The sequence below is a fragment of the Ochotona curzoniae genome, unplaced genomic scaffold, assembly GCF_017591425.1.
Source record: "Ochotona curzoniae isolate NIBS_2020 unplaced genomic scaffold, NIBS_Ocur_1.0 patch81, whole genome shotgun sequence".
In the NCBI taxonomy this organism is placed as follows: domain Eukaryota; kingdom Metazoa; phylum Chordata; class Mammalia; order Lagomorpha; family Ochotonidae; genus Ochotona; species Ochotona curzoniae.
Window position 1 is genome coordinate 41,778 of NW_024467063.1, and position 121,896 is coordinate 163,673.

The 121,896-nt window shown below is 45.9% G+C and overlaps 1 protein-coding gene and 1 pseudogene across 3 annotated transcripts; both read left to right on the forward strand.

Annotated features, from left to right (window-relative positions):
• Positions 1 to 19,660: 19,660 nt before the first annotated feature.
• Positions 19,661 to 121,474, forward strand: LOC121168261 (monoacylglycerol lipase ABHD2). Of its 3 annotated transcripts, none has more exons than XM_040998182.1 (11): positions 19,661 to 19,765; positions 41,907 to 41,990; positions 44,008 to 44,207; positions 76,424 to 76,599; positions 80,941 to 81,108; positions 100,602 to 100,785; positions 107,302 to 107,394; positions 110,294 to 110,404; positions 112,220 to 112,289; positions 113,822 to 113,906; positions 115,729 to 121,474. In XM_040998182.1, exons 3-11 carry the CDS (start codon positions 44,014 to 44,016, stop codon positions 115,923 to 115,925), a joined length of 1,278 nt encoding a protein of 425 aa, XP_040854116.1. In that variant the 5' UTR covers positions 19,661 to 19,765; positions 41,907 to 41,990; positions 44,008 to 44,013; the 3' UTR covers positions 115,926 to 121,474. The 3 variants fall into 3 exon arrangements, with proteins under 3 accessions (XP_040854116.1, XP_040854118.1, XP_040854117.1); XM_040998184.1 differs by lacking the exon at positions 19,661 to 19,765 and adding an exon at positions 26,151 to 27,059; XM_040998183.1 differs by lacking the exon at positions 19,661 to 19,765 and adding an exon at positions 40,263 to 40,282.
• LOC121168262 lies at positions 53,009 to 54,872 on the forward strand (annotated as a pseudogene).
• Positions 121,475 to 121,896: the final 422 nt, after the last annotated feature.

Genomic DNA, 121,896 nt, shown 5'->3' on the forward strand with positions numbered 1-121,896 from the left:
GGACAGATTGGACCAATCTGCTGTACATACTGGCAAGCATAGGAACCAGGGCTGGGGGTGGGCCTAGTGGGAGTTATCAGGGGTTGCTCTGACTAGGCTGCAGCTCCTGTTGGTGTATATGAGGGCTAAGTGTGTGGTGGGCAGGGTTGGGCTGGGCCACAGCATCCATTGGTTTATGTAAGAGACAGGGCTAGAGACAGAACTGACCCAGCAACTACCAGTGTGTGCTTAGGCTGATGTGGGTGATGGACTGAGCCAGACCCTGTACTGGCAAGCACACACAAGAGTTAGGTCCGGCATCACCTCAGATGAGGTTTTCTTGTTGATCCCTCCCACCAACTGAACCACTGGAATCAGAACTCCAACCATGGGGAGAATCGCAGGCTCTGTGGTCTCAGATGGAGCAGCGGATGACATGCCCAGATGCACTTGGAGGACATGGCCGTCCGCTGCGGCCTGCAGAGGACATCTGTTACTACAGCTTAGGATGAAGGGCAGAACAAATTGATCAACTACCCCAGCCAAGTGTTGGCAGCAAATATCTGGGCGAATGGAGACTCCAGGGTAGACTAAGTCAGCCCATGGACCTTGGAAGAATTTCCTCGCCCTTGGAGTGGCGATCTCACCCTTGGAGTGGCGAGATCGTCAGCATTTCAGAACTATCAAAACGACTTGACCATCCCCTTGGACATGTTCCACGTCAGGGACCTGGGATGACATCGGATGGCCATTCCCCAACACTGGATACTGAGGCAGTTGGGAGACTGGGTGCTGCTTCTCCCCTAATCTTGCCCCTTCTCCCACTACAACAAGAAGAAAAAGAGCATTTAGAAACAATGATCTCACCCACTTTCCCCTAATTCTCGACCCTTCCCACACTAATCAACTAAGTAAACAACATCAAAAATAAAATAATTTTTTTTCCTCTCCCCAGCACTCATCTCGGGTGAATTGACTACTCAAGCCTCAAGCAGCATAGGCCTGATTATTTGTACAGCAACAAACTCTTTAATCTTTCACAGCAAATTAACAAAATTATTAGGCAAACCAGACAACCACCACCACGTACGTTACAAGAGTAAACACGGTTCTGGGCCCGGCGCGATAGAGTAGCGGCTAAAGTCCTCGCTTTGCATGCACCAGGATCCCATATGGGTGCCAGTTCTAATTCCAGCAGCCCTGCTTCCCATCCAGATCCCTGCTTGTGGCCTGGGAAAGCAGTCGAGAACGGCCCAAAGCCTTGGGACCCTGCACCCACGTGTGGGAGACCTGGAAGAGGCTCCAGGCTCCTGGTTTACATTGGCTCAGTTCCAGCCATTGCGGCCGCTTGGGGAGTGAATCATTGGACAGAAGATCTTCCTCTCTATTTTTCCTCCTCTCTGTATATCTGATTTTCCTATAAATATAAGTAAATCTTTTTTTTTTAAGTAAATACAGCTCTGACACAACAACAAGGAGTAGCTTTCTGTAGGAATCAATTCTATCAAACAGCATGGGAGTAAGTGTAATTGAAAACATCTAAGACATATTAAATATGTAACTTTTAATTCTAAATTAACCTATAATATGTGTTTATTGTATAATATCAAACTGTCCCCATGTGTCTATGTGAAACTGATACCCAAGACATTCAAATCCTTTCCTCTGATACCCAAGATATTCAAATCTTTCTTTCCTATTTATCTGCCTTTCCAATAAAAATAAATAAAATCTTTAAAAAAAAAAGTTGAAATCCTTTTTTATATATAAACAGAAAAAAGTAGTGGGATATTTAGCCACATGGGCTATCGTACTCCTGATTTTAACTCCTAGAAGTTTAAACTTAAGGGCCTGGCTAGAAGGTTCAGTGGCTAAACCCTTGGCTTGCACACACTGGGATCCCATGTGAGCACTGGTTAATGTCCCAGCTGCCCCACTTCCCATCCAGCTCCCACTTGTGGCCTGGGAAAGCAGCAGAGCATGTGCCAAAGCCTTGGGACCCTGCACCCATATGGGAGACTCAGAAGAAGCTCCTGGCTCCTAGCTTCAGATCAGCTCAGCTCTGGCCATTGCAGCCACTTGGGGAGTGAACCAGCAGATGGAAGATCTTTCTCTATCTCCTTCTCTCTGTAAATCTGCCTTTCCAATAAAAAATAAATAAATCTTTTTTTTTTAATTAAGCTTAGAAATTAGATCAGATGGGCTTTTCCATTTCTTAAAAATGTTTCCAGAGTCACTAAAAAATTGCATTTACAAAATAGCTGAGAAGCTGTTCGTCTGGTTTGTGAAGGAAGAGGCGCTAGGAGCACTGATGGACATGGATATGGTATTAATCAGACTTAGCTTCTTCTTTTTTTAGCTTCAGAGACTTGAGTCTCCTCATTTTTAGTATCTATTTTTTTTCTCCTGGCAAGTCTATTTTTTCCACCTGGATCTGTTTTCCCCTTGCTCGTCTCTTCCGTTTTGTTTGCTTTTTTTTTTTTTCCAATGACATCCTTCCCAGCTTTGTTTCCGCTACTGCAAAAGTGGGTGCAGCAGACAACCTGGCCAGTACCCTCTTGGGTTCTTCCTTCACAACATGCCTAGGACATCTTGGCTGTGAGGAGGGCACGTGCCAGGTGTCCTCAGGTTACAAAGTTCCCACAACCTTCATGAAACCGGGCTTCCTGAGCACTGCCCTACAGCATTAATGCTAAACAAACTATGCTCCACCCTTTGCATGCACACCTTCAGAATTACCTGAACATCCTGGGGAAGGTTTAGGATTTTGAGACTCATTGAACATCCACTTATGGCCTTTGGCTCACCCCAATCTTCTCAGATTGTACCGATTCTCACATGGGTGCAGGAGAACACTCCAGCTCATATATCCAGGTCTTATCCACGGCCACACTCCCCAGGATCCTGAAAACGGCCTCCCCTTGGGTACTCTGGGATGCACTGTGTGAACACTGATAGTGAAGGCCACCCTTGGGAAGAGAGATCCAGAGAAGAGGCCTCGCAGGCCCTGGGAGAGGGCTTGTTGTCTTTGGGCAGGAATTCTGGGATCCAGATTGGACTAGATCATGAACAAGTCTCAATCCATGGACTCCTTCACCTGCGGGAAGGGAAATGGCCTCAGCAGGTACAAACAAGGGGATCTCTTGCTCTGGATCCTGGAGACTGGGTCAGAGAGAGATGATGTTCTGATACCCCCGCACCACTTAGAATTGTTCCTGGACAGCTCGACTTCTGAAAAATCTGGGTTTTGAGAAGCCAAATCGCCTCTCAACTCCTTTTTATTTCTGTTTTGCCCCCCCCCTCAAGTCCAATGACGGCACCAAAGTGCTTACTTCTCACACAGCACTGCAACAGCTGTCCCAGAAACTTTGTCTTCTCAGATCTCAACAAAAGCATTATCAAAACAGCAGTGCAGGAACCCAGTGTTCAGCGGAGGCTGACATTAACAAGCAGTAGAGGAGAAGTGTTCTTGCAAGGGTACAGAGTGCCATTTCTCTTGCAAGGGACAGATAATTCCAGCCTTACTGCAACCCTTCCTGTGCTGACGGGAAAGCAGCCTCCTGAAGCGGTTCCAGTGAGGGATGAGGGCTCTTTGCTTGGAGTGAATAATTCATGAAAGCTCAGGATAGGCATTCGGATAACTGCCCAGTTACTGTGCTCTGGGGACACGGTAAGAAATTCGAACAGGCTAATGGAAACTTTCTCTCTTCTTCTGTCTCCCACAATATTTTTGTTTCCTGTTCAGGGCTTCCTTCTCTGCTCTGCCTAATCAAACCTCCTCACCAATGCTCATATGCCAGGATATTCAGGAGGGAGCATCTCGCCCACCCAAACCAGCTACAAGGCAATTGCCCAGCATTCTCAAAAAAAAAAAAAGCGCATTCTTGCTGGCCAAGCTGGCATGGTCCCACACACCTGCCTCCCTAGACCTGGAAGAAATTCAAATTGCCTCTTGTTTGTCCTTGGAAAGGCACCTACAGATTATGTCTTATTTCAATTTCCTGACCAAGAAGCATGATCATAATTCCTATAGTGGGAGTGATGGCGCTAAGTCAAAACTGCGGGACAGGCCCTGAGTTTCTTGTCATCATGCTGGGCAGATAAGGAAGGAAGGAAGGAAGGAAGGAAGGAAGGAAGGAAGGAAGGAAGGAAGGAAGGAAGGAAGGAAGAAGGAAAAGTAAGAAAAGAAAGGAAGGAAGGAAGAGAGAAAGAAAGAAGAAGGAAGGGAAGGAAGGGAAGCAGGATAACTCCTCAAGATAATTCTTGCATCAGATCTGGATGTGATTTCTTCTTGACTTAGAGACAAGTTATTAGCTGTCCACATACCCAAAGGACAAAGGAAGATCAGAGCCAGGATAATCTCAGTAAATACTCCATTTGGAAAGGATCAATTGGAGGCATAGTATTATTACTGATGTGTTGAAACCTTGGAATTGCACCGGGCTAATGTAAGAGTAATACTGAGAGTAACCTGATCGTTGATTAGGTTGGTTCAAGCCGCTGTCTCCCAAGGCAATCTGGGAGACCCAGCCTTTCCTTCCTACGAAGGGTATAAGGCTTCCTGGGGAGTTAAGGTGCTTTTTCACTTGCTTCATGAATATTAGAAATATTTAATGACCCTTAGAAGGAGAGTATTTCATTAGTGGAAAACTGTAAGTGCTCACCCACTGAAGACAAGCTTGGGCGTGTGGACTGTTCTGGCCGGTGGAATGTGAGCACAGATGATGTGTGCCTACTGCAAGCTCAAGCTTTATGTCGGGTGACCAGTTGACTCAGGACTATTCTGATTTTCAAGATTGAAGCTTTGCTCCAAGGAAGTTCTCTGTCCTGGTAAGTGGGAGTAGTTGGTCATCCTTGCAGAGTTATCATGTGCCCAACCACTTTCATTTTTCTTTTTCCACGAGAGCAAGACAGGCCTAGGCAGAGTTCCTGAGCCATGGTCACAGAATGAAGAGACATAATGACTTCTGCGTACTTGTAACACAAATAAGAAATAAACCATGGGCCTAGTGTGGTAGCCTAGTGGCTAAAATCTTTGCCTTGCATGCACTGGGATCCCATATGGGCACTGGTTTGTGTCTTGGCTGCTCCTCTTTCCATCCAGGTCTCTGCTTGTGGCCTGGGAAAGCAGCTGAGGACGGCCCAAAGCCTTGGAACCCTGCACCCATAGGGTGCAGAAGAAGCTCCTGGCTCCTGGCTTTGGACTGGCTCAGCTCCGGCCATTACTGCCACTTGGGGAGTGAACCAGCAGATGGAAGATCTCTCTCTGTCTCTCCTTCTCTCTGTAAATCTTACTTTCCAATAAAAATAAAATAAATCTTAGGAAAAAAGAAAGAGATCATTGGGGGTGAAGCCAAGCCCCTTCACGAATGTTCTTGATGAAGACTTTGACACGCCGCAGTATCTCTGCCTTAGCTTGCAGCTCATCTGTAAGGAGTACCTCCTTACACAGGTTGAAACTAGAGCCACAATCCTAAGTCACAAACACAAATCGCTCCTATAGTTCACATCGGCATGCCAGCCTCCACTCAATTTTGCAGCACCTCGTAAGTCCTGATCAAATGGAGTACTATCCAGTCCACCCTCAGTCACAGACACAGAGCCCACTTTGCCATTTCAGAGGAAACACACTGGCCCCAGGTCACTGACCAATCAAAGAAGACCAAGAGCACTGTGGACCAATCAGAGGCCCACACGCGAGCTGATCATGCGTTGCTCAGCTCCCATTTAAAAAGATGCGTTGTGTCCAATCCCTTAGGAGTCTGTGTGGATTGAGCCATAGCTGCCTGATTCCTTTCTTTGTACATTGCAAATGAACTCCTGCTTTTTTTCCCCACTGGGGTCAGTGATGGGCTTGCTGTATGTGGTCAGTGGTCAGTTCAGGGAGCGTTCTGTAACAGTTATAAAATCACTCTCTGAGATACCTGGGTTGAAGAAGTATACTGAGAAAACTGCATCCTTGATGAGCAGCAGTGTGGAATGGAATGTTATCGGATTTGCGTGAAACTTTTAAAAAGGAACCTCGGTGTGACAGTTAATTAGAAACTTGGGTAGGACACTTAAGTAAACTGCGGTTTAAAACAAAAGTTGCTTCATTAATTTATTTGTCAGCTGGGTTTGGAAACGACTGCCCGAAGGCAGTGCTTCTCAACTCTAAGGCACCTGTGAAACACTTCCAGGTCTTGCCAAGCAAACCTCAGCTCAGCAGGCTTAGGTGGCACCTGTGGTCTTTCATTTCTAACAGCGTGCTGTTGATGCTGCCAACGTGTGGGTTACACTGAAAAAGCAAGACTTTGGGGGTACTCCTTAAACCTGAATGATTTTGAGAGCTTTTTAAATCTAACTCCTGTGCCCCACCCCAGAAATGGTGACTTAGTAGGTAGATACAGCATGCTTTTGTTGTTATTGCTAGAAAAAGTTCCTAGGTATTTCTGAAAACTGCCTCATCAATAACAACAGTCAGAGATCTGCTGTGCTAGGAATAAGGGCTTTGGAACCAGCAGACCTGAGTTAAATTCCATCCCAGTAAATTCTTTTTTTAAAAGAAATTTATTTTATTATTATTATTTTTATTAAAAGTCAGATATACAAAGAGGAGGAGAGACAGAGAGGAAGATCTTCCACCCAATGATTCATTCCCCAAGTGAGCGCAATGGCCAGTGCTGTGCTGATCTGGAGCCAGGAGCCAGGAACTTCCTCCAGGTCTCCCACGTGGGTGCAGGGTCCCAAGGTTTCGGGCCATCCTCAACTGCTTTCCCAGGCCACAAGCAGGGAGCTGGATGGGAAGTGGAGCCGCTGGAATTAGAACTGGTGCCTATATGGGATCCTGGGACATTCAAAACAAGGACTTCAGCCACTAGGCCACCGCGCCGGGCCACCAATAAATTCTTTACATTGGTTCTTCTCTCTGGCTGTACATTTGAATCTCTGAAGAACTTAATCTAGATGTCAGTGCTCTTTCCAGATCAAATTAAGTTGGAAAAACTCAGAGTAAGATGAGGCCCAGGTCTGCTGCTTTAGCAAGTTCCCTCAATGATTCTACTGTGTAGCCAGGTGAAAAACCGCCCAAGTACTTTGAGTCAATCTGTATTGAAAATGAAGACTTTCTGAGGATTAGGTAAAATGAAAATGGATAAAATCTGCCATGAGGTAGGCACCCAAAGCGATTGTGTGGCTCCTGCACTTTGTATCCTGCTTTCCATGTTGGAGGCAGAGGTGTCCCGTGGCCGGTGCAAAGCACACCCAACCAAAGAAAACAGAAGAGCAGCCCCTTGCAGCCTTTGTCCCTTGCTTCTGAGTCACTGCCTCTGCTGACCAGCTCCTGAAGTCCAAGTCCACTGGCTCCCCTCTCCCCTTTTAAAATATCCTGAGTGCCCATCACTCAACCTTAAAGCCGTCCTGTTGTCCTGTTGCTTGCCTTCTCTTGCTGATACTATTTCTCAAACGATCTATACTTGCACAAATTCCTAGGCTCTCCTTTAGCCCCAGGAGAAAAAAAAAAAAAAAGATTCGTTTCCTCCACCCACCCCTAAGCTTCATAGCACAGATACCTGAAGGCTGTGAAAAGTGTTTGGACAAATCCAACTATCAATTTTTGGTAATCATTCTCCCTCAACTCAATTGAACAAACGTGCTTTAGTGCCCTCTATCTCTGGGGTACCAAAAAAAAAAAAAAAAAAAACAAAACAACAAATCAGTCACCAGCCGTGTCCTCGAGCGTAGGGCTTTAACAAGCAGCTATTACATAAACAAATCAATACTATCAAGATAGGAATGATGACGTGAGTGGCTCTGGTTCTCAACACTCAACCTTAGCACAGAGCCTTCTGTATAAATATTTTTTTAATGAATAAGTGAATGAATGAGCCCAACAGCAGGATGAGGGAAGGCTTTCTAGGTGGAGTTACCTGCTAGCAGAGTGAGTAGGGTTTTCCAGGTGGAGACGTGCGTGGGTGGGTACTTCAAGTCAAAGGTATAGGAGGGAGAAACAGCACAATGTCTCCCAGACATGTTGATAATGTCCAGCTGCTGTGGAAGGCGTGACGCGGGGGCGGGGAAGGAAGAGAGGAAGTGGCTCCACTAAGAGTTTGCACCAATGTGTATCTCTGAACTATAAGGACTTTTCATAAGGCATAACCATAATGTAGTCAATAGACTCCAAATCCATTAGCCTTAATAACCAACCAAAACGCAGCCAGTGTTTAATAAAGGTGCTAATAAATAAATATGACTTTGCAATGAAAAATAAAATAAATCTTAAAATTAAAAAAAAAAAACTTAAGAGACAGCATATGAGGAGGAGAAACAGAGGAAGATCTTTCGTCCAATGATTTACTCCCCAAGTGACTGCAATGGTTGGAGCTGAGCTGATCCAAAGACAGGAGCCTGGAGCTTCCTCCAGGTCTCCCATGCGGGTGCAGGCTGCTAAGTAAGGCTTTGGGCTGTCCTCAACTGCTTTCCCAGGCCACAAGCAGGGAGCTGGATGGGAAGTGGGGTAGCTGGGATTAGAACTGGCGCCCATATGGGATCCCAGTGCGTTCAAGGTGAAGACTTTAGGCAGTGGGCCACTGCGCGGGGTCCTGTCTCTTAACTTTTTAAGTTTATAGGCTGTCTTCCACATTTTTTGTGTTGAGGAGGAGACAAGGTACCTGAAATGTTGACAGCTCAGGGTTTAAAATGGTGAGCTCTCAAGTCAGAGAGTCTAGCCCTGTTTTGTGTTTTTGTGATTTAATGCAACTTCTATTGAAGTATTACCAATACACAGGAAAGCTCATGAATCTGAGTGTACAGTGCGTTGAGGTTTCCTAAGTGAACACACTGGTGTTGCCTTTCCCAGCTAAAGGATAGAACATTTCTTTCAGCGTAGGCTCATTTTGCCTCTTTCTGAACTTTGTACAAGGAGACTTCCAAAAAATGTGCAGAAAGTCCACTTTATTTTTCAGTTCTATTTTTCCATGGATTTTTTTTTAAGATTTATTTATTTATTTTTATTGGAAAGGCGGATATACAGAGAGGAGAGACAGAGAGGAAGATCTTCTGTCCGATGATTCACTCCCCAAGTGAACGCAACGGCCGATACTATGCCGATCCAAAGCCAGGAGCCTCTTCTGGGTCTCCCACATGGGTGCAGGGTCCCAAAGCCTTGGGTCATCCTCGACTGCCTTCCCAGGCCACAGGCAGGGAGCTGGATGGGAAGTGGGGCAGCTGGGATTAGAACCGGCGCCCATATGGGATCCAGGCATGCAAGGCGAGGAGCTTAACCACTGCGCCACTGCGCCGGGCCCTCCATGGACTTTTTGAAGTCTCTTCGTATCGCTAGAATCATATGAACATAGCCTCTCTCATGAACAGCCTTTTCTGCTCAGCATTATGAATGTGTCCATCAAATACCTGTGGTGATGAATTGCTCATTCTCAATGCTGTGTTGTTACTCCAATTTGTTTATCCATGCCAGTACCTATGAGTGTCTGGACTGCTCACAGACGTAGCCTAGTACAAATAGCACTACATAGACAACTGTGTTCATGTTTCTTTGGGTATGGGGATCAGTGCTGCGCATCCTCATGGCTGCCTAGGTTTTCATTTTGGCTTTTCTATATACCATGTATGTCCTTGGGCACATTATGTCACTCCCATAGCCTTAGTTTCTTCGTGTATAAAATGGGTACACCCATACTTACCACCCCCTCAGCATTGTTGTAAAAACTAGCTATAAGAAATCCTACCAAGAGCTTAGGATAGTACTTTGTTCTTTGTTCTTAGTAACAGTTTGATAAATATTAGGGACCATTATTCCTACCTTTGCAGGGATAACTTCTCAGTCTTCTTCACTGTCCTCTACTGCTTCCGGAAAGCAAAAGTTCAAAATAAGTGGATATGCTTTTCTCTCTCTCCTTCTCTACTCCCATGGCTTCTGTCTTCTATGTGGGAACCTGTGAAGAGTGGCCCCGTGGCATCTAATGCAGTCCCCTAAGAGAAAGGGGTATCACTTCCCCAATGGGACCCAGAGACACAAAGGACCTACCTAGGAACATCTCTTTGACCATGGAAAAATCACCCTAACTGAGGAAACAATGCAGTCACAAGAATGATTCTGGATTGTGGTGTGTATTGTTACGGCCAGCCTGGGGCTGTCGCACCTGTTGCTCCTTTGCAAGTGTATGTAAGTAGCTAGCCTGACTAGAAAGGCACCACTGCAGGCATCCTGCTCAGGTTTTAGGCCATGCTGCAGCAGTAGTCAGCCCCTACCCAGCCTGCTTGCCCACTGCTTCCTTGCAGTGTGCTCAGTAAGTCCAGCTCTGCTTTCCATACACTGAATTCTTTCACTGCCCATGTTTCTGCTCTCCATTGGTCACTCCTATGACGCAACCTTATAAAAATACATAAAGAAAATGACTCTGTCTCTCCTTATCTGCAAACTCAGCCCCTCTCCTCCTCATTAACCCTGCCTTTCCTGTCCGCTTTTTCCTTTGAATATGTGTGTTTCCACAATCTCAACAGAGCTCAACCAGACATGCCTTCCTCCTCCTTGGAATCACCTTAGAAACAGCTCTGGTTCTTCTCTTTCCTTTGCACCCAATATTTCTTTTTTATTTTTTTCTTCCTTAAATTTTTGCTTTGAAACTTTTGAATTATATGGTATACTTCGTAGAGACTGGGATTTCCCTTTGCCAAATCCCACCACCAACAGATTTTCCCATGTAGAGTCCTTCATAAGGAGTCATGATTCCATCAGTCTGCTATTTAAGTTGCACCTAATATTTAATCTGTGGGAAAGTTTGGTGAATGTTTCTTTCTTTTTATTTATTTATTTATTTATTGGAAAGGCAGATATACAGAGAGGAGAGACAGAGAGGAAGATCTTCCATCCGATGAGTCACTCCCCAAGTGATCTCAATAGCTGATGCTGCACTGATCCGAAGCCAGGAGCCTCTTCCGGGTCTCCCACGCGGGTGCAGGGTCCCAAAGCTTTGGGCCGTCCTTGACTGCTTTCCCAGGCCACAAGCGGGGAGCTGGATGGGAAGCGGGGCCGCTGGGATTAGAACTGGTGCCCATATGGGATCCCAGGCGTGCAAGGCGAGGACCTTAACCACTGCGCCACCGTGCCGGGCCCTGGTGAATGTTTCTTAACTCATTTTCTTTTCATTTTTTTCTCTCACTGTCAAGTTCCAGCCCTTACTATTTTACACCTAAAGTAATGGATAGGCTACCATCTCTTATCTATCTACAACCTTTCCTTCTAATTTATCCTGAGCATTGTCTGTGGACTAAACTAAAATATTGCTTATAAATAAATAAAATTAATAAAAAATTTAAAATACTGCTTCATGATAAATTATAATAATAGAGCATATGACTTCTGGAATGGCACGAGGAACTCTGGGAATTCTCTCCCCAGTGAAAGAAGCACAATTGGCGAAAGCTATTTAGAAATCAAACCGCAATAATTTAGAGCCTCTGGAAATTCTCTTAAGGCCATATAGCAAACTAATATAGTTGTATTCCGGAAAATCTACTAAGTCCTCTTAAGAACCACGAAACACCCCCTTTCTCCCCACCTCGTTCAGCATGATAGAAACGCCATTCCAGGCAAAGCCAAGAATGCTGGCTATCTCTCCCTCTGGCTGTAAGCTGAGCCCCACTGCCCTCCAGCTCTGTGTTGCCAAAGCTTTCTCCACACTAGAAGGGCTAGGAGGTGTGAGGCTCACTTCCTACACACAGTCCCCACTCTGTCTCGGTGTGACAGGTAAAGAATACTGAGTCTTAGTCACTCCAGCAGCAGCTTGCTCATAGGGCAGCGATTCAGTGCTGGGAGTGGTGAGCTAACAAGACCAGAGGCTACAGCCCTGCCCAACACTCTGCTCCTAACAGGATTGTTACTCTGAGATAAAAAGAGCCACTGTTTATATCCAAGTTCCGGAGCTCTGGAGCAGTGGAGCAGGTGTCAGTCCCAGAGGAAGAAGCTGACCATAGAACAAAGAGCAACAAAATTCTCCCTAGGGAAAAATCGTAGGTGGGATACAATGGGAAACAGGAGATTATTATGTTCAAATGTAAGGATATTCTAAAAAACAATGGAAATTGCGTGAGTGAGCAATTAAAAGGAGCTTGAGAGCTACATTAGAGCAATAAGCTGAACTGTAAACCAGTTAGAAGTATACCAGATGGACCCAAAGAGTCGGCTAACAAGAGCCTTCTAAGAGTCGGAATGCTCATTGGAAAGTATCAGAGGCTGACTGTCGGACCTTCCCTGGAAAGGCATCCAATTTTAACTGAATGCTACTGGAACAATTTATATTTCATAACAGTCAGACTCAATAGAATAATCAACTAGCAATTAATGGCAGACCAGAGCAGGATGTCTGACAGTCAGATCAGGTGAAGAGACAGTGTCCTGATAAGATGGCTGCCATTGGGTCTGCTGCGATAGAGTAACGGCTAAAGTCCTCGTCTTGAACGTGCCAGGATTCCATATGGGCACCGGTTCTAATCCCAGCAGCCCTGCTTCCCATCCAGCTCCCTGCTTGTGACCTGGGAAAGCAGTCAAGGACGGCCCAAGACCTTGGGACCCTGCACCCACGTGGGCAACCTGGAGGAAGTTCCTGGCTTAGGATTGGTACAGCACCGGCCATTACGGTCACTTGGGGTGTGAATCATTGGATGGAAGATCTCCCTCCCTGTCTCTCCTCCTCTCTGTATATCTGTCTTTCCAATAAAAATAAATAAATCTTAAAAAAAAAAAAGATGGCTGCCATTCCAGGGTGACTGTGTCCTCAAGGCTGCAATAGTTGGCAGGACATCAGAGTTCACACAGTGGAGTAAAACAAACTTACCAGAACAGTTTGGCCAAGGCACTAATGCAAACATAACAGCAACAAATCCCAAAAGGGAAGACATTAATGTTCAAAGTTGCCATAATATACTACCTAAAATACTGTGTGTTTTTTTTAAATTTACTTGCTAACATTGGGAAAGGCAGATTTATAGAGTCTCTCAATGGAAACAGGGTCCCAAGGCTTTGGGCCATCCTCCACTGCTTCCCCAGGCCACAAGCAGGGAGCTGGTTGGGAAACAGAACAATCAGGACACGAACCAGCACCCATATGAGATCCTTGCACTTGTAAGGCAGAGGATTAGCCAACTGAGCCATTGTGCTGCGCCTGCTTTTCTTTCTTTTTAAGGCTAATATTGCATCATACATGTACTCCCCCTTCCAGTGAAGACTTCCCACATGGGTGCAGATTCGTGACCCTAGATGCTCTACTTCCCATCCAGCTCTCTGCTTGTGGCCTTGGAAAGCAGCAAAGCCTGGCAAAGCTCTGGGTTCCTGCACTCCCCTGGAAGACCAGGAAGAAACTACTGGCGCCTAACTTCAGATTGGCTTAGCTCCAGCTAAGCAGAAAACCAGCAGATGGAAGATCTTTCTCTCTGTCTCTCCTTCTTACTATAAAATCTGCCTTTCCAATGAAAAAAAAAAAATTTTTAAAGTCTTATTTTCTTCCACTAAGGACTTCTGTTTCTGTGGTCCTCCCCACCTAGAATGCTGCCATCCCACACGTACACACGCAGTCCTCCTCAACCCCATGGCACCGTGGGCTCAGGTCACATCTCCGAGACTCTGACCGAGAACACTTCATTCCCTTCTTGTGATAATGATTTATGGCATTGATTGTGCTCTGTTGCTCATTGTTCAGTCTTTGGAATGATCTCTTCAAGTATTCTCTTTGCCCTATATTCCAACCTATGTACTTTGTTCTGTGGTTCTCTCTCTCAAGCACCAGTCTTCTTACCCAGTTCAAAAAAAAGTGTCGGGCCCGGCGTGGTGGCGCAGTGGTTAAGGTCCTCGCCTTGCACGCCTGGGATCCCATATGGGCACCGGTTCTATCCCAGCAGCCCCACTTCCCATCCAGCTCCCTGCTTGTGGCCCGGGAAAGCAGTTGAGGACGGCCCAAGGCTTTGGGACCCTGCACCCGTGTGGGAGACCTGGAAGAGGCTCCTGGCTTCGGATCGGCATAGCATCAGCCGTTGCGCTCACTTGGGGAGTGAATCATCGGACGGAAGATCTTCCTCTCTGTCTCTCCTCTCTGTATATCTGCCTTTCCAATAAAAAAATAATAAAATAAATCTTTAAAAAAAATGTCTTCTGTTTTGTCAATTAATTTAAGCCTATGGTAAAACAATATGTGGTCTCTGGGAGTATGATAGCTTTAAGTAGCTCAGTACCATTAAGTTGTATAGGACAAGGTTGGGATATATTTTCTTTCTTTCTTTTTTTTTTTTTTTTCGGGATTGTGACATAGAGGCGTTCAGCCATAATTCCACAGATGGTAGCTTTGCCCCCATTGGCTCCTCAAAGTTGGGATATATTTTCTTCTTTTTCCTTTTTTTTTTTTTTAAGATTTATTTATTTAGTTAGTTATTTATTTATTTTGATGATTTTTTTCAGATTTATTTTATTTTCATTACAAAGTCAGATATACAGAGAGGAGGAGAGACAGAGAGGAAGATTTTCCATCTGATGATTCACTCCCCAAGTGAGCGCAACGGCCGGTGCTGCATTGATCTGAGGCTGGGAACCAGGAACCTCTTTCAGATTTCCCACACGGTGCAGGGTCCCAAAGCTTTGGGCCGTCCTTGACTGCTCTCCCAGGCCACAAGCAGGGAGCTGGATGGGAAGTGGAGCAGCTGGGATTGGAACCGGCACCTATATGGGATCCCGGTGGATTCAAGGCGAGGACTTTAGCTGCTAGGCCACGCCACCGGACCCATATTTTGATGATTTTTACAGGATGTATTTTCAACACCGAAGTTTTGACTCCTCTGTATAGTATGAAGAATTCAATTATTATTGCTATAGTTAAGAATGAGGTCAAGAGGGGAAATGTGGGCCTGGCACAGCAGCCCAGCAGCTAAAGTCCTTGCCCTTCACGCGCTAGGATCCCATCTGGGTGTCAGTTGGTATCCCAGCAGCCCCGCTTTTTTAAAAAATAAATAAATGAAAGGAAGAGAAATGAATGGTGACTAAGAGGTCATCTTTAGCTAGCCAAGATTCTGTATGAGTCTGATGATAGCATGGAACACCTTTGCACCGCTGTGTGTATGTGTGGGGGTAAGGGAGAGAGGGAGGGAGAGCAAAAGAGAGATACATACAGACAGAAAGAATCATTTGCAGTGCTGGATTTTATATGATTATTTTAAGTTTAAGGATTATCATAAAATTTATTATCCAATTTGCCACCATTTGAAAGTCACTAGAAAGTGGGGCACCATTAAAATTTTTTCAGGATAACAGGAACAAGCCAAGATTGTCCATCCCATGATTTTACAATAGACAACCTCACATGTAGACTTAAGAAAGCATTCCCAAGTGCCCAGCATAGTAGCCTAGCAGCCAAGGTACTCACTTTGCATGCACTGGGGTCTCACATACTAATCCCAGGAGTCTCACTTCCCAACCAGCTCCCTGCCTGTGACCTGGGAAAGCAGTCAAAGACAGCCCAAAGTCTTGGGACCCTGCACCCGCATAGGAGATCCAGAAGAGGCTCCAGGCTCCTAGCTTCAGGTCCGGTTCAGCTCTGGCTATTGGAAAGTCAGATATACAGAGAGAAAACTCTTCCATCCACTGGTTCACTCCCCAAGTGGCCACAACAGCTGGAGCTGAGCTGATCCGAGGACAAGAGTCAGGAGTTTCGGGTTTCCCATGTGGGTGCAAAGTCCTGAAGCTCTGGACTCAACAGTTTTCCCAGGCCCCAAGCAGAGAGCTGGATGGGAAGCAGAAATCCAAGACTCAAACTAGTGCCCATGTGGGACCCCGGCATGTGCAAGGCAAGGACTTTAGCCACGAGGCGACTGCATGGGCCCAGAGCCAAATTCTTGAATTTCATCATAGTTTGTGTTCATGGAACTATCAAATTCTGGGGCATAAGTGTTCCAAGCACATTCTATCAATAAGAAGCTGGCCAGGTGGCCTGGGGACAGGACATTCTGAACCTGTTACCTAGGCTGCACTCAGAAGCATTGGGTATGGCATACTACGTTCCTCAGTCTAGACCACAGCCAGGCCTTGAGGGGATTTTCACACACAGGTTGTAGCTTTGCATGCTATTCTCTAAGGCTTATCAGTGCCTCACAGTGATTGGGTTCACTATGGTGATGAATTCAGCCCTCGGAACCCTCTTCTGGTGAGAATGGTTCCAAGGAAGAGTGTCTTTCACCAGGGAGTACGTTTTGCTAGGAATAAAAAAATCCTATGTGTATTGGAGCAAGGTGTATATGGGAACTGTGCTCTTTCTGCTTAATTTAGTGTCAACCTAAAGCAGCTCTAAAAAAATAAAGTCATATATATAATCACTAATTCTTTTTTTTTAAGATTTATTTTTATTATTTTTTTTATTGGAAAGGCGGATACACAGAGAGGAGAGACAGAGAGGAAGATCTTCCGTCCGATGATTCACTCCCCAAGTGAGTGCAACGGCCGGTGCTATGCCGATCCAAAGCCAGGAGCCCCTTCCGGGTCACCCACGTGGGTGCAGGGTCCCAAAGCTTTGGGCCGTCCTCGACTGCTCTCCTGGGCCACAGGCAGGGAGCTGGAAGGGAAGCGGGGCAGCTGGGATTAGAACCGGCGCCCACATGGGATCTCGGGCATGCAAGGCAAGGACCTTAACCACTTGCGCCACCGTGCCGGGCCCATAATCACTAATTCTGACGGACAGAACTCACAAAATCAACACTTTAGGAAGGTTCTTAATTGTACTCCTTCACCAACTAAGACAAATGTTTACTAAAAGCCAGGTATGGGACCAGTCCTATTGGATGTATTTTATGCCTATCAACTCATTTGCTGCTCACAGTGCCCCATGAGGGAACCACCTTACTGTCATCTGCATTTTACAGAAGAAAGCACTGCTCAAAAGAGTTGCCAAACGTTTTCAAGATCACAGGAGTGTTAAGGGCAGAACTAGGGTCCAAGCCCCCACAGCAGAGCAACTAGAGCCACCTGTGCAAAGGATGCTTTTTCCCAAAGAGCATAAACAGAGCACACCATCTGTTCTGTCGCCCAGAGGACCTTGTGGGCAGCCTCTGCGAGGTCCCAGCTGAGCTGAATCCAGTCCCGCCTTAGTAGAAGTGCTGGAGCTCCAGCCAGTCTAGACTGTGAGTAGGCACCTGCCTTCCCCCTGTTCTCTCGGAAACAAAGCAGTCTCACCCTTTTGGTAATTTCCTTTAGAGTCATATCCCAACACCTAGTTAGCCCAGGCCAACGCTCACAAAATACTGCACCCCAACAAGCTTCTACAACTGAAGGCAAAAATAAGACCATTCTATCTCCTAAACGATTTCCCACAGAAATGCTCTGTTAAATGAAAAAAATAATGCGATTAAATAGGACATCTAATCACTTTATTAAGTATCTGGCAAAAGCCAGAGCAGAGGGGAGGAAGCAGAAATCAGATACAAATAAACATTCTCTGTGTTGGAAATTGGCAATGGAGCCTTCTTCCCAGCAGACAGAACTACAAAGATGTGTGTGCTATCTTCCCCCTGGTGCCTGGGCTCAGCCCGTACCTCTTTGCAAATCTCTGTGAACACAACTGTGTTTTAGGAATCATGAACTAGAGAGATATCCTTTTCCAGAATGCTTGGTGAGTCCTATGTTCCTGAGGCGGGAGGAGGGGAAAATCTATCTGCATGATGAGCCCATCTGTAATTTATTCCCAACAGCTGCTTTCGGTGGCTGTGACTCAAGCTGGAGAGATCAGCCCGTATCTCAGAAGCCATTTCACGCTTTTCAGAGGCCAGCAAGGTATTTCAACATCCCTCAGCCACCACCCTCCGGAGCAAACGTTCATTGGGCTGGTTCTGTTTGCCTCACATGCACACAGGCACGTGTGTGGGCACCAAGCTGTTTTATCTAAAGACAAGGAACAGGGAAATTGTGCATCAGAACCGAATGTATTCACATAGGTGGCTGTGTACATAGGTATACACAGACACATCCCTAATGGCATCCAACCTATTTTTAAATTTCTAATTATTTAGTTTAATGTATAAATGAAATTATATGTAACTATGGTATATACGAGTTCAGATACATGTATACACTGTGGTGTGATGAAATCAAGCTAGTCAGCGTGCATCACCTCACATGGCAACAATTCAAAGCTCTCATCTGAAAGTCCAAGGTGTTTAACAGAAAAACTCAGGACTGTATTGAAATCTATTACCAAAGTCTGGGATTTTCTATGCCAAGATGACGCAGAGGGCACACAGGAGCCAAGATAAAACCAAGCATAGCACAGTAGTGGCAAAGATTTCTTCCTCCTTCCTGATACTGATGCGGGTTCTTCCGTGGGTTTGGTGCTACACTCAGCGCCAATCAGCCGTTTCTGAGCTCACTGTATGATGCCCATTCTGGGCAACGGGGCTCAGGAGCTGCTGATGGATTTCACAGGGCAGCTTCCCATCCGGGGCTGATCAGCCCTCGGAGCATGCTCTTTGATTATACTCATGAAACTCAGACAACCTATTGTTCCTTGACACAACCCTGAACTCTGTTAGAAAAAAAAAGAACCGAACATGGTCACAACGCTATCTCCCATCTTTGGCTCTGTCTGCTGACTCCCCGCCATCCAGCCCTGCCGTGTCCTGGCAGTGTGGCCCTGTCTGCCCTACAGGGTTGCATTTCGTGTCCCTCAAGTGTTCTATTCTTGGAAACGCACATGCCATTGTAAATGCAGTTGCAGGCTCAGAATTTTAAAACTGGGCTTAGTTCCATGGAAAGATGAGGTGAGTGAAGAATCAGTCTTGATTGAATGCGTAGTGAACTGAACGCCCAGGCACCATTAATGTTTAACAGCACTATTCAATCTTCTCACCAACTACTAGTATTATTCCCAGTTGCAAAGTGAGGAAATCAAGAGGCATACAGAAAGGTTAAGTGACTTTCCCAAGGACCCAGCGCCACACAACCAGTACCAGTCTCAGTTCTAGGCCTGACTCCAAAACTACATACTCCCAGGGGTGAAGGTTAGTTAATGAGTGAAAGAACAGTGGGACAACATCGGAGGTCCACGCTGCCCCATCCTGTCCCCAACCCCCTTCACCAGCTGGACTAGGCCTGTCCCTACCTCCACATCCTTTCATCTCAGCACCTTCCCCCCCATCCCAGGACAAGATCCCAACCGTGGCTGCCTGTGCCCTGGGCTGTACAGGTGAGTCGGTTGGTTGGCCTGGACCCACCAGAACCCCGCAGCTGGGCCACCGGCCCACATGCCTCCTGCCAACCCCAGACCTGACCCAAGCCCTAAACCAGTCTGCGGTCACAATTGCCCCCTCTCCGTACCCCGCCCCCATCAACATCAAACAACCATCTTCTGGCCCTCCCTTTTCCCCGCCCCCTCTGGGCGGGCGTTATCCAATAGCGTCTTGGCTTTTGGGCTAAGGACATCAAAAGCAGCCAATTGTTGAGGAGCTCTCCTCTTGAGGGTCCAGTCTCTATTCTGAGGAGCACTTCTCCTGACCAATGAACTGCCCGCCGGGTGCACTAAATGCAGAAAGCGAATAGAGTAGCGGCTGGGCTGCCCAATGAATAGGCAGGTTTCCGCGTTTGGGGGCGTGGTGGAGGCGGTCGTCAGGGGCGTGGCGGCAGTTGCTTGGGCGGGGCCGGTAGCGGCGGGAGCTGCTCTGGCCAGGGGTTCCGGCTGCACATCCATGAGCGCAGCCGGCAGCCGCGGAGCTACAGGAAGCTGGCTGAGGAGAGAGCTGGGCCGCCGCGGTCAACCACGCACAGGTAAACCCGCGGCCGAGCGGGCTGCGCCGAGCCGGGATCGCGCCCTAGCTCCGCCGGGCCGAGCCCTGGAGCCCCGCGGTCTTCGGCGTGGCTCGGCCCTACGCGCCGCAGCCTGGGTGTCCTGGCTCCTCGGGCATCCTCGGGGGACCTGTCGCCGACTCGCCCGCCGCCGGGGCAGCCCGCATCTCAGTGGGGTTGCGCCCCCTTGACAGCTCTTTGTCCCTTTCCTGCCCTGGCTGCGGCCTCCTGGTTGCCATCCCCCCCGACGGATGCGCAGTGGTGGGGCCTCTGGGGTCTGCGGAGGGGTCTGTCGGTCCGAGTTTAGTGAAGGAGGTCCGGGATCGCCAGCAGAAAGGGGAGGGTCGAGGGACTAGGTTTCAGTCCAGCCCCGGGTACCTCAGAGGCCTCTGTTTCCGGGGTCCAGAAGCGCACGCAGGACCGATGGGTTCAAGTTGTAAAGGAGGCAGGGTTTGGCCCACTTGGAGGCACGCTGACCGAGTTTGGCTCCTTGTGGGGCACTGTTCTAGGATAGGAGCTTCGTGGGCTTTCCCCCCAGCGAGAAGTATCCAACAGTGGAAGGGACTGCCTGCCAGGCCGGGAAACTGGGACCTCGACCTTGGGAGTGTCCAATCAGACGCTGGATGACAGCCACCTGTCAAGGATGCTTAGAGAGGATTCCCAAAGGAGGACTGCATGGCCCATCTGGAGGGCCCTTCCCCAGCCGCAGATGCACTTTCAGTGAGGTCTAGCTTGAGCAAGATACCTGGGAGGTCCTCCAGGTCCCACGTGGGGATGTTCCGTTTCCAATCATGATTGAGAAGTTTCAGCCCTCCGGAGTGTTAGCAAAGCGAATGGGTCATAGCAAAGGGCAGAGGTTTGTTTAACGGCTGTGAAAACTCCTTCCTTTGAACTGTGTAGTCTTAGTTGCTCTGTTTTGGTTGCAGCAGCTTCACCCGCATTTCAGTTAGCACATCCTAGAACTAGCTCAGCAAAGGGGGGGTCTAGAGAAACTACAGGTGTGGTAGAATCCGTGGGATGTGTACTTCAGCTTCCTGAGGGCCATTTCATTACAGCCAAAGGCAGCGCCCACTTGGCCCCTCCACGCCCCCCTCTGCCACTGGCCCAGAGGAAGAGGTCATGATTTCCTGAGGTCAGGGTGAGAATAGCGTGCATTGCCGGCCATTAGCTTGGACTTGTGCGTATCAGAACTGAAGTCACCATTGAGAGCACGTATATTTCAGTTCCTCAGTGCTCAGGCGACCAGCTAGGACTGCTGTGCCCCCTGGCTGGCGGATCGTCGCAGAGCCTCAACTATGGCTTGTTCTGCTGACCCTGGATCCAGGCCACGTGTGGCTTGTGTTCCATTCCCAGCTTGAGTCTCTCACCCTAGGGAACCCGAGGAGGTGAAGGGCACAGATGTGGGTGCCTGAACGTCTGGGTTTGAATCCTTGCCCTGCCCTTTGCTGTGTAAACATTGGCACATTACTAAACCTCTGCGTGTTCCTTACTTCCTCACCTTTGAAACAGTAGTAACGCTGTTCCCTTTAAAAGGGCTGGGTTTGCTTTAGTTTTTTTAGGGGAGTGTACAAATTACTGTCTGAAGAATTTGAAACAGTGCCTAGCAGATAGGAACTATTAAGTATTTACTAAATCTGATTTTTTTTTACAACTTTTTCTTCATATCTACCACTCAATTTTTTTTTTTTTAAGATTTTTTTTTTTTTTTTAATTTGAAAGTCAGGATAAGGGGAGAGGTGAAGACAGAGAGTGTCTTTCCACTGGTTTACTCCTCCAAATGGCCACATCAGGAAGGGCTGGTCTAGGCTGAAGCCAGGAGTTCTATTTAGCTCTCCCCCATGGATGGCAGGGGCCTGCTTGGACCACCTTCTGCTGCCTTCTCAGGTACCTGGGCCGGGAACTGAATTGGAAGCAGAACAGTCAGGACTCAAGCCTGCACTCCAGTGGGGGATGCCAGCAGAGCCAACCGCAGTTAACCTCCTGCACGACACACAACGCTGGCCCACACCACCAACACATTCTATTAGGAATTCATCGTTCCCTTGCCTGTTTCTCAGTTCGTTAAACACATTCCAGATTTCATTTTGGCAGAGGCATCTGCAGGGGTTTCCAAGTCACTTTGCGTGTTCTTATATATTTGTCTATCTTTTATTGAATCAGGTAATTCACCTTCTCTATTGGAAACACATTCTTTTGAGATACCTTTTTTTATTTTTGTATTTAAAGGGGAAGGGGACTTCTCAAATTGCTAAACAAAGTCCCTGATGGTACTGGTCGCCATGATGTCCTGCCAAATATGAATGCCTGTTCAGCCTGGCTCCCTAGTTGTCAGTGTGGTAGAGCTTGATTATAAATGTATGAATGCTTTTAGATTAAGATTTCATGAGCCACTGTATTAAGTGCTTTTCGGAAGTCCAGGGATCATGTGTCAAATGCATTTAAGCAAGTTCCTTAGTTATTTGAGCGGGAAGAGCACCAGTAGGTCTGACTGGCCTGCCAAAAGCAGGAGTGTGTGACTGCCTCTTCCTGGTTATCTGTCTTGTTCACTGGCTTTTGGTGTTTTTCCTGTTCCGTTGGAGAGCTTGAAATAAACCACAGGGCAAGTGCAATGGAATGGTCTTTTCCCGTTCGTTTTATCCAGAGAAGTCCTATGTGTGTCTTTTTACTTTGATTTTCTTTGTCACTCTTTTCAGTTGGCCCCTCAGTTCGCGAGCCACCTTGCTTTGATGGAACGTTGATGCCTGTCACCTGTATTCTTTTGCGGAAATCCAGTCACCTGTGCTTTTCCCTTCTTTCCTTTCATAAACCTGTTTTCTAGATAAACAAAGATGATCGCTGTTCACTAGTTGGCTCCTTTGATTTATTTTTCTTGAGAGTTGATCTTGAGTTTTGATTTGCTGTTGTTTTGGTTATCCTAGCTCTCGCACTGCTCAGAATAGTTTTGGTGTCTGCTTCAATGACAGTATGGTCCCCTTTCCTTCTTGCTGTCTTTAGCGTGGTGGGAGGGCTTCTCATTTGCCGTTACTCCTGGTTGTCTCCACACACGTCTTTCTTCTGGTAGCGCTGGCCGGACCCACAAACTGCATAGTGATTCCCACGACCCTCTTACAGAACTTCTGCCCTAAGCGCAAAAGAACTTATTTATCTGATTTCTTGCCTGAAATCTGGCTCTTTGGAAGTCTTGAGCCAAAAGGCACTTGCAGGTAGATTGAAAGTGCCATGACATTATTGCCTCCGATCCTAAGATATTCTGATTTTTATTGCATGTGTGCATTTTGAGTACTACCTGCCCAATTTAAGGTAAGTGACATGCAGCATGAGGGTTTTAAGCTTTCCTGTTGCATTTTGGGCTAAGCTCTCCCCAGGAATAGAGTGTACCGGAAGCATAGGGTTGCTTCTTGATGTGGTCTGGCACCAGGAGTCACATCCCAGTCCACCTTTTAGACTAAGATGTGATTAAGGATATTTTTAACCTCTGTGCTGCACTTTCTGTATTGATGCTATACAGGTGCTGACATTATCTCCTTTGAAATGTGTGCAGCTTTTTCTGTTGCCTTGACTCAAAAGTACTGTGTTTGGGGATTAAATATTTTCTGTTTACAAAATGGCTAGCATGACAGATGGTAAAGCATGCTTACTGAACCCATTTGGGCGGAGGGCTTCCTACATGGGGACCCATTTTCTGATCCTTTGCAGTAGTTAAATAGCCATCATGTAAAAAGCTGATTAGAGAATCACAACGTTGATACCCTGGAGTTTGCCTGGTTTCTGATTTTCTTTTGTGACCTTTAAATTTAGATTCATTAAGGTCAATAAATCAAGCATCTGGTGTGTGCTAGAACACGGTGGACCAGATTAACAAGTGTTTGGAGTGTTGAAAAGATAATTTTGTTTTTAAATAGTTTCTGTTAATTTTCTGTTAAGGTTTTTATTTTTGTAATTTTTATGTTTTTAATTAATTTTTTAAAAATATAGCTAATGCATTCACATGATGAAAGAAACCATTTGAAAGGCACAAAAAGTTCAGGAGTTACATACATCTCTCTCCACCCTGACCTCTGTTGTCTCATTTTGTTTCTCAGATGCAAGCTGAAGTTTCCTGATTTTCATCCTTCAGAAGTGGCTCATGCCCTTCAAAGATATTTTATGCATCCATAAGTAAATTCCTGTGAATATTGTGCACACACATACACACCCCTGTGTGCACAAGTGCTTGCACCTATATGTGTGGTGTGTGGAGCTTTGCTTTATTTCACCTACGATTTCTTGGCAGTATGGAGTTTCCACATCATTTCTTATGAAGGCCATCTCATCTACATACCTGCTTGCTGTTTCTAAGACTGCGGCAATATCACATGCAGAAACTAAAGCTGTTGTGGATATTTGGGAGCAAATGTTTGTCTTCTCCAAGTCCTGCAGCTGTTAGCTTGAGAGGAGGCTGTGTGAGGTAGGGCTTCTCCTGAACGCCATACCACAAAGAGATGGCTAAGGAGTTCAGAGAAAGGAGGAGTGCGTGTCAGACTGGGCCCTTGACTTTGACCTGCAGGTAAAAACTGTGCAACTTCACAAGGGAAATTTGCTGTCTTTCTTTTTCCTTTTTTTTTTTTTTTTTTTTGGTGTTTTCTCTCTGCTCTCTGTTACAGGCCTCCTTGCTTCCCTAATACACATCTCTGTGGTATCCAAACCGTTTCTTATCCCGACAGCATCCACTCTGCCCTTGCTTTTGGGCATTAAAGGGCACTCCTAGCCTTCATCACCGGCCTTTCTGTTTGAGTAACTTTATTGAAGTCTCCCACCCTTTATCTGCTGTCACTCACTTCTCTGTAAAGAATCCTAACCAAACCTATGGTTAACCTTTGTCACTCTTCTTGGAGGTGTTTCCCAAGATCTGCAAATCACTCTGCCACTTCCAAGGTCCAATTGTTAGCTAGCTTTGCCTTGCTTGTACTCTTTCACTGGTGCTGGCTTTAAAAGAAAAGATTTCAGGGTTTTCATGTTGGAGTTTTCTGTGGCTGTGCTTGTATTGTAGATAACAAGATAAACACTGATTTAAGAGTGATCATTTTTTGATTGCTCTCGGATCTTGCCTATTGCATGCGTTTTTTTCTCTCGTCTTTGATTATGCCTTAACTTTGAGCTGGCTTTTATTTACCTCTGTGTCTGATTGAAAGTCACCTTCCAGTGTAATCTAGAGTCATTGCGTTCTGGTCTTTGCTGATTGCTGGGTATCCAGCACGGATAGCGTATTTGTAACGTGATGGTAGGGATATTGTGTTATCAATTACACTCCTGCAAGTCTCTCTTGCATAGGAGAAATTTTGGAAAACTGTCCGTGTTCATACAATAACCGCAGGCATGTGTTTGTGTACTCTTGCCTTAGTCATGTCACTCAGGGCAAGAAAAAAACAAAAATTGGGAAGTCCAACATAGGATTGTTTATCTTCCATCATCATCAATTTCATTTAAGGAGAATAATTCTAGCACCAGGATTGTTGGAAGGTCAATATCTCAGAATCAAGAGAACCTTTTAAAGACAATTTTTAGTTTGATAAAATGGCTAATGACCTTGGAATCTTAGCATTTAGAAGGGCCAAAAGTAGAGGATATTATTCAAGGTATGGTTCTACTTTTAAAAAGTTTTCCTAAATGGCACTAAGCTCATTTCTTGCTGGAAATCCAGGCTAACCTAGCAGTAGCATCATTTGGTGTCTTTGGGTGGTGTGGACCACACAATGTTGAAAATGCAGTTGGCAGCATTGGACGTTGTCCTTTGACACCAGAGTTCTGCGTTTCTTCACATCTAATGTGTCACATTGTGATTCTGTAGGAGTAGGAGGTGACTGATACAATCTGTGGCGATTGAGTAAGACCCCATGGCAGCGTTTGCATTTTCATTCTTTTGAAACTTGTATTTAAAATGATTAAATTCATGATCTAACATGTCAGCTGGTGACAGAGATTGTTTCTGAGATAGCATTTGACTTCTCATCCAGGTCTCCATCATATTTTTTGCTCTCCTTTTGTTGCAAATTTCCCAATCCAGCACCAAGAACATGTTCTTGAGGTTTCTTGAGTTCTTGTTGGATTAAGAACATTCAGACTTTATGCTTTCATGTTAACAATAATTGGAAATTTTAAGATTTGCTTACTTTGAGCATCAGAGTTACAGAGAGAAAGGGAGAGACAAAGAATCTTCACTCACTGTTTTACTCCTCAGATGGTTGCAGTGGCCCAGGATTGGGCCAGGAGATTCATCCAGGATTCCCACATGTGTAGCAGAGCCCCCAAACACTCGAGCCATCCTCAACTGCTTTCTCAAGCCATTAACAGGGAGCTAGATCAGAAATGGAGCAGCTGGGACACTGGCCAGCACTCACATGGGATGTTGGTGTTGCCAACAGGCTCTATCCTACCCCAATACCAGCCTCTGGAAATGTTTGAGCACTGGATGTCTGATTATATCAGGGCCACCCACATGGCCTCATATCCTCCATTCAAGTGTGAGTTGCTCATGAGCTGGGACCAGGAAAGCCGCTGTAATAGACTGAAGTACAGAGGTGGGCTTAGCACAGGAAAGGCCGAGAGCAGGGATGTGGGAAGGGGGTTGTTGCACTGCCCCACTGGCACAGGCCCTCGGGATGCTGACATTGTCAGTAGGCATCTACGCTCTGAAAACTGGTATCAGTCTCATTACCTTCATATAAGTTCATCAGAATTTTACTTGTGTTTATTTACACATTGTTTTGGTCTCCACAGATATAAAAGTGCTAGAAGGAGTTATGCTTGTTCATTTTAAGAAATGATATAATAAATAAGGACTGAATACAAGTAATTTCATTTAATTAAGAACTGAACACAAAGAGTTAATGCAAAGTAAACCAGGGAGGTTTCGTAGGACTAGTAGGCTCACTTTAGAGGCCACTTGAACCCTGAGTTCAAAGGACCTTGATGCAAGACTTTTAGCTCTCCGAGGCAGAGATTTCCTGGCATATTTGTATCCTGCACAGTTCCCTTCTGTGTTTTTGAGAAATATTAGTCAAGTTGAAGAATTAGCAGACCTTGTTATCCTAGGTGTACATGCAGCCAATGCTTTTGGCTCACGGTAATGAAAAGGAGCCCTCTGAAAGTAACTTCTCTGCTTCTTCTCTGATTGTCTCCTTTAGGAGTGAGCCATGACGTTTTCTTATTGATGTTTGCATGACCTGAACGCTTGCCAGGTTGACAATAGCTGGCAGTAGCTAAAGGCTGTTTGCCACATGTGACTCATCAGCCCAAGGTCGGTGGGGACTGTGGCTGGATGCCAAGTGAGCTGGGTCTCAACCAAGACGATGTCCTGTTGCTTGTGATCATCACCCATCCCTTTATTATCCTTTATTTGTGGGGATTTAAAGATGATATACAATAGGCAGTATTGTATGGCAAACCCCCATACTCCTTCACCCACAGCCCACCTACATGACTGGAGCTGTAATTAATCCATGGCCACTCGTGTATCCTCTATTATTCTAGCTACGTTTCCTCTAAGTTGCATTAATTTAGACTTAAATACAAAACATCATATAACTGCACCTATAAATACCTCTCTGATGTCTTGCATAGAAATGGACTCTGTAACTAATCCCTATCATATGTAAAATCAATAATAATTCTCTAATATTAGATATCCAGGCATTGTTCTCATTTCCAGTTTAAAAATGTCATAATTGTTTTTCTTAATTCTTTTTGAATCAAGATTCAAATAAGGATCACGTATCTTGATTGGGTTCTCTCCCTGTTATGTTTCTTTTGAGCCACAAATTTCCTCCTTCTCTTTTTTCCCTGCAATATATTGGAGAAACTTTGTTCTGTAGGGCATTCATGTATGATGGCATGCAAAGGGTGCAGTAAGGTAGAGTGTGGAAAGCCTTCCTTCCCGGAGGGCCAGATTATTAATATCTTGTATATTTTTCTTTTTTATGTAACTAGTAGCTTATTATGCAGGTTGTCCTACTTGTTTTGTTTACTTGAAATAATGCAGTTTGTTTAGATTTATTTATTTATTGTGCTTTTTTTCAAATGTAGAGAGACATCTTCCATCCACTGGTCTATTCTCCAGATGTCCATTATAAACAGGGTTTAGCTAGGCTGAAGCCAGTGCCTGGAACTCAATCTGGGTCTTCCATGTGGGGGCAAGGATCTGAGCATGGACGTGCCACATGTGTTTCTTCTCAGCATACACATTAACAGGAAGCCAGAATGAGAGCCAAGCCTGGATCCAGGCACTGTGATGTGGGAAGTGATTGTCAACACCTCCCTAGCACGGCACATTTTAGCACATTTTCATGTGCAGAGTGGTGTCCTGCTAACTTTCTCATGTGTCCAATTATGATTCTCTGTCTCTTAAAGATGAAGGGAAACACGCCACACCTAGGGTTTTACAATTGCACTGGAGTCCTGAGGGCTGAGAAACATTCTTTTTATTTTATTTTATTTTTTTTGGATTTTCATTCAGCATTTGTCAGGCCCTTTTGTTGCTGACACTGTACAGGTTTTTGTCCTCAGATGTTCCCTGGGACCTGGCCCCCCCTGTGCACCTCCATGGGCCGTACTCGGTCCTGGGGGGGCGGGGATACTTTCATGAATGTTTTGCTAAGCTTCCAACCTCTCACACTCCCTGCCATGTGGCCCATATTCACACTGTAGGCTTTAGGCTCTCAGGTTCCAAATACCCTGGCTGCAGTCCCCTCTGAAGTTCTGATCATAAAAATAGAGTGCTCACTCATTCTTGTCCATGACAGTGAAAAACGCATTCATCTAACTAGTGAAATGATAGAAGATGCCAAGTAGATTATAGCCAAGAATATTTTCCCCATTTAGAAAAGAATCTTTCTTTCCCTCACTCTGTCAGTAATATCGTCCATCAGTGATTATTGTTGACACAACTACACAGAAAGCTGGATGTTGCATTGAAATCTTCATTTTGCTGCTGCTGCAGAGCTTATACAAGTCATTAATATCACCCATTAGTGATTATTTTTGATACTACTACACAGAAAGCTGGAGGTTGCACTGAGATCTTCATTTTGCTACCGAAGAGCTTATACAAGGCATGTAAACAAAGAGACATGACAGAGCTTCTTGGGTTGGAGTTGAAGTGGTTGGGTCAGTCCAGGTCTTCAAATGGTCACCACAATGGAGCCGTGTCTTGCTCCTCTGCATTGCTAGAGCCTTCCCCTGGCCCAGGGAGGGCCTCTGTGCCCTAATGTCCTTGCTTGCATTAGTAACTCACATAGCTGATGTGAGTAGCAAATGAGGTAATGTCTGAGGATGCACACTGTACATAGTAAATTATGGACTTGGTCTCCAATGTCAACATCAGCTTATTTTGTGACATGCTTAAGGGGTCAGTGAGGTAATGTTTTCAGATTGCACACACCTAATGAGCTGCACTAATAGGAAATTTTAATATCAGATAGTTCTCTCCCTTCATTTGCAGAACTGGTGGTTTGAAGATAATGGTGTCAGAGTCCAAGCATAGAGCAGGGTTCCAGGATGAGAGCCTTCGATCCCTAATGCCGGTTCACAGGTTTGATATTTGGGTAACAGCCTAGTGGACAACCTAATGGTCCAGAATAGAAGAACTTCTATTCTGGAAACAACTGTGTGATCCAGTTGTTTCTGGTAGAAGTTGACTGCATTGGGGTTGGCAGAAATGGCTCACATGCAAGTCTCTGACCAGACCCAACATTGTTAAGGAACCAGACATTCAGCTCTGGACTGGGACCCATTCTAGCATTGGTGAAGTATGCCCCTCCCTTGCCTTCTCTGGCAGTTTTCCAATTTTAATTATAATAGAGGATACTCTAATGGATGGCACTTAACCTACGCTGTCTCATGCCTCAGAATGACTCTACAAGAAAGGCCTTATCATCCCCATTTAGTGGGCAAGGAGACTGGTATGCCAAGGGGTTATAAAACTTGCCTGAAGTCATACAATTCTATATTTAAGGTTTTTTCACCTACTTGAAAGGCAAAGCAACAGAGTGGGGGCAGGGTGAAGAGAGATCTTCCACCCCTTGGTTTATTCCCTAAATTGCTACAACAGCCAGGGTTGGACCAGGCTGAAACCAAGAGTCCAGAACTCCACGTAGATGTCCCATGCTGGGCAGTAGCCCAAGCACTTCAGCCATTATCTCCTGCCTCCTGGGATGCATTAGCAGAAAAGTGGATGGGAAGCAAAGTAGCTGGATTCAAACCAGCAATTGAATTGGGGATGCTGGCATCGCAAATGGCTGCATCACAAAGCCTGCCCCAAAGGGGCTGCTGTGCCTCAGTTCCCCTGCACCAGCAACTCCTGAGTAACCCAGCTGAAGCTCAGAAGCCACATCTGTCTGTTGCCTCTTTACCTTGCACACCCAGAGAAAGTGACTCAGTGAATCAGAAACATTTCAATACCAGTTCTTCTGGTCTGTTTCCACAGACATTTTCAGAATTCCACAGATGCTTGGAGAAAGGGTTTTTCTGTTTCCTTTGGATGTTATGAAGGAACCTTATTTTGTAATCCTACCAATCTCTTGATCTAGGTTGACCTAGGATTAATTGTGTTTCTGTTTATGGTTTGTGCACCAAATAAGCCCATTCTGTTGGAAAATGTTGGACGATTTTGTCACATCTTAGAGTAGCAGAAATCACCAGTCTTCTTATGGTCTTTGTCTTCCTCCGAGTGTCAATGATCATTTCCATCTGCCCCATCTCGAGAGCCTTTCCCATCTGCTACCTAGGACAGCTTGCCCTCACTTTGAATTCTCTTTATGAGGCATCAGTTTCTGATGTAGGCTTATAACTAAGTCCAGTAAGGTGGCCTTTACACAGAGAAGAAAGAAATGAAAGAAATACAGCACTGGATGGTGGCTCCTCTGAGAGAAAGCTGAACATTTTTTCATTTGGGGAAGGATAATTATTTGCCTGAACTTTGAAGTGTTGTTTCAGATATTCAAAAGCCACTGAGCTTTCTCTTTGGGTGCCGTGGTGTGGCAGTTACTAAAGGTCCATAGCTCTCAGCCTCACGTGATATTTCTTTATAAGAAAATTCTGTTCAAGAGATCACAGTGGTGATGCTTTTGGCTAACACCTCTCCAGCAAACTCAGTCAGTAAATAAGTATTTAGGAACTTGCCACTGTATGCTAAACCCCTAAATTTAAGTTTATATGTAAATTAATGTAAACATGAGCATTGAGTAAGAAAAATCCTGCCACATTAAAGCACTATGAATCATCACTTTTAGGTAAAGGTTAAGACTAGCAGATTTTCTAGTGATGAAAGGATATTTACAAAATATGAAAGTGAAACACTATATTTTAGGGCTGGGTGGATGGACCCTCAGGGCAGCTTCCTGTATTGTTCAGCAGGTTGTACAGAGCTAGTTCCCAGTGATGCTTGAATAGGGGATGAAAATACTTGCCCAGCATAGCTGTGGGCTGGGTTGTACTTAGCCAAGTAAATGCTTCTCGTGCCTCCAGCCTCACATCCGTCCCTCAGCTGCATAACATAGCACGCACAGCTTCGTGCACAGAGCCACAGTGGCATGTGTGTGGCGCTATCTTCCAGGCTGACGTCTGCATCCCCTGGTAAGCAAAGCACTGAAGCTTCTTTTCAGGGTGACTCATTGTCATTGCTCTCCAACCCATCCAGCTTCTGACTGCCTCACATTCTCAGGCCTTAGCTCAGCTAGCAGCCTAGCCTGATGCCTGTTCTTCCTCTGTCTCACCTGCTCTTCTGTTCCATCTGTTCCTGTGGCTTCTCAGCCATAAGTCTGCTTCCTCTTTTGTGCATGCTTGGTTCAAATTTATCCAGTATGTACAGCTAGTATTCAGAGTTTAGTAGTTAGTTATATACAGATTGGCACCATTTTCCAATTATTCCATGGATGCCATGCATTATACTTCTGCTGTGGTCCCTGCCAGAAATTAGAATGGAGTTGATTGATGCCTGTGGTATTCCATGGGGAATGGGGTGGTACCCTGTGATGTTGACACTGTTTTCTGTGGCTTTTGTCCTCTTCATTTACAAACCACCACTTTATCCAGGAGGATGCGCTTCACCTCTGCAGGTGGATGAATTTGGGGTACATGAGATCCTTTTCTTTCCCAGGCACAGAGAAGTATCTCCCCTACTTCTGATAAAAATCACCTTTTCTGCTGGCCAGCTCCTCACCTCCCAGGGAACTGACAAGCAGCAGCACTAGTGCATCAGGAAATGCAGGCAGTGAGCACAGCGGCTGAGTGTGTGTGCTGTGGAGTATTTTGTAGAGGTAGAGTGCTGTGGACTCGGAACAGATGTCTGCCTCTCACAGCCAAAATCTGGACACAAACCAAAAGAGGAAGGCTGCTGGCAAGCTAGGATTGGCAGTTGGGATTTGTCCTCTAGCTGTCAAAATGCCTGGGAAATTTGTTTCCTGAGCAGGAGGCGGGAGGGAGTGGGGCCCTGAACAATAGTAGTAGGGTTTGTGTTGGACACGGGGGAAAAAGGAAGATTTGAAGTTGTAAGCTTATTTGTGCGTCTTTACTTGCAAAAGCAACCCACTTGGCTCATCCCCCAAGTGTGCCAGCCCAAAGGGCTTCCTTTTGGAACTATGTTTTTCTAGATTGTTCAGTGTCCTTAATCTTTGAAGATTTGATAAAACCGAGCCCATACTGCCTGGAGACCAATCTCCTAGCTATTGCTTCAAAGATAACATCATTCTAATCTTGAGATTTTTTTTCTAATGTCTCACTTTATTTTTAATAATGTTTGCATCGTTGAGGGATGCATGCCCATGTAAGCCTCCATTTAGGGTGGAGAGGATCAAGGAGTGGAGGAAGGTGGTTGGGATAACTGGTTCAGTTCCTTTTTTTTTTTTTTCTCCTTTGTCTGCAGGGGAACAGAAGGGGGGCCATTCCTGGCTGCCAAACTACATCAGCACCTGGGGTTGGGGGACAGCCACTCGATGTCATGTTAGAGACTCCAATGTGAGGAAGAGTGTTCCAAGGAGGTTGCTTGAATGTGTTTTATAGTTCTGAGATGTCATCAGCTTCATTGCAAGGGGTTGAGAAAATCTTTCCGTGGTCTATTGACTGACCAGGTCCATCTTAGTGCATCACCGGGCCCAGACACTTGCTGCAAAGCTTGACTAGGAGAGTTGTCCAACCTATTCTGCTCTTGCATCCTCTGATGAGGTGTTGGATGTCCCTTGCTAGCCTAGATAAACTGGCCATCATTCCCCATAAGCATCTGGATGTGCTGTCCACAGACATCAGCAACTGAGGAGGCCCAGTCCCAATTCTGCACTCCGAGAGTGAATCACATATCTTGTGGTTCTCCCTGTGGCCAGAGTTTGAGTACAGTGATCTAGTTGGGAAGTCCCCCAGGAAACCTCACTGGGGTGATGTTAGACTTGACTTATGGTGCATCAGCCAGTGTAGGGTCAGGTTTGGTTTGTCACAAGCACCAGCCAGGGGCTGCAGCTGCCTGGTCAATTCTAGAAATATATTTTTAAAAGGCAGTTTTCTCTAAAGAGTTCAAAAGTATTTTTACAAACCTTATATTTGAGTATATCCATGGATTTTTTTAAATCATAAATCCTTTTTAGCCTCAAATTTCATCAACTTCTTTCCCTCGGTAACCTGGACTATTACCTTTCCTCTCCCATTTTAATAGGAGAAAAAGCAAGCTTTCATAAAGTTTTAAGATAATTCACCTGAAGTCATTAGGCAGAAGCTGGGTTCAGACTGAGATTTTCTGATTCTAAAGCCTGTGTTGTTCACCTGTTCCACATGGGGTCAAAATCCCAGCAAGGGTAAGTAACCTGCTTAGCGCTACACAGCACAGCACAATCAGGAGCAAGAATAACCCTAGATGCTGTTGGCAACAAGTAATGTGGAGACACAAATCAAATCCCCTCCCTCCTCTGGCATTCTGGATCCTGCACGTGGAGGTGACAGTCTTGATTCTGAGAATCTGCAGGACTGATAGCAGAGGCTCGATGATTCTGGCTGTTTTCAAGACCAGATAGGTGACTAGCCCACTCACCTCTGCTTTCATTGTTAACCCGATGGAGGACTGAGCACACATCAGTCCTCCATATCCATCTGCCCTAGCTGGTAACATTTGTCTTTGACTTGGTCACAGTGGAGAGCATGTAACCTCCAAGCTTGCTACTGCAAACTGGCAGAAGATCTAGTTTCTACTCACAGCATTTGAGGTATTTATAAAACAGAAATAAGTAAAGCATGCCTTGCAAAGCTGTCCACACCATGTGCTCTTGCCCAGAAAATTTTCTTTCAATCTCAGAAGGGCAAGGAGCCCAGCTCCTTTCCTGCTTTCCAGTCTTGTGTAAAGGGGTGTGGTGGCCGAGCTATGAGCAGAGCTATTACTGTTCCCTCAGCTGGCAGAATTCCCCTTCAGAAAGTCCCAGAGCTTGGTGGGGCAGAGAGTAAGGTGCTGAGCAGAGTAAGTCTGTCCTTTAAAACAAAAAAAGAGTCTTGGCTTGCTGGTCGAGTCTTCTCATAGGTACACGTCTTGATACCTGCCCATGTGAAGTACAAGAGCATGGGAGTGTCAATGGTCTGCACAAGTGAGACATATGCTCTCGTTACGGCCTAGAAAAAAGTGTGTATGTGCATCAGCCAAGTACTGTGCACTGACCTGGCACCAGGCGCTTTGGAAACCAGAACACTCAGGATTGGGTACTCCCAGTTCTTTTTATTCTCCTTTTCTGTCGCAGCACTGGCTGAAACTTGCTTCTCTGTGTGCCCTAGTGAGCTCCTGGGAATCAGTGGTTCTTCAGTCAAGGGCTATACTAAGCACTGGCTTCTTGCCCTCGCCTCCAGCCAGAATCCGATTTCCTCCCCTAGGAAGCTGGTGCACAGGCATGGAAAAATGGATGGGGTCTGTGTAGTGAATCTGGGGGACGCTCACCTCTTCCTTCAGTTGTGCCCTGCTCTAAAACACTGATCAATTGGGCACTGAGCTTGTTGGATTCTGGTCAGCTGAGATTTTGTTTTAGATTTAACAGAATTTAACTACAGTAGAGTTTTTTAAATTACCTTTTTTTTTTTTCATTTATATTGAAAAATCAGATTTACAGGGAGAAGGAGAGACAGAAAGATCTTTCATCTGCTAATTCACTCCCCAAATGGCCACAACAGTCAGAGCTGAGCTGATCTGAAGCCAGGAGCTTCTTCCAGATCTCTCATGTGAGTGCAGGGTCCCAAGGCTTTCAGCTGTTCTTTGCTGCTTTCCCAGGCCACAGGCAGGGAGCTGGATGGGAAGGAAGTGAGGCAGCCGGGATACAAACTGATGGTTGTAAGGTGAAGACTTTAGTCACTAGGCTATGATGCTGGGGCCTTAATTACCATTTTTAGAGTTATTAAACCTCTTTGTTAAAATGCCTGTCCACTTGGAAAATTATAAAAACCCGGAGAAGAATCACCTGGCTGATGATATTTTAGAATTTTTATCTATGTATTTACTTGTTTGAAAGATACAGAAAGAAAAAGAGAGAGAACTCCCTAGATGCCAGCAATGCCCTGGGGGTGGGGGGAGAGAGAGCTCCCCAGATGCCAGCAACAGCTGAAGGGGCAAAACTAAGACCGGGGAGCACAATTCAGTTCTTCCACATGGGTGGCAGGAACCCAGCCACTTTGTGCCACTGCTGCCTCCCAGGGTTTGCTTTAGCAGGAAGCTAGCATCAGGAGCAGAGCCCGAGACAGACCCAGGCTCTGTGATGTGGGATACAGGTGTCCTAATGGGCATGTTAACCACTGGACCCCTGATTATGATTGTTGTTTATTCTCAGATGTAGTCTTACTGGTTTTACAATGGCAAACCGACTAGCTTAGCTTTTAACTAAGCGCTCTGCCCAGTTTTTCTCTAGTAGAAAGAACCAGTCTTTTCGACAGGATTGTTTGCCAGTGGCAGGGGCCAGCTTCCCTTCCCTTCACATGTAAAGTGCGCCATTAAATGTACGCATTTATACCACTGACTCAGTCTTCAGATATTTTTAGTTCAGTGAGTTTCTTTTGTGAAAAGCTCGTGGGTTACTAGCCATGCCTGACATTTAAATGCAAGGTTCACGTTTTCTCGTCGTGGGTGATTTTTCCTTTCACTAGGAACTTGTAGGCCATTTTCTGACATTTTAGCTTGATGCGTATATGACTTAGGACTTGGCAGAAGAAAATGGTTAAAACTTGTTACGTGAGTAAATTTACACAGAAAGGCCAGTTTATGGTCTTCATTTTGCACACAACTGAGAGCAGTATTAATGTAAATGCATTTAATTATCTGCCAACCCCTGTGCTTCTCTTTGACCCACTTGGGTGTGAAGGAGCTGACTGGTAGGCTCTGTGCGTGAGAAGGTAACCCAGGGCCCTTCTGCTGCCTGTCATGTGCCAGCACCTAAGCCTGCTCTGGACCTCCCAGGCAGCCCTGGCTGGAGTTATTTCAGGAAAACATTCAGTGCTTGTTCTTTGAAATAAATGTCTCTTGGCAAATCCTGAGAACAGTATTGGCCCGACAGTTGCCAGGGCTTTTCCATCATTTGTGGTCATAGGGGGAGGAGGTGGTCGTTTCTGTTGATCCTTAAACACTCCAGCCTGCAGTACACACAGGCCTGGACCAACACAAGCAACAAGAGCTGGAACTGGGAGCTGCTGGCCAAGGTCTCTCTCCCGTTAACTCTTACTGGGAGGCGAAGGTCGACCTAAGCCATCAGAGGGTGTGCATTTCTCTGTGGATGCTCTCCACAGCCTCCTGGCGGTACCTGTGTGCCAGATCCACCTTGTGGTGAGGAAGAAACATTGATAGGGTGCAGAGATGGATACTGAAGTGTCACGGGACTGACGTTGACACCACAGACTAAGCTGCTGACTATAATTGCAGCATCCCATATAAATGCTGTTTCAAATCTCAGCTGCCCTACTTCTGATCCAACTCCCTGCTAATGCATCTGGAAGGTAGCAGGTGATGGTCCCTCACCACCCACGTGAGACCAAAGCAGAAGTCTTGGCTCATGCCCAGTCCTGGCTGTCACAGCCTTTTGAGGAGCGATTCAGCAGTTGAAAGATCTCTATGTCTCATCTCATCTCTCTTTCTCTCTCTGTAACTTTTTTTTAAAGATTTATTTATTTTCATTGGAAAGTCAGGTTTACGGAGAGAAGGAGAGACAGAGAAAAGATCTTCCATCTGCTGATTTAATCCCTTAAATGGCCACAACAGCTGGAACAAAGCCTGTCTGAAGCCAGGAGCCAAGAGTTTCTTCCAGGTCTCTCACATGGATGCAGGGTCCCACGGTTTGGGTCATCTTCCACTGCTTTCTCACGGCACAAGCAGGAAGCTGGATGGAAAGTGGAGCAGCCAGAACATGAACCAGTGCCCATGTGGGATCCCAGTGCTTGAAGGTGGAGGATTAGCCAGTTGACCTGTCACACCAGCCCCAACTCTTCCCAATAAAATTTAAAAATCTTAAAAAAAAAAATAGAAAGAGACAATGCTGTTTTCCTAGCCATCTTTGTCTTCTGGTTTGTTCTGTTATTTCCTTTAGTTCATTCTTTCTTTCTTTCTTTTTTTTTTTTCCTGTGAGGCTCGGACTTCTTTATGCAAATGGAAAATGCAGGGGAAAGAATCTGGCAGTTTTCCTTCCGGCTTTCTCCCTAAAGACATCATAGCAGCTATCTTTAAGGTTACCCACTTTTTATCTTAGTTGCCACTAGAAAAGCTAAAAGGTTGGAGTGAGCTGGGGTTTTGTGGCCTCTACTGTCTGCCTGCTGGGTGTTGAGCATTGAGGCCCGCCAAAGGCTTCCCATGCTGGGCCAAGGTTATCTTTCCTGGTATTAACATTTGCTATGGCAGCCAAGCCAGCCAGGAGAGTGGAATCACACATGAGAAGGAAGCGCAGGTGAGCGGCAGCATTTCCATGGGCTGAGGAGAAGAGCCCCAGGAAGGAGGGGTTCCAGAAAGGGACCCCAGATTGGTACAGCTCAGGACCTTCAGCATAGAAACAGGAACAGTTCATGTTGGAATTATTGGGGAGCCTTACTGGCTGCCCTAACTATCCACTCACTTGCTGAGTCTAATGTGGTCCAACTTATGAGACTCAGAAGTGAGTCCAGGAGTTAAGTAAACTTATTGAACAGAGCCAGCAGTCAATGAACCAGTGATTGTGCCTCTCTGGGGTTAGAAAAGGGTGTCTTTTACATCTTTCAGGATGTTCTGTTTGTCAGATTAGTTTATTGAGGCATAATGGAGGAAAGTTTAGTGTTAGCAATAATGACTAATATTTTGGAGCACTTACTGAATACCATGGGCTTATTGGTATAAAGGGCATAGCTGAAAATAATATAACTAGTTAGGGAAAGAACATGGACTGTGGATAATTATAATCTATGAATTTAGGGGTAAAGTGCTCTGTGAAGCAGGTTGGAAAAAGGGACCTTTTTTTGTTACAAAGACGATTCTATTCCTGTCTTCTCCAACCAAGGACTGCAATTCTAGCCCCTAAAATCTCCGTCTTTTTGAGCCGAAGTAGACCTCTGGCATCATCTACTTCTGGTCTGACCTCTCATTTTACAAATGAGATCCTCAGGGCCCAAAAGGTTGAGTGACTTTTTAGGTCACCAGCCAGGAGTTGTAGGCACTAAGACCTTGGTCTCAGGCTTCACAAACTGGAGCTTCTTCTAGTGCCAGGGCCCTGTCTCTGGCTGCTTCTGTGCCTCCATCTTGCAGTGGTATTCTCCCAGGCACCAGAGATCAGAGCATAGGAGGCTCAGCCCAGGCCTTTGCCACTGGTAGAAATACCAGTCAGTCATGTCTTAAGAGACCAAGGCAATACTGAAAGTCCCTTTAATGACTAGATGTTGGGGGCTTGGCAATAAATAGCGTGGGTTTGTTCTTGTACAGATCCCTTTGCAGTGCCTGAGTATACTTGTCAAAAGTGAGGGTGGGGAGGTATGGGAAGGACTGTCAGGCTAAGAAAGGAGTGACCCAGGTACGCAGGAAGCCTGGCCCATGGTGGCCACGGAGATCATGTGGCAGATGGGATACACTTCTTTTCCCTCCTGCACCACCCGGGCCTCCAGTTCTCCTGTTTGGGCTGTCATTTTCACTGGGTTTCATTTGCCTAGAGCAGAGAAGGGCACAGAAGAAAATAGTGTAGTGAAAGCTGGGTTTGTTATGTTCAGAACAGGTTTTAGAATGTTTGTATGTCATAGCAGGTCAGAGTTGAAAAGAATGAGCACCATAAAACCACTACAGCAAGATAGACTTAAAAGGACTGTGAAGCGGTTTGTTCTAAAATGGACTGCAAATTCCTGGTTTTGTACAGTTGATGCACTCTATACCCACACACTACCTTACTCATATTTACATCTCTAAACCTATTGGCTACACCACGTCCTGCTTTAGATATGGCAGCTCCATCATGTTTCATTTCCACCCCCCCCCCCCGGACTAATTATCATTGTCTCCAGGTTTCTGAAGTACAAATGAGCTTCTTAACATGAACTTCTCTCCTCCCTCGTTGAAATGAGAATTTTCGGCGATTGCAGTCCTGCACAGTGCTGGGCACAGAGTAGGTCACCAGGTATATAAGCTCAGTGGACATCAAAAGGGAGCGCCTCGGCCACGTGCCAGAGAACTGACCTGTGCCTCAGGACTGCAGGCTCAAGTCGGATAAGAGCTGCATACCTGGACCACAACCATTAAGATCACTCACAGGATTACCTACCCTAAATGGAGTTAAATATTAAAACCTCAGCATTTTTTCAAGGGTTGATGAAGTTAATTCTCTATTGCATTTGCTATTTAAAAACTGTGGTAGGAGGACATTGTCACATCACTCAAGGTCCCTTATGTAAAGTCCCACAGAGCGCTTTTAGGATTCCATACCAGAAAAGACCTGTTTTCCCCAAATGACTGTCGTGCTTCCAGAGGTGAGCGTGCGATCTGTGTCAGGACACTTTCTGTTTGTGGTTTCCTTCCACATCCTCACAGAAAGTATACATTCTATACTTCATCTAACCTTTTCTGCGCAATTGTGGTGCATGTTGATGTAAGAAGTTTACTAGTCCAGGGTTTTAAAACTGAAAAGATTTTGCTAGTTGCTATTTTGTCAGGGTATTTTTTTTTTTCAAATGGCAAAAATACTTGAAGTCGTTTTGAATTTTAGTAGAGGGAAACTGCCAGCGCTCTTAGAAGGCCCGTGATTTTAGCATCCGTAGAGGCTTGGGAATACACATTTCATTCTGTATCATCAGCAACTGCAGAGTGAAAGAGTCCAGAAATACTGGTGGGGAAATGCTGTTCTGTAATTTCCTTTAGAAATTGTAAGGCAGGTGATCCAGATTTGGTGGGCTGACTCCTTTGGGTTATTAGGGATCCAGACTTTTTAAAAAAGAGTTATTTATTTGTTTTTATTGGAAAGTCACTTACAGAGAGAAAGGGAAAAAAAAAAATCTTTCATCTGCTGGTTCACTCATTGTCACCAGGTGAGAATGTTGGCTCTCTGTTGCAAAATGTTCCTTTTTTTTTGAGAGAGAGAGAGAGAGACAGAGAGAGAGAGAAATAGAGAAAGAAAGTCTTATTGGAAATCTAGTGTTTATAACTTGCCAGTTAGTAAGGTCTATTTGTTCACCAATCCCAATTCCAGTTCACTGGGTCCAGCCCATTCTGTAGACTTCACTCTGCAGCCTTAGGCTCCTGGTCAGCTGTGGCAGATTTGCCCCAGAATACTTCATAAAGCTCACCAAAAAATAAAATTGAAAGATGAGGCTATTTTAGTTGCCAGAAGGTGCTGAAGTTCATGCATAGTTTATTCATAACATGTATTTTTCATGAACATTTTGCAGACCTCTTGTATGCGTTGGTTTCAACCTTGCTTTTCAGAAAAAAGACTTATTTTAATTTTATTTTCCACTAATTCTTTGAAGTGGCTTCAGATGTACAGTGGTTGTAAAAATCTGAAGTTGAGCAAGACCACCGTGGAGGTTAATTGGTTCTCTGGCTTTCGTTGTCTTGCTTGGGCAGTTTTGATGTGGTGGAATCAGAAGCTAACGGGCTTGAATCCCAGCTCTGCTCTTTGTAGCTGTGCTCCTTGAAGCAAACCTCTGGTATTACATGTGTGTCTCTTGTACTAGTCATCTGTTTGCTGGCTGACACCTCTATTTCCTCACCTATCCTCACTTCCAAGTGGTGGCTGAGAGTAGGGTCTCTTGAGCCAAGGATGGATCCTGGCTTTTCTGCTGGCCAACCATTTGTTCTTGAGTGAGATGCTTGAATGTTCTCAATTTCCTCGTCTGAAAAGTGGGCCATCAGTAATATCTTACCTCTAGGATATGTGAAGGATTAAAGAGGCAGGTGTGCAGCATGGAGGATTGGCCTTGGCACATAGGTAGCTGTGAACATCAGCCATTTCCCTGGGTTCCTGTGCTGCTTTGGGAGCCATCGCTCTTTCAGCAGCTTCCCCCAGTGAGGCTCAGCTCTGGCTTCCTGTCTCATGCTGAATGCCTTTCATTCTGGGTGCTCTGCACCTCCTTGTCTTGGGACCCTGGTCTGAGCCCAGTCCTGGCAAGCCAGGCCACCCCCACCTGCTGTCATCTGCTCTCTTCTGCTTCTCCTACCTTGGTTTTCAGCCCATCTGAACCCTTTTACTTTTCTCAGCTCATCTTTTTTTTTTTTTTTTTAATCTCATTGCTGGATGTTTGAGGGAAAAGAAATGACTCTACTGGCTGTGCTCCATTGATCCAAAGTTGATCTCAGTTATTTCTTTGGTCACACAGAAATGGTGCCCATCCTGCTAGGCATTTCTGAAGATTATGTTATGAACTAAAGGGTAAAAAACAGGGTGAATTTGCTTTAGCCACAATTAGGAACACAGTAGACAGCTTGCTGTGGAAACCAGAGAAAGGCTGTCAGGATTACTGGATTCCCAAAGGCATCCACCAGCATGTTTGTTAAAATGGCCAAACATCCTAGAATTTGCTACGTATGTTAATTAAGGAAATTGTCTTTCTCCCTAAGAATTTGAAATGTAGAGAAAGGTTGACTACTTATGTTTCAACTAAATGGCTTCTTTCTCATTCTTTTAAAAAACTCACCATGCAATCTTTTCAGCTTTTAGGTTAATTTGACTAAGATCTGACCTGACCAACTGAACTCCCACAACTGTTCAAGGAAAAAGGACCAAGTGACATATAGGTATGTATGACCAAGGCTAATTTTGTGTCTCCTTTCTGCCTCCTCTTCTATTAATAAGCAGTGGGCAGAAGGAGGAAGGGAAGGGAGTTTTAATTTTTAAGTCCTGGAAGCCTATTGTCAACCAAGAATGAGACCAGTGAAACGACCTACTATTGTATTACTATGCATCAAGTCCATATTCATCAGAGAAACTTTCATTTCATCAGAGAAACTTTGGAGTTTCTGATGGATTTTGGTTTTGATCCTTCACTTTACTAGACTTACTCTCTTAAGTATCTGCATCTTGGATATTTGTTTAACTTCCATCTTGCTTGCAAGGTGGCCAGGCTGTGACTGGGTGAGGGATTAGAGCTGCAAGTTAAACCCGAAGATCATCTTTTTGTGCAATGCTATTGACATTTTTGGGACATAGGTCCCTTTGACCTTTACCACCTCCGTAGAAAACTATTACACATGCACAGACTTTGGCATGTGATTTCAGAGGTTTTCTGGACTCTAGAATCCTGTAGGAGGCCCATAGACCCCAAGTTAAGAATCACATTTTAGAGGTTTCTAGGCAAACTTCCTAGGACTTTTCCCGAAAGTAAGGTGAAATGTCACTAAAAGTTACATTTGAAAAAATTCATCTTCTCGTTTAATGTTTCTGAGGCCTAACCTTCACTCAAAATTGCACCAGGTGAGTTTTTAAAGATTATTTTCTCTCCCTGATGGTGAAGGACCAGTTACAGTCTTGGATTCCCTTCCCTGCCTAGGTTGAGAACCTCTGCCAAGCTTGTTTACCGTATGTTTGGGGCCTGTATTTGCCAGAGCTACTATTGAGTTTAGAAAAAGGTTTCTGAGTCCTTTCTGGATGTGCTGTTTGTGTCAGGAGAGTTCAGTTGACTGTACCTGAACACGTTTTTGGGAGATTATTTTGCCCTACTCGTTCTGTCTCTAGCATTGGCAACCAAGTTCTCATGATGACTGTTTTCTGCCAAGGCTACTTGAAACCATCCCAAGGAAAGCTGTTGCCATAGTTACGATGGCTGTGAGAATTGCCATTTTCTCCTTTTTTTGTCAGCTTGTGGTTTTCCTGATTTTTAAGGTAGCAGCTGACATTCTGTTTTTCTGCAAAACAGCAAGGGAAACACTGGATTCTTGTTGCCATTGCTTTACTATTGTTGTTCATATTTGGCTTTATGTGTTGGATGGGGGGGCATGTGTATATTCTGCATACAAGGTAAAGCTACTTCACAAGATGAAAGATTAGAAGAGTCAGAAAAAGTCATCATTATCTAAACATTTTCTGTTCCCCAATTTTAAATTTTGACCTACTTTGGCCTAATTTTGGACTTGTCACTAAGTTATATACCTTCTATGGAAATAAAAATAAATAAGTGGCAAAACTGCCTTTCATATTGCCTGCTACCCAGGAGCCAGGATACTTCAGCCTGGGCTGAATCTAAACTGGACTGGGGCAGCTGTGCTTCTGTGGAACAGGTGGAGAATGCTGTATCTCAACTTACTATGAAAAGAGAGGTGGGGCCAGCTGTACCTGGTGGCTTAGCAACCCCATCTCATATTCTCATCTGGGACTATAAACACAACGCTTAACACACACCTGGTACACCAGGTGCAGGTTAAGCCTACAGAGAGATTCAAGGTAGCTTGTTACCAGAAACGGTAGTACCACCCCAGTGCTGCTCCTATCTCTGACCAGTCTTATTATTCCTACTTTCTGAATGTCACCATCTTCATGGTTTTGCAGCTTGCTTATTTTGATCATGTTAATGAAATTTACAAAAAGAAAAGAAACCTTACAAATTGTATTAATGCTCAGGACCATATGTTTGGGAGTTGAGTTGTTGCCAGTCCGTTGATAGTGCTAAGGTGTGGACAGCGTCTGCCTGGGTAGACCCTGTGGACACACCTGGACCATGACATGCCTTTCTGCCTCTTATCACACATGCCTCTGTAATGCTGTGTGCTTGTAAATCCATTGTGTGCTTGTAAACCCACCTGTGCCTCTGCTCCCCAGAGCAAGATGAACGCCATGCTGGAGACGCCGGAGCTCCCGGCTGTGTTTGATGGGGTGAAGCTGGCTGCGGTAGCTGCTGTTCTGTACGTGATTGTCCGCTGTTTGAATCTGAAGAGCCCCACAGCTCCACCTGACCTCTACTTTCAGGACTCAGGGCTGTCACGCTTTCTGCTGAAGTCCTGTCCTCTTTTGACCAAAGAGTGAGTAAACCTCATGCCCTTATTTACCCACCTGCTGATCTGCTGCTTGGCTTTATGGGATGTTCTTGGAAGGATCTTCTTATACCATGCCTTTTAGGCATCGATGGAAAGTAGTGTCATTGGTGTTGAAACAGCCACAGTCTTGATAGCAATCTAGTATTTGAATCCAGGAGGGTAGGAGAATCAGATTTTTGTTGCCTGGAAACATCCCTTCCTCCACAGGGTGGTGTCATCATCCATGACAAGGACTTTGCAGCAAGCAGCAGTCATTTCAAGGTAGATAGAGAAAACTGGGACAATATTCTGGCCCTTTAGCAAATGCCCTGTTGCCAGTTCTAACATAGAATCATCCTTACTCAAAATAATCAATAAGCCAGAAAGCCCAGACCTGTAATTGGGTTGTCTTCATCTACTGTATTGAAAATGTACCAAGAATGAACTAGTAGAACTTTTTTTTTTTTTTTTTTTTGGTAGAAAGAACTTAAAAAGAGAACTTTCCTTCCAAGAAAACCAAGTTTCCCTGTAGAAGCCCAGGTTTGGGTTTTGGAGGTGACAGGGGCAGGCTCTGCTTCTGGTATAGGAAACCACAGTTTAAAACTAAGAGGATCTGCCCAGTCTGTTTCCAATCAATGAGGTGTTAAGTGTGTCCTTGCCAATGCCTTCTCATTCACTGTGTCTTTACGGGACTTGTGTTAAACCTTACGTCCAGAGCATTCTATACCCCATCCCCCGCCCCTCCCTTTCTGGCATTGCTGCCTCACATTGGGTTACTGTGTTCTGCATGCAGTCGCACAGGATTGCAGCTGCTTGTAGAGCAGCACACAACTAGCTGACTTCCTAGGAACCCTGCCAGAGAGAGCAGCAGAAGCACCTTGTTTTAACCTGGCAACTACCTCTCACCTGCTGGGTGTTCATGCACAGACGCTACGATAGTGGTGTTGTGACCCTGAGTAAGGAGACTGGTGGAGTGCTGTGAATAACACACAGTCGTAATAGGGGATTTGGAACTGCCCCTGCTGAGGGGGCTTCACATCCCAGAAGGCTCTACAATCAGGATGTGCTGTTCCTAATACACTAAAGTGTGCATTGTCCAGCGTTTTTAATATTTGAATTTCCGTTGTTTGCTTTGCATGGTAATTTGGACTGGCTAGTGCCGTTGGTGTCCCCTTTCAGTCTGAGTGGGACAACTAGTCCCACTTCCTGCGACATCTCATTGTAGAGAATTTCTTGAAAACCAAAGAATTTAAAACCCTGCAAGTGTTTGCGCAGATGAGTGCAAATTTGCACCCGATATTGATTCCTGACTAATTAGAGGGAGGCAACCACAGAAAAGCCGTTACTGTCCCAGCTCCAGAAAAATTCATGTAAGGTATTTTCCGTCTTAATTGTTCAAACTATTTTAAAAAGCTAATGATGGAAGTTTTTACCTCTTCTTACCTTTTCTTAAAAACAGCCCAGACACACCAATTTCTCATTTCTCCTTCCCTCCCCACCCCACCACGGCACACTTTCTCAATGAACCTAAGGTGCCAACCTGCTACCGCATGCCCTCTGTTGAAGAGGTCCACGTGCTCCTCTTGGTAGGAAAGCGCATTCCTGGTGTCATCTCATTAGATTTGGTAGAAATGTTGCGCCAACCTGAGCAGGCAGCATCAGTAGGGAGCCCTGTGGCCATCTGACAGTTGCCATGCTCTCTCCTGGCAAAGCCTGAATTAGCAAGGTGGGGGAGATGGGAGTGAAGGATCACCTAGGTTAAAAGCAAAACTGATGTTTGCTTCAGAATTAGCTCAGGTTTGAAGGTGAGGTTCTCCAGCAACTGTTTGCTTCCAAGACCTGTTTCTGTGATTTCAGGACGAGCAGCTAAAATTCCAAGCACCCTAACATTCTTGACTTCAACATAACACATCAGGGCAGAAAGGTTCATTTGTTTTACCTCCGTCTTTTCATTTGCCTCTTATTTCTGATTCAGATCCTAATTCTTTAGGAATAAGTATATTCTGCATTCATGGGGCCCATCACCAAAATATTTTCACATTATTCTCTGTTTAGTAAAATTGCTGAGTACCTCTCACGGGCATGATGCCATTTAATCCTCTTGATAACCAGGCTGTTCGATTTCACTCTTCCTCCCCACTTTAGGGATAAGGAAAGGGGGAGCATCAGGGTAGGAAAGCAAACACAAACTGTGGTGTGGTTCCAGAGGTGGCTGCCTCCTTCTCCCTGGGACCTACCTCAGGATCTCCTTCAGGATGGCTGCCTGCAGAGGAGTGAGCAGAGGCAGAAGAGCCCGGCCAGGCCAGGAGCCATCAGCCAGGTGTCCCCGCTCCCACCTGCAGGGACCTCACACTCCTGAATATGCCTGTTTCTATTTTGATCGCCCTGTTGCAAGCCACAGTCCCTTAATGTTCCTTCACTCCCTTGATGTCACATTTCTGGAATAACCTCCTGTGTTTGGAGTTGAAGGCAGGAAATGGGTCTGTTATGGCTAGGAGTGTTTCTCCTGGGACTCGGGATTTTTCCCTGGGCAGGAGAAGCGTGTGTTCTGTCTTCACCAGTGCTCTCCTGGGCAGCAAAGTCCAGTCAGCCTGTTTACAGCAAGCTGGGGGACCCTGACTGCAGGCGTCTGTTAACCTGACCTCAAGGAGGATAGGAACATGAACATACCCTCCTTGCTCTGCAGAAGCAGGAAGAAAAGGAGGGGGAAGTTGGACATGGAAGCATGTGAGGAGGATGGGATATTTCCTCCTCTCCTCCTCACTCGCGCCCCAGCAGTGTTAAAATCTGTCTGAAGGTAATTTCCCCAAGGATAAGTGAATCTTTTAATGTCTCAAGGAAAACTTTACTCCAATGGGATATGTCTCTTGTTCACTTAGCAACAGATCAATATTTACCTGGTGATTCATTTTTCTTCTTCTTTTTTTGGCTCTCGGAGTGTTTGCTTTTCATAAAACAAGCAGACCAAGCTCAGTTGCAACTTATGAGAAAGTCTTGGTGGTGATAGAAATCTCCTGGATTAAAAAAAAAAAACACAACTAATACCTTTTCACTGTTTAATAGAAAATAGAGTACACAAAACTCATTTGTTTTTTTATGAATTGTATACATTTTTGCATATTATATTAGGTGTGAAGGGTCAAGGGCTAGAGGAAAGTGGGTAAGACCATTGTTTTCACATTCTCTTCTTTCTTTCCTATGTCTGGGGGGAGGAGAGAGATAAGGGGAGAAGCTACACCCAGCCTTCCGACTGTCCTAGGGTCCCCGACATGGGGCATTCTCCGAGGGTCCTGCTCAAGTGGTTTTGACAGTTCAGTAGTTCTGCATTGCTGCCTACCTTTCTGCTCCAATCATGATGAAATCTCTCCAGACTCCACTGGCTGACGTAGTCCACCTAAGAGGCTCCTTTTCCCCGGATATTCACTGCCAACACTTGGCTAGGGTAGCTGATCAATTTCTTCTGTTCTCCGTCCTCTGTTATGGTCCCAAGTGTCCTCTGCAGGCTCCAGTTTACTGCTGTATCCTCCATGTGTTTCTGAATATACTGTCCATTGCTCCATCCAAGCCACCGAGGAGGCCCAGGTCTGACACGTGCACTCCATGGTCAGACCATGGAACCTGTGGTTCTGTTGGGGGAATTCCCAGAGAAACTTCATCTAAGGTGATCCCAGACCTGATTCTTGTGTGTATGCCAACACAGGGTCCAGCACAATCCGTCGCCCAAATCAGCCTATGCATACATTGTTAGTTGCAATTGTTAGATCAGTTGTCTCCAGCCTTGTCTTCTACACAAACAATGGGTATTGTAGTCCCACAAAACTCATTTGTAATTTACCTATTCAGAGGTAGCACTCTTACTATTTTGCTGGATTTTTCTTGTGTGTACACTTTACCTTCTCAGAGTTAGGATAATAAACAAGGGAACTTCAAAACGTTCATATAAGCATGGAATTAAAACATAAGTTTACGTGGATGTAAGAACAACTTGAAAGTCATGCATGGTTTTTCCATGAATTTTGTGAAGCTCTCTCGTGTGTTGTTTATTGACCTGCCTTGACACCAGTCCAGTGTGTCATCAACACTTAGAAATCCACATTACAACCTCTGTCTTAACATTCTTTCTAATTTCCTCCTGGCTGTCACTCAGGTGGATCACAGGGAGGTGGCTGTGGCCACTCCCGGAAAAGCCCAAGGGAGTGGTAGTTACGCAGCTGAACACATAGGCAAGAGATGCTGTGCAGCAGCAGCGATGTGATCTAAGCTTGCGTTGAGTCTGAGCTGGCGTACAAACCTAGGTCTACCTCTGAACAGCTGTGAGCCCGGACAGAGTGCTGGTCCCTCTGGTCCTTGATTTCCTTCTACTTCAGAGGCAGCAACCACATCTCCTGCGTTGTCCTTCAGTACCAAGATCCTCTGAGATTAGACCTTTGCGTCATCAGAGAGCAGCAGAGGAGGTGCCTGGGGAAGGACCCTCAGGGGAAAGGTTTTCCCTTGTGCCTTTCTGCTCCTGACTGTCTCATCCCCCACACGCTGGGACAGGCTAGCACTATCTCCCCAGGGCTTTAAAAAAATTTTAACTGCTGTTTTGAGCTGACATATTCACATAATAAAATGCACAGGAGCTTTTGCCTATGTGTTCAGCTGCGTAACTACCACTCTCATTGGGCTTTTATGGGAGTGTCCATAGCCACCTCCCTGTGATCCACCTATCTGTCATAATGCAACTCGAGTTGGCTTCCTCAAACAGGCTAGCACCCAAGGCATGTTGCCGTGTGACCCCAGCCTGCCTGTGCAGCGCTGTCACTTGCTTTGTCATTGCCCAGGAAGTGCCTCTTGCGCCAGCTACTCCAAATTCATTTCTCCCCACCAAAATACTCCTAACCCTGTAAGAGAAACTTCACAACAGTAGCATTGGCTCTGAGCTTTCCTAGACCTGCCCCACTCCTCCTCTGCTAGAATGAACCTTCTTTCCTTTTCCTAGTATGTGGTTCCTCAGCATGTAGCTGCTTCTTCATGCTCCCTCTTGTTTTCATGTGTTTTTTTAAAGGATTTATTTATTTTTGGGCCCGGCGCAGTGGCGCAAGTGGTTAAGGTCCTCACCTTGCACGCCCGGGATCCCATATGGGCGCCGGTTCTAATCCCAGCAGCCCCACTTCCCTTCCAGCTCCCTGCCTGTGGCCCGGGAAAGCAGTCGAGGACGGCCCAAAGCTTTGGGACCCTGCACTTGCGTGGGAGACCCAGAAGAGGCTCCTGGCTTGGGATCGGCATAGCAGCGGCCGTTGCGCTCACTTGGGGAGTGAATCATCGGACGGAAGATCTTCCTTTCTGTCTCTCTTCTCTGTATATCTGCCTTTCCAATGAAAAAATAATAATAAAAAAAGGATTTATTTATTTTTAATTGCAAAGTCAGATATACAGAGAGAGGAGAGACATAGAGAAACATCATCCATTCACTGGTTCACTCCTCACATGGCCACAATGGTCAGAGCTTCACCGATCCAAACCCAAGAGCCAGGAGTTTCTTCCAGGTCTCCCATGCGGGTGCAGGGTCCTCTATTGCTTTTTCAGGCCACAAGCCAGGAGCTGGATGGGAAGTGGAGCAGCCAGGACATGAATCGGCACCCATATGGGATCTGGTGTGTGCAAGGCAAGGGTTTAGTCACTAGGCTATTGTGTCGGGCTCCTACCTCTTGTTTTCTGCAAATTTATATCTTTTTTCTCTGGAGTACATGGACCCCAAACCAGCAACCACATACTTGGGGAGACAACAGGGTCCCTGGCAGTTCCCAAACCTAGGGTACAATGTTGTCCTGCCTCTTATTTTCTCACAAACACTTACTCCCATTTTGGCAAATGCCATGAGTGCTTGCGGAAAAGAAACCATATTGTTCCCAGCGTGTTCCATGATGCTCTGAAGAATCAGATGTATCTTTCACTCTTGCAGATTTGTTGGAATGGGAAGATTTCCTCCCATCTCTGGCAGAAGGTGGATTTTTTTTTTTTTTTTAATACTCAGGCAGCCCCAGATATAGGCAAGTGGCAGTTTGCAGCCACCACCCTTCCCTATGGGCCTGGCTGAAGTTTCCATCACTAGTTACAGATTAAAAGATGAAAACAAGCAGTAGCAGGTACCTATCTCTCGGAGCCTACAGTTAAAATGTATGTGTTCCCCTGTGGGAAGCCAGGCTGCTGCTTTTCCACTGCTTAGGAAGCTTCTTGGTGAGGGGCACGCTGAGGCTAAGGATGCAGCCATTGGAAGTACTATGGACCACTCAACTAATAGACAAGCCTTAAGAACAGAGCTGCCTATCTCCATTGGTAGGAGATCCTATAGGGTCCAGAGAAAGGAAGCAGCATGACCAAAGCCTTAGCCCCACCTATGATGGCGGGAAAGTCCTTCTTTCCCTAGAGATAAAAATGTAATACTGTCATCCTACTTCCACGCATGGGACCGAGAGCTGGGTGCTGCCCTTCCCTGTGGATTTGAGAGACACCTGAAACTTGGATGGAGGGGTCATAACCAGCCGGAGCTAACAATTGGCTCTGCTGTGCTCTAGAACCTTCTCTGGGTGTTCCTTCTTGGAAGCTGCTTCAGACAGTTATAGGAGAGTGGCAGACATCCCTCAGGCTCTCCGCAGAACAGGAAAGATTCCTTCTCTGTGATACTCCCAATTTCCGCGCTCTCTGTAGGGTCTAGACCCCAACAAGAATCCCATTGAACCACTGTTCAAATCTCTTATAAGTTCATTTCTTTAGTTTGCTACTAATAGTAATCCAGTGGTCTTAGTTCACCAACATTTGGCGACCTCTGAGACTCATTTGCTGGGAAGGATTTTGTTTTTGTTTATTATTATTTTTTTTAATATTTGCTTCAGTTATTTGAAAGGCAGAGACACAGAGTTCTCCATTCACTGATTCACTTCCCAGGCTGGACTAGGCCAAAGTCAGGAGCTTGGAGCTTCTTCCAGGTCTCCCATGTGGGTGCAAGGAGCCAAGCACCTGGGCCATCTCCACTGCTTTTCCAGGTACATTAGTAGGAAGCTAGGTTGGACTTGGAGAGTTGGGACTGGAATTGGTGCTCATATGGAATGCCAGCATCACAGGTGGCAGTTGAACATTGCGCCACCACGCCAGGCCCTGGGAAGTATTTTTTAAAAGATCACTATTTTAACTTTTTTACTGTGGAAGTTTTCCAGAGGCATGTATTTTTATTGATTTCTCACAGTTGCACATCCCATTTCTGATAAGACTGAACAAACCTCCTTTTATTTATTTGAGAGGCAGAGGGATAGAAAGAGAGAAAAAAAAGCTGCCCTCTGCAGGTCCACTCCCCAAAGGCACATACTTTCCCTGCACCTGCCCTGCTCCCCGTGGACTGAAGCCAGGGGCCTGGAACTCAGTCCAGATCTCCGATGTGGTGCAAGAGCCCAGCTGCCAGGGTCAGGAGCAGAGGCACTGATCAAATGCAGACACTTCGATATGGAACACGCATTCTAACTGCTGGGCCAGGCACCCACCTCCAGACCTCATTTCATTTTTTCTCTTAGACAACACCAACTCCCTCTCCATTGCCATCCTACATGTTTATATCTAACAGTAGGTGTCCATTTTTATTTTTAATATTATTTTTCTCTAAAGGTTGATTTGGCAGACAGGGTTGCAAAGACAAAGACTTCCACCTACAGGTTCATTTCCTAAATGGCTGGGCCAGGCCAAAGCCAGGAGCCTGGAATTTCATCCCTCTCTCCCATGTGGGTGCAGGGACCCAAGCACTTGGGCCATCTTCTGCTGTTTTCTCAGGTGTATTAGCAGGGAGCTGGATCAAAAGTGGAGCAGCGAGACTCAAGCCAGCACCCATTTCAATGCTGGCACTGTAGCTAGGAGCTTCACCTACTATGCCACAGTACTAGACTCCATTTTTCTTATATCTCCCCAGATAAAAGCCTGCTTCTCTGTATATGAAAGCTATGTTTGTCATGGATATGTACAGAGGTATTTATTTTGTCCTGATGTACCAAGGAAGTGTTATGTAACTAGAAGTAGCATATACTAAAGCTGATCTCTCTAGGCAGTCCAATAGAAGGAGTTCTTCTCCAGATCTAAAGAGCCCAGGACTCAGTGTAAAAACTCCTAAGCTCCTACCCTTCTATATCTGCTTGTTAGAAGGCTGTTTATTGGCAGGGGCAGTGCCAAAGTGGAGGCTGGGATTAAGACCTTGGGTAGGGACCATTGATGTGTTCTCAGTCTTAAATAAAATCCAAGGCAAATGCAGCTGCATAGCATCTCTTCTTGTAACTGTACCTACAGAATGGACAAAATCTGTTCTTTTTATAATAATAAAAAAAATTAAGGAAAAAAAGAAAATTCTCTGTCAGATTGCCATCCTTAGACCTCTCCTAGCACAGATTATTTATAGAAGTATAAAAGTTCATGGAAAATAGAATTTAAAAATAAGTATGAAGTGTGAAATCTCAGGCCCATTTTAACTGCTTTCTGGCATTTAAAATGCTAGTCGGGTGGGAGTGCCCGAGATGGAATCTTCCTCTATTTTCAATCCAGCTTCCTACCAGTGTGTCTGGGAGGCAGCAGAATTTGGGTTCCTGCCACCGGAGTAGGAGACCTGGATGGAACTCAACCCTGGCTGTTGAAGACATTTGAGGAATGAGACAGTACAAACAAGATCCTCATTCATATATATCTCTCTCTCTCACTTTCTGTATCACTCTCTTTCAAATAAGCAAATTTTAAGAATAAATGAGGTGATAAACTAATAAAATGCCAATTAAGACACCACATCTATCACTAGGTGTTTGCATTTCAATCCCAGCTCTGTCGCAGATCCCAGTTTTCCTGCTAAGACACCTCCTGGGAAATAGTAGGAGAAGGCTTCCTGCCACCTGCGGGAGAGACCCAAGCTGGGTCACCAGTTCCAAGCTTCGTCCTGGCCCAGACCCAGTGATCGTGGGTGTTTGGGAAGTAAACCAATGGAAGGCAGAGCTCTTTCCATCTCTCCTTTTCCAAAGAGTAAAAGAAAGGAAGAAAAGTTGCTGTTGGCCGGGATGTAGTCAGAGGCTGTTAGACTTGCTACACTTAGAAACCACCGACGTGCCTTTGGCTAGAAATTTACCACAGCTGTCCTTGCAGGAAGAAAAGAAGAAAAGAAGAAACGTAAGGAACAGCTAGTGGGAAGCACAGGCTGTTATTTTATGGATATAAAATGGCCAGGTTGTTACAGGATCACCATAGTGTTAAGCCCTGCCTAGACAGTGGTTCCCTGTGTAGGTTGTTGAACCACGTTGTGCCAGCCCCAGAGGGCAAGGCCCGACTCCCAGAGGGCTATTCCTATAGAAGAAAGCACGTCCCGTGACCCACACTCACAACTTCCTGGGGCTGTGTTTTCTCACAGAAAGCCTTAGCATGAGTTCAGGAATTCTAGTGACCCTACCAAGATAATGTAGTTGTGTCTAACTTATTAGGTAAACAAGAATTAGCTCTTATTTTAATATCAACATTCCAGTGGTTTTAGGCAAAAAAAAATTTTTTTAATCTATGCACAGTTTTTGTATAACCTGCATTTTCCATGATCTTTTTGAAGACCCTCCCACCTCCTAGTGAGCTAAAGCTGGAAGGAATTTCATTATTTGGGGCTTAAAGTCCTCTTATTTCCCTCTTGCTCATAGACATTCCAGAACAGATTTAGATCTTTCCTCCTTGGCTGAATACGGCAGCAGCTTTTTCGTTGTCATAGGATAAAGTCCTGATTTCCAAAGTCTTAATTCCATTGACCTGATTATCCATTTTAAGAGCCGTTCAAGTATTTCCTTAGCTGCTTATGATAAACTGAGAACAGAGAGACGAGGCCGTGCAGCACACCAAAACCCTGATTATGTAGCCAGCAGACCCTAGGAGCACATTCACTTTCATCCTAAGAAAGTTGGAAGATGAAATACTGAGAATTATCTTTAATGGAACCACAGCTTGATTTACTTCACTGAAATCAGTTTTTAGGTGACTTCATCTTAAACATGAATTGTAATTCTGATAAATTGTCCAAACTGAAACTGTCAAGATGAGAAGGGTGAATTACTGACCCCTGGACATTGTTCTCTGGCACTAGACTGATCAGACATCCCCGTTTGCCAGAGTGTGGGCCTCACCATGCTCATCCTGGGGAAGTCCCAGCAAACAGCCTCTTCCGCCATTAGATTGACTGTGCAGTTTTTACAAGTAGGCGTTCACTTGGTGGTGGGTATTAATTTGCCAGCGGCCAGGTTTAATTTAACTCTTAGATGTTGCCCGCCTGTACTGCATCTACCTTGGCCGTACCATGATGCAAGGTACCACCATCTTGAAGGCTTCTTGTACTGAATCCAGATGATGAAACTCCATGTGCTGTAAAATACACCCATGCCCTCTAACCTTGAGCCGGATTCTATCTTTTCATTACAGACTGTGTGCCTTCTTGCAGGAATTACTGCATCCTGAAAGATCTAAAAGTCACCAAAATGTTCAAGATTCCCCCAGTTTAGTTTAAATCAAAGAATGCGCATCTCTAACATGCCATGTAGTCTTTTAAAAACAATCAATGCCAGTTTCCAAACACTGGTCACCTTCTTCCTGCCTGCTCTATTCATTATACATGACTTTATTCTTCAGGGCTTTTCTGTGTATCAGAAAAGCAACAGAAGCTATAGAATATGCTACAGTTGGTTCCATCAGATGGTATCAGACCTGGCTCGTATGGTCAGCAAGTGGATCTTAGCATCTCTCACAGTGTCCCACTGCTCGGTCACTCCACTGTCTGACTCGGCTCCCAGATCTATCTTGATCTATCATCATCCTTAACTTTTTAAAAAGGATTTATTTGTTTGTATATTTATTTATTTATTTATTTATTTATTTTGAAAGGCAGAGTTTCCAAAGAGAGATGGGGGAGAGGCAGAGATCTTTCATATGCTATTTCACTCCTAAAAAGGATGTAATTGTTGGAGTTGGACTGCTCCCAGGCCAGGAGCTTCTTGAGCATAGTTACAGGGACCCAAGGACTTAGGCCATCTTCTGTTGCTTTCCCAGAGACATTATCTCACAACTGGATCAGAGTTGGAGCCACCATGACTGGAACTGCTTCTGTGTATATGAAGCACATGGGCTGCTGGTGCCATGGACAGCAGCTTTATACAGTATACCGCAATGCTGACTCATCTTTAACATTTTTTTAGTAATTTTTAGAAAAGATTTACTTAGTTACTGATTTTTATTTGAGAGAGTTATAAAGAAAGAAGGACAAGACAAATTTTCCCTCAGTTGGTTCACTCCCCAGATGGCTACAATAGCTGGGGCTGAGGCTGGGGCTGAGCCAGACTGAAGCCAGGAGCCTAAAGCTTCTTCTGGGTCTTTCACATGGGCACAGGCGCCCCAGGAATTGGGCCATCAGCTGCTGCTTTTTCAGGAGCACTGGCAGGGAGCTGGATCAGAAGCGTCACAACCAGGACTCAAACCAGTGCCCATATGGAAGCTGCTGTTCAGGCAATGGCAGTGCTCCCCAGTCCTCCCCAGCATTAAGAACACTTTCCCACAAAGGGAACCTTTTGGGGGCATTGGACTTTTGGAGCAGAAGCCATTAGAGGGTATCATAATTGCTCAAGAAAAGCACTTCCCTGGGCTTGCGAGGGAATCCACCCATCCACAGCTCATACAGAAAACTGTGATCCTTGTTTCCCCTAAATTGGCTGAGGCACCTTGTGTTGTCACCGCAATGACTGACATTGCCTGGGCCCTTCATCAGCCCGAGGTGGCTGGCTGTAGTGCAGTGTCACGGTGAGTTGGGGGAATGAGTCAGCCATGGTGACAGCTTGTGAACCCTTCCAGATCTGCACTTGGTGTCAGTTGCTAATCAGAGCGTGTGCCTCAGGGACAGTGTGCCTCCATGGCATCAAGCCAAACAGCTTACCCTCTGAGGTAGCCATTACAAGAGTCTATAATTGAAACATCTGGGAAACCTCTCCTGTAGATCAGTGGTTGGTCCAGAACCATCTGTGACCTCCCAGGCAGGGAGAATTCAGCGAGAAGCAGTAGCTTATGTGTTTTTCCATCTTTCCATTGGCCACTGGTCCCATTGTCTTGACCAATCTGCCTTTCTTGTGGCAGGGAACACCATATTCTGCTGGAAACACCCAGAACTACTGGTGTTTTAGCAAGTCCTTAAGAAGATGAAGAAACTCCATTTAAAAAGCTTTTTCTGGTTTTTTGTTGTTGTTGTTTGTTTTTGCTTTTTTAATTTAAAACCTGCCCAAGCCATGGAAAGCATGGACTTTTGCTTCCTTGATATTCAAAAAAGGAAGATTCTTTTCATTGCGGAAAAAAAAAAAAAAAGAATTAATGAGTGTTTGTATAATTAGTCAATTAAACATACTTCATAACCCGCTCTTCCGGTCTGTTTGCTTCATGCCACACCTGCTGCCTCCTAAACATACACCCAGTTCTTTGTCTCATATTTCCAGCTTCTCTGGCCATCAGAATCCTGCCCAGCTCTCTGGCCCTCTGAAATCCTAGCGCTCCAGTATCCCCCAACTTTCCCCACCTTATGTCTATTTTGCTGTCTCCTAACAACAGGATATAAACAATAATAGGGCACGAGAGTGCCTCTCTTCACCACACCTGTATTTTAAGAGGCCTAAGGACAGATGCCGTGTTAAAACTCTCATGGCTACCCATTTGACATGCAGCTGGTACACACTGATTATTTTGGTAGGGATGTAAGATTAAAGTGTCAGACTAGGTAATTCAGAGAAGTGATAAAGAAGTTCAGAGGAAGATGTTATTACAGCACTTTGGATAAGAAAGAATTGCATGATTCTGAAAGAGTACTTTAGCTCTGAGTGGGTGAGGCCAGAGAATGAAAGGGCCAGAGTCTGGCCCCAGCATAAGCTGGTGATGTCAAACATTTAAGCCAGGGCTTCTGGCTGAAAACCATCTTGCACTTCCAGACCAGCACTGATCACCCATATTCACGTGTACTTTTGTCCTATGGGCCCACCAGTAAGGAGACAGTCAGGGCCTTGCGGCCACTGCCACACGTCCTCATTGTCACTGCTCTGCCTTGACCTCACAGCCACTCTGCTGCTGTCCTCCCAGTTCCATGGATCTGCATGTGGCTGAACCTTGACCACCTTGCTTGTACTTTCCAAAGATGAACTTGGTACTATATTTGCATAGCATTTGGACCTGCCACCCCATCTGCCCTTTGATCTTATTTGCTAATGAACTTCATAATTGCTTCCTCTGCCCATTCCCTGCCATAACCTGGGATGTCAGACCCTAACTAGACCAGCACGTCCCAGTTCTGTAGGGGAGGAAGAAGAGGTCACATCATGTAGACTTCCAAATCTTAGGAGGAGTTTGGATATCATCCGTTTGGGTCCTAGTGGTGATATGAAAGAAGGATGCAAGTCTTTTAGGGTAAAATCAGTGGGATTGGTAATTAATCGGATGGCCTTGGGCATGGAAGAGAAAGGCTGAGTCACAGATAATGTCAGGGTTATCAACAAGTTGAGATAAGAATGCAATCATTGAAAGAAATAGAAAAGCCAAAGGAGGAGGCTGCTTTTTCTGGGAAAGTATAGTTTGAGTTTGGTCTGTGGGATATATACATGGGCAGGTGCAACAGAACCTAGGTGTGAGCTCAAGGCCAAACATCGGATTTGAGATCTGCTAGAGGAAGGGGAAGCTTGAAGGTGTAAGGGAGTAACAGACAATGAGGACAGGTAGACAGGGCAGATTGTGGTTTGACAGAGTGGAAAATCCCACCTTTGAACCAGAAATAGGGGCTGGGGAAGGTTGGAGAGAACAAGGGGCCCCTAGTGCTGTGAGAGTCAGCAAAAATCAGAAGACAGCGAGTACCTTCAATCTCAGTAACAAAGAATGAGGGATTTTTGAGGCTGTGTTTTCAAGTTGTAAAGTACAGTCAGTTAATAAAAATTGAGAAGTAACTTGGTTGGGGAGTGGTTAACCTAGCCATTTAACCACTGGTTAGGAGGTGGTGTCCCAGATCAGAATCCCTTGGTTCAGTGCCCACATGTGACTCCTGAATCCAGCTTCCTGCCAGTGCAGAAATGGGATGCTGCCGGTGGGAGGCAATTAATACCTCAGGTGGTTGGGTTTCTGACACCCCTGTGGGAGGCCTAGATAGGGTATTGTCTCTCTCTTCTCTGAGTGTTTGTATATCTCTGTGTCTTTTTTCTTTCTTTCTCTTCTCCCCTCAGATTTTTCTATACTTTTTTTCCCCTTCTTCTATTTTATTTGAAATGTTATGGTACAATTCCATAGGCTCCTGGGATTTTCCTTACCCTCTCCCCAAATTTCCTTCCCCCCACTGAAATTTCCCCATGGTATTACAACAGTATAATCCTTCATAAGCAGTCGTAAGTCCATCATTCTATTTAAGTGCATCCTGACATTGTAGGTACAGACAGTAGCATTCTATTGTAAAGTTATATCCAACAGTTTCATTTAAAAACAGAAGTGAAAAGCCATTAACTAGGGAAAGATTTGAGAAAAAAGTAGGAATCTGAGAAAACCAAATTGGATGATGGTGTCCCCCCAAGAGTGAGACGATTAGTGCAGAGGTTAAAATTAGCCAGGGATTTCTGTGGTCTAGCAGTTAAAGCCAGTGTCCGCAGTGCTGGCATGCCATATGGGCACCGGTTAATGTCCAGCTATTCCACTTCCAATCCAACTCCTTGCTAATGACCTGGATAAAGCAGCATAAGGTGGCCTTAGTGCTTGGGCCCCTGCCACCCATGTGGAAGACCCAGAAGAAGCTCCTGGCTCCTGGCTTCTGCCTGACCCAGTGCCGGCCATTGTAACCATCTGGGAAGTAAACTTCTCTGTCTCCTCTTTCCCTCTCCTGCACTATAACTCTGATTTTTTTTTTTTTCAAAATAAAGAAGTAATTAGAAAGTAAAAAATAAAACTTAGCCAGTGGTGGCACCGGGATCTATCTAGAGCTCCTGGGACTGACACAGCCTGGTGACTTCACCTTGGGGAACACGTATTTCCTCACTTGGGAAACAAAAAAATGATGTGTTTCATGTCCTCATAGGAGGGGGAAGAAACTGTGTGAAATGGTTTGAAGGATATATAGCATGTGTCAGTTTAGTCAGCAAAGCCTCTAAGTTACATTAGTACTGTCAGGCCAGTTGGACAAAGGACAAAGGGTATAATGTACACAAATTTCATGTGAGAATATTTGAATATTAGCAAGACCTCGGTGCACAGGTGAGTAAAGGATTTGCCTAGAAAAGCTCCGCGGGGGAAAGTATGAGTAGTAGACGCCACATTATATTCATCCCTGCTAACAGTGAAACATTTAAAAGCAGACCTTTTTAAAGATTTATTTATTTAGAAAGGCAGAGTTAGAGGGAGATGAGAGAAGAGAGAGAGATCTGCCATCCACCGATTTACTCTGCAAGGCTGTGCGAAGCTGAAGGAGGCAACCAGGAGCTTCTTCCTGGTCTCTTATATGAATGCAGGGGCCCAAACACTTGAGCCATCCTCTGCTGTTGTCCCAGTCTGCAGGAAGCTGGATGGGGAGTAGAGCAGCTGGGACACCAACTGGCACCCAGATGGGGTGCCAACATGGCAGACGATGGCTCTACACACCGTGCCACAATGCGGGCCCTAAAAGGAAGTTTTACTTGACACTCAAAGGAATATCTGACAATATAAGCACCACAATATTCAATTTAACCCTGTGTTAGTCAAGGTAGGCTACATATGCTGGGGTAACTGATTACTCCCGCATGTCCCAGCATCTCAAAACCTCAACAACAGATTTCTTGTTCTTGCTTCAGTCCACAGGAGCACTCTGCTGATTGTAGTCCCCCTAGGGCCTCTGACAAGGATGTCAGCTCCGAATGTGACTTCGTGATCACCAGCAAGGTGGAAAGGACTGGGACACCTCACAGCCTGGCTCTAAAAGGCTGCCATCCCAAAGCGGTGCCAGTCCTTTTCTGTTCCACTGGCAACATATAATAGGGCTCATGGCAATGCCTCCCTTCAGAAACGCACTGACCTGTGTGTCCAGAAGTTGGGAGAACAATGACAGCCACAGATGGCTCCCGTTGGTTGAACCTCCCTCAGTCTGTCCCTCAGTCTTCCTGTCTTCAGGACATGGTTGGTTTTGGCTGAAAATGACACAGTAGCTTCACCTCTCCCTCTGTCTTCTAATCCATCCTATAAGCCATCAAGTTAGATTTCTAAAACACAAATCTGATCACAGCATTCTCATGACGTAAAGCACAGTGGTTCCTCACTGCCTCTGGGACACAGTCCAGCCTCGGCCCCTAAGCCTTACTTCCCGCACAGCACGTTACCTGTTTGCTGCTGCCTGAGCAAGAACACACATACCCACCTTCAAGGAAGCCTCACTGGGCACAATCTTCTCCACTCAGAGCCAGTGGTTCTCTGTGCTGTCTTAAAGCAGCTAGGAATTCTGCAATAAAATTTATGTTCATTTGCATTAAAAGTATTTGTTACTCTTTTCAAAATTGTGAAGTAACTTAGTAATTCACAGCTACAAAAATAGCACATACTTTTTTTAGTACTTGCTGTCCACTGGCTATTGAGTTTAGTGATTCCGCAGCAGCATTTTCTGTTTTTTTAAGATTTTATTTAAATCTGTTGGAAAGGCAGATCTATAAAGAGAACGAGAGACAGAAAGATCTTCGATCCGCTGCTAGTTGCAAATGCCATAGCTGAGCCAATCCAAAGCCAGGGCCTATGAGCTTCTTGCGGGAAGTCTCAGGGATGTTGGAGTGACCTTTGACCCTGACCTCTCTAAGATCATGATCACTGTTCTTGTCCGTTTCCATGTGCCATCACTGCCCAGTAAAGTGTCCAACATGTTGTAGGTGTCTAATAAATGTTTGTTAAATGAAGGTAAAAAATTAAAAGTAAAGATGTAAAAATACTGATCCCACAACCGCAAGTTTAGCTCAAAGAAACAATTTTTCAAAGATAAAAGCTAAAAGTCATGATTAAAAAAATGGCAGGTTGAATATACATTTTCACTCCTTCCTGAATCTTTACTAAAATAATAACAAAGGATGAAAAGGTACAAGCTATTTTTTTAAAGTTATTTATTTTTATTGGAAAGGTAGCCTTCACAGAGAGAAGGAGAGACAGAGAGAAACATCTTCCATCTGCTGGTTCACTCCCCTTATAGCCACACTGGGCAGAGCTAAGCTGATCTGAAGCCATGAGCCAGGAACCTGAGTCTCCACCAGATCTCCCATGCGGGTGCAGGGCCTCAAGGCTGTGGGCCATCCTCCATGCTTTCCCAGGCCACAAGCAGGGAGCTGGATGGGAAGTAGAGCAGCCAGCACATAAATCAGTACCCACATGGGATCCTAGCATGTAGAAATGGAGGGTTAGCCAATTGAGCCATGGCGCCAGTCCTGCCAAAAAGGCACCAATTACTTTTTATTTAAGATTTATTTTTATTTTTATTGGAAAGGCGGATATACAGAGAGGAGAGACAGAGAAGAAGATCAAAGGCACCAATTATTAAAAAGGTCAAGAATGAGATGTAAACTAATGAGTGAAAGACAGATGGGAAAGTGGAAGCTGACAAGGCCGGAGAAAGGCAAAACTCAGTTCTGCAGTAGGGAAGTCCCGCCAAAATCAGGCTGAGAAATTAGAAGCAATGAATACCTTTCAGGATGGGGGTTGAGTACGTCTGCAAACATGAGGATCGGTGGAAGTTCCCCAGTCTCCTCCCCTCTCCTGGGTGACTGCTCTGCCTGACCTTGGCGGAGACTGCTGTTTAAGGTTGGGGATTTGAGGAGTTGGGCAATGGAGACCAAGGCCACAGGGATAACATTTGAAAGATCCCTCCCATGACCAGACTCCCCTGGGAAATGGGATAATTTCCCCTGTAAGGAAACTGACCCCCTGAGAGGAAAGTCCCATTAGGGGTCCTCTGACAGGGTGGCTAGGAGCCCCTAGATTGACAGACCCTGCTGCGTGTACAGACAAGACTGCACTGCATCCTGTTTTTAGCTTCTCTACCTGCAGATGCCCCAGAAGCTAAGGAGAACCTTGAACATGAGAGGCCAAGACAGCAGAAGAGAGGAAGTACACAAAACAGGATGAAATGAACTTAAGAAGATCTGCGATATGTGTCTTCTTGGATAAGATCTGTATCCAGGACTCTGCACTTGGGACATTCAGAGAAAAGGGAAGAGCTTTGGAGTAGGAATAGTGATTAACTGAGGGACTAGAAGATGAAATTGAGCCTCTCTTCCACAGAACATAAGACAGAGATGGTGAGTGGAATGTGGAAGAGAAAATTAGAAGTTCAGTCCACGAAATCCAACATCCAAATAATAAAGGAAGAGCCTAGAGAGAGTGGAGGGGAGGAGGTCATCAAAGCGCTGTCCTGGGCCACAAGAGTCAGCATTCCAGGTGGAAGTTAACCCAGGGGATGAAGACCCAAGGAAGACCAATAATAAAATGAGATGAGGATCAGGTGTGGAAGCCTAAATAAAGAAGCAAGCAAGGGAGAGAGCCTCCTGAGCACGAGCCGGCAGGGGCAGGTGTCAGGGAGGAAGCCCTTGCAGGCAGGGCAGACACAGGCAGTCGCTCCCCAGCGAGTGTCCAGGGAAAGCACGCCTGGTGTCAGCCTAGGGCCGCATCTACAGAGACACATAGACCCTGTAGAGTTTAGAGATAAATCGGGCATCAGCAAGTAGAACACTTAGCAAGCGAGGGCATTGCTTCCAGGTTTCAGAAGCACCAAACCCTACGGATGCTCAAGCCTCTTATGAAATGGCATAGTTGCTGCATGTCACTTCTGCAGTCCTGTAGGCTTTATTTTCAAATTTATTTTATTTGAAAGGCAGAGAGACAGAAAAGATGGTTCTCATCTGCTTGCTCCCTCCCCAGATGCTCACAGCTGGCCTGGAGCCAAAGCTGGGAATGAAATCCAGGTCTGCCATGTGGTGGCACGAACACATCTACATGGGTCATTCATCGCCTGCCGCTTCCTGGGGTCTACACGGTCAGAAAGCTGCAGTTAAGAGCAGGAGCCGGAATCAAACCCAGCTATTCCCATAGAGGATGTGGACATCTTAACCAATAAGCACAGTGCCCATTCCTCTCCTGTATACCTTAAATCATCTCCAGACTACTTAGAACACCTGACACTATACATGTCATGTGAATGGCTGTTATATTATTTAGGGCATAATTGTAACAGAAAATCTGTTCAATATAGACAGTTGAATATACAGATGAAATAGCCATGGATACAGAGGACTGACCATAATACTTGATTTTAGTTGTGACAAATCTGTTTATAAATATAATTTTATAAATATTGAATATAAATTTAAGCAAAAATCTTGCTGAAACAGTGTTGGAAAGAGTGAGAAAGGAGAAAGCACATATTTTAGGGAAGAGGTAAGAGTTAGCTGGGCCCAGCGCTACAGCCTAGTGGCTAAAATCCTCACCTTGAATACGCCGGCATCCCATATGGGTGCCGGTTCTAATCCCAGCAGCCTCGCTTCCCATCCACTGCTTGTGGCCTGGGAAAGCAGTAGGGGACAGCCCAAAGCTTTGGAACCCTGAACCTACGTGGGAGACCCAGAAGAAGCTCCTGGCTCCTGGCTTTGGATTGGCTCAGCTCCAACCATTGAGGCCACTTGGGGAGTGAATCATCGGACGGAAGATCTTCCTCTCTGTCTCTCCTCTCTGTATATCTGCCTTTCAATTAAAAAATAAAAGAAAAAAGAAAAAGAGTTAGCACTGTCTGTGGTGGGAAGTTGAATAGATGATGTTGAAGGGCCAGTGGGATGAGTGTGCCGTTTCCAGGAAGGCTGCCACAGGAATAGAGGGGACAACTAAGGGAGTTGGAAAAAGCCTGTCTCTCAGAAACAGGGATCAGAAGCAGAGAAGGATGAAGCCTTTTGTTTGACTTTTTAAGTTGAAAACAAAGTGAATTTATGCTACCAATATAGTTAATACCGTGATAAACAGTGAGAACAGAGACTCCCCATGTTGGAGCCCACAACAGTGTGATGCCGGGTAAAGAATGTGGGCCATAGGGTCAGACAAACAGGGCGTTTGAGCACAGTATCTAGTAGCCCTCTGTCTCACTTTGCTGGTCTGTAGGGGACGGGAGCTTCCCTATGGAAAGAGTTGCCCTAAAGGGTAAGTTAACTCATGTAACTTGTCCATAGAAGGCATTGGCTAAAGTTGGCTCCTTTAACTAGTTGGCTAGTAAACAGATTCGTATGCAGACACCCATAGTTTAATAATTATTTGTGAAAATAAAGGATAAGCTAAAAAAAAAAAGCAAAAAGTAAAGTCATATCTGTGTATCATTATTGTAACTGTAAATACTGTTTTAGAATAGATACAGGTTAAAAGGAGCCCCCCCAAAAAAAGTTTTGTGAAAATGGAAAAGATATATGAAGGTTTTTGAAATCTTTATCTCTTGTAGCTGCTTCAAATTTATATGTATTCCAGAGAACTCTGAATATGCTTTTCACACTTGCGAAAAACACTTGTACTTCATTCTTGATGCTAAGCGGTGACATCAGCCATTGGCCTTGATGTTTGTCTTTGTTTGTACAGAGCGACAAGCTTTGTTTTGAAGCGTTCTTTCCCGTGGGCAGTCATGAAATCTAGGGCCTCAGCTGCTCTGACTTTTGCCAAGATCGGATTATTAACCATTTGAGGAAATGCTTTTCAGTGTTCACATGCCATAGGAAAAGGCTGCCCTTGCACCCGCCATCCACCGTGGCTTCTGTCCACTGCTCGGGGCTGCCTTCCTCTCGTTGGCAGTTCCAGGGCAGCTGCATCGCTCCCTTCCACTGACATTTCCCACTGGTTCTCTCATCAGCCAGGGAAGTCTATGACTTTGTCCTTTCCTTCAGTGTGGCCTTGGCTGTCAGGAGGATCTTACATCCATCCTTTCATCTCTTCTTGTGTAACATCATGTGAGTATGGAAAGAACTTGCTCTATTTATGCCATGGTTGTTCGGTGTTCCGTAACCCCGGAGAATCTGTTTAATCAGTCTTCATTAGGCCTCATTTATTTGTAATCTTTTGCTTTCATAAGACCACAATGCATCATTTTGTACGTACATTGGGAAGCACATTGTCGGTTCTAGAAAGTGGAATTGCTAAGTCAGAGATGTGCATGGAACATTTGTTAGCTGTTGCCCTCACACCTACTTCTCTCCCACGTCTCTAGCCCTGTAGACAGGGCTGTTTGCCTACAATTTTGTCAACGTAAAAAAATTCTCCTACCTTTTGATATTTGCCAACCCATTAGGCCAAACATATCTGTTCCCTGTGATTTTAATTGTAATTTCTTTGATGGAAGAAGCTGCACTTCTTTTTATACATGTAAGAACCCATTTTATTTCCTTTTCTGTTAGCCATCTATTTAGGTAGCCTCTGGTTATTTTCTTGTGATCTGTGATCTTTTTTTCTTGGTGACTTAAAAAAGCTCTTTATGTACTCAGGAAATTAGCCCTTTGTTTTATGAATTGCAAATATTTGTTCTCAGTTTGTCTTTTCTCTTTTGAATTTTTCCCACAGTGACATTTGCAGACTTTTCTCAATGTTTACAAAGTCAGATTTTTCACTTGTGTTTTTTGTGGCTTCTGGGATTTCTGTTTTTCCTTAGAAAGGTCTTCTTTACTGCTTGTAGTTTCTTTTCTTTTCTTTTTAAAATTCTGTAATTTCTTCTAGCACTTGTACGGTTTCATCTCTAATTTGAAATATTTGATCCTTCTGGAATTTGTGCTGGTATCAGATCACCTAACATCATTTTCTGAAAGATTTAGTTGTTGGAAAAGAAGAGTGAGAGAAAAAGCGGGAGAGCTTCCATCCTGTGGCCACAGTGGTGACTGGGATGGGCCTGAACCTAGAGCCAAAAGCTGAGGTTCCACTGTCCTCACCAGCACGTCAGTAGGGAGCTGGATCCAGGGCAGAACAGCCGGTACTTAAACCAGCATTCCGATATGGGATGCCAAGGTTGCGTATGTCTAGTGTATACCACAAAAGTATTTTCTTCATTTATTGGAATACCTCATTTTTTCCCTCTGTGTTTCTGGAATGTATTTTAGACATATTTTCAGTTGTTTCTGTTTTGATGATAATCTGAACATATACCATTGGCAGATTGTAAGGTTCATGGTATGTGGTATCAACTGCTAACCTTTAGGGGCAACATTTTAATTTTTGTAATCTATTAAAATGTTCTTACAAGGGCATTTCTTATAAATAATCGAAAAGTTTCCATGTAAATATTCCAGTTTGTCCCATTAGAGAATAGTGGTAAATATGATGGGATTTTCCAACACGTAACTTCCCTCCCTTTCCCAGATCTCTGGCACAACTGTGAAGTGCTTCGAGGCTGGGAGGCAACCAACAGTCAGTTCTGAGTTGTACAGAGATCACACCATTGACAGATAGGTGCCAGTCCTCCAGACAGGAGAGAGGTACCAAGCGAGACTAAGTCAAGGTGACCTGTGTGGTCAGTGCAGGCAGTTTTATCAAATCTGTGTTTACTGGGAGCTGTGCACTTAGCACTTTGATAGCCTAGCTCCGGAGTTTCATGACATTCTATAATTAAGCAACTAACATCAGTTGGCTGCTTGCAAGACTGGTTTTCTCTCTGTCTTTAAATTTTAGTTATTTTCACTAGAAAGGCAGATCAGACCCACAGAGAGGAGGAGAGACAAAGACCTTCCATCCATCTGTTGACTCCTCAAATGGCTGCAATGGCTAGAGCTGAGCCAATCCAAAGTCAGGAGCCAGGAAGCTTCTTCCAGGTCTCGCACATGGATGTGGAATGCCAAGACCTTGAGCCATGCTCTACTGCTTTCCCAGGCCACAGGCAGGCAGCTAGATGAAGTGGAACAGCCAGGACATGAACCTGCACCCATATGGGATCCTGGCACTTTCAAGGCAAAGATTTAGTGATTGAGCCATGATGCCAGCCCCAGGATTGGTTTCTAATGGATGGCATGGTAGAGCTCTGAAATTTACTAATAATTGATAACCTTACCTAAGCATATTGTGAAAGTCTGGTCCAGTTTTGTGTGAGGAGAGACTGCATGTATATCCATGCGTGGGAGGGTGGTATGGCTGATTCTAACTGCTGTTTTTGGAACTGTATGCATCTGAATATGTGAATATAAAAACAAGAGTTTTCTTTGAGCTTAGAGCAAAAAAAGAGTGGCTTTAAAACTCATGGGCCTATTCTGCTTAACGTTTGTGTTTTATGACTTGCACATTGTGACATGGGGGGGGGGTCACAGAAGTGCCTGTTAAGCCCACTGGCCTCTGTCCCATATTTAGAAACAGTTGCAGGCACAGAAGATGACTTCCCTTGTTTCCTCGGGTCACTGTTGGTCATTTCGGGTAGAAATGAAACATCTTTGTGCTGGAATTTTCCTATGCAAAATCGTGCGATTCTGGAATAGAACACCCGGCAACTACGAGGACATAATGTGTGGCAGCTGCGCAGGAGCATTTGCCTCCAGTGGGAAAAATGCTGTGTTCAAAGCATATTTCTGATGAGCCTATTAATGATGTCTGGAGAGCTGAGTGTGCCACTGCCATTTTGAGATAAAAGGCCCAAGCTGTTTGTTCTTGAAGCTAATGATGAAATCTTTTCCCTGTCTCAGTTCACCCCTTCCCACCCCACAGCAGGACGACTGGTGTGGTGTGTGTGTGCAGAGCCCACCTCCACATGTGGACCTCGTGCAAAGAAGAGGCTTGATAGGGGAAAGGGGACACTGTCCTATAGGAAAAGGAAGAGGCCAGTGGGATGGGCTCCCAACAACTTCTGTTCATCTGCTAGCTTCAAGTCAGCCAGATTGAGTGAAGGGGAGAGGCTAGAAACAGAACAGAAGCAGGTCTGTGGTAGGAACATTGCCTAAACCTCAGGGGACCAGCCCTTCGCATCTTTCTCTTCTCACCATGCGCACACACATGCACACAAGGGCAGTTCTCCGGTTTCTGAAACTGCTATAAGACATCACTCCCAGTGTTGGCTTCATTGCTGATTTTCATCGCGATAGCTATCCTGACCCAGCAAAGAGTTAGCAATGCTTCCCCAGTCAGACACCATATCTGTTTTCCAGAAACCCCTCCATCCTCTCTTGCTCTCATCATCATCACTCTCCTGGTTATCATCTTTGGGAAGATACTGACTATGATTTTTTTTTAAGATTTTTTTTATTGGAAAGTCAGATTTACACAGAGGAAGATCTTCTGTATGATGATTCACTCCCCAAGCAGCTGCAACAGCTGGAGCTGAGTGAATCCAAAGCCAGGAGCCAAGAGCTTCTTCCGGGTCTCCCACGCAGATACAGGATACCAAGGCATTGGGCCATACTCAACTGCCCTCCCAGGCCACAAACAGGGAGCTGGGTGGGAAGTGGAGTGGTTAGGAAACAAATCAGCACACAAATGGGATCCCAGCACTTAGAGGTGGAGGATTAGGTATTTAAACCATTGTGTTGGGCCCTAGCACCACATTTGTTAAATTTTATTGAATAAGTATCGCAAGAAGACCTACTTACTGCTGGCTCAGTCCTGACAGTGTCGTTGGTTTCGTCCCCAGTGCTGACAGCATCAGCTAGGTTAGGCATTCTCTATCCATGCTGGTCTCAAAACCTTTCTCCTTCATGAACAAGTATTTTCCCTGAGATGGAGGTTTGTTTTTCTTATCTATAAGCATGCTTTGAGCAGGGTAGAGGGCCTGTTGAGATGGACATTTTCTCTAGAAACTGAAGAAAGCTATGAGAACTCTTCTGCATTTTGTCCCAGTTGCCAAAACGTGAGCTTTGTGAAAGGCCAGGGGAGTCTAAGTGGTGGAGTGTAAGGTGGCAGAGCCAAGATGCAGACTTGAGCAGCCTGTGTGGGGAACAGTCAGGGCCTATAGACTCAGGAGCTGCGCTCGCCAATGGCTCAAGCTGTGCTTGAAGAGCTGCGTTGCTGACCCTCAAGAAGATAGCCACTCATCTAAACTTTTACATAAACTTGAGAATGAGTTCCAGGTGCATATGCAGGCATCCCAGGGGGCCCCGTGTGCCTGACAGAATCCTGCAGAAGGGCCTGGAACAGTAGCCTAGGTTGCTGAAGTCCTTGCCTTACATCTACTGGGATCCCAGATGGGTGCTGGTTCATATCCTGTCTGCTCCATGTCCCATCCAGCTCTCTACTTGTGATCTGGGAAAGCAGTCAAGGAAGATCCAAAGCCTTGAGACCCTGCATCCATGTGGGAGACCTGGAGGAGGTTCCTAGCTCCTGGTTTCAGATGGGCTCAGTTTCAGCCATTGAGGCCACTTGGGGAGTGAACCAGCAGATGGAAGATTTTTCTGTCTCTCCTTCTCTGTATAAATCTGAACTTCCACTAAAAATAAATATATTTTAAAAAATCCTGCAGAGACCACTCAGGGCTGGGAGCCTGCTTTCCAGTGCCTTTGCATTTAGCCAAGGGATAAATTAAAGGTGAACTCCTTTTTTTAAACATTGGAATATTTAAGTATTACTTTCATATGCTTCCTGGTACTTAATGAGTTTGCAATGTATTTAACTTACACACATTCAGCTCCATATATCCAGATTCATTCATGCTAATCTTGCTGCTCTCTACTCAGAAAAGCACAAGGCCCAGGTGTGTGAATTGGGAACCAGGCAGCCCAAGGACCTTTGTGCTTCTACTGCAACAATGAGCATCTTATTGTGTCTTGGTACTTAGAGACATGTTGTTGTGTTTTCCACTTTTTGTTATTTCACAACATGGCCTCAAGCTACCAAAGCCATCTGTCGCTTAGCTGCTGCCCATCTCCACAGCTGCCTAGGCTGGGAGAAAGCTGTCCAGGCTCCACTCAGCAAGAGACAGCGTGTTCCTTTCTGAGAGATGTTCTTGATTACACTGAGGGCACAGCATGATTGTATTGAGGGCGTAGCTTGATTACGTTGATAGTTCCACCTTCTAGTGACCAAGACCAAGCCATGGATGAGACATGACCCAACCATGAAAGCAGAATGACCCCAAGAAGAATAGAACTGAAGTTAAAAATTAGTCCTGTCTGATTTCCCTCTGATCCATGTTTATTCATCCTGTGCTTATTGCTGGCCTCTGGCTTGAAGCCCTCATTCACCAACTTCTACAGAAGCAGACACATCAGGAACGACTACCCAGGACCCCCATGTTGCTGAAAATCACCCTGGTGTGGGTAATAGGTTTAGAAATGGCCAACGCCAAAATGCATTGTGCTGTTGTGTAGATTTTTGAAGCTAGAGCCTGGCTGTCAGCTATTTAAGATGTGTTAAGCTACATTTGCATTACTTTTAGAGAACTAACAATTTTTTTTTTAGTGACTAGTAAAATTATGGGAATCTCTGGAATGAAAGCATTTATTTGTTCTCACGTCTGTTCTGTCCATCAGATAAGCCAGGAACACAGCATTGAAGGCCTCAGTTGCAATCTTAATTCTGATGGTAATTACAAATATATGACTGTGCCCATGCCATTTAATCATGGTTTTAGGGTCCCCTCAGTAAAACAAGGGTGGCAGTTCTTGCCAATGTGCCAAACTTGTTATCAGAGACAAATGAGGTCATATACTAAAAGGACTTTGAAAACTCTGAAATGCTATAGCTAAATACTAGTTTTATTTATCATGTTCTGGGTTCGGAAAAAAAGATGAATGAATTCCTGGCACTAGAGCCACAATTAGTATCTTGAACTTCCCTGACTTCCTTAGTTAAGGAGCTCTGTTTACTGGGGAAACTCCCTTGGTGTGTTTTAAGTCACCAAGGGAAAGACTCGTGCTTTCATGCCAGATGATGTCATTTCTTTTTGAAAGATTCCAGTGGCACTTGTCTTGGCATGTATGTCATTCTCATGGCAATTGTTTCTTCCAATCCTTCTTTTCTTTATGAAACTGTGAGGCTTATTGTCTCCATGTTATGGAGGAGAAACAAGACTTCTTGGTTGCTCCCCACAGAGCTCCCCAGCCAACGGCCTGCCCAGCCTTCGCCACTATAGCTACATTTGGGATCAGCTCCCCGGCCCAGTTCCTTACTTGCTGGTTCCTATTTTCTCCCTTGCTGGTCCCAAGTCTCTTGCCTCAGGTTAGGCTGGGAAAGAGGAACATACCGGAAGGAAGCACAAATCGGTTTCCACTCATTTACACTCCTGCTGAGACCAGACTCGGGAGCGGCTAAATCCAAGGGTATTTTGAATACAAATATTTTCATTAGAGTTATGCTGACATCAAAGGTTTCCTTTAAGAAAATATTTTCTGGAACAAATTCTACTGACTATTTAATTCCATGACTTTTTTTTTTTTAAAGTAGAACACATTAATTTTTATCTTCATTAGGTTTTTTTTTAATTTAAATTTTCCTACAAACTTGAAATCGATCAGTGATCAGTTTCTTGTCTGTTACATGTATTATGACCATAACTACAGTCTTTCTCTTTCTCAAGCTCTATGAAAGTAATAAAAGGAAACACTGAGGAATATATTTATAATTGGTTGTTAGAAAAGCTCTTTTTAAAAACATGCTACAAACACAAAGTTTGAATTTTTAAAACTATCAGATTTAACCACAGATATATTATGCAAGATAAAACAAAATTAAAATATGCAGTAGACTGGAATAAAGCATTTATAACATAATAATGGCTTAATGTTAAGAGTAATGAACGTAATACTTAAAAGGAAAAACATGACATGTAATAAAAATAGACAAGAGTGTAAACAGACAATTCACAAAAAAAAAGTACTAATGACAAATAGATGTGTGAGTTGGGGAAATGCAATTCAGACCAGAAACCTTTTTTTTTTAGCTGTGGATTGGCTCATCCTTAAGAAACAAACACAATATGAATCGGGATGCCCATTTTCACCCTTAAGGTGGCCAGAATCTCAGAAGTTGATAGTACCAGTTACTGATGAGGATGAGGAAGACAGGCACACCTATGCATCATTAGGTTTAGTCATGTAAACTAATCCATTTTTTAGAAGGCCTTTTTGCAGGGCCTGTGAAGTTTAAAATGTACATAGCCCCGCTTCCAGCTCCCTGCCTGTGGCCCGGGACAGCAGTCGAGGACAGCCCAAAGCTTTGGGACCCTGCACCCGCGTGGGAGGCCCAGAAGAGGCTCCTGGCTTGGGATCGGCATAGCATCGACCGTTGCGCTCACTTGGGGAGTGAATCATCGGATGGAAGATCTTCCTCTCTGTCTCTCCTCTCTGTATATCCGCCTTTCCAATACAAAAAAAATAATAAAAATAAATCTTTAAAAAAAAAATGTACATAGCTCTCATGCCCAATGCCATTCCCCATCCTCCTGCTTCTAACCTAGTGGTCAGTGTCCAGGGAAAATCTGTCTGGTCTCTTTAAGAGCCAGGCCTGGATCTGCATAACAATTCCTCTACCGCATTCCACCAACCCAACAGGTCACAGGCTAGCCTACATGCACAGGGAGGGGTGTCTAGCTCCTGATGGACAGAGATTTTTTTTCAGACATGTCCCCACTTGGGTAATTGGAATAAATCCCATTGCCCTTTGCACCATTGTAACAGCATCTCAGTGTTTATATATAAATTTAAAATATTCTGTTGTTTGAGTTCATATTTCCTCCCTGACCTCAACCTTGTGACCAGAAACATTTTCTGTTGAATTTTCTATTTTTTTTCTTGAGGATCTGTAGATAATCATATAACCAAAATCATACAATGAAAACAGCAATCAGCACTAAAATTCAGTTTTAAACCCAGATGAATGTATGTTTATGAAGTTAAATTAGAAATAGTGTTTTATCAGTTTTCATCAATGGTATCATCCAAAAATTAAAGAATGTGATAGTTTCCCTATATGCAACTGAAATAATGTTGAGCTGAGAAAGTCCCAGGTAATTCTGAGTCAGTTACTTCCTAAAATATATACACACACACAATTACCCAAGTCTGAGTCTGGGGTTAGGAACCAAATGTCAATAGCTGGATTCACATTATTATGGTACAAATTTTTTTTTAAATCTTTTTGTGTACATTTTTTGAGAGAGGGAGAAAAAGGAGAGATCCTATCTGCTGGTTCACTCTCCAAGTGCCACGATGGCTGGAGCCAGGATCCTGGGACTCAACCCCAGCATGGGTGGCAAGAACTTAGTCACTTGAGCCATCTCTGTTGTCTCCCAGGATCTGCATCAGCAGGAAGCTGGAGTCAGGATTCGAAGGTGGACATTGAGTTCAGACACTCTGATGGGAGATAAGGCATCCCAGCCACTGTACAAACACCCACACCCATATTTTTTAAGATTTTTTTTTAAAGATTTATTTTTATTTTTTTTTATTGGAAAGGTGGATATACAGAGAGGAGAGACAGAGAGGAAGATCTTCCATCCGATGATTCACTCCCCAAGTGAGCACAACGGGCCGATGCTATGCCGATCCGAAGCCAGGAGACTCTTCCGGGTCTCCCACACGGGTGTAGGGTCCCAAAGCTTTGGGCCGTCCTCAACTGCTTTCCCAGGCCACAGGCAGGGAGCTGGAAGGGAAGCGGGGCTGCCGGGATTAGAACCGGCGCCCATATGGGATCCCGGGTGTGCAAGGCGAGGACTTTTAACCACTTGCGCCACCGCGCCGGGCCCAAGATTTTTTTTTAAAGTCAGATTTATACAGAGAGAGGAAGAAACATAGAGAAAGAGAGATGACCTCCATCCACTGGTTCACTCCCCAAATGGTCTCAGCAGTCAGGACTGGGTCATCCCAAAGTCAAGAGTCTGGAGCTTCTTCCAGATCTCCCAAGTGGATACAAGGGACCAAAAACCTAAGCCATCCTTCACTGCTCTCCTAGGCACATTAACAGAGAGCTGGATTTAGAATGGAGCAGCCAGATCTCTAGCACCCACATGAGATATTGGCACCAAGGCTTTGGCTTTACCCACTATGCCACAGTGCCAGTCCCTGTCTTTTTTTTTTTTGTAAAAGTTCACTGTCTTGGTTCTTTTTTTTTTTTTTAAGATTTATTTTTATTGGGAAAATCTGATATACAGAGAGGAAGAGAGACAAAGAGGACAATCTTCCATCCGTTGATTTGCTCCCCAAGCTGCCACAACGGCTGGAGCTGAACTGATGCCAAAGCCAGGAGCCAGGAGTGTCTTCTGGGTCTCCCACATGGTTGCAAGGGTCCCAAGGCTTTGGGCTGTCCTTGACTGCTTTCCCAGGCCAAAAGTAGAGAGCTGGATGGGAAGTGGAGTAGCTGGGATTAGAACCGGCACCTATATGGGCTCCCGTCACATGCAAGGCAAGGACTTTAACCACTAGGCTAGTGTCAGGCCCCAATTGATACTGCTTTTATAAGCATGCTTTCTCTTGCTGGCTTTATCCACTTAATTGCTAGAAATTCTTTGGTCTGTTCTCCAAATGCTACAGCTTCTGCAGGTATTTGAGCCTGCGGTAGAATGCCAGTGAGCAGTTTCAGGTCCCGCTATTTTAAAATACTCTTCCCTCTGTTATATAGAGATTGAATGTGTTCCCCAGTTTCCATTCCCCTGCATGAAATAACAATTCAGACCAGAAGCATAAATTGCAGTAATGAGAGCAGGATTTATTTAAAGTGAGCAAGTGAGTACATTCAGGTGTGAGTGCGGGCAAATGCTTATGGAGAAAAGCTTGCCAAGAAAGCTCCAGAAAGGCCTGCGTGTGAGGAGAGCACGCAGAAAGGCTCAAAAGGGCAAGGTTGCCAGCCACCGGTGCCCATTATGGGAGGGGCTGCCTGAACTGAGCTGGGTGGAGCTTGGGCAGGGTTTAATGCGTGTGAGGTTTTTCTGGGAATTGTTTCATGGCATCTCCACGTGGGGCTTTTGTGGCACCTTCTCCCCCATCAAGTAGGAGACTGAGGTGCATCATGAGAAAATGGGTGTACTGGATTGACCTGTAAGGGGAGGTGGAGTTAGAATGCAGGGCTAGAGACAGAAAATAGAAAAATCCCCCAGCCCTTTTTTCCCCCGTAACTCACTGTCCACTTAGGGCCTCTCGTGTCCCTTCTCAATGCCAAAGAGGAAGCTTGTCCAGGAACTGGCTTGATGTACTTCTCTTTGTGTAGATTTATCTAAGTACACACACACACACACACAGTAAATTTTTAAAAGAATTTCTCAAATCATCTGGTTCTGGAGCAGTTATGGGGATGAATTAGTCGATAGACCGAGGCAAATTAGTATTAAAACACCACTGTGAAACAATCATAGAGGGATGAAAGATTGATGTCATGTCTGTAATTGTAGTTTATGCCTCTAATTTACGTAAAATGAAGCTCCTGCAGCCATCAAGCTTGAGTGAAAGGCCATGAGAGAGAAATCCCAATAGTTTCAATAAAGGCATTCATCTTGTTCTGTGTTCGTGAGCCAGAGTCATTTCTCAGTTGCAGCTTGAAGTACTTTCTTGGGCTAGTTTGTGATTTTTGCATTTTCTATCCAGGCCAAGAGCCACTGTACATGTTCACAAAGGACAGTTGTTTGGGAGGCATCCTGTCTTGCTTAAGCTATCAAGCCTTTATCCTTTGTTAATCCAATAAGCGTTTCCCCGGCTCTGTCCTTCCGGCATGCTCTCCCGGAGTTTCAGGGCTGCTCCTCCCTGCCTGCCCTCAGGCTCCTGCAAGAGTTCATAGGCCTTGCTGCTGTGCTGCAAACAGCAGGTGTGGTCAGTGCTGTGATGACTAAAGCTGTGGCCTGTCTTATTAGGGCAAGGGAAATAAGTGAGACTTTAGCAAGTGCATAGTGCTGTTTCATATACGTTAGTTCAAGGTTAGCCCTGTCAAGTTAGACTATATTCACTGTGTAGTACTTCTTTCTGTTCTGTAGTGTGGAAATAATCAATGTGGAATCACTTAATATCTAAAATTTGAAATAGAGATGTAAGCATGACCTGGTTGAGTTCTGAAGTTAATTGGATGCAGGATGTATTAATGCAAAAGGGGTGAGTCCTGGCATGGATGTAAGACCAGTAAAAAAAAAAAAAAAGAAAGAAAAGAAATAAGAACCCTCATGTTTATGCTTAGTGTACAGAATTTGTCAGGACAAAAGTTTATGAAGTTGAAGGGCTTTTGCTTAAACTTTGTTGTTTCAGAGCATTTTTTGGAGGAATTTTAGGGAAAATTAACCTCTACTTCCTTCCTAGGTACATTCCACCATTGATCTGGGGGAAGAGTGGACACATCCAGACGGCCTTGTATGGGAAGATGGGCAGGGTGAGGTCACCACACCCCTACGGGCACCGGAAGTTCATCACCATGTCTGATGGAGCCACTTCAACTTTCGACCTCTTTGAGCCCTTGGCTGAGCACTGCGTTGGAGGTGAGCTAGTGTGGCATGTGCCGTGAAATGCTCCTGCCACCAACTGCCCCTTTGCGTCTGGGCTTCTGGGAAGTCAGCTGAGATGCACCCCGCAGGAGCAGCTGGCAAGGATTAACTCCAACGTGTGCTTGCCAGCACTATTTTAACCTCTTTAGAAAGCATCACTGGATAGTGTTAGATTCACCGACCACACATGAAGGAACGCATCAGCTGAGTACAGAAAAGAAGATAGATGGCTTTTATTCAAAGAAACTCCGTCCCCAGGTCTTTCTTTGCCATGTAGTGAAAAGACAGACATGGAGAAGGGAGCTACAGAGGAGCAGGAAAGACGAGGAAAAAAAAAAAAAACATGCAGGAGGTTTTAAACCACCCTTGACATGTAAGCGGAAGCGGGTGTCGCTTTGGTCTTATCAGGCAGGGAATACTGGCTGGTGTCCGTCTTTGGTACAGCAGTGATCCTGTTGCCTCTGGGGGTTGCTGGATTTGTGCTCTTTCCAGGTTCCAGTAAGAGAGACGTACCGGGTTTGAAGCAAGCTCTGCCCTTGTCTGCAGCAACCATCACATAGTTCTGTGAGCTCGTTGTGATTAACAAGCACTGTGAGCAGGCATGGGTGAGAGCTTGGAGTCCAGGCCCCCCCCCCCCACCGAGCTTTCAGTTGATGTCTGTGTATTTTAAACCTGCTCTTACTTCCTTGAATCCTCACTCACCGCATCCCTGTGAGCCTGGTGCTTCGTTAACCCCATGGCACTGGCAGAGATGCTGAGGCTTCTGCGGTGTGTGTGTTGGTTTTCCTTGTTGAATAATAGTTAACAGAAGTTTTCAGTACCCTCTACTTCGATGTCCTGAACACCCCCCCACACCAAAAAAAAAGACCTTTTAACACCATATTTATCATACAGAAGTCCGGGTACGGATCTCTAAGAAACAGTTTCGATTTCAATTGCTGCTTGAGTTGGAGGTTGTTTTGTACTGCCTGTACAAGAACTTTCATAAAGTACTTCATAACAAGAACTTTGGAAGAAGTGGAATTACATTCCAGAATCCTTTTGACTTCTATTCCTACTACAAGAAAATGTGTCTTGTTTGTTGTTGTTTGTTTAAAGGCACCTTGGTTTTCCATAGGAGTTCAGTAATGACTTATGGGTAAAATCTAGTAAACCAATTTTAATTCAGTGATTTAAAGTAACCAGAACCTCTGAGTAAACTGGTGATAAAGTTTTAGGTTCCCTCGGCCTGGCAGGATTCTCGCTGGAACTTAGCAGCCTGCTCCTCCTCATTCAGGTCTCGGCTCAGATGTCACTTCCCCGGAGGGAGTCCTGGACTCCCCTGATTACCTAGATTTTCCTTCCCAATAGAGCCGCGCTCCTGCCTTGGGTCCTCAGGGAGCTGGCCACTTTCCATATTTGAATGTGCAGTTGTTTATCTATCTGCTAGAATCCTAAGAGCCCCCAGAACAGTCACCTTCCAGGAAACAGTCACAGAAGGAATGGATAAATAAATAGGTTAGGAGTTCGTTTTGTGTTTAAAAATCTTGTCTTTCAAATATTTATTCCTCTGCCATATCCAGCTAAATATGTTCTTTCTCTTGTTTCTGGTGTTTTTACTTTTTCTTACCTTTAAAACACAACATTTAGTTTGAACAGTTTGTTCATCCTACCAGGATTATGGTAAAATGTTCCAAAAAAAAAGGGCAAAACCGATTCCTCATCTAGTTATGTTCCTTTATACAACCCTGTCCCTGACAGGATTGACGAAAGTGATTGTGTGAGAGGCAATACACTGAGTATTCAAAAAGTTCATGGGAAGTAACATGATGGGGAAAACATTATGCCTAGATTTCAAAACATTTTTGGTACCAAAATAAGCATCATTTATGCTACATTTTCCATAGACTTAAGGATTTTTTCCAAGACTTCCCCATTTACTTTCCCCCAAAAAGGTTCTAAGAAAAACAATTCTTTTTTCTTTCATGATTTTTTTTTAAAGTATAAAAGTTCTCATTTTAGGAAACATAGATACTACAGAAATATTTTTAGGGAGAAAATTAGACTTTAAAGCTTATTCATAAATCAACTTTAAATAGATCAAGGATTTAAATATGTGATCTGATATTATCAAATTACTAGGGAAACCCTGTGAGACATTGACATGAGCAACGACTCTTCAGAAAAATCTCAGAAGCACAGATGATAAAAGCCAAATAATATTGCATCAAACTAAGAATCTTGTGCATTGCAAAGGACACCATTAACAAAACAAGGAGGTAACTGATGAAATGGAAGGAAATACTTGCAAACTATGCAACTGAAAAGGAATAATATCCTGAATCTATAAAGAACTTAAGAAATTCAGCAACAATAAAACATTCCAAAGGACATGAACAGGCATTTTTCATGGGATAAAATCCAAATGGCAAACAGGCACATGAAAAATGTTCAGGATCACTGCAGGGAAATGTAAATAAAAAACAAACTAAGGTTTCACCTCACCCCAGTTAGAATGGCTAGCATACAGAAATCCAAAACCAGTCGATGCTGGTAAGGATGTGTGAGAAAAGGTATGCTAATCCACTGTTGATGGCAATATAAACTAGCACAACCATTATGGAAGGCAGTATGGAGATTCCTCAAAGATCTGAAAATAGATTTGCCAAATGACCCAGCCATCCTACACCTGGAAATATATGCAAATGAAATGAAATCAGCATATCAAAGTTATTTTACCCCCATGTTTTGCATGAATTTGTATTGCAGCTTAGTTCACAGCAGCTAAGATAGGGAATCAACCCAGATGTCCAGCAGAGGATGACTGGATAAAGCAAGTGTGGAATAATATTCAGCTGAATAAGAGAATGAAATCTTATCATTTACAACAAAGAGGACACAACTGCAAACCATTAATGCTTAGCGAAATAAAACAGTTCCAGAAAGACAAACTTATATTTTCCCTAGTCTGTTCATTAATATGGAGTACAAAAAAAGTTATGGATGAGTGAACTTGACACTTTGAGCTTTGCTTACTGTTCACCGCCCTTGTCAATACTCCTGAGGACCAGTAGTTACTACTTGTTGGGTAATTTATTTAGTATAGGATTATGCTTGTGATTATTTTTTTGAAACTGAAAAAATGTCATGTAAACATTAAAAGGAAAAATAGGAAAGAAGGGAAGGGGTAAAGTAGGAAGTATTAAAGCTCTTATATCTGTTTATATAAAATTTGTTCATCTTATACAAATAAAAAAATTAAACAAAATATTTAAATCACTCGTGATCTTACCACCTAGCATACCGTTGTTAATGCCTTATTTCATTTTCTATTGGTTTCAGTCAATTTTTTCCAAAATTTGTATTATTCTACATTATATTATGCTTCTGTGTGTCATTGGAAATCCAAAAGTCTTTAAAACCAGAATTTTAATTATTACTTCTTACTCCTTAATGTCAGACCACAATTTAACCATCCTTCTCTTAGGCATATAGCTTGTTTTAATTCTATGCTGAACTTTCTTTGTCGTAAAGTTTTAGGCAAGATTGTAAGAATTAGAATTATTCTTTATGAAGGTTATACATGTATATTTCCTCTATTAAGATAATTTATTTTTTTATCTTAACTTGAGGGGACATTAGAATCATTAAAACTTTTTTCCATTTATTATATATTGGGGAGTTTGCCATATCAGTTTATATAAAAATTCTCATTATTTCTAAGGAGTACACAATCCTTCACCACTTGGCTTTGTAATAATTCACTAAAACAGACCCCTATTTCTAGACCTTTAGGGTATGTTCAGTCTTCTGCCATTCCAGCCTACTGCTCATACTTGTCTGTATAATCCACAAACTGAGAAGACCCATTGTGTATTGTTTTGCATAAGCACAGAAATGTCTACAGAATAAATAACTGAACATAACTTGAAGGGTTGACAAGATCTATGAAAATACTACTTTTTATTTTTCCATTCATTCAGACAGAAATTAGGAAAAACACTTGGAAACTTGTATAGCAATTTGACAGAGGGATTTTTTTTATTGTTAAATACAGGAATAAAAAGTTAAAGAGTATATATAAAAATATTTTCTAGTCGTTTTTTTGATGTTTTTCAAAAATATCTGTCAATAACAGGTTGTACATTTTTTAAGCCAGTCCTTCACCGTAAATAGTTCAAGAAGCACTGAAATTGAGAGCTTAGACTCAAAGTGAAGGATCCTCTTTTGCAGGGAAAGTCAAAAGTTGTATGTTAAATTTGTTCCCCCTTCTTTCTAAGCCAGCAAAATATAATTGTGTTCATTTGTGAAGTCGCTTTTACTGTATACCTACAGCTGTCTGTTTCCACCCTACAGATGATGTCACCATGGTCATCTGCCCTGGGATTGCCAATCACAGCGAGAAGCAGTACATCCGAACCTTTGTTGATTATGCCCAGAAAAATGGCTATAGGTGTGCTGTGCTGAACCACCTGGGTGCCCTGCCTAACATTGAACTGACCTCGCCACGCATGTTCACCTATGGTAAGCACAGGGTGTGGCCAAGGGGAGGTTCCCCTTTGTCTGTTTTCACGGCAAGTGAGAAACTGCTTCTGCTTCTACCTCTTTTTTTTTTTTTTTAAGTTTGGAATTCATGCCCATTTCCCAGAGACGGTAGGACACACAACAGCCAGCAGCCAACTTGTGCTGGGCATGTATAATGGATAATTCATGTCAACTTTTTTTTTTTTAAGACTTATTTTTATTGGGAAGTCAGATATACAGAGAGAAGGAGAGACAGAGAGGAATATCTTCCATTTGCTAATTCACTCCCCAAGCGGCCACAACTGCTAGAGCTGTGCCGATCCAAAACCAGGAGCCAGGAGGCAGAAGCTTCTTCCAGGCCTCCTACATGGGTGCAGGATCCCAAGGCTTCGGGCCTCCTTGACTGCTTTCTCAGGCCACAAGCAGGGAGCTGGATGGGAAGCAGGGTGGCTGGGATACAAACTGGTGCCATCTGGGATCCTGGCATGTGCAAGGCAACAACTTTAGGTGCTACCGCGCCAGGTCCTCATATCAACTTTTGAGATAGACTCTGCAACCACTCTCCAGCAAATAGATGTGGAAACAAACTCACAGACAGTCTTGCCCAAGGTGCCCTGGCTGGTAAGCAGTAACCGACAGCCAAGGAGATCAGGCAGCAGATTGTGCCCTTTACCACCGTGCCACCCTGACTGACACGCATTCCTCTGGACTCTGGGACTGACAGGCAAGGGCCCAATGAAACACATGGACGTCAGGGGGAGGCAACCTGGCACATCAGCCTCCCTCTGGATTTCCTAATGCCTTGCAGGTAGAAAATGAGTCCCGTATTGAGATGGATGCTTCTTGACTTCCACTGAGTCCTGTGCTAGCTGAGGCTCATTCTTGACTCTTAGTTACCATCTCCCTTCAGACTGTAGGTCCACACGAGAGCAAACAGTTCATAATTGTATCTGTGGGAGCACGTATGTTTACAACCAGATAATTTGTGATAACGCTTTAGTGAGAAAAACAAAAGATATTTATAAGGATACATCCAAAAGTTAACAGGAAAATGAAGTTAGAAAAGAAGTTTGTTCCAGGAAGCTTTTGAACTCTGTGCAGTTTTTCCACAATATACATTTCTCTGTGAACTTTTTGCAAGTATAATCTTTATAATTTTACCTAACTTTCTGTTTCTTTATCCTCCCATTCTTTATCAATGTGTGCATAGTTTTTATTTAGTTGCACTTACAGTGTGTCTATCTATGGTGACTTATTTATAATAAGATAAAATTTCATTCATTATTTCTTCCTTTCAGGAGGCACGTTGCTATTACTGCTCTATTATAGTTCATTTAACCTATCCGTTGTGTAGGGCATTGAGGTTATTTAGTTTTCAGCATTTTAAATAATGATTCTATAAATATCTTCTGTATAGAAAATTTTTCTTCTCCCCTTTAATGACTTCTTTGTGGTAAAGTTCCAGTAGAATTACAGAGTCAATACTTTTTTAAAACATTCATTCATTTACTTATTTATTTATTTATTAAAAGCCAGAATTATAGAGAGTTCCTTCATTTGCTGGTTCACTCCCCAGTTGGCCACAATAAGCCAAGGCTGAGCTGGGTCGAAAACAGGAACCAGGAGCTTCTCCTGGGTCTCCCATGCAGGTGTAGGGGGCCCAAGAACATGGGTCATCTTATACTGTTCTCCCTGACACTTTAGCAGGGAGGTCGGTTAGAAGTAAGGACATCCAGGACACAAACTGGTGCCACCATGCTGGCCCCAGACTCAGTATTTCTCTTGCACATTTGTACAGATTGTCCTCAAGCAAATTCATTCGAGTTTACACTATTACTGGTAATGTGGGAGGGCGCTGTCTGCAAGTGCAAATAAGGGAAGATCATAGGGAGGGAAATGAGCATGTGTTTTGTGCTTCTGTTACTGACCTTAAAAGTTCTTCAGCTCGTTGGCAAGTTGAAACTGGTAAGAGGTCAGTGTGCCACACAGAGCTTACTGGGGGCTCCTGCTAGAACACAAGGGAGGCAGCAGGGCAGGACCCCAGCTGGAGCCAAAGAGGTGCTCTTAATGGAGTTGAAGCGGTATGACGGTTTCTTCTGCACACAGCACTGTGATCTGGACCCAGCCTGCAGTACCGGCTCAGCATTCTGCACAGCCATGGGGTTTTTTGTTTCATCGTGTGTTTTCACACAACATTTGCTCAAAATGGCAGTGTTGCTCACTGCCAGTATCATAGCAAGATTACATATGGGTCACATTGGGCTGTTCTGAGCAAACATACAGGTTGGGGTGTCCCTAGCACTGTATCACAGGTCTTTTGCAGTCTGGACACTGCTCTTGATGGATTTGCAGGTGGAGATGGATGTAGTCTGGTCTGAAGGGCTTGGATTAGTGAGCCCTGCTTTGCCCTGTTCACTTTGTGCCAGACAGCGCTAGGCACTCTGAGTCTGTTTCCTATTTTGTGCTCACATACGTTAAGACCCATTTCACAGACTGTTCTGTTCAACAGTTTGGTCATTGGATTGAAGACATAGGTTAATAAATGTATAGATTTATAGGCATAGGGGGAATGGTGAGTGTGTGGTAGATAAAATTGAACCCAAAAAGCAGAAACAGGCAAAATCTAACATGAATAAAAAAAGTAAGAATCAATTATAAAGTCCTGTCCTTGGGTGTTAAAGGTCCATCTGTACAAGCAGAGGTTAGGAAGACATGACCTGGCTGGCAACCTGGGCAGACACTGGAGAGTACCATCGATCGGGACACTGTGTCCACAGGATCAGGAATGCCAGCAAGGGCGCCAAGTATGTGCCAACTGTAGTGCTGCAGCCTCACATAGACAGCTTCTCTTTGATCTCTGCAGCATCCCATGAAATGATAAAATTCTGATTAAAAAAAGAAATCTGATACAGAGTGCTAAGAGCAAGGGCGTAGAACCAGTAAGTGGAAGAGCTGACCTAGGGTCCTGGATCTGGTTGCTGCACTCTCCAGGATCACCTCCAGGCTGGTGGAGTCCCTGCATATGTGGGGCCCAGGGCCTCCAACTCCCCCCACCCAGTGCTGTTCTGTGGGCTACAACAGGGAGGCCTTGTCAGAAGAATCCAGAAATCAAAGAAACAGAGGTTTAGCAGTTTGATGCATGGGAAGTGCTCCACGGGACCCCCGAACAGGAGGCAGGCCGTACGTGCCATACCCCAGTCCTGCCAACAACGGACTGTGAAGCTGTGCTTCATTCCCATTCATTCCAGATTCTTGCACTACAGTAGTGAGGGCTACAGTTAGATGTGGGCATGTTAAACAGCTAAGTGTTTACTGTCTAGAACAATCAGCATGTGTTAGGTGTTGATTTATTGCTATCAAGTTCTTGAAGGTGTGTTCATGTTGGTGAGAGATTAGCCACACTCTGCATGACCCAGGCAGATAAGACATGTTCCTCAGGGGTAGGCAGTCACAGCACTGTGAATGAGCATGTGGGGTGTGTGGGGTACGCCATAGAAGGGGGTGGTAGTTAGGGAGACTCATGTGTCAAGGGCAAGATCCTCCTGGGAAAGGCCCAGTGCTCAAAGTGAGCCTGGCTTGGAGCTGGTAAGCAGAAGGTGAGCTGAAGGGAGGGCACTCCACCCACCACCGGGGTGGTGGCCTGGAAGGCCACATGAGCTGACCCTGAGCTGAGAGAGCAAAGCCATGGGGGCAAGACCGGTCTGTCTAGGAAAGCTGTCAGTCCCCCAGTTTTAAAAAGTAATTTGTTTCCAAATAGCTGTAATAGCAAAAACTGGGCCAGTCCAAAGCTAGGAGCCAGGAGCTTCTTCTGGGTTACCCACGTAAGTGCAGAGGCCCAACACTTTGAGCCAGTCTCCGCTGCTTTCCCAGACCGTTAGCAAGGGTGCTCAATGGGAAGTGAAGCAGCCGGGACTGGAACTGATGCCCATTTGGATGCCAGCTCATATGAGTGCCAGCTCTGCAGGTAGAGGATTAGTCTGATAAGCCACTGTGCGGGCCCCTTGACTTTTATTTGTATACCCACTATTGTTACTCATTTTTCATTATCGCTGCTTTGTGGCGTGGCCTGATGTCTGACAGTATTAGCTTCAACTCTGCTTCTCCAGAGTGTACTCACATCTGCCTATTTATTTTTTTCAGTTCAACTTTAGAATTATTGGGTCAAGCTGTTTGCTAGATTTCTTGACCAACAAGATGGACTAAGTGATGCTGTTGGAAGGAACAATTTGCTAATTTCAGTGGTTTGTAAGCAAAGATTTGTGTGTGAATCACACTGCAGAGCTGGGGGTTCTAACTCCTTCTTACCATCCTCCCTCCAGGACCATAGCTCCTGGACTAGCCACCAGCAGCAGCAATAATGAGCAGCCCTTAGAAGTGGAAAGATTGTGGCTGTTGAAGTTTCTGCCCAGAAATAAGAGAGGTCACTCCTGGTCACAGTGTGTTAACCAAAGAACACTGCATGAGCGCACCTGACTTCAGTGGGATGGAGAGAGAGTAGAGGCTGATGAGCACAAGCGTAATTTAGCCTAATTTTTCTTTTTTTTTTTTTTAAAGATTTATTTGTTTTTATTGAAAAGTCAAATATAAAGAGAGGAGAGGAGAGACAGAGAGGAAGATCTTCCATCCGGTGATTTACTCCCCAAGTGAGCGCAACGGCCGATGCTATGCCGATCCGAAGCCAGGATCCAGGAGCTCTTCTGGGTCTCCCATACGGGTGCAGGGTCCCAAAGCTTTGGGCCGTCCTCAGCTGCTTTCCCAGGCCACAAGCAGGCAAGCAGGGAGCTGGATGGGAAGTGGAGCTGCTGGGATTAGAACCTGCGCCCATATGGGATCCCGGCACGTTCAAGGAGAGGACTTTAGCCGCTAGGCCATGCCACCGGGCGCAAGCCTAATTTTTCAATAGAAGTTTTAATTTATAAAATAACTTGGAAAAATCTTATTTGCATAGTGTTTACTTTTATCCTCCAAGTCTTCCTTTATAACAAACTTCTAGTCTCTTTGTGTAGGTCCCCCTCACCCCGCCCCAGAGCTTTTTTTCTTTTTTAAGATTTATTTATTTTTATTGCAAAGTCAGATAATCACAGAAGGGGGTTTTCTGTTCATTGATTCACTCCCTAAGCAGCCACAACAGCTGGAGCTGAGCTGATCTGAAGCCAGGAGCCTGTTCCAGGTCTCCCACATGGGTGCAGGGTCCCAAGTCTTTGGGCCATCCTTGACTGCTTTCCCAGGCCACAATCAGGAAGCTGGATGGGAAGTGGGGCTGCCGGGATACGAACCGGGATCGCGGTGTATGCAAGATGAGGACTTACATCCAGGTCCGCCAGAGCTTTTATAAGACACTATTACTAGAGCCCATTTCCTAGGGAACATAGCACATACTTAGGCCTTTTCACAGCCACAGAGAAAGGTTTTATGCCCTGATTCCTGTTTGATTTTGGCGTATTTTTTTCTGGGTAAAAAATGCAGAAATAGGGAGAGTAGAATGATAACAGCGTAAACCCCAGTGTATGTATCTCCCAACCTCTACAATTAGTCAACTCCTGGCCAATCTTGTTTCACCTCCTTCCTACATCCTCTCAAAGATCATTTCAAAGAAGGTCCCACACAGCCTGTCCTTTAACTGTTGCTGTTTCAATGTGTCTATCTCTAAAATACAGCAATCTTTGTAAATTGCTTTATTTTGTCAGGACCATAAGGAAATACCAAATCAGAGTGGCTTATACAACACAGATTTATCTTTTCACAGTTATGGAGATCAGAAAGCAAAAGTCAAGGTACCAGCAGGTCTGCTTTCTCCTGAGGCCTCCCCTTGGCTTGTGAGAACCGCTTCCTTTCTGTGTGTTCCGAGTGTGGTCATCCCTTCCCTCTGCATCTATGTCTGTATCCCTGCCCTCATCTCCTCTCATAAAGACACCGGTCACATTGGATCAGGGCCCACCTTTTAACTTAATTAACCCTCCTAATTAGCCCTCTCTGACTACAGGTGCATTCTGGGGGTTACTCTTTAACCTGTAAATTTTGGTGGGGAAACACATTCGGCCCGAAGTACTAGGCTGTCACCCACGGCCAAAACACCGGACAGTATTCCTTGAGAGTCTTCCCCAACTGCCTTCTTTCATGCTTTTTGTAAATACAGTTTGTTCAATTCAAGGTCGAAATCAGGTCGATTTATTAAATTGGCCAGTAGGTTTCTATGCCTCTTACTAACTCCCTCCCTTCACTTTTACTAGACCGGTGACCAAGTCAGCCTCTTCCATTTGGGGGTGACTGAGTCCTCAGAACAATCCCACAGCCCGTTCATCAGTCAGGCTTCCTGGTCCTACTCTGAGCACAGGTGCACCAGGCCTTGGCCCAGTCGACTTCGGATTCCTGGGCAATTCAGGGCCTGCTAACCTCAGGCTTTTGATTTGGAAGGCTTTTTTGTGATCTGACTTGCTGCCTTGTCAAGTTTGGATCTCAGATAAGGGGTTGCCCTCTCAAGGCTTGTACTTGACATTCTCCCCAGTCTGATATGGTCCCACCTTGCTCCCAGTCCCTTTTGTCTCTAACTCCTGCTCCTCTTTACATTGTTCCAGGCACTTGTGATTTGAAACTATTGAACAATCTGTGAAATGATGCATTTGTTTACATGTTAATTTTCTATCTCTGCATCCCAAAAGCCCGCTGTATGAGACCAGGTGGTGTTGGTGTTCTCCCTTCCCAGGACCCCATAGAGAGGCCTTCCCAACCGACAGGAAGTGCTCGCGGTGTGACTGAATGGGGACCCAGGTGACAGATGCGAAGTGGCAGCTTGTGAATATCAGATGATATTTTACAAACTAGCATGTCCCAAATGGTGTGCCTTGTGGTTCTGTGACTCCTCCCTGTGCAAACTGCGTCTTTGCTGAGCAGAAGACGGTCATTCAAGTCACTGTAAATACCCTTTTGGCTTTTGAAATTGATCTTGACCAGAAGGAAAACTAAAAGCAGCACTGACATGAAGCCCTGTATTCTTCCTGCAATCACACCATTCGGTCTCCGTTTCTGGGAGAATTATAAAAGATCTTTTCTCCTTTATCAAATAACCCTGTTCCAAATCACATGAGCACCAATCCCTTGTCACCGGACATCTTTGCTGATGTGATTAAGGATGATTGAAAACAGATCTCTCTCGCACAGAAGAATTTCCTAAGTGGATAATTATGCATTTTTGCAATTTAGAATCCCTTGTCCTGCGTTACAAGATAAATTCATGAAGGAAAATCCTTGTGACAGCAGTTACCACTTATCTAACACTAATGAGTCCCAGGAATGTGCTGGATTCTATGTGTGCACCTCACTAATCCTCACTACCTTAGAGGTAGGTGTTAATTAGTACCCCGACTTCACAGGCTGAGGGGAAATAAGGACCTTGTACCTTACCTTGATCATGGCTGGTAAGTAGCAGAGCCAGCATCCAAACCATGTGATTAATCCCAGCTCAGCACCACCTCTCTTATCGTGTCCTTTCCTACTTAGGGTGTTGTCCATTCAATAAAAATGAGCAGGGGAATATTTCAGCTTTTTTTTAAAAAAAAAAAACTTTTCCCCACTCTCTGTGGTAGTGATCTAATTTATCGTTTTTATTTACAAGTATATTGTATTTGTTGATGCAAGGCCCTGTTAGGAATATCTTATATGATATATTTAAATCACTCACCCCACTGTTACAGATGAGAAAACTGAGGCCCAAGGTTGAGTGGCTTTTTCTAAGATCTCAAACTGCTGAGTGTGTGAGCCCATTTCAAGCCCAGGCCGTCCAGCCGTCTAGTCCTACAGGACATGGCCTCTCTGTGGAAAAGACTACATCCTGCTGAGCCAGCTAAGGAGGAAGGAAATAGTTTGTAAGCAGATACATTATAGATTTAAAGCAAAAGGTCAGCCAGAAGCCTCTTTGAGCCACAGATTTGGGCCTGATAGGTTCGGTCTGAGTTCTTTTGTTCTTTTGTTTAATATCTTCTAGACATTCCTAGAATCCTATGATAACACAGGGATACCTCAGAAACTCCCACTGTGTGAAGAATAGCTCATATCTGGTTGGGACATAGGAAGGGTGACAGCAGACTGGTCCAGAATATCCCACATCCCATTCAGCTCTCATACACATCAATGGACATTGAAGCCTAGCTCAACCCAACTGACCCCACTATCCAGGCCACACCCATGCTGGCATGTGCCGCCACCTGTCTAGCCAGTCCTGTCCTCAGCCCTGGATTTCATGCTCACCACTGGGAGTTGCTGCCCATTAGAAAGGTACCCAGAGTTTCCCTACTGGGCCCACTCCCAGTCCTGGAATTTGCACTTTCCAAGAGGTTCTGCATTCTAGCTTGACAGGACTTGCCCCTGATCACAGTACTTGGCCAGCTGGTGCTGCAACAAAGCCCAACCAGCCTGCACTTACTCTGGCTTGTGCATGCACCAATAAAATTGGTCAGCCCAGCCTGGCTCTCCCCCTAACTCAGTTCACATGCAGGCCAGTAAATGTCATATCCCTGCCAACCCAGGTCCACTTCCAGTCTCAGTTCTCACACTCACCAGTGGGAGCAGCGGCCCAGCATGGGAGCCCCCTCTTCACTTCTACTGGGCTCACACTGCTGCACAGTCTTCCCTGCTACCCCCCACCCCCGCTGGTTTCATGTGTGCTGGTGGGTGCTGTAACCCAGTTTAGCATGGCCCGTCTATCCTCGACTTTTGCCAGCAGGTGCTGTAGCCTAACCCAGCCTGGTCTGCCTCCAGTTCTAGCCCTAATGTAAACTGGCTGGTTTTGCGGCCCGACCCAGCCTGTCCTGCACCACATCCTGGTTCTAACATCTGCTAGCTATGTGATAAACTGGCCCAACCTGGTCTACCCCTTGACCTGACCCAAATGTATGCCAGCAGGAAACGTAACCTGGCCTAGTGTGGGCTGCTCCCAGCCTTGGTTCTTGTGCTCAACTGCAGGGACTGCATCCTTACAGAGGAGTTCCCCAAGCACCTGTATCAGATCTCCTCTCAGTGGCAGATCTTGCGCATTGTGGGTTGGTCCTTGGCCCAGACTGACTTAGTCTACCTCCTGTCCTGGCAGGAACAGTGGCCTTGCCCAACCAGCCCACACCCATTCCAGTTCTTACTGTTGGGTGCTACAGCCCAGCCAAACCTAGTCCAACCCTAGACAGAGCTCTCACATAGCAACCAGATCTTCATTTCCCCATATGCATGCATTAACTGGGGCCATGCAAAGACCAGGCTAAATAAAGCCAGCAGCCTTGAACAACTCCATTTAGGTCTCCCACATGGATGGCAGGGACCCAACTGCTTGAGCAATCACCTCCCCAGGTGCACGTCAGCAGGAAGTTGGAATCAGACGCAGAACCAAGCTTTGAAGCTCGGCGATCCATTATGGAACATGGGGATCCTACTCAATGCCTTAAACCATGTGCCAAATGCTCACTTGCAGATCTGTTGTATTGCCAGACTATCCTCTTGTTAACCTCTTGCATCTGGTATATCACTTAGATCTTCTCGGAAAAGGCTTATTCAGGAGTACCCAGTGCTTTAGAGACCAGGATAAGGGCAGGATATGGCTATTGAGAAAATTGGCAATAATACAAAAGTGTGTATCATACTGTCCAGTGAATACAAGAACATGACACTGATTATTATATTTATTTGTCCTTCTCTTTAACTTTGTGTTTTCCTTGAGCCAACTTAGAGAGAAATGACTAAAGCTTACTTCAACAGCCAATAACTCTGCCCCTACATCAGCCTCATACAGATGACTGACTGTCTTGCATTTGTACTGTGCAAGGACCGATTTGAGAACTTGTTTTTGTTGAGCGTAAGAAGATTCATTCTTTTCTGAGCTCGATGTAAGGTATGGTTCTGTTTACAGGATGATCAGGCCCTGGTGGCTATTTTAAAGGATGTGGGGCTTGCCATCCAACTATAGCACCTTCATTATTTGCCTTCTGGCCAAATTTGGTTGGGTCATATAACTCAAGCTCACAGCCACTAGACTCTGTATTTAGAGTCAGCTCTTAAAACCAGTACTGGCAAAATGTTCTTACATAGTATCTGCTGCATGCATTATGTTTTCATATTCCAAAAATTAGTTTCATGTGTAAAAAGGAATTCTTCACTACTTATCTGAATATGCAGGTCATGGATTTACTTATTTATTTATTTGGAAGTCAGGGGCCAGCATCATGGCATTGTAGGTGAAAGTTCGTGTCCCTATTGCTCCACTTCTGATCCAGCTTCCTGCTGATGACTGGAGAAAAGTAGCTGAAGAGGACCCAACCCTGCTACCCATGTGAGAAACCTGCAAAAAGCCTTTCAAATAAATAAATGACAATAATAAAAAGTAAATTTTAAAAACATGAAAGAAAAAAGGCAGAATTATAGAAAGAAAGCGAGATCTTCCATCTACTGGTTTGCTACCCAGGTGACCACAGCAGCTAGGCCTGCGTCAGGCCAATGGCCAGGAGCCAGGAGCTTCTTCTTGGTCTCCCACGTGGGTACAGGGGTCGAAACACTTCAGCCATGTTCCACTGCATTAGCCGGCCATTAGCAGGAACCTGGATTGCAAGTGGAACAGACGGGGACATGAACTGGCACTCGTAAGGGATCCTGGCCTTACAGGCAGCAGCTTTACCTACTACACCAGAGTACTGGCTCCATGGAATTTTTTAAACTAAAAAAATGCTAAATATTTCTATTTTTAATAAGTTAAATTAAGCGACATTAGCTGCTTTGGTATCTGTATTAGAATGACTGCTGGCCCCAACAAAGGTAAAAGTCACCAAATCATCTCTTCAGTTTCTTATGGATATAGGGTACTGTACTGAATCACACCCAGTCTCCCCCATTCCCATCCATCATATGCATGAGATGAATAAATGACACCTGGAAATAAAGGATCACGTAAAGGTCTTGAAGAAAGCTTGGAAGTGTGTTGATTTTAAAGAGCCTCATCTTCCATTGCAACACACCAGTGCCAGACATTGTTGGCCTAGCCTATTGACCTCCTTGATTTTCTAGACCAGACATTTACAATGTGTTTCTGTCAACGATACTACAGGGGATTAGTAAATTCCAGAAGCATCTACTCATTCTCTCTCTTTGTTCTGGTGTCCTGTCCCTCTGGCCCAGTGTTCATGGTCAGGGCAAAGGAAAGCTGGATCCAATTTACCCGTTCAGAAATGAACTGAAAACCAAAGTTTTCCAACCTGTTTTTATTCCAGGCTTCAGAACCTATGCTCCCATTTTAAAGTTTTATGAGCAGAAATTTCAGAGCCAGATAACAAGACATCCTGTGAGTTTGATCATGATTCAAAGAGAGAAAACATTTTGGATTTTTTTTTTCTACTTATTTATTTGAAAGGCAGAGTTAGAGAAAGAAAAAGAACTTTGCATCTGTTGGCTCACTCCCCAAGTGGCTGCAACATGTGGGTAAGCAGGAGACCAAACACTTGGACCGTCTCCCACTGCTTTCCTGGATACATTAACAGGGAGCTTGATCAGCAGTGGGACAGCTAGAATGCAAACTGGTGCCCAGATGGAGTCCCTAAATTTTTTTTTTTTGTTGTTGTTAACAAAAAGAACAAGAACCAACATTGTGGTGGGTTAGGCTGCCTCTTGTGATGCCAGATCCCAGACTGTAGCACCGATTTCCAATCCAGATGCTTGCTAGTGTGTGTGGGAATACAGCAGAAGATGACCCACGTGTTTGGGTCCCTGCTACAAGCATAGGAAACCTGGAGTTTCTGCCTCCTAGCCTCAGCCTGATCCAGCCATGCTCATTGTGGCCATTTGGGGAGTAAACCAATGGTTGAAAAATCTCTCTCCCTCTGCCTCTCAAAGAAAAGGATACATAAAATATTTGCTTAAATATCACCTGACTTTGGTCCTCATGCCCCCCTAAGGATCATGAGCCTCATTAGAACTTACCACCCATCTAAGACTAAAGCACCAAACTAGGGCATTTGAGCTTTGAAAATGGTCTCACAAGATTTAAATTGCTTTTTCCTGCACATGTAAACAGTGAAGGAAATAGGCCCTTCCCTTATTTCAAAACACTTGACATTAGACATCAAGCTCAGAGGAAGTACCTGAAATCTTACATTGTGTTCTAGTGTTTGCAAGAAGAGCTCCTTAAGTGCCTAACCAAGTGTAGTGTAGGGATTTTTTTCAAAACGGCTAGCTTTTGGAGCCTTAGGTAAGACCAGAAATCTTTGCCTTGCGTTTCAGAGAACATCATTTCAGTATTAAAGAGAAAGGAGGCTCTGAGTTGGGGTGACCGCATCAGGGGAAGGCAACAGTACCTTGAGTTCAAAAACAAATAAGTAATATCCCCAATGCCAGACAATCTGGGATGCACAAGAATACCTCAAAAGTTTATGAAAATATGGACTGTAAAAGTTTCTTCAGAGAGCTTGTGTTGTGATGTGGTCGGTTAAGCTGCCACCTGCAGCAGCGGCATCCCCGCTGTTCCAGTTCCAGCCTAACTCCTTACTAAAGGACTGGGAAATTAGAAAAAGATGGCCCAGCTGCTTGAACCTCTGCCCCCCCGGGAGGGAGACACAGAGGAAGCTCTTGGCTATTGGCTTCAGCCTGGTTCAACCCTGGCTGTCGCAGGACTGGGAAGTGAATCCACAGCTGATTATCTGTCTCTCCCTCTCTCTGTGCAACTCTGTCTTTCAAATAAATGAATCTCTTAAAAAAATGTTCATTTAGGAGCAAATAATTGTTCAAATCCATGCATAGTTTTTCTGTAATCACATTTTTTCCGTGCATTTTTGTGAAGCCTCTTCACGTGGCCACATAAGCTATTGCACAAGGTAGAGAGCACCCGTGACCCAAACTCTCACCATGAGTTGTTTGTAGATGGTTTGTAAGGCACTTCTGCTTTCTATTTACTGCTCAGTCTACCTTCATACATTTAGTAGGATCACGAGCCTCAGTGTTTCTCTGAAATTGTCATAGCTACCAGCTTCACAGGTGCCAGCTCAGTTTGGATGGAGCTCATGACTCCAGATCCACATCTGTGAATAGTGTTGCCTTTGCATCAAACACTTGAGTCTGATCATGGCAGAAGGAGCTTACTGCGAAGGAAGGAAGAGAACATGAGAGTGACGTTCCAGAAGCTCAAGCATCTAACTCAGGTCACCTGCTGAGAGTCTAGCCAGGAGCTTCCGAGAAGGACTGGAGTCACATCCAGGGAGGAACCACGGAGGAGCAGTGGGTGGTCCTGCATCTCAGGAGGAGAGCTGAAGATTGGAACATTTGACCAAAAAAGGGCAATTTCAGACTCCTCTGCCTGCACAAGCACAACCAAAAGCACTCATTTGTGAAAATCCTTGGTTCAGAAATAAGGACGTAGCCAACAACTCGATGGGCGAAGAGGGGCTCTCACTTTGTTTCTTCCTGCGTGAGTCAGCTTTGCGTAATTTCCCCTTGGCTTTAAGAAACAACTCACATGCTTTTCCTCTAAATGACAGTCTGTGAGGCTTCCAACCGCCCACCTGCCTGCAAGCCATGTTGTTACCCTGACCATATCTTTTTCTTGGACTAAACTTAATGGGAAAGCACCCTGCCCCTGCAGGGTCTCACTGGCCTGTATTGTGTGCATTCATCCCACATGATTCAGACCTCTTCTTATCCACCTACGTTTCGGGACACACCCACCATGTACCAGGCGCATGACTCAGTGTCCATCCACAAGGAACACCATGAGTCTGGGCCCCTGTATTTTCGCCTGCTTAGTTGCTAATGTTGTTTGGGGGAAATGGCTTTTGGAATAGTCGCTTTCAGGTAGCCTTCTTCTCCTTTAGAGCAGACACCACAGGAAGAAGGCATGGGCCTTCCTATCCTCAGCCAGTCGTCTCTCTTGCTAAGACCAAGCTACCTTCTCATATTTCATCTTCTCTTTAAAAGGCTGCAGCAAGATTAGATACCTAATCTTATTACTGGTGCTAATCCCATAAGGATTAAGCACATGGAACCTCATTAAAATCCTCCTAGTATTGAAAAACAGAATACCATAGATCTTAGGTTGAGCACGTCGGGGAGGGGCGTGTCCCGGGGAGTGTTTGGTTACTGACATCAGGTGCCAGGGCCTCCTCCCCAAAGCCTGGTCCTGGAACTGGATAGACAGAAAGAGTCTTTGCCCTTAGCCTGACCTGGAGAGCTCAGGCAGGACTGGCCTTGTATCCGGATCACATGTGTTTAGATTTAATTAAACTGGGGCTTCCCAGAGCGCCTGCACAATTAGCTGTAATTGCCCCTCAGTAGTGTAGCAAATCTGAGTTTTGTTGTATGCTTTTCTTTGTAAGGGTTTATTTATTTTGCTTGAAAGGTAAGATTTACAGAGGGAGAGGAAGAGACATATAGACCTTCCGTCCCTTGGTTCACTCCTTCTAATGGACACAATGGCCAGAGTTGAGCCAATTCAAAGCCGGGAGCCAGGAGCTTCTTCCAGGTCTCCCATGCAGGTGCAGGAATCTGAGGCTTTGGGCCATCCTCTGCTGATTTCCCAGACTATAGGCAGGGAACTGGATTGAAAGTGGAGCAGCTCAGACACCCATATGGGATGCCTTCACTTGCAGGCAGAGGGATTAGCCATTGAGGCATCGCAGCAGCCCCTGTCATTTGTTATGCAAGGAACAATGTCCCCAGCACAAACCACTGCTCCAGCACAAATGGTATGTTGGACATCTTTAGGCTAGTCAAAACTGGCTTAAGGAAATATAAATATATGTATTTTTTGTTTTTGCTAAAGTTTTCTATCTAGATTTTGATTGGAAAAGTACTTTCTACCGTTGTCTATATTTACAATGTCAGGATACACCTAAATATCAGAATGATGGACTTGTGACTGTTGCTGAAAAACAGTGCTATTATAATAATATAGGGGATTGGGGGGAGGGTTGTGGGAGGGGTGGGGGGAGTCCCAGTGCCTATAAAACTGTATCACATAATACAATGTTAATAACAATTAAAACAAATAAATAAAACTTAAAAAAATATATAATAATATAGGGGAAACAGTTGAAAAGAGGGGAATCTAAAGGGGGGAAAGGGAAATCCCTTAGCCTATGGAACTGTATCATAAAAAATAAATAAATAAATAAAAATTTTGAAAAGTAATGTAGGTGGGCCTGACACAATAGTGTAGTGGTTAAAGTCCTTGCCTTGCACACGCCGGGATCCCATATGGGTGCCAGTCCTAATCCTGGTGGCCCCACTTCCCACCCAGCTCATTGCTTGTGGCCTGGGAAAGCAGTAGAGGACAGCCCAAAGCCTTGGGACCCTGCACCCGTGTGGGAGACCCAGAAGAGCTCCTGGCTCCTGGCTTCAGATTGGCTCAACTCCAGCCATTGCAGCTGCTTGGGGAGTGAACCATCGGATGGAAGATCTTCCTCTCTGTCTCTCCTTTCCAAAAAAAAAAAAAAAAAAGTCATGTAGACAACATAGTAAAAATAATAATAATGATAATTTAAACAGTACCAAATTCTCTGTCCCATGCTAAGCCCATCTCTCTCCCCAGCAAGTATTCTATCAGATGTGTAGGCATGTCTCATCGCTCTAGCACCCGAGCCCACTCAGGAGATGGTACCATCCCCACTGTCTGCCTCCTGTTCTTGTCCCTCAGGGAACTGGCGCCACAGCACACCTCCGCACGGGACTCTGTGTCCTCCCTATCCACAGCAGTGATGAGTCGCTTCACTCAGATGGAAATTTAGGTAGCTTCCAATCCTGTGCTGCTGCCAACAGCGCTGCAGGGAACGCTCTTGCACATATATCTGTGCACACATGTACAAGTACACCTGCAGCAGGAGGTCCCCTAAAGTGGAATTGCTAGACAAAAAGACTGCGCTTTTTCTTCTTCTTCTTCTTTTTTTAAGATTTGTTTTTCTTGGAAAGGCAGATTCACAGAGAAGGAGAGACAAAGATCTTCCATCCACTGGATCACTCCCCAGATGACCTCAATGGCCAGAGCTGGGCTGGTCTGAACCCAGGAGCTTCTTTTGGGGCTCCCATGTGGATGCAGGGTCCCAAGGCTTTGGGCTGTCCTCTACTGCCTTCCCAGGCCACAAGCTGGGAGCTGCATGGGATGTGGAACAGCCAAGACACGAACCGGTGCTTACATAGGATCCCAGCAGTTGCAAGGCCAGGATTTAGCCACTAGGCCTCCGCACTGGGCCCAGGACTGTGGTTTGTTTTTTTGTTTGTTTGTTTTTTTAGTTCATATGCTGCCAAAGTGAGCACAGGACTGTGCTTTCTTTTTTAAGATTTGTTTATTTTTTATTGGAAAGTCAGATAAACATAGTAAACATAGAGGAGGAGAGACAGAGAGGAAGATTTTCTGTCCGATGGGTCATTCCCCAAGTGAGCGCAACAGCCGATACTGCGCCTATCCGAAGCCAGGAGCCAGGAATTTCCTCTAGATCTCCCAAGCAGGTGCAGGAACCCAAGGCTTTGGGCCATGCTAGACTGCTTTCCCAGGCCACAAGCAGGGAGCTGGATGGGAAGTGGAGCTGCTGGGATTAGAACTGGCGCCCAAATGGGATCCCGGCACGTTCAGGGCGAGGACTTTAGCCGCTAAGCCACTCCGCCAGGCCCAGGGCTGTGCTTTTTAAAAAGCATGAATAAATAGGTGTTATCACACTGCTTTCCGAGGCCACAGATTCAGTACGGTTTGGTAATGTTCCCAAGTTCCCTCATGATAAAATTTCATCCTGGGAGTTTGTTAAAAGTACACACTCCCAGGCCCCATCCTACTCCTGGAGCTCTAACCCTCCAGCAGGGATCTGGAAAACTGGGTTTCTCTCATGCCTCAAGACTTGCCTGTCGTCAGAGATGATTTGAGAGCAGGTGCAGCCTGGCCACAAGGGCCCTCCCTCAGCCTTGAAGCCCAGCTGCTCCTGTAAGACCCTGGTTTTAGGGTCGCTCATGACCTGAGCAGGTGAGTCAGTGTCCCTGATGGAATTTTTACGTGTTCACTTGCTGTGCGAAAGAGCATCTGTAGCATCAGCTACACGTGTTTCAGGACCTCCACTACCTCCCTCTGACATCTCAACTCCCCCTTTTAATTCCAGTGTTTAGAGATACGCTATTCCTTAGATGAGTCTGGCCAAACCTGGGCTAGAAGTCTGGCAGTTCAAATTCCAAGGTCAAAGGTCCAAAGTTCCCTCCATCCTGGCTTTTTGATCCTCCTGGAGAGTGTCTAGGAGCCATGAGACTGCACTCAGCCAATCAGCTCTTCGTTAAAGGCCTGCAGACCCTCCCAGTCTCAGCTGGGTGCTGCAGGGAAAAAACTAGGAGACTGTACCATCTGCTAGCTCACTGGAGAGAAATGTGCCTCGTTCCAGCGCAGAGCCCAGTCTGACCGTGTTGAGAAGGTGTTGCTCTTGGCTCCTGGTTTCCCTGTTAGGAAGTCAGATACACAGGAGGAGAGACAAAGAGGAAGATCTTCCGTCCAATGATTCACTCCCCAAGCGACCACAACGGCCGGAGCTGAGCCAATCCAAAGCCAGGATTCCTGCGCAGATGCAGGGTCCCAAGGCTTTGGGCTGTCCGCTACTGCTTTCCCAGGCCACAAGCAATGAGCTGGATGGGAAGCAGGGCTGCCAGGATACAAACTGGCACTCATATGGGATCCTGGCACGTTCAAGGTGAGGGATTTTAGCTGCTAGGCTGTCACACCGGGCCCTCCCTATTAGTTTCAAGCACTTTTTGCCATTTTCCAAGACCCCATGCTCCCAGCACCATTGTATTATAATCATTCATCCAAGTCTAGGGCATTTTGTCTGGAATGAGATGGCTTCCAAGGGACCAGGAAGGGATTGTATCTTGGTATGAGTAATGGTTACCTGGATGGAAATGCAGAACACTGTGTATTTTGCTGTGTATAAGTTGTACCTTCATAGAAATAAAATAGAACAAGATTCTTTCTGTGTACTGATACATAAAGGCTTGTGAGACATATTGTAAAGGGATAAAGCAGGGCACCAAACAATGTGTATACTACCACTGCTAGTTTAAAAGTAATGTAGGAAATGAACTCTTCATTGCATTAAAAAAAAAAAAAGACATTTATTTGAAAGAGTTACAGGTGGAGGGGAGACAGAGGGATCTTCCATCCTCTGATTCATCCCCTAAATGAGCACAAAAACCAGAACTGGGCCTGTCCACAGCCTGGAACATTCTCGGTCTCTCACATTGGATGCAGGGGCCCAAGCACTTGGACCATCCTCTGCTGCTTTCCCAGGTACATTAGCGGGAAACTGGATCAGAAGTGGAGCAGCCAGGACTCGAGCATGTATGGGATGCCAACGCAACACAAAGTGGTAGCCTTACCAGCTGTGGTGGCCCCTTCACTGCATCTTTTACAGCATTTGAATTTACTGCCATACATATTATCTATCCACTCAGAGAAACACCGTTTCTGCCCATTCCTGGGCCTGACCCGTGTCCTATGGAATCAACTTCTCTGACAGTGATTCTCCCGCAAATGGCTGCCTCTAACATCACCTGCAGGGCACTCTGCACACTGCAAGCAGTTGTGCTGGCCTGCCTTAAGCTGCATCCCACTCAAAAAGGAAGACAAACATGCACAGCCTGGAAAGGTCATGGCGTCGTGGTTTGCCGACCGTATGAGGAATGTCGGAACTGGCGCCGCGGTCAGCAGCTCGCGTCTCCACTGCACTGCTGCTCTCGTGCCTGTCTGGTGCCAGGCCATTCACGAGCTGCCACTTGTACCAAGGCTTGCCTTCCCTGGGGACCCCAGCTGAGATCATTCCCCGCCTGGGAAAAGCAGCCCAAACACCGTGCTGCTCAGAGGCCTCCTGTGTGTGTTTGTGAATGGCCTGCTTCCCCTGGCACCCTGTGCCTGCATCACCAAGGCTCTTTCGCTCTCACCCTCAGAGCATTCTGGCTGTCCCTCTGGACTCAACTTGGTCTCTCCATCCCTCCACAACGCTAACAAAAAGATCCTATGAATCACATCCGCTGGGTGCTTTCCTGACCCTCATGAGTCACCTTACACTTGGGCATAGTGTCCTAATTAACAGCCTAAGAAGCTGCTCCCAAAAGGTTTTGCTGTTGCTTTTGCTACATGCGCATGTCAACATGAGTACTTAGGCAAGCCCTGTCTGTTGGTCTCTGTGAGGTTTCCTGTGACCCTCCGTTAAAGGAACATTGCACATCAACTAGACACGTGATACTTGGCGCATGGACACTAGAGGCGCCCTCTCTCTAATTCCTACATGCATGTCTCTGGCTAGCCAAAAAGCAGTCTGTCTCTCTTTGGATATATACTCCAAAAGCTTTATGGAAAATGGAATTAAAGGGTAAAACTTATTTTTCATAATAGACATTTTCCGTGACGTTTCTAAAGTCCCCATCTGCGTGGATCCCTATTTACTAATCCTCCCGCTTGCACTGTGTCCAGTATTTGTTGCAATGACTGAGTGTCATACTCTTCTCGCCCACAGGCTGCACGTGGGAGTTTGGAGCCATGGTGAACTATATCAAGAGGATGTATCCCCTGACCCAGCTGGTGGTGGTGGGCTTCAGCCTGGGTGGTAACATCGTGTGCAAATACCTGGGAGAAACTCAGGCAAACCAGGAAAAGGTGCTGTGCTGCGTGAGCGTGTGCCAGGGGTACAGCGCACTGAGGTGAGTCCTCCCCTCCCGCCAACAGGCTCCTCAGCTGGCTCGCCGCACTGTGGGCTCAGATCTGTGTCTGAGTAAGCAAAGCTCCTCTTCCCGGCTGCTGTTTCCCTGAAGGTTCTGGAAGGTCACTCAGTCTGTTCATGCTTCAGGGGTTTGGCACAACCACAGACTAATGAGAGAACAGAAAAGACTGGCAAGCCAGGATCCGAGAGCTGGGCTGTGGGAGCCCACACCGCTTCTCCCCGCAGAGGGGCTGAGTCTCGGAGGAGAGCCAGCGGGGTCTGCGGGAATCCCTCCAACGGCGTCCTCACCTTCCACTGCCCGTTCCTCTTATCATTATGCCCATTTATCACAGAAGACCCTGGCTCTTGCCCGTGGGTCTCCTGCCCACAGACACCCTGCAGGACGGGTCCTAGCTGCTCCAGGCCCTGCCCCCGGGGCCATCTGCTCTGGCTTCCCCTCAAGATCTGTCCCCGAGCTCTCACGAGTCGCCACACTCGTGCTAACACATGGCTTCACGCTCACATGCACACTTGCTCTTGCTCACACTTCCGTTTCTGTATTCTCACACTCCACTGACTCACTTCTCATTCTCACACATGTACACTCACATGTTCAGTCTCACACGCACCCTGACACACTCTTACACGTGCACACACCAGATCCGCATATGCTCACATTCACAGACATCTGCTCGGGTCTTAAAAGGCATTCATTTCTCCTGCACCCACACTCTTCATGATATCATTTGTATTGCAAACAGGTGTGACTCGCCACTAGGGCACTCTTAAGGAAATCCAAGTCACACAGAAAAGTTTAAAGAAACACTCCTTTGTTGACCCAGTGTAAGGCTGAAGGGTCCTTACAGTTAATCAAGGAATCCTTTTTTACCTCACCTGCGTTACTCACACTTCACTTTAATCTGGTTTTGTTAAGTTTCTGGTAGAAACTCGTTATCTAAATGCCACAGTTAACCATGGGCCCAGAATTCATCCTCATTCTGTGAGGCTCAGATCCGGCCAGAAGGGGACATCTAAATGTGCCACGCGACAATGAGAGCATCCCTGGAGAGACCTCTCCTGGGTTCCAGGGCCGAGGCCTAAGAGCTCCCATTTCCTCATCTGGGATACGCAGGTGTTATAAAAACGAAAAGGAAGACCTCATGGCTCCATCCTGAGGGTCACACTGATGTGCTTGGAGTAGTGCCTGGGCCACAGAATGTCAGTCACTAGCTGTTCGTCGTCGTCACCCTCCATGGTGTGGACACTGGACCCCAGCGGATGGGCTGGTGAACGCCTGACCGTCTTCACTTCGCCGAGGAACAGCTGAGTGTCAGATTACAAAGTCGGCCTCTGAGGCCCATCGCTGCAGGCTGTGATTCACGGGTGCTGTGGCATGGGACCTCAGGAATCTGCATCTGATGACTGCTGGCGTTGAACTGTTCACATCTCTCCAGGTCTGGCCCCGCAGAACTAGGCTAGCCTCTCATCTTCCTGTTAGGAAACTTGCTCATCACACACCAGGGAACTGATGGAACACACAGGTTTCTTTGTCTCCACTTGATTAGAAATATTCAACTCCCAACTCACGGCCAGATGTGCAAATTAACCAAGACCCATCCTAAGAACTGAACTGAGAAGAAGGTGAGCCAGGAGCCAGCCCAGTCAGACCTTGGGAGCCGGAGCCCTCACCTGCACTCGCCTCACAGCTGGTCCTATTTTCAGCCAAGCTTTTGTCTTCTCCAGGATTGGAATAACCCGATTTCCTTCCTGAAGCAGTGGCTGTGGATTTGCTGTAAGCGCTGACCTCGTATTCAGTAACGTCTACACGATAAACAGGAGAACAGAGGGCAAGTTTGTTTTCATAATGCCCAGAATCTGAAATTGATGGCCACTTCATTTCATTTTGCTGCAACAGCGCCATCTGCTGTTGGCAAGTGCGCGTGCTCAGCTCAGTCAACAGATTAAGGCGTGTTTGACGGTTGCAAAGGGTCAGGCAGCTAGGAACTGGAATCTATATCTTGCAGTCTACACAGCTCCTTTCTTGAGCACTCCAACAGCTTCATATACATAATTATCTATTGTCTCATCAGCCTCCTGCAATATGGAAAAAAAAGAAGCAACTTGATCCTCTAATGTCTGGGCTAAAATGGTGCCCTCCCCAACAAGGGGAGTCGATGGCTGGTCAGGATACCACAAGCCTGGTTGTGCCTGGGGCTCCCTGGTGCTTGGATCGTCCTAGTAGTGGAACCAGCTCTACCGAGTGAATGACAGCTCCATACCTTACAGCAGTATAACTTTTTCTTTTTCCCTGCCAAGGCTCGAGGGCAGAGCCTCACAACATTGGGAAAGCGGCAAAGCAAGAGGGCCGATCTTGTCTGCAGAGGTCACTCAGGAACTCGTGCTTCTGGAAAATCCCTCCCAGCTGAGTCTGGAGAGCAGCTTGCCCAGCGATTCCCCTCCCTCTGGCTTCTTGTTTCGATAGCTGACCTCCCTCCCCCACAGCCAGAGCCGCACACATCCTCCAGAGAGCAGCCACCTGCTTGCCATAGTTAACCAACTATAGCCGCTGCTAAACTAGCTCAGGCATCAGAACGTGCTGTACCACCCGTGAGGGACACAGGTGCCCCAGAGTCCCATGGCACGTCGGGCCTTCCCCTGCCCCCACAGTGCAGATGGCTGCTAGCTAGCCCTTAAGAGTCCAGGCCATCAGATTCCGTCCAACTCTCTGATTTAGTTAATCCACTGAAACTTGATCATGAAAAACTGGAAAGTAATTTTGTGCTGTGAGCAATGACCAGAAAGGAATGCGAGAGGCAGAAATAGATGAATTACTCATGGATTCCTGCAGCTGGAGCCCCTCCTACATAATGAGGTGGCGCCCTCCCCCAGCTCCCTGCCCTTGTGGAGCATGGAGACCAGGGAAAGGAGACGGACAAGAACAGTTCTTTCCTCAGCGAGTGTTCGACATTCCCACAGTACAGAAGTGGTCAATCAAGGAAAGACAAGCATTGCTGTGATTTGAGCATGAAGGGTGGTTTGTGTCGGAGAGACTCACAGCACTTCATGACATAAGAATATCATAAGACTGCAAACCAGCAAAAGTATATTAGTAATATACTACCCAGTAGGCATGTGGGTGCCCAGGACGTCCCCAGGAAGGGATTTGGGATGGAGGGAAGGGTGGGCACGTGGCAGCCTAAGGCCCCTTGCAGGATGGCCGGGATAGTGAGCGACTCACTGCCATCCTTAATGCCAGTGGGGCTGTTGGCTGAGAGGCAGTGTTCGTGTCTGGAAGTCATGGCCACCTGCGCTTCCTTCCCAGTGTTTCTTAATCGGGGCCTTCCTGCCCCAGGCAAGAACCAGGTGTCACTCTCCCTGCCGAGAGCTCTGTGCGTTTCTGTCGTCTGCTTTCAGTGAGTCAACTCCAGACTGTGTAAACGAGTTTATGACAAAAGGAAAATTTTAAGATAAATAAAAATCCCTCCGCAGAGTTGTACCGTCCCGAAATGTCAGCGTAGGGCCGAAGATCTGTAAAGTAACTTTGGACAATCTGTAATTTTGCATCAGAGCCCAACAGGGGCAGCAGAGTGGGCAGTGGGGGACAGTGGGAGGAAGCCCTGATGAATTTTGTCAAAACTCTGGGCTGCAAAACAGCTCAGTTTTTCTGCCCGAGTTTGTTCTCTGGCCACGTGCACTCTTAGTGCACAGGGATTGTTGTCTTTTGTCAATAATTTTTTTGAAACCAGAAAAATGACAGACTGCGTATATACCCTTGAACTTGAATTTGTTCTGTAAGACTATATCTTTAGGGAAGCTGTTTCCTTAGAAAAAATGGACCTGGAGGGCAGCCACCCACTCTGGGTGCACCACCATTCCAGAAGAATTGACAATGCCTGCCAGGCTGGTCTCAGAGGCCCTTGGCTCACACACCTGGCTTGCTTCATCTCCCACTGCCAAGCAGAACTAGCTGGGAGTGATGAGCCGTCCCTGGGCTGGTTCTCCCCGAAGGGCAGCCAGCTGCCAGCCCAAAAGCCTTCTGCTCAGAGTCCCCTGGTTCCAGAGACTCCAGCATCCCTCCTCAAAGTGCAGGCGCCCTGTCTTGAGCTGGCCAGTCTGTCTAGCATTGCCTGTGTATTTGTGAGGGTCCACTTTCTCCCTGGGAGCTGGGCCATGTTAGAAATTACCCATGTGCCCAGAAGGGCTAACTGTGTGAACTATAACAACTCTGGGAATTAAAGCAGGTTTTTATTTTAAAACAGCAAGAAAAATGTAGAACATGATAAGATATGTATGTTAAAAGTAGTGAGTGCACAGGAATCTGGTCTGGGATCACCTCAGACAAAGTTTCTTTTGGAATCTTCCCCCATCGAACTGCTGGACTCAACCCTAATCATGAAGAGAAGTGCAGGTTCCATGGTCTGCCATGGAGTGCAAGTGCCAGAGCCCAGCCTCCTCAGAGGCTCAGACGGAGCAGTGGAGAGCATAACCAGGTGCACATGGAGGATATGGCAGTCTATCGGAACCTGCAGAGGACACCTGGCATCACAACAGAGGACAGAACAAATCAATCAACTACCCCAGCCATATGTTGGTAGTCAAAAACTGCACAAACAGACTCTAAGGTGAACTGCAATGGATTCTGCAGTGACTTTGTACTTGGAGTAGTGAGACTGGCAGCAATTCAGAACTGTTGAACTATCAAAACTACTTGAGCAAGACCCTTGGAGCATGCCCCACATCGGGGACCTGGGATGGGTGGGGCTTCTCCCTTTATCTCCCCCTTTACCCCAGATACAGGAAAAAATTGTGGAAATAATAGTCTTATCCACTTTCTTGTAGCCCTTGAACCTTTGTGCCCGAATTAACTATGTAAAGATTGTCAAAAAGAAAGAAAAAAAAAAAGTAGTGAACGCAGAGCCAGTGCTGTGGTGAAGCATGTTAAGCCTGTTCCCCCAGTGCTGGCGTCCCGTATAGTTCAGATCCCAGCAGGGAAGTTTTGCTGTACATAGTGTGTACCTGGCGGCAGCATGTGTTGGGATTCAAACACAAGGAAGCCTTGAGTGGGGAGGGCTGAGCTGCCACTGTACTCAGTGTGGGCGCAGAGGCTGGTCACCAAAGCCAGTCTGAACGCAAGGCTGGCTGTGCTGTCTTCTCCTTGCAGCAGCCAGGACTCTGACAGGTGGGGAGAGCCTCACCCACCCGCAGCAGGGCACTCACAGGCTCTGGACAGGGTCTTGCCAGACAGGCCCGCCCACTGAGCCTAGAAGGCAATGAAGACCTCTCACCTTGCCCTTTCAGTAGTAGAAGGATCATTGAAAGGCTTACGTGGAAGGATCTGATTTTATAGTTCTCTTTTGCCTCTGAAAAAAAAAAACATTTTTTAAGTGGGTTTTTCCTGCACGGTACTTCCCACACCCCTACTTTCTTACATGTGTGCCCGGCATTTAGCCAGGGAACCTTACCTGCAGGTACGAAGCCCAACAGAAAAAGGTCCGCATGACGATAGCTACAGCTTTCTGTGACTGGGAAGGCCAGGGTGCTAGTAGGAGGTGTCAGCAGTGCCATTGGCAAACAGCAGTGCCGCCTGGCCCTAGAGGAGTTCCTGGCCAGGTCACCTTCAACTGCACTGTTGTGGTTCCTTCCAGCCTTCTTCCTTCCTTCCTTCCTTCCAGCAGATACGTGAACATCACACATCCATCTCGGTGCTGGGTCGAGCTTTGTGGTTGTGACATGGCAAGTTCAGGTGCAGCTTGGGATGCCTCCATCCCTTGTCAGAATGCAGCTTCAAATCAGGACTGCCCTGCTTCTGATCTGGCTTGCTGCTAGTGCACGTGCAAGGCATCTTGGCCCTGGCAAGGAGCTTGGCCCTGGCAATCCATGTGGGAGACCCAGATGGAGTCCTGAGCTTCTGGTGTCAGCCTGACCCGGATCTAGCTGTGGCCAGCATTTGGGAAGTGAACCAGAGTGTCGGAGGTCTCTCTCTCTCTCTCTCTCTCTCAGTCATTCTGCTTTCTAATAAAATAAAATAAATATATTTTTAAAGATTATTTGGAAAGGCATATTCACAGAGAGAACCATCTTCCATCTACTGATTCACTCCCCAAATGGCCACAACAGCCAGAACTGAGCCAATCCAAAGCCAGGAACCTCTTCCGGGTGTCCCACACGGATGCAGGGGCTGAAAAATTTAGGCAATCTGCTATTCCTTTCCCAACACCACAAGCAGGGAGCTGGATCAGAAATGGAGCCACCAGGACACAAACAGGCACCCATTTGAGATGTCTGTGCTTACAGGTAGAGAATTAACCAGTTAAGCCATGATGCCAGCCTGGATAAATAAATTTTTTTTGTAACAAAAAGCCTCAGTATCAGCCGAAGGCCATAGCAGGGCAGAGGAAGCAGCCCCCCCGCCCCCGCCTCCAGCTCTGCATTTGGTGGCAAGACCACCCGAGACCCCCTCCAGACAGCTCCTTGTATCTCCCAGCCATGCACCTCACTCTCACCATGGTTCTTTCAGGGCCCAGGAAACCTTCATGCAGTGGGACCAGTGCCGGCGCTTCTACAACTTCCTCATGGCTGACAACATGAAGAAGATCATCCTCTCCCACAGGTACTCCTGTTCTGGGCTGTCCGGAGACGGCTGCTCCCTGAGCTCCTAGGGCAGTCAAACCTGGGACCCCTGCTTTGCAAGGAGGTAGAGAAGTGCTAGGGGGATGCGGACTCTCCAATGGTTGGCTGGAAACAAAATGCTTCCTCTCTTGCTGGTTCTCTGTAAATCCAAGGGAAGGAACCATGTCCTCAGAACAGAGCTGAACTGGCCCTCACTGCCGGTGGCCTCCCTTCTTTGGATGCTTCCATGCCTGGGAATCAGTGCTCAGTTGGAGCTGGCCCCTTGGGATTCTGCCCAGCGCAGCAAGCAGCCTCTGCATACTCTCAGCTTCCTCATCCACTTCTCCCCTGCTCGGAACCGGCCAGAGAGGTAGCCGTCAGTGAACAGGGGCGATTTTATCCCTAGGGTCACCGTCATCACTGTATCTCCAACTTCTTCATCCCCCCCCCCCCGCTGGAGCGGGCCACGCAGGGGCTCAAGTGGCATCTGCTCTCCCCCAGACCACTCTGCTCCAACAGACGCTGCTCTTCCCTCACACTGCTTGTCAGAACCCTCCCCCCGCCATCTCGGGCCCCTCACCCCCGGATTGCTCTCCTGTGGGGTTCCCCTGCGAGAAGCCCATATGGGCCCATCCACAGGACCTCACAAGGAAGTGAAAAACAGGGGGAAACTGTGTCCCCCTGTGCTTTGACAAGCAATTGTTGACCCGCAGCTTGTGTTGTTGGAGCAACTGCTGAGTGCTGGGCACCAGGCAGCAGGTGGCTCAGCTGAGGCGCAGATGGTTCTGGGGATTTGCTCAGATCTCTTCCTACCAGAAGTGGTGAAGCCTAGCCCTTGGCACCAAGTTCAAGTCTTCTGTCCACCCTTCTGCTTTTCTGGAATCCACAGTAATTCCCAGATTGGCATTTTGCCTAGCATTTAAGACACCGGTTAAGATAGCGGTGTCCTGTATTGCAGTGCCTGGGTTTAACACCCCATTCCACTCCTGACTCCAGCTTTTAATGCCCTGGCAAGTGCTGGCTCAAGTCATTGGTTCCTGCCATTCATGTGGAAAACCTCAATTTTCTTTTTCTTAAAGATTTTATTTTATTTTTATTGCAAAGTCAGATATACAGAGAGGAGGAGAGACAGAGAGGAAGATCTTCCATCCATTGATTCATTCCCCAAGCAGCCGCAACAGCCCAGAGCTGAGCCAATCCAAAGCAAGGAGCCCAGAGCCTCTTCTGGGTCTCCTACGTGGGTGCAGGGTCTCAAGGCTTTGGGCCGTCTTTGCTTTCCCAGGCCACAGGCAGGGAGCTGGATGGAAAGTGGTACCGCCAGAATGAGAATCAGCGCCTATATAGGATCCTGGCACATGCAAGGCGAGGACTTTAGCCTTTACGCTATTGCACCAGACCCTGACTTCAATCGCAGTGACTCCTTGAAAAGTTTTCGATCAAAGGCTTTGTTTTACTACCAATCAGTTTTGTGTAATTCTTCACAAATTAGAGGTGTCCTGTGGGTGCCCTGTGCGTGTTTATGTTTCTGAAATTACAGAAAGCCAAAAGCAGAAAGCCAAATAGGCGTATTAGGGAAACTTGAAGCTGTGAATTCTATCCCATAGGTAGAATTGTCTTAATCTTTTAAAAATGCTAAAGAAATGTGTCCTGTTCCTTTGGAGATGTTGCAAATGGACACCGGAGCATTGAGTTTCGGTAATCTGTCTTCCTCTAAAGAACGCCAAACCTAAGCACGAACCCGGTCCTTCCCCAAAAAGAGTCCAGAGTTCTTGCTGGTCGGGAGGCCTGGGGTGCACCTTGACCCCTGCCAGGTGGCCGTCCTCTCAAAGTGGCTCTTGTCCTCGAGGATCCCTGGAAACAATTGACCCTTTGAAACCATAGGTTCCATATCTGTCTATTTCAGGCAATATCCCATAAACAGAATTTTAAGGGTCATTTTTCTATAATTGATACAGTATAACTGTTTACATAGCATTTACTTTATATAAGGAATTAAGAATAATAAAAGGATGATTTGAGGTATACAGAAGGATATGCCTGAATCATATGCAATACTTTCCCACCTTAAGATTTTATTTATTTTCATTGAAAGGCAAATTTACAGAGAGAAGGAAAGAAAGTTCTTCCATCAGCTAGATCACTTCCCAAAGTGGCCACAATGGGCAGAGCTAAGCCAATCCAAAGCCAGGAACCAGGAGTTTCTTCTAGGTCTCCTCATGGGTCCAGAATCTCAAGGACTTGGACCATCCTCTGCTGCTTTCCCAGATCATTAGCAGAGAGCTGGATCGGAAGTGGAACAGCCAGCACATGAACCAGTGCCCATATGGGATGCTGGCATTTGCAGATGGAGGATTAGTCAGTTGAGCCACCACACCAGCCCCATACTATGTATGCCACCTTTTATAAGGAACTTGAAGAACTATGGAGTTTGATACTCCTAGGCAGGGCAAGTGTGTATAGCTTTTTAGCTAACATGTTGAAGAGCTATTGACTGATTTGCCCAGCTCTTCATGGTTGAGCAATATAAGCAAGTTCCTGAAGGGAAAGGAGGGGCCCTGCCAAATGGACCATGTCAGTACAGATGCCAAAGAGGGGCCCAGCATGAGACCCCTTCCCCTGTGGAGAAGGCTGGGTACTGTTCAGCTAGCCTCAGACCAAGTCCTTACTGTACCTCGCTGCCTCTGGAAAGGAAACCAGATGGCAGTGTTGCTCCCTCGGGCATTTTCCAAGAGTCAAAGTGTAAGCTTGTCCTCTGGGCGTTATACAGGCTGGAGGGATCTCAGTATTTCCGACCTGAAAACCCATCTCTCCTGGCTTCCCTCTGGACAAGGAAGCCTGCTCTGCTCTGCTTCATTCCCCTCCACTTGTTATTCCCTGTCTACTTTTGTGTCTCCTCCTAGGCAAGCCCTTTTTGGGGACCACGTGAAGAAACCCCAGAGCCTGGAGGACACAGACTTGAGCCGGCTCTACACGGCAACCTCCTTGATGCAGATTGATGACAACGTGATGAGGTAGGCCCGGAGGGCGGGGAGGAAGAGCTGTGCCCTGGGGCAGGGGGCCAGCTGTGCCCAGCACAATGGCTTTGCCACGCCCTCTTTAAGGATTTTTTTTTCCCCTTCTTTAACTAAGTATCCAACATTTAAAAACAGGATTTCACAAACCCAGATTCCTAGTTTCTCTTGGAAACCAGTGAAAGGATCTGGCCCGGGACACTGCGGGAACTGTGCGAGCCAAGGAGCTAGGGTGCAAGCCCAGCCCTGCTTCCCTCACCCAGCCTGCCCTGCCTCAGAGCCAGAGCCGATACCAGGTGCCTCATGAATGTGCATTTGTGCTGGAAGAAAAGGAAATATTTCTTCTCTCAATGCCTCCGTCAAAAGCAGAAAGACAAAACAGTCCAAGAGGGCTGTGGGTTTCAAGCAAAACTGACAGAGCCTCTTTCTTTGGGGATGTGAAGACTCTTCTGTGATTGTAAGACACAAATCCTGCCCACTCATTTCCTCTGCACCTGCCAGGCCCTTCCGGGCAACTGCAGTCACGGCCTTGACAGTGGCCTCTTTCCCGTCACAGCAGCTTCCAACTGAGATCAGCCTGAGCTGGAAAAGGTTGAGCTGACCTCGGAACTCATCAGTTCTCTTTCAAAAGGTCATCCTTCTTATGAAATGATCATTTCGATCCTAAGAGCCATGATCTGAAACAGGTGTTCAGCCCTTGGCTCCCGAGGGCGTTTGGGATCTCTGCGTATTGTCCTGCAGAGATTTGAGCCATCATCACACACTAAGGAGCTTAAAAAAGGCTGATTGTTTCTCAAATGAAATAGAAAAACCAGGCAATTGCTGATATGTTTAGAAAGTGAGAATGAATGGTATCCACCCCCACTTAAGGGGGTTAGGTGTGGTGTCAAATGAGGAGGAAACATTTTTAATTTGAATGCTCCATTCAGTGATATCTGGTTCTAGGCTGCATCAAAGGATAAATTAACTGCATCACAGCTAACTGATACCACAGAGTCACTGTGCTGGCCAGTGTCTGTGATGGCTGCTGTCTTCAAGTCTGTGTCACAGAGGGGAAACCAAGGTTCAAAAAAGCTGAGCCGTTTGCCTCATGTCACTTAGGCAGTAAGTGCTGGAGCCAGTATTTTATCCAGATTGCAAAACCCCAACTTTTCTTTTTTTAAGATTTATTTTTTTTGGAAAGGTAGGTTTACAGAGAGAAAGATCTTGTGTCCACTGGTTCACTCCCCAAGTGGCTGCAACGGCCAGAGCTGAGCCATTCCAAAGCCAGGAGCCAGGAGCGTCTCCCAGGTCTCCCACACAGATGCAGGGTCCCAAGGCTCTGGGCTGCCATCTACCCAGGCCACAAGCAGGGAGCTGGATGAGAAATACAGCAGCCAGGCCTAGAACCAGTGCCCATATGGGATCCCAGCATGTGCAAGACGAGGATTTTAACCAGTAGGCCATCACACCAGGCCCCAAACCCCAACTCTTGGCTCCCGTCTGTGCTGCCTACCTGTGTTCTACTGACATGAGTTAGTACCGAATTAGAAGCAATAATAAAACCAGTGCAGCATTGAGACCGACCTCTGCTACCTGTGTCTACGAAGGTACTTAAAAAAAAAAAAAAAAAAACAAGAAAAATGGAACCAACCGATACACTTCTTATGAGGCAAAAAGATTTTTAATCTATGCATAGCTTTGAAAGAGACCTTTATATTCTCTACTAATGCAACATGTTGGTGCAGGAACTGGATAATAATTGGCTCAGCAGTGCAGCCTTGTGATAAAGGTTGTTTTGTGCTTTCCTTGTGTGTGTATGTGTGTGTTCTGCAGGAAGTTCCATGGCTATAACTCCTTGAAGGAATACTACGAGGAGGAAAGCTGTATGCGGTACCTGCACCGGGTAAGTGGCCAGCACCGGCTCGGAATTCCTGGCGCCCCATCCAGCTGCGTGCACAGCTGCGTGCACAGTGTGAATATTCCTCCTCAATCTGTCGGTGGAAGCGCAGCCAGAACCTGGCTTGAAGCGCTTGACTCTGTTGCGTGGATTCATGATTGGCTCAGATTCAGTGGCCATCATAGGCTCACCCCAGAGCCGCCTGTAGTCCAGGGTGTGCCCATATCCGGAGAGAAACCCAGTTTGCCCTCAGTCTCCCTTTGACAGCACAACCCTTCCTGGTTTCTGCCCTGGAGGGAGATTCACCTAGATCCCATGCCGTCCTTGGACACTTACCTCAGAGTCACTGTGCATTTTTTTGTTAGAATGATGCTACAGCCGAACTGCATATTCCTGCCCTAATCTGGCAAGCCGAGTAAAACAGACGTGCTTCTGTTTGATCAAAGTATGTTTAGCAACTGGTCTGCATGAGTGCAGTTATTAGCAGCTACAATAAGCTGCTTTTTAAGCTTACAGCAAACCACAGTCCTGATGTATTTTTTTTTATTATTTGAGCCACCACTGAGTCAATTTCTCCCATCTGTCTTCACACAGTTGCTCTTTTTACACAAATATGTAACTTCCCAATTAGCCCGGTCCATGTACACCTCTGTTGGTTTGTCCCATTCTTCTCCCAGGGAGCACATAATTGGAAATTGTAGTTGTGTTGTCGGTCACATCAGCCATTCCTCCCAGTGTGGTACCATCACTGTTCTGTTAAATGCTGAATGGAACCCTGCCAAGAGAGTTCTCCTCTTCCTTTCAACTTCTAGATTCTTCTAGAAAGCCCTCTTTGCCAGTACAAACTGAATTCATAGGTACCTGACTCTGTAAAGCTGCGTTTTTTGTGGGTTTTTTAAGAGTTGGTTTTTGGTTTTTGGTTTTTGTGGAGAGACAGAGAGGAAGATCTTCCGTCTCTTGATTCACACCTCAAGTGGCCACAAGGGCTAGAGCTGAGCCAGGAGCCAGGAGCTTCTTCCAGGTCTCCCACACTGGTGCAGGGTCCCAAGGCTTTGGGCCATCCTCAATTGCCTTCCTAGGCCACAAGCAGGGAGCTGGATGGGAAGTGGGGCTGCTGGGATTAGAACCGGCAGCCATATGGGATCCTGGCGCATGCAAGGAGAGGACTTTAGTCACTAGGTTATCGCGCTGGGCCCAAAGTCGCATTTTCTAAAAGGCATGGTTAGTTGGCAGTATTTGCCTGTGGATGCCATAGGGCTTCTCTCTCTCTCTCTCTCTCTCTCTCTCTCTCTCTCTCTTTCTCTCCACGGGAGTCTGGGGGGTCCCTGTGTTACCGGGTCCTCTACATGCCTGCTGCCGGACTGTGATCACAGAGGCACTTGGAACTCATCCCAGTGCCACCTCTTCGGCAAGCTGAGCTGTGTGACCCTCTCTCTTTGCCTTTAAGATAATGTTCAGCCGTGAACTTGAGCCTTAACTCAAATGAGACCTGAAAGGGGGAACCAATCATTTAATTCTGCTTGACTTTCTTGTTGCAGATTTATGTGCCTCTCATGCTAGTCAACGCAGCCGACGACCCATTAGTGCATGAAAGTCTGCTGACCATTCCGAAATCTCTCTCAGGTAAGGGTTTCTCTCCTCCCCGCCTGCCGCCCACCCTGCCGTCCACTCAGCAAATTACCACAGCCAAGTCTGTTCCCTTCACTATGCCGTGGTCTCCCAGAGGCCACGCCATTTGGGGGGAAGTACAACTCGCGATGGTGTCCCTAATAGTCCTGTGGCTATGATGGGGGCCTGGGCAGAGCCTTCTGCTACCCGCCACCAGTACGGGACAGGACCACCACTCAAAGACATAGCCAGGTTCTGTGAAACCCATGCCTTGGGATTGTGGCTGCTTTAAGTTTGGAAGTGTAGTTTCAAGAGTGCATGACTGCATGCTCAGGTTAAGCACTGAGTAGCAGCAAGAGGGTAGCAGAGGAAGCACGAGGGTTCCAGGAGCCTTCGCGTCATCATTTCAAATCCCTAGAACAAAGCCACCTGCCCTCCGCAATCCTCGGGCTGGGTCTCACACACATCATGTGTTAAATACACCTCCGGTCCTCTCGTGGCCCTACGCTGGGATGGATGGCAAAGTGAAAAAAGCCCCCACAGGATGGGGGCTGCATATGTTGGAGATGAACGCTATCCCATCCTTCCACGGGCTCCCTGACAGAGGCAGCCCGCTTGTCCACATGTGTGGCAGTGAGGAGAGAACCAAGAGTGGCACGTATTTCCTTTGTGCATCTACAATAACTTGCACAGCTCTAGTGCTGACACAAAGAAGTCTATAAAATAGCAATTGAAAGGGAAGATGGAAGGGGGTGGGACAAGAAGGGAGCCCTACAGAGTCAGCGGGGTGTGGGCCATGTCCCTGAGTTCCCCGGTAGACAGCTGCTTCCTGCTGCGCCTGGCTGCCCATTCCACACACTTCTTCAGTAATAGCTTTACTCGCCTAGGTGAGACCAACCTAAACATGGATTTCTGAAGTCAAGCTGAGGTTTTGAATTCTCAGGGTGGCACATGACCTCGAGAGCTTGGGCATCCTGACACAGCTTGCAGCTTTAAGTTAAATCTCCATGGTGAAGATCAACGTCTATAATGAAAGCTAGTGGTTCACTGAATTATTCTTGTTCTTTAGCAGATAATACAATCAGTGCCATTACTCCCTGTTCAGAGCTGGACCTTAGAGGTGTGTTAGAAATCCAGGACATCAGAGCTCCCTCCTAGGGCTTGCTAAATCACAACCTGTGTGTTAACTGGATGGCCCAGGTGGCTTGGCTTCCCCATCAAAGCTGGACTTCAGCCGTGTAGCGCCTGGCTGCCCCTCCTCCACACAGACCGCTCAGGATTTCTTAAGCTGGTGCCACCCTGCTCCAAAGCTAAGCTGCTATTCCAAATCAGGGCAGGCAGTTAGCACAGTGGTTAAAACACCAGCTAGAACTCTCCCGTCTATACTGGCTCAAGCTCCTTTCTCCAGCCTCCTGTTAACGCAGACCCTGGGAGGCAACAATGGCTGAAGCAATAAAATTCCTGCCACCTGTGTTGTGAGTCCCTGGCTCCTGTTCAGCCTGGCCCAGCCCAGGGCATTTGGAAAAAGAACCAGCAGGTGGAAGGAATATGAGATTCTCTCTCCCTTCACTCCCAGCCCCACCCCCGCCCCGTGTGTATGTGTCTTCATTAAAAAATGAAAAACAAACCAAAAGCACCTAATATCTGCCAGTCGCTCTGTCTTACCTGCCCCAGCAAAGTTCTGCCTAGTCTGGGGGGATCAAAGAGAGTGAGTAAAGGTAGGAAGCCCCAGTAGGTGGCTTTTCCCTATGGCACAGGCCTTGGACACCCCGGCCATTGCTTTCGCACCTCCTACCAGAGGACAGAAGCTCACTCACTCCCTGCTTCTGCCCTGCAGAGAAACGGGAGAACGTCATGTTCGTGCTGCCCCTGCATGGGGGCCACCTGGGCTTCTTCGAGGGCTCCGTGCTGTTCCCCGAGCCCCTGACGTGGATGGATAAGCTGGTGGTAGAGTACGCAAATGCCATCTGCCAGTGGGAACGGAACAAGTCGCAGTGCTCCGACACGGAGCAGGTGGAGGCCGACCTGGAGTGAGGCCTCGGACTCCTGCGCGGCTCCAGCAGCCCTCCTCTGGAACCCGCGTCCCCTCACCCGCTATTTCAGGTCTCCCATTTCCCTCCATGACCTGGATCTGACCTCACCATCAGCGGGGAGGGGCCCACCCACCACGCACGTCTTCAATAGGCGGCTCTCTGGGAGCTCCAGGCTATTTTTTGTGCTTAGTTACTGGTTCCCTGTGTTGTATCATTAGCCATGGTGACAAGTGACAGGTTCTCACCCTCCTGTCCAGTTTCAGCATCTGATTGCTTTCGAGCCAATGACATCTAGTTTCCCTATTAAAAATGTGTGTGAATAGCACTTTTGCTTTGCCAGTCAAAAGGCTTTTCCCAGAGAGCAGTCTGACAAATGCTATTTGGTGGTGGTTGTATGTGCCTGCACGTAGACTCAGAGATCATTCTAAGCCAGCACTGAAGGCACACCCCCATCTGGGAGTCTGGGGGTTCTCCCAGTGTGCGGCCTCTTAAACGAGAAAGGAAATTCCCACAAGTCATAAGCCAAGTTTTCCCCCCTTACTGCTGCTAAGGCAGTTTTCCCTCACCTTGCTGCTGATGGAGAGTCCCATGGGGCACTTGTTAAAAATTCAGCCTCCCAGGTCCTTCCCCTTGGAGAAGCTGAGGCGGTGAGTCTGGGGAGGGGTCTGGGGATTTTAATGTCTGACCAGTGCCCCAGGCGGCTGTCATCACCAGATCCATAGGAAAAGCCCTGTTGTATAGCCCCTCTACCTTAGAAACATCTTGGTAGCTGATCTTTCTTGAGTCACGGTCACAAGTGTCTCTTCACTCCCAGGGACCTGCTGAGTAGCAGGTGTAGAGTCTCCAGACAGGCCCTGGATACGAATGAACCCTGGCTCTGCCTCTTCGTGGCTATATGACCCTGGAAAAGTCCTCTCAGACTTTCAACTTCCTTACCTGTAGTGTGAGGGACTTGGACCAGGTAGATTGCCGAGACAACTACTACTAAAGTTCAAATGACAAACTCAGTGTACTGAGGTTTGAGAGAACATCACTCCAGGGGAGCCTGGGGACTATTCTCCCAGGCAAAGCATGTGGGTGACATCGTTTGCCTTTCTTCTGTAGTCCCTCATTTCATATTAAAAAGTTTTGGGGATTTTTTTTTTTTAAGCAATTGTAACTTTAGTGTTTTAACCCAGGTCTCTCTGTCTGTGGCTTTTGATACCAGTCAATTCAAAAGTTAGATTTGAGTTTAGAGAAAAATACTTGCAACCAAAAGATATGACTTGGAGACCAGATTTCTAATAACTCTATATTTGTGGAATATTGGGTAGATCTTTCCCATTCTGGGTTCTAAGTATTCCTTTTCTGCAAACCTGTGGCTTAGCTCTCTAAAAACCCTACACTTTGAAAAATCCACAGCTGCTGTCTGAAACTGAGCAGACCCATGGGTGAAACTGCCTGGATCCTGATAAAATCCATGTGTCACCTTTGGCTCCACAACAGGCTGCAAGAGAAATAGTGGGTCTGTGTGGATGTGTGGGAATCAGAGGATCTGCCTGAGACCCAGACGGTCACGGGTGGGTATAGTTTGGACTCTGTCGCCTCGAGAAATTGTTTTCTGGCAATCACCAGATCTTCCTTCTAACATGAAACAACAGCCATTTGTCTCAAAAGATTGAGATATCTGTCATCTCAACTAATTTACTTCAGTGTGTCATTTCTCACACCCACCAAATCCTGTCTCCGTGACTTTCCCCCGAGTTGCTATTTCTCTCCTGTGTTTCTTTTTCATATTCCTTCAGCACAGATTGGCACTTTATCACCTACCCCTTGATTTGGAAGCCAGTGCCTCTCTGTTACTTTTCCCTCCACCCAAACACACTTGTAATCTAGAAAACTCATAGTCCTGTTTCCTCCTGTTAACATTCATTCCTGTGCAAATAGTTGAACCAAGCAATAACTTAGTAGAATTGAATCACTGTCCCAGGAAGTGAGAGACTTGTTTTCATTTGCCTGAGGCCACGTGTCTTGAACTATTCTGACAGAAGCTACCCAGGTACCGGAAGGGGAATGGCGGTCCTGTAACACACCCATGGCAGGGGACTGGGAGTCCTTGAGCGAGCCTGGTCTGCATTGTTCCGATGACCCCCACACAGGAGAGGCAGGGCTGGGGGCGTAGCCTCTGCTTCCTCAATGCCAGAATGTCCCCGCAGGGCTGCGAGGGCCGCGTCCCAGCTGAAATCCCTGTGTGGCTCTGAAAAGCACTGACGTCCCATCTTGGCTCACATGACATCAACGGAAGCCCTTTGTTTGCACGTCAGGCTCTCGGGCCTGGAAATGAGAAAGTGACTGTGTCTGTCTTTCAGGAAAATCCTTGGTTGTCCCTGAATGAAAACACAGAGACATTGAATTCAGGGATGCCAACTTGTCTAATCAACGAGGGAGTGGCACCGTTCATGTAGGTCAGCTCCTTTCCGTCCTCCACTTCCTTGCTTTGCCCCCCCACCAAGGTCATCCATTTCTGATGCTACTATGAATGCCCTTTTTGCTCTTTGTTCCTAATTGGGGTAAAATAAGATTGAGGTTTGTTTTTTCTTTTAAGGGTGTTTGGAAATAATATTTTGAAATCATATTAAAGATATAAATTACATAGTCTAGACAGTTTGTTGTATAAATGACCTAGCACAAAGACGGGGACGACACCCACGGTTCTCCAGCTGGACCCTCTCTCCTAAACAGTCTGAAGCCACTGATGAGACACTCATCCCAGGCACATGAGGAATTTCTGACTTTAAAATTTAGTGCCAGTTCTCCTAGCCGCATGTATGTTAGAAGGGAGTGTAGCAGACTTGAAAAAAAAAACCCTCTCTTTCCTGCTGGGCGATTGCACCCAGTGATTGCAGACAGGAAGTTGTTAAAATACTCATCTAAACTCTGGGGTTGTGTGACCTGTACAGGGAACCCCTGTCCTACCAGAAGGGTGGAAAGGCACCCAAAAGGGGAGTATTCCCTTCTCCACTTAGTGTTATGGAACCAGGGTCCCCTATACCTGGGTCCTTGTCCGGTCTCTTATTCACACTGGATCACAGGCAAGTCTCCCTCACTCCCTTCACCTCCTGAGCCTGTGTAACCTCCTCTTCCAGCTTGTCTAAAACCAGGTCATCTCTTGATGCAACATTTGCCTGACCTTGGCTTCCCCAGCCCTCGCAAGTGGAGACAGCTGTGGCAAGGCTCAGCGCTTGCCTTGAGGCGCCTTTGCCGGGCGGGATGTTCCACGTGAGGCCTTTGCTGGCAGGAGCTGGATGCTGTCCAGAGCCCTGTGTCTTCAGCCTCTTACTTCAGAGCATCCCACTGTCACCAAGCACAGCATCCTGGCTCTTCTGAGGGCGGTCTTGTGCCTGCGGCAGGTGCTGGGCGTCGGAAGGAGGGAAGCGTCTCCATCCTGTAGTGCAGCTCAGGCAGGGCATTGTGAGCAAAGCCCTTCCTGCTCGGGCTTCCAGCCCACAACCACAGCCTTGGTGAAAGCTGACCTTGGCCTGAATGAGAGCACTCATTGTGACTGTGTGACTCAAGACTGTTGGGCCAGCTCCCAGGAAGCCGGGTGTGCGTTCTTGTTAGTGTCTGCCAGGCAAGCAGGTGTCTGCGATGTGAGAGGCATTGATTCCCTCTTGGAGGCACAGTGAGGCTCACCCGGCAGAGTTGAAGGAACTCACGGTCTTTGCCTATTAGGCAGCCGGGTGGAGCTACTTAGCATCTTCACTGTAGCTTTCTGTCACTGTGGCATCAGGAATTGTTGGTCCTTTGCCTAGAAAGCCTTAACTTGCCTCTAGAAAATCCCCTGGTATTACAATATCATGGCATTGGAACTCTTAAGTCTCCTGCTACGGGAGCTTAGAGCGGAGCCATAGCAAACTCCTCCAATCCCCTCACGTGGCCTAGGAGCTCCTATTTCATTTTCATCTTCCCATTCCACCCCTCACCAGTATGAATGGTCTGGAACCAGCCAAAACACTGCATTTTTACCTTCCTATCTTCTCGGGACCCTACACTGTTCTTCAAAGCCACTTTGGATTATTGGCTGCTTCCGAAAATCATGGAAAGTGGCCTGCCTCTGGCGTTCAGAAGCCAAGCAGTCGAGGGAAAGACTATCCTGTACCTCTGCTACCTGAGCAGAGGACATGCCCTCTCTGCCCCCACCCCTTTCTAAACTAGGATTGCTTTGCCAAATTGTATTTGAAACTAAGGAAAGGGGAACTGGCTCCTGCAGGCAGAAAGCACCGGAACACCTTCCAAAGCAGGGGCAGCTTCCTCTCGCCTGCTTCACTGCGTCGCCAGCCCTGGATCCTGGGCCCAGTCAGCCTCACCAGTTGTGCTGACTACCGGAAAGGCCCCTTGGAAAGTGTGCCAGTGTCCCCTGTTTTCTGACGTTTTTCCTAGCATGTTTGTGGGTAAAGCTTCCACGTGTCCTTCATAGATGAGCTGAAGTCCGTCTCTGACAGGTGGGCTCAGTCCTACATTGTTGAGTCCCTCGAAGCTTTCAGCATTTTAACTAGAGGCTATCAGTCAATGAAACCAATACTCTGCCTTCTCACCGTTCTGGTCCCCATTAGCCAAGAGATCCATTATTGCCATAATTTGGGGCCAATCCTCTTACAGCACCTGCAGAAACACCTTCAGTTTCCATGAGAGTTCACCACGACACGCCCCCCCCAATGCCAACCTAAGCAGCCAACAGCCTCCTGTGATAACTGCCCACCCCACCCCCGCCTCTCCCCAACGTCCGCGCCACCACATCTTTTCCTGGCTACTCTTGAGCGTGGACGAAGTTCCTGGGCATAGGAGCTGGGCTTTGTTTGGTTCTTCTCAGCCTTGCTTTAGTTTTCTGAAAGCACAAGTCCAGTGTAGAATCCTGCCACCTCTCAGCACCAGTTCTAGGTGATCCGGGTCTCCCAGTGCCTCAGGAAGACCTTCACTACCTGAGCTTTTGACATCCGCCACTGCAGCTGCCTTCGGGACACCAGGGCGGGAGGGAGTGGGGACGGGGGAGGAAGAGCGGGGTCGTGCCTCTCCTTGTCCTGGGTGGACTCCGTTCAACCGCATTCTTCTGTTGGCATCTCTGCTTCCAGATTGATTTTTGGAGAACCATCACTTTCACATTCCTAATCCTGCTTTGTTTTTGTTGTGTTTTGTTTGAATTTTCTAAAACTTAAACATGCTGCCCTGAAAATACTGTATTTTTGCATTTGTGTTCTGAGAGCCTCCGTGCAGCTGGATCTTTGGGCGGGGGGTGGGGGATGGAATTCAGGATCCATTAGCACTGAGGTATTTAAGATTCGCAACTAGCAATGCAATTTTTTCTAAATATGGGAATATTTACCTTTATTAAGAAACGATACTAAACAATGGTGTCCTGATTATTTTATTATCTTCTCATAATTACTTTTGATTCTACTTGGATTCTGTGTGGTGGTAAACAACAATCATTGCAAACAAAAACTGTAATTTTGTTATCTTGGATTCCATGGGATTTCTTTACTTAAAAAAAAAAAAACGTAATAAAGACTAAAATGTGGTGTGGCTGTGTGTCCTTTGTAGAGAGCACGATTGGGCAAAATGGACCTGGTATTTGGCATGTGTAATTCCTATGGTTTTCTGGCAACGTTATTTGAAAAGACCAGGTGAACATGACCTAAATCAAGACAGTTTGGCATAGCAGTTAAGATTTTGCAGTGAGCTGCTCTGGACACTTAGATCCCCTATAAGTGCCTGGGTTCAAATCCCAGCTCTGCTCCTAATTCCGGCTTCCTGTTGGCACAGGTACTGGGAACCAGCAAGTCAAGTACTTGAGTACCTCCCACCCACATGGGAGACCCAGCCTGCATCAACCCTGGCTGTTCAGGGCTTTTGTAGGGTGATGTAGCAGATGGTGTAAAGAGGATCATCTCTAAACCAGTCCAAACCCCAGCTAAGGATCTCCTTGGTCTAAGCAC

What these genes read in the sequence shown, in the direction of transcription:
- LOC121168261 (XM_040998182.1), top strand. Translation starts at nt 44,014, where the DNA reads ATGAACGCCATGCTGGAGACGCCGGAGCTCCCGGCTGTGTTTGATGGG. An exon ending in AAGATCATCCTCTCCCACAG is followed by an intron (nt 107,395 to 110,293) that starts GTACTCCTGTTC and finishes GTCTCCTCCTAG; the next exon opens with GCAAGCCCTTTTTGGGGACC. An exon ending in ATTGATGACAACGTGATGAG is followed by an intron (nt 110,405 to 112,219) that starts GTAGGCCCGGAG and finishes TGTGTTCTGCAG; the next exon opens with GAAGTTCCATGGCTATAACT.